Here is a 122,819-nt window from a genome sequence, read left to right as displayed (position 1 = left end):
TTCATCGGGCGACACTAATCATATTTCCACCCAAGAAATTATTGAACTCTTTTCAATATATTCTCCTTTGATTAGCCAGAATGGATTGCCTCAATCTTTTCATAAGATCCTCACTGGGCTTTAAAGGAACAATGTTATTCCATAGTGCCTTCTCTATGGACAGTCTGTCAGCATTTAGTTACATCACGAAACTAATGTCTCTAGGCCTCTAGCCAACGAGACTTTATCTCCGGTTGCATCATGCATCGTGAACCTATGTAATCAGTCTTGACACTCTTATTCTCAATGAACTCCTCAAAAACATATTTACTACTTGCCTTTCGGCAGCGGACCGCATTGCGGCCACCAGCCAGCTCAATACTACGCCCGTATGTCATGAGTCACTCCACGGGAATAACACATGCAACCTCATCAATATCTATTCGCTACCACTCTAATATATCCCAAAAATTGAACGGAAACCCGAAGATTACTTGTCAATGCGGCACCATTTCTCTCACAGCCTCGCGCGCTGAACCCCTCAGCAAATATGCATGCCATTGCACAGAGTGTCAGAAACAATCGGCTTCTGCATTTGGTACCTCTGCTATCTTCCCATCTGAGGGCATGTGGCCATTCCCCAAACACTTACAACAACATATTGGCATGTGGGCCAGGCGAGCAGATTCCGGCAACACAGTAGAGTGCTATTTCTGCAAGGAGTGTGGCGTTCGTATCCTGCATCGGGTAATCTTCAAAGATGGTACACCTAGGCCCTCACTTGCGGTCAAAGGAGGCTGCGTCGAAGGCTTCAATCTAGAGGGCGCCAGACATATTTACACAAGGTCGGCTTTGGTGCCTGTGCCGGAGGGCAGTGAGCCAGGAGCACCACGTGTGAAGCCATGAGCAGCAAAGATGTCCAAAATAAACCCGAGTACGTGTATTCAGAGAATAATGCAATATGTTTCAAGAGTTCATGTGCATCATCTAGACCTTGGGATGATAGCAGCGGATCGCGGCACTAACCAGCAGTGGTGATGCTTTTACTGCATACGGGTTTTAAAACGTAGTTATAATAGCTAGAGTGAATAAAAAAGCTCATCAAAGTTGCGAAAACATAGTTCGGACTGAGCTAGCTTATATGCTTTCTCAAAATTTTGGGGTGAAATGTATAATATAAGGACACGACTCAGCTACAGCCGTAACTGGACTTTGTGCAGTTTGCGGAAACGCTGACGAGGCAGATTCTCTGGGAATAACAACCAGCAGTTTCAGTTAGATGATAGAACAACATGCGGACAACACTAGACCTTACCAGGCCTGCCTTTGCTATTCTGAATCATCCTTGACGTTTATAGAGCATGTATGAGAAGAGCTTGCAACGTTGGTATTAGTCTGCTTTTGCGAATCGGCTACTTGCGGGACAGTATGATCCAGCTCACTTGAAACTGCACGCAGTTCACTGATTTCGCGCCCATATCTGATATCTTTTACGGGTGACAGCGCTCTGCTGTGTTTGGTGTAGCAGCAGTCTTTGCGCCGGCAGGATTTGCATTATCCACAAGGCCAGGCGCCATTGCAACTTTTCTTTGCGCCTTTTGCAGCTATCACACGCCTGTGCCACCCGCTGTCGGTGAAGTGGATCAACTCTTTGACGAGGCATTAGACATCCAGCGTAATTGGACAAATTCGATAGGTAAAGAAGAAGGGCAGAATAGATTCAAGCGCAATTTGACACCGGCCAGAGCCAAGAAGTGATCTTGTGGCGGATATAGCGGATCTCTGGGGGAGTAGTTCAATTCTTGCGGAAGACCGGCGCTAAGACTGCTCTTACGGCGAATACTCAACAGGAGAGTGAGCTACTATAAAGACCTCAGCAATATAAATCTCCTCGGAGTATCACATTCCGGCTCTGTATAGTCGTTATAGTAAGATGTGCTTTTATAACACGTCAATTATCTAACCTATAATTGAAGTCTAAGTATGTAAATTGGTATATTGTATGATAGCCGTTTCGGCTATGGGAGACGTCAGACCATTTGACTCTTGATCAAGCAACTGCAAATCTCCCATTCAGTGCCCATATATCAGCCACTGATATAAATCACGGTAGGGCTTCTGATCAATGAATATGTAATTAGTCCATGAGCTATATCCTACAGCTCTTGTATAATTGAATCGCACGCTATGGTTCGCATATGCCATAAGGGACGATTAATCTACTCAATTGCTGGTTCACTTAATTCCATCTTGAAGAGAGTTTGTCTCTGCTATTCTTGGAGATCATATGCACCTAACGGAAGTCGATATGAAGTATCCCGTCATTAATGAGTAAGCCTTGTTAAATCTAACAATAACAATTCCTATGAAATGACCGGCTTGGATTATACAATAGAAAAAAGGCGCTGGAAAATATCGCAGATCTTATTATGTACCTTGGTACTTTGAAGCAGGCACATGTGACCTTGCAGCCTAATCGATGTCGGCGCTTAATTCTCGCTTCCAACACAATACAAATCCCCAGCTGAAACACAGAGAGATGTGTAACGGAAAAGCAAGCTCTGTCAAGAAACACGAACGGAAATGCGGTTCAAAAGACTAAAGCAGAGGTTGGGCATCAGCACCTCCAAGCAAAATGTCATTCAGCAAAATGTCATTCAGACAGGCGGCACCACTGCCCGACCAGCCCAGACAGGGTGAGACCAATACCCTCATTGGCCGAGAACACCTATCGCGTTGATACAGCTGTTAACATGCAGGAGTAATCAAGCAAAATTGAAGCTAGCTCTACGAGTCGAGTTGCCTTGGTGGATCAGCTGGAACAACCGCCGTCGAGTTTCGACGACAATGATGTGCCGATCCGTGACCTATGGAATCTGGCATATGACAAATTACGCAAAGAAGATGAACAACTCATTAAAAACTATGAGGCTAAGATTCAAAAGAACTTGAGCGCTGTTAATGGCCATGTAATCGACTCAAAGACCAGCATAAGAGATCAGATGGACATTGTTCTCCGCAACAAAATGAACGAGGTCAACCATAACTCATGGGAAATTAGGTTCGGGAGCTCTGAAGTTCAAGTGAAGGACTTGGCGCAGCCATTCTTGGGCGTCATCAACTGGGCCAATGAGTATATCACTGGCGCTCTGACGCTAAATCCGTGCGCCTCAATGGCTTGGGCAGGCATCAGTTTACTTCTACCAGTGAGTGGGCTCGGCGATTTCTCATACGCAAGACGCATGAGGTGCTAATTTTTTGTGAACCATCCAAAGCTCTTCCTGAATCACTCCAAGCAAGCTGCTTCTCTGGCGAAGGGCCTGCAAGATATATCGTCCCTACTCGTCCAGAGCCGTATGCGGGAGGATCTCTACGTGAGGCGGTACGAGGCGAAGGCTCAAACTGGCAAACAAGAACCGTCTGCATTGCCCCACCAAGAATATAAAAACAGCTTGGAGGTGCTATATAGAGAGATTTTGCGATTCCAGGCAATGAGCTACTGCTATTATACCAGTATTGATGCCTTCCGACTGGGGCGAGACGTCGTCAAATGGGATGATTGGGACAAACTGCTAGGCCAGATCCACAACCAGGAGCGCAGATTCGCCGCTATTGAAGCACTCTGGCGGGATTCCAGGTACGACGAGGAGTGCTCAGAAGTTAAGAAACGGCACCAGGAATCTTTGCATAAGTTGGGTGAGATTAGCACGGATCTCTCGAGCATGCGCAATGCTCAAGTTGAGAGAAATCGCCAGGAGCTGCTGGATTGGCTTAGCGATGTTGATCCTTCTGAAATATACAATACTGCTCGCGACAAGCATGGAGCTGGTACAGGCGAGTGGCTGACAATGGAGAGCGAGGAGTTTAAAGCTTGGAAAGAGTCTCCTTCTTCACTTCTATGGCTTCACGGAAAAGGTACGTCTACGAATTGAGAGTACATATGTTGACTCACAATATTCTGAATACCGCTCTACTAACAACCTATAGCCGGCTCTGGAAAGTCAGTTCTGAGCTCAGTCGTCATCAAACACCTACAAGATGCGTACGCGTCCGATTCCTTAACGGCGCTCGCATACTTTTTCTTCAGCTTTAGCGACTCAGAGAAGCAGAACGTAAACCAGATGCTTGCGTCTCTGGTTAAACAGCTCTGCTCGCGACGACCCGACACTCCCCAGCCAATCAAAAGCCTAAGCGAGTACAAGGAGAAGGGCCAACGCCCAGATACGAAGACCCTTGGGGCCATACTGACAACTGTCGCAAGAGGTTTCTCAGCCGTTTACATTACCATTGACGCTCTAGATGAATGCCCACTTCTATATGGAGAACGGAGAATGCTTTTCAGCAGCTTGCGTCAAATCATGGCTGCTGCGCCTGCTAATGTCCATATGTTTTGTACGAGCCGGAGGGAGGCAGACATTGATTCAGCAATGGGAACTCTCCTGCCCTCGCCTTTACAGGTTACTATGATCGATTTGACTATTCGGCGGAATGTTGTCGATCACGACATTGGCTTATTCATCGATTCGACACTGACATCTGACGAATACGGCTCATGGCCAGAGACCATCAGAGCGGAGGCGAGAGAGTCGTTGATTGAGAAGGCAGACGGCATGTAAGTATCTACAAGGCTTCTGGTGCTCATAAAAGCATGCAAATCTCACAATGAGCCCCAGGTTTCAATACATCTTCTTCCAGCTCGAAACTCTTCGGCGACTCTCCTCCGCTCACTTGATCCACGAGGCACTCCAGAACTTACCTCTTGGTCTCGACGCAACGTACGACCGACTGCTTCTGGGCCTGGATGTAGAATTCAGGTCCCATGTCATCAATTGCTTGAAGTGGCTCGCTTTCTCAAATGGAGTCCTTGGGTTGAAGCAACTAGCTGAAATATTCATTCTTCGCCCCAGGCACGCCCTTGCCTTGGATGATTCGGAGCGGCTTTTTAAGCCCAAGGACGTTCTGAAGTACTTATCTGGGCTGGTCGTTGTTTTTCAGGAAGAACGAGGCCGTTATAAGAAGGATACATGCATTCGACTAGCTCACTTCTCAGTCAAGGAGTATTTGATATCCAGTCGCATATGTGAAGGACCCGCCAAGGCCTTTGCGATTAGCGAAGCAGACGCTCATCTGCACATCGCCCACTGCTGCCTGGCTTACCACCTACAACGCAGCGCTATGGCCGAGGACGACTTTGATCTACAGTTGAGTGAATATGCAGCCGTCCAGTGGCCATGGCATCTCGAGATGGTGCCGCGCACATCTTGGCCAGCTGAGGTAACACAGGCCGCAAGACAAGCCCTCGCGATTAGAAGTCCAAGGCTAGACCACCAGCTTAGAGAGAAATGGCCTCCAGGGAGCATGCTGCTCTACCACGACGATAAATCCATGCACCTGCGGCTACGACCGCAGTGCTATACCGCGCGGTTTGGCTTCACGCAGCTTACCGAGATGCTGCTCTCGCGAGAGACTGCAGTAAATAAATATCTAACACAAGGGGATCTCAATGCAGCGCTCCACGATGCGGCATATGGAGGGAGCATTGCAGCGGTCGAATTATGCCTCAGGAAAGGTGCCGACGTCAATTCGAAGAGTGAGGTCTTTGGAGACGCCCTGCAGGCAGCGGCCTTTGGTGGGCATATCGAGATTGTGAAACTCTTACTGGATAGCCGTGCAGACATAAACGCGCAGCGTGGTGGGTGGGGCTCGCCTCTCCAAGCTGCTGCGGAAGCCAGCCAGCTCGATGTCTTAAAGCTTCTTGTTAGCCGTGAGGCCGATATTGACCTTCCATCGAACGAGTCTGGTTGTGTTCTGACATCCACCATCCATAAGTATAATGGTGGTTCGTCTTCGGAATGCTTGTTGTACCTTCTAGAGGCCGGTGCTGATATAAACAGGCGGGGCGGCGGCATCCATGGGACAGCGCTCCACAAGGCGGCGATGAACATGAGAAGGGATGATGCCAAGAAACTTTTTCATCTTCTGCTTGAAAGAGACGCGGACGTGAACTTACCGGGTGGAAAATACGGCTACCCTCTCCAGGCAGCGTGCGCGAGCGGCGGCAGCTGCCTGGAGGAGATCAAGCTCCTGCTGGACAGAGGCGCTGATGTAAACGCGGAAGGAGGTTACTTTGGGACAGCATTGCAAGCCGCTTGCTCGGAGGGAAGATACGAACCCATTGTGCATTTGCTCTTGGATAAGGGCGCTGACGTGAATAGCCGCGGAGGAGAGTATGGCAGCCCCTTGAATGCAGCGTGTCTCTTCATCCGGTGGGAAGTGCCCCTACCATACGATGAGAGGAATACTACCTGGATTGATTGGGAACAACTGCCACTCATAAGACAGCTGTTGGGCAGAGGCGTCGAGTTGAACGAACCATGTGGACGCGGCGGCACGGCGCTGCAAGCAGCTTGTGAAGGCAGCTTCTTCGAAGTGGTTCGCGAGTTGCTTGATCGAGGGGCTGAGGTGAATGTGCAGGGAGGCAAGTACGGAACTGCGCTCCAGGCGGCTTGTGTCGGCAAGTATAAAGATAGAGTTGGTATATTCAGGCTTCTGCTTGAGCATGGCGCTGATGCCCACGCGCAGGGCGGCTTCTTCGGCAGCATCTGGCACGCCGCCGCGGCGCAGCTCAACCGCGATTTCGCCCCAGTGCTGCAGCAGTTGCTGGACCTTGGTGCTGACATAAACGATGCGCGCGGGAAGCAGCATCCCACCGCTCTGCACGCTGCCCTTGGCAGAGTGCTCCAGAAGGAGTCACTGGGGGCGAGATGGGTTGCCCATCCAGAAGTAGAAGAATCGATCGACCGGATCCGCTTCTTGATCGATCACGGCGCCGACGTCAACCTGGTGGCCGGGATATACGGCTCCCCGCTCCAGTTGGCATGCGCGATGGAAGCCGAGGCCAATTGCGATTGGTACAATAGCTTTAATGATGGCTACGAAGACCAAGCTATACATTTCCTCAAGAATAGCCCCAATCTCGACTTCAACATACAAGGCGGAGTATTCGGGTCAGCCTTGCAAGCAGCGACGTGGACGGGCAAATCAGAAGTGGTGAGAATACTGCTTCACAAAGGAGCTGATGTCAATCCTCGCAACGGGAAGTACCGCAGCCCGTTGAATGCGGCCGTCTTTAGGGGTCATTGGGACATTGTCGAAATGCTTCTTGATCATGGGGCTAGTCCGGACTGCTACCATTCTCAGGAGGTCGACAAGGCTTGGCTTCAGCAAGTTGAGAAGGAATGTGGTGAAGAGGCGGTAGAAAGATATCAGCTGTTTTGGGCCGACCAGAAGAGTCAATGTGCCTCCTCTGTCTAGATGGATAAAACGTATCGGCATCATACAAGGCAGGTTTCTGTTGTCAAGTGTAGTGTAAGTCGAACAAGTTTCAGAGTAATTTCCTTATTGTTGACGAGATATAAGTTGGTTGAAGCTATCATCAAGCACATACGACCATAGGTAGTGGAGAATTCGGGGTCCCGTCTGCTCCCCCATAGACAAGCCACTAACCGGCAGATTAGTAGTTGAGTGGGTGACCATCAGCGAACACCGGCTGTTGTATGTTTTTTAATTTTTGTGTCTTAATCTTTTGGCTGTGAGGAGTTGTGGTTGTTTGAGGAGTATAAGCAGATGATTGCCAGATCTTGTGCCGAGCCGCGTTGGAGCTGGTTTCCCCTTTTGGACGGCTTGTCAGATCAGTGGCTGATCGCCCACCCCCTCAACCGCCCACCCAAATTCGGAACATCATTCTTGGCAACTGGAGTAGACAAATGACTGCTACAATGCTGGTGTATTATTTTCCTCTCTTGATTCGATTTTTTCCAGCTTCAGGTTGGTAAAGTTAGTCTGACTTATAGGTTTGTTTCTGACAGTCCTGGCTTTAGGATTTCTTCGCAAAAAGCCTTCTGTCCACCCTCTCCCAAGTGGTGTATTATCACCGCCGGCTCTGACGACTCTCTCTGCGAGTTCCTTGACTTCTTGGTGTGTAGGCGGAAGGCCTAGCGCGTCTTGGATTAAAATCCATTCAACGATATGGTTTTCCTGCTCTTTGGAAAGCCGTTGCCTAGATTCACTTGCTTCATGTATGTTGAGGCCGCCCTTGCAGCGATGACGAAGTGTCGACCTTGGAATTTTCCAGCGTTGTGCGGCTACTCTTTGTGAAATCCCGCTTTCTATATCCTGAATTGCTGCAAGAATGTCCTCTTCAGAATAAGAAGGCTTCTTTTTAGTAAACATTGCAATGCGAGAAATTGCTTTCCGGAAAATCCGCGATTTACATAAATGCGGTCTTGATGCTGGAAGCGAAGGTGCTGATGTTGAAGACACGATGTTGATGGTGCTGAAAGAGAAGCGATTTTTCCTGGCCCTACATGAGCGGTCAAGCAGATATTGGGCGATTATGGGGGGTGGGCGATCAAGTCAGACCACGGGTGGGCGGCCCACCCTCTGCTTTGCCCACGTCGTCCACCTGAATCGGGAAAGTCTTTTGAGGCAGCTGGAATGGATAAAGAGAGAGAAAAAAGCCACCGATCAAAAACACTGCTGTAATAATACTATACCGACATTATATAGCAGCGTCTTTAGGGGAGGGTTGTCTACGTGTACGCTGGCCGCCAAAAAGGATTCCAACTCGGGTGGGCGATGTTTTGGTGAGCTGAGTGAAAGAGGGGTCGGGCCAACTCCCTGTGGTCTGACCCAGGTTGACCAGTGAACCACCCGAGTTGGAATGCTACAACGCGGGCGTATTCTTGCTTCTGATCTTCTTGGTACGAATGTTTCCTAGTGCAGGTAGTCACTACATGTACCTTTTTGGCCCCTTGCACCCGAATTGACCTCCAACGGCTCCAGCAACATGCGTCTGAATGCTGGTAAGAAACTATGAGAGGCGGCTTGGCCACTCTCAGCGGCACAATGGCCTTTTGCCGTCCTCTTCGCGCCTCCAAGGTGAATGGGCAAGAACAGGCTTCGCTCAGCGTCTCAGCAGGCGATGCCTCTGCTGTGCTGAATTAGAAGCCCTCTGTGTTCAGTGCGTAATGCTGCTGGTATGGGGCAGTAGATGGTGACTGTCAGCTCGGCGTTGTCGTGCTCCTTAGCACATTCACAGCATGCCAAGTCTTCAATCAAGCACTCTTCGTCCTCGAAATCTGGACCCATGCTCCAGTCGTCCCCTTCACAGTCATAATGGCCATACTCATATAAAGCGCAATATTTTCAATGCTCCTTGCTGTTCTTTTTTACTGGCTATACGAAAGTTTTCTAACTCTAACTTAATACCTAAAAGCTATTTTATGAACTGCTATACGATTCAAGATAATCCAAATCAATCCAAATTGGCTCCCCTTCCTCTGTCTCTTCCAACTTTAAATAAAATAAGGTACCCACAACAACAGCCAGAAACATAACTGTGAAAGTAAATGGCACAATTTCAACCGAGACCCCAAACATTAGGCCGGCTATAAAGGTACCTATGCTTTGCATTGCGCCAATATTTGCATACAATATGCCAATGTGATGGCCCCCGGACAGAAGGCCAAGGAGGCTATACATAGCTGGGTTATAGCCACATCCAAGAGCATAGACGTAGATGGCTGCGACCACTGTGGTTGACTGGGCTTGTCTTGCAATTGCTATCCCCAAACATCCGGCCACAAGAGCTACAATGCTAGCCCGAGAGATAGACATGTCCTTTCTCACTGGGCTAAAGCGTAGTTTTTCGATCAGGAAGCGGCTGATTAGCGGTAGTATCATGGTCAACAAAACGACTTTCAAACTGCTTGACCAAAAAATCGACAGCAATATCTATGTCGGGTGGTTAGCGATGGAAGATGGTTCATAGACGCCTTTCGCAAAACATGTTGAACTAACTGGTATGTCTGCGGAGTCGGGTCGCTGTGAAGATTGCTGGGTGACAAGGAGTGGTACGTTGCTGCCCGTCGTGGTGAATACACAGAATACTATAAGCATGCCTAGCTTCTTGTTCTCGGTGAAAGCACGACGGGTTAACCTGGCCATTGACGTTAGGAACTTGGTGAGTCGGAAATTGTAAGATGAAGGGATTCGTATCTCAGATGTTATCATTGGGTCATCACTCCTGAGGCCTGGTACGCGAGTTTCTGGCAAGGAGAGCGTGATCGAGAACGACGCAACTAGACAACCAAACCCGGCGTATATGGAAATCCAGCTGCCTGCGTATGTAAGAGCCAGCAATATCGGATAGGAGAGCAGTTCGCTCGATATTGCAGCACCCGTAAGATAAAAGAACGTAGTTGACCAGCCAAGGATGTTAGTAATTCGCGTGAAAGGTAGATGAGGAAAAGTTTGGTCACCTTACCTTTGCGTATCTAGACTGGTGTCACCCGCTATGGTGTATATCATGGCCGAAACAACGGTGCTACCACCCCCAATTAGAGCCCAAAGTCCCTTCAACCTCATCAAGTGGATTGGGAACGTTTCTGGGAATCGACCTGCAGTATAATAAGGTCAGTCAGTTAGTCAGTTTAAACGTATTCGAACATCACGTGGTATAGATCTACGCACATATAACCGCGTCAAAAGCCTGCGCCAAGATGATACCTGCAATGGACAGCTGGAGTATTCGTTTACGTCCATATATATCAGCCGCCATACCATATGGCGCAGTGGTTAAGAAACTCATGATACTTTCCGAAGCCGCGATCCAGCTTCGAAGTAGAGACAATTCGTCGTGGCCCCAAGTGGAGTTGTCTAAAACCTCTGTGTCATTCATGTTGGGTTTGTGACATAGAATGTCTTCTTGTATCTGATTTATTGGTCGTATAATGAGTGTCTTTCCAATCCCCACAAAGATGAGCAACAGAAGACATTTAACAATGATAGCCAGACGCGATGTAGGAGCATTTCCAACCGCAGGTTCTCTGGCATTGCCGCCATGATGAGTTGCTTGTAGAAGGGGGGCTTGCTCCCCATCCTGACTGGAAGCCATGAAAACGAATCGAGGAGCGTGTTCTGTTGAGACCAAGATAATGAGAAGGCAATAACATCTAAAAGTCGGGCCTGGGAGGACTAGAAAACTATAAAGGACAAATTTATGGGAGTCTAAGAGTGGCATGGCAAGATTTTGAGTTCTTCTATTTGCTTCTATTTGCACAGATAAAAAAAATCCTGTTTGCACATATAAGGCCCGTGCCCGCGCTGTTTACGCCACCAACCAGCAGCCTACAAGTAATTACATGTACCTACAGTAGGATCATCCGGCGCATTGCGTAGTTAATTAAAGGCATTGTAAAACACCAAGTTTGAAATCGTAAGGAGGAGGAAGGTATTTACGGTACGGCTTGCCGCGATTGTTGCTGCCGTTGATAAGGCTGAGGACTCTATTAAGGTCATCCAGCTACGCAGTTAGGCAATAACGACATAGTAAGCTAGCCGGCTTACAAGGCTTAATTTTATTAAATTAAAAACATTAGGAATGCGTTTTTAAGGGAACTGGCCTAGATTAATTGTTGATAGTGATATAATGTGTTGTTTTACAAAGAATGGATTTCAGTGTATGGGTGTGGCAATTGCAATTTGAGGGTGAACCTAGCTTGTAATGTAGCCCTTGTCTGTGCAAATAGGAAAACGTCTGTGCAAATATGAAACTCATGATTTTACCCACCTGAAACGCCACAGCTTATAAAGGTTGTCATCGGCTGAGGCCGAGAACAGGTGTCACAGTAAGAGTGCAGGATCAAAGAGACGTGAACAGTGTACTGAGGATTACTAGGCTATTACTAGGCTCCGGCCTGCTGCCTCCAAATAAACAACTACACTAGCTAATCTAGGCGGATAGGCTGCTACAAGAGGAACTCCTTCCAATCTATACTATACAGTAATAATAACCAGATAAAAAGAGGAGGGTTTTGTTTCTTGGGGATTAAGCTATTATTTGGAGGTTTTTACTTCTAGGTTTCTCCCTTTTCTTATAGTACAGAAGGGTTTTCTTAGGTTCTTTTCCCTTTGTTATTTCCTATATTAACCGGCGTGCCCAGAATAGTCCTGTGTTTGTATTATAGGAGGGATAGGACCTACATAGCTAGCTCGGACCGACCTCATTGCCCATAAAGGATTTTGCTGTTTTATCTGCAAAGCTGTTTATAAATAACAAACAAGAAAACAAACAAACAAACAAACGATCGGTTGTCCCGATTGGATTAAGCTGAGGATTGATCCTAATCTGTGAACCAAAGGCTGGGGCATAGCTAGCTGTGATTGCTTTGCTGACCCTTACATCCTGATTGAATATAACCTCTATAAAATGCTCAAGTGACCGGAGAATAAGACAGTCCTTTCAGCAAGCCTGTCTTTTCCCACTGATACTGAACCTCTTGACCCTACGATTCTGTTCCCCCCCCCTCTCTCAAGATTGAAGGAGGGCTATCCTGTGTCCATTCTGTCCTTTAAATCCCGTGCATTGGTATGATGTCCTACAGGTGGCCCGATAATGAAAACAATCAAGCAAAACAGGAAAACTAATATAGGGGATCTTATGATTAGGAAGTAAGATGCGTACATCCTTTGGACTACCTGTTCTGGCCTTATTTGGCACCTGGAGCGGCGCTCACAGTCTTGCTGTGGATGCTGCCACACATGTTAACGCAACCATACCCTCCAAAGCCGCAGCGATATTTGCACCTGTGGTAATGGTCTGTTGCAATGCCAATATTGCAGGTGCGCACTACCTTGGCTGGTATCAAGAGTGTATGGACAAAATGGCCGGCCAATGGGGCTTGAGATCTGCAGCTGAGGTAGGCCATTTCGACGACGGATGGGGTTGCAAGTGTAGATATGCATCGTCTACGCCGGGAGCTTGGAAAATTACCCGACAGCATCTTTGGGACGCTGTTATAAGCAAAGATCCTTCCTGTAGCAATGCTATCTACCTTAACTCGGAGATAGGCCTGGGGGTCACAGAATTGAGGTTCTGGTGTAGATAAACTATGTTATTTCATTTTCCTAACCTCAACTTTGGTTAATTATCCACAGCTTATATACATACAGAATGCTCTGGCTTAGGGGCAGGTGTTACTATTATTTAGGCAGGACTTAGCATATTGGATCACTTTGCCCGTTTATCCTAAATTTATTAAGTCCGTTATAAGAAAACTTTATCACACGGTTGCTTTTAGCAATGTTTCAGCTGTTGCATTGCTAGAGTAGACAGTAAAAAGTTGCCATATAGATGACTGCTATAATGCTGGTGTATTACTTGCCTGTCTTAATTCGATTCTTTCTAGCTTTAGGTTGGTGTAGTTAGGGGGTGGCAGCCCACCCCTAGTCTGACTTAAACGTTTGTTATGCGTCGACATTAATAGAGAGGCTCAGAATGAGTCTAACTATGCAACGAGTATTTCGCAGCTAGATGATGAATAGTCAATAAGCCAGTGGGCATAGAAAACGCTTTTCTTATTAGCAACCTGCTTGAGTAGCTCAGCAGCCATTGCGTGCTGACTTTGTTCTCCAGCCCGCGGATTAATAATTGAACGGTGGCTATCAGTAACATCCGCTGATGCACGATTCTGCCTTTTAGTAGATTCGTGCAACTTGCAGATATAAAGCAATTAACCTCGACATCCAAACACATACGACCATATCCATTGGAAAATACGGGATCCCGTCTGCTCTCCCAGAGTCAAGCCAATGAGAGGCAGATTAGTAGTTGAGTGGGTGACCATCAGCGAACACCGGCTGTTGTATGTTTTTTGCGATGCTTTTCTCTTTCTCTTTTTTTTTTCAATCAAGTGATAATGATGCGTCTTGATTAAAACTCCTCTTGGTGTTGCCACGGCATTGTTGAAGTAGTCCAGCAATCTCACATACACGATAGGAGATATTAGCGGAAACATTACAAGAAAGTATAAGTACACATAGATATACTGAGAAAAAATAAAATAAAATAAAAAATAAAAAAACATAGCATCATTGGCTTTAACTTAATTTCATTGGCTCATTATTGTGATTTACATAACAACTTGAATCTCACGCCTAGAATCTCACGCCTAGAATCTCACGCCTTTTACTCCTTAATCTCATCGACCTCCCACGCGGATGACACCCGCAGCCATCAATTTCTGAATCTTGGACCGCACGCTTGGGTTCTTCATGTGCTCGTTCAGAGCCATTGGGTCAGACTGTGACTGTTGCAAAATCGATTGCATGACTGGATCTTGCATTATACTCATGATCTGGAAAGCAATTGTTAGCGAAAAGTTTCCCGACCAAGTTTTATTCAAAAAAAGAGTAAATCTTACCTCTGGGTCTTGCGACAATCTCTGTCTTGTCTGCTCCTCTGTCTCGTTCTCTCGGGCTGAGTACATGGCGGAGAGAGCCTTTTGCTGCTGCTGCTCAATCTCACGGGCGTTGGCACCCTTGTGGTGCTCGATATCAACCCGCATAGCCTCGTCGCAGGCATCCACGCATTCAGAGTACTTGCGCATGCCAAAGTAGGCCTGAGCCTTTCGGATGTAGGCTCGAATGAATGTTGGATCCTTCTTGATGGCCAGGTTGCAGTCGTCTACTGCGCTGGGGAACTCGAATAGCTTGACAAAGGCAGCAGCACGGTTGCTATAGCCCCTGGGATCTTCTGGTGCTCGCTTCACCATCTCAGAGTAAGCGGCCACGGCTCCAGGGAAATCCATTTCCTTGAACTTCTTGTTGCCCTCTTCCCGGGCCTCTTCGGCCTTGGCCGGGTCAATGTAGGCTTGCTTGGCTGCCTCGGTCTTGGCTCGCTCAGCGGCACGGAGCTTGTTCAAGACATCAGGGGTTCGGTGCTCGGTCAGAGACTTGTTGTAGTTTTCAACAGCGAGGGCAAGATCGCCCTTCTTCTCATAAGCAGAGCCGATACGAGCGTAACTCTTAGCAATAAGCTTAAAGTCAGCGTAGATCATTCGGCCCTCATCAACTGCCTTTTGGCACGACTCAATACACTTGTCATAATCTCCCTTCTCAAAGTAAGCCGCACCGAGGTTGTTGAGGTAGGTGATGTCCTGGTAAATCTCCCACGCCTTCTTGTAGTGCTCGATGGCCTCGTCAAACTTTCGCTTCTTGTAGTTCTCTGTGCCAAGGGCCTTTTCCTTGTCAGCCTCCTCCTTTTTCTTCTTCTTCTCTAGAGCTTCTTCGTCAACTTCGGGTTCGGGTTCTGGCTCAGGAGCCTTCTTTGGCTCAGGAGTCTTCTTTGGTGCATCTGGCATGGGGGTATCTTCAGAGACGTTGTAGGACTGGCTGCCTTCGGGAGGGCTGTCGCGCACTTCCATATCGACACCCATCATGACGCCCAGTACCTGGATCATTCTTGGGTCGCTGAACATGTCCTGAGACATGAGAGGGTTCTGCTGAATCTGCTGCAGTTTCGCCATGAACGAGGGGTCAGCAAGGTAGGCGGCTGTCTTGGGGTTTGCAGCGAGCTTCTGAATCATGTTCGGGTCCTTGAACATGTCACCGAGGCCGCCCATGGGGTTGCCGCCTCCAGCTTCCTGCTGCATGGCCTTCTCAACAGAGGCCAGGCCACTCTTGAGCTGCGCATTGTTCGGGTCATGCTTCAGACCAGCTTCGTAGGCGTCGTTGGCTCCCAGCAAGTCTCCCTTGCCATGAAGAGCAGCACCTTTGCGTCCCCAGCCCTTGGCCCAGTCGGGCTTGATTTCGGTCGTCTTGTCGGCATCCTTTAGTGCATTGTCCCAGTCCTTTTTGGAAGCATAGGCGGCCGATCGGTTGGAGTAGAGGATGTGGTTTTCGGGCTGCAAAGCGATGGCCTGAGTGAACTTGTCACTGCAAAACGTTAGTCTTTATGTTTTACAAGTTCTCTGAATATGGAGATAAAGATGAAGTTTGCAGGCATCTCGGAGGGGTCAAGTGGGGTGATGCAAATGCAACTTACATAGCCTCATCAAAGTTCTTGTCGGCGATGGCCTTGTTGCCCAAAGCTTTGAGCTCGTCTGCGGAAGCCATGGTGAAGACGGATTGTAGGAGAGGTAAATGGAGGCGAGGTTCAATTCGCAGTCGGAAGACACAGAAGAAGAAAGCCTGGAGATGATCAGCTCCAGATGAAAGAAATGAAATCCGATGTGGGGTTTTTAGTTTAAGATGCCCAGCGCCAAGTACCTTCTAGCTGCTTCGATGCTGCGGGATTGTGACCCACTCTGGGATTTTCCATAGGCCGGAGCTGGTGTGGGGCTCTCTGATGCACAAGGCTGAATGACAAACAGAATGCATCGTGAGCCTCGTGAACGCAGATTTCGTTGGTGAGCCGATAAAGACAAATCAAATTAACAATATATTCTACAATGACTTCAAATGGCCTGTGGTGGGGATGTTTCTCAAGATTGAACAGAATACTATGCTACTCGCTGTCTCCGGTAGCATATATCATCAAGCACAATGCAGCCGAGATATGCAAAAATACCACAACGAAATGCCGATTCTAGTATATAGTTGCTCAATAAAAATAAAAATATGAGAGATAAAGACATTGATCATTCATTTAATTAATGTTTGGACTCAAAGGCTTTTGGGCCATTCAAAGGAAAATGAAAACCACCTCATCCACGCTCTTTACGAACACCAAGATACTAGTACTATGCGGTACCGATAGGCAGGTACCCAGCCAATGTCTATTGCTGGCCGCCAACTGGTCAACGCCCAAAGAGTAGATTGAAGCAGCACATGTACGTAAATAAACGATATAGCCAAGGAAACCCAGCAAAGGGGCAGCGAATTCAGTCCCTAAACAGAACTCGGGATATCTAACAGAGACAGCACCAACAAATCTGATGATACGACAAACAACTTGTACCAGCAAAGGAAGAAAAAAAAATAACAAGTATACGAGTGCCTCTCCTACAGCTTTCCGCCATTAATTCTCGTATTTTGTCTCTCTACGGAGTAATCGCGCAATGTCTTTATCTTATACCGCTGTTCATGCGTGCACTTTATTGAGTGCGGATACCACTAGCCGCTAATACTTGCAGCGCCAAGCAGTGCGTATTAGCTGTAGACTATAGCTACCAAATGGTGTCAAATATTCAAGGTCATGATCTCAGGCAATAGTAATGCCGAAGAAAAAGAGGTAATAATAAAGCAGCTATACGATATATATACATTGCACAAATCATTTCGCTGTTGTCGACCAGGCATCGTTTCACTTTGGCATGTTCTGATGATCTACTGCAAGTGCATGCTAGAGCAATACCCCGCCATCGCAAATTAAAGCTTAGGGCGCCAGATCGATCAATATTTCAATCAAATTCACATCCGCATAGCCGTCTCACCCGCTGATTGAAACACCGACATCGCCTGCACTGCGGGTTGTACAGGCACCCAAAATGTCAGATTCACCACCTACAACTGCTGACCTGCCCACTGAAGAGCACGACCTCGTAGTGGTCGGGGCAGGCCTCAGCGGCATCAACACTGCCCACCGGCTGCGAACAGAACTGCCTCACCGGTCCTTCACGATCCTCGAGGCGCGCGACGTTATTGGCGGCACATGGAGCTTCTTCAAGTATCCCGGCATGCGCAGCGACTCGTCTCTCCGATCCTTTGGCATGGACTGGCACCCCTGGAAACTCCCCCACAAGGTTGCCACCGCAGGCGAGATTTGCGACTACTTGGAAGACGCGTCCAGAACGGATGGCACTTTTGAAAAGATCCAGTTCCGGCACAGAGTCCTCAGCAGCGAATGGAGCAGCGACGAGCAGCGATGGTCCCTGGTTGTTGATGCAAATGGCACAAGGAAGCTGTTCAAGGCCAACTTTCTCTTCAGCTGCATGGGCTACTACTCGTATGAACAGGCACTGGAGAGTCCCGTGCCTGGCATCAACGACTTTGTTGGAACCGTGATTCATCCGCAGTGGTGGCCAGAGAACTTCGACTGCAGTAACAAACATGTCGTGATTGTTGGCAGTGGCGCGACCGCCATCACGCTTCTACCCGAGCTGGCGGGCAAGGCCAAGTCCGTGACGATGCTCCAGAGAACACCGTCATACGTTGTGTCCATGAAGAGGAGCTCGGGCTTTGACAAGTTTCTGGCGGCGATACTGCCCTTGTCTTGGGTACATTGGATTACCAGCTGTATTGATGTCTGGTTCGAGGTGTTCATCTCCGAGCTGTGCTTGCGATACCCTCGCCTGGGGCGCTTTTTGATCACAATGGATTTGCCAAAGAGTCTGCCAAAGAAACTTGATGCGGCGGTGCATTTCAATCCCACCTACGGCCCTTTCCAACAGCGACTGTGTCTGACGCCAGATGGCGAGTTCTTCAAAGCTCTGCATCGAGACGACGTGGAGATAATCACGGATTTGATCGATACAGTCTCCAAAGATGGAATACTTCTGAAATCCGGCCGCAAGCTCTCAGCAGACGTGATTGTGACTGCGACTGGGCTGCACATACAGCTACTCGGCGGGATACTCCCCCGAGTCGACGGCAAGGAAATTGATCTCGGCCAGCAGTACGCCTGGAGAGGCTGCATGATCGAAGGCGTGCCCAACGCGGCATCCATTTTCGGCTACGTAACGACAACATGGACTCCTGGGGCAAACTCCACGGCCAGGCTTGCCATCCGAGTAATCAAGCAGATGGAGGCAGACGATGCGTCGAGCGTTGTCCCAGTCATCCAGAGGACAGAGGGCATGCCACGATTGTCGAGTGCGGATGTGAAGAGCCACTACATTACAAAAGCAATAGACCGCATCCCCAAGTCGACGGGGAAAGCTCCATTTTATGGGCGCGTCAGCTATCCTCTTGATCTGTGGGCATTGTGTTTTGGTAGCATCAGGGATGGTCTGGTGTATACGAAGAGAGAGGCCAAGAAGGTTAAATGATTGGTATAGACGGCGCCACGTCTAGAGTGGCAGGATTAGTAGCCGCCTTGAAGACTTGGATAACATTGCTTGATTATCAGCATAGATATAAAGTGAGCGAGATTAGACGCTGCTATTTACGAACAGAAGACCGAGTCTATGGAATAATGTCCACATTATCTTTTAAATACATTAATGTCCAAAACGATCCTCAACGTCTCTACACTAATGATTGAATAATTTGTAGAATAGCACTACCGTTAACGGACTATTATCCTCCTTTGAGATGCCACGTATCTATATTTGAAACCACAAATACTTTTTCCGACACAAATACACATCGCAGAGACCAGGGAACCAGTAAACCGGGTCCTTGGCCTACTGTCGCATGTCTTATGTTAGCGCTGAACACGTAGTCGTGTCTCAGCCCCCAATACTCTCCGATCCTATGGCACCGCTGTCAGTGCAACACGCACGAAGGATTATGGAGCACGACCCGAATTGTCGGGAAGGGAAGAAGCCATCCTTTTCAAATGCCGCGGTCCGAGCAAAGAGTAAATCGTTGTATTTGAAGTCTACTATATAGGCTGTTGGGCTGTGTTTTGTTGCACATCACATATAATCCAAGTATAAACCTTTGCCTGTCTTTTACAAGTCACTTATTTTTCTACAACACCGTGTTATTTCTTTGACTGTATTATATATAGGCATTTATTGCTTGTGGCTGACAGGGCTCAGCTCGTCTACGCGCGTAACTCGGGCCATTTTGATCGCAGCTAGTTGATACTATTGAAGTTGGCCGATAAATTCATTAGTTCCTCGTAGGCTGTCAGGCGCCGTGTTTGGTATGCGCTCATTTCGGCGTTCAGCAGACTTCGGCCGCTGCCATGAGTAGCCCGCTACCAAAGGGTCCGCGAATAACTGCTAGGGTTCTTGCATCGTTGGGCTACTATATTATTGACCGTTGTTGCCTCTTCCTGGTCTCGGCCTCCCTTGACTCCTTACAGCCACTACTACAGGTGAAACTTTCCACAGTGTTTCTTCGTTTTCTAAATTAAATGCACGCTATATCGGCGTCGAGAACAGCTGAGAGTCACATTGACAGCTTCAAGTCTGGAATCACAACACACCAACAAAGCAACAATTCTGCAGTGCTACAGCTACTATTTGCATACAAGTAGGTTACCCATGAACCCGCCCTGCCACCCATTAATTAGCTGCAGCACTAGCCACTGGGCCCGGAAACTCGCTGCTCTGCCCCCGGCGCCGTTCCCTTTTCTTGGCCCGGCCCTCGCCGTCCCGCCACGCGGACCACACACCTGGTACAGCATCTGGAATAGCACATGGCGCGAGCTGCCCCTCCTGGAAAAGCTGGAGCTTTCATTGCCCCCCTTGCTTCTGGAATTGGGGTCTGGGTCCTTGACTCCAATAATTCTTGCTGGAAAAAAAAAAGTAAAAAGAAAAGAAAATTAAGCCGCTGCTGCAGGAAATTTCGGACAGAGCTGCAGAATCGTCGTATTGGAACCATGGGCGCGGTAATGGCACGCATCTCTAGTTCAGATTGTCCCTGAGTAATCTGCGAATCAAATTGAATCCCAGTCCAAATCGTCATCACTTTCAGCCACGACCGTTTACGGTTTATTTCATTTGCTTTTACCTGCCTAGAGCTTCTAGACCTACTCCATATTTGACTTACCGCAAAGCCCGGGGTGGAACTAGATAGAGATTTAGCCCGTGGAGCAGAAAAGGATAATATGTGGACATGGATGCTTCTGTCATCGACACTCTCCACTGGATCTTCTCCCCTTCCACCCTCCTGTCCTCTCATTTTCGACTTCTACAAGTATTTTAGCGATTCAAGTAATTAGTTGTACATATCAATTATCATTCCTTTTCCACGAATTATTCCATGCATTCATAGCGCAACCCACGTACACACACCACACCATCGTGGACCACCAGCGCAATTCTTCCTCGGACGTTTCGCATTGAGTCGCGCGGCCAGGAGACAGAATCCCCGTCGTCAAATTTCAACACAATGCCGCTTATGACAATCTATCTCTACAGCATACTCCTCATAACATTCTTCACATTCACGGCACGCCGAATATACCACTGGCAGCGATTGCGCCACATCCCCGGCCCTGCCAGCGCAGCATGGACAATATGGTGGCAGCTTTCAAACGCCTTGTCAGGACGTTATCATGAGCGGTTGAAACAAGCTGCCGACACTTACGGTATGTAAAGCTTTAAAAACAAATCAAAGTCTTCTTTTACTTTGTGTATATTCTTTCGTATGCTCACTCTAAGCTGTCTCATATACAAAGGCCCTCTTGTGCGCATCGGACCCAATCAGCTCCTCTCCACTGATCCAGAAGTCCTCCGTCGCATGTCGGCAGTTCGCAGCGGCTACACCAAGGGCAAGTTTTACGCAAGCGGCAAGATTGTCCCCGGCGTAGACAATGTCGTCTCGTTGCGAGACCCGGCCAAGCATAAAGAAATGCGCGCCCTGATGGCCCCCGGTGTAAGTCAAGATATATGTATCCAGGTGTAAATGTACCAGTTCGTCGACTGACTCTCCCCAGTTCTCCGGCAAGGCAAACGAAGGTTACAGCTTCGAAGCCGCCATGAATCGCCAACTGCTAAGCTTCATTGATCTCCTTGAGCGCAAATACGTCTCGTCCGGCTCTGACGTGCGTCCCTTTGACATGGCCGAGAAGACACAGTTCTTCGCCCTGGACGCCATAGGCGACATCTCTCTCGGACAACCATTCGGCTATCTCGACAAGGATGAAGATTTGTACCAGTACAACGAAATCAACACAACGTCGCTACCGCTCATGAATGTCGTCTCTGTGATGCCGGCGCTGGCAAACATTGTCCATACATGGCCCTTAAGATTGCTGCTGCCAAAGGAGGGCGACCAGGTCGGCTTCGGTCGTCTGATGCGGTGCGTACCCAGAGTGAATACTCTTATCAAATAACAGCATTGTGCTAATTAAATGAAGCTTTGCGCGAGGTTACGTGGATACGAGACTGGATCCAAAAACCCCCCGAGCCCAAGACATGATGCAAGCCCACATCGACAGCGGCATGTCCAAGAACGACCTCATCCAACAAGTCTTTCTCTCAATGTAATGCATCACCACATCGTCCCTTAGTTTTATCATCTAACATTGTATTTCAAAAACAGCATCGCCGGCTCGAACTCCTCCGCCCACGCCCTCCGCATGACCCTCCTCTCCCTCATCACCTCCCCACCAGCCTACAACGCCCTCATCGACGAAATCCGCCGCGCCTCTCCCACCGTCAGCTCTCCCATCACCTGGGCCCAAGCGCAGACCCTGCCCTACCTCCAAGCAGTCATCCGCGAAGGTCTCCGCATGTGGCCTCCCGTCGGCGGCCTCGGCTTCAAGACGGTGCCCCCGGAAGGCGACCACATCAACGGTCTCTTCGTCCCCGGCGGCACGGAAATCGGCCAGGGCTTCCACGGCGTCGGACGCTCAAAGGCCGTCTGGGGCCCGGACGCCGACGTCTTTCGCCCAGAGAGGTGGCTCAACGCCCCGGAGGATCGACTCAAGGAGATGACGGACGCTGTGGACACGCATTTTGGTTATGGCAAGTATTCTTGTCTCGGGAAGCCGATTGCCATGATGGAGTTACACAAGGCTGTTTTTGAGGTACGTTACACAGTCTAGCAAAGATTGGCAATATGACTAATTCAGTTGTTGTCTGACAGCTCATACGACGCTTTGACTTCTGCGTGGTGAATCCGGAATCACCCATCAAGACTACTGCTTCGATATTCCTTTTTGCGTCAGATTTCTGGGTAACGATGACGAAGCGTCATCTTTAGTCGGAATGCATAAGCTAATCAATAGCAAAACGAATCTTGAGTATATATCACTCACCTTTATTTCCTCCACACCGGTGGACATTTATTCCAACTCTTTGATACCCTGATGGCGGAGCATCCTATCAAAATAGCCACATAAGATACATATACTTGATCAGAATGGAAAAGTCCAAAAGAGGGTATTCGTAAAAAAGCAATTACCGTGAATTTTAGGACCAAACAGTCCGTCATTAATATATCCAGCTGTGCTCAGTATCAACAGCCAGCCAAGTACCTCGCTATAGTGTCTTAGTATACATGATTAAATCGTCATTATTGAAAATGGGAATCCAAGCAGTCGTTATTCGATGTCTTCCATGTCAACTTCCTTCATCGGCGTCGCTCCCAAGCTCTCCAGCCCTCTTTCGCCAGCCAACTCAGCCCCTGGCCCAGCAGCAGCAACTCCATCAGCCGAATCAGGTTTCCGGCCCATGGCCTCTTCGTACTTCTTGCCTGTTTCGTTCAAAAATGCCTGTACTTCAGCTTCTCTTTTAACGATGTCGTCTCTTTCACGAGTAAGCTGCGTAACTGTGGCTGTCTTGATATTGAGATCTCCCTGCATCATTTTCAATGATGCCTGTAGCTGAACCAAGCATTCTGCAAGGCTTGGTAAAGGCGTTATCTTGGGAGGAACCTGTAGCAGCTCTTCGTTGGGATCTTTTCGCGGCTTCTTCAAACCGTCCATGCCGGCGCGCGTCTGCGCTGTTTCATACGCAATCCGCCGCTCGGCATCGCTGTCTTCTGATGATTCCGAAGAATGTCCCTCAGCTGCATTAATGAGCTCAGCCATGGTTTGGCGCTCTTGTTTCCGTCGTTCCTTTTCTGCGCGTTTGCCTAATGACAATCCGCCGTCTTCGACATAGTCATCAAAACCTTCTCCCAAATCCTCATCTTCAGCAACCAATCGGGTGTCATCTTTTTTCTTTCGACCAAATAGCCCATCATCGTCATCTTCCATGGAAATATAGTCCTTCTCCTTCGCTAGCCGTGCTCTTCGCTCTTTCCTTTCGCGAATTTCCGCATCAGTGAGTATCTGAGTAGCCTGAGCCTGACCATTAGAAGATGGTATCGGGGAGTCTACTATCAGAGCACCTTCTAGCTCAGACGGATCCAAATCCATTTCGTCGTCGAGATTCGCCTTTAATGATGAGAGGTCGCTGGGGGTATTTGGTGTTGATGATTGAAGTTCATCGAGATATTCCTTGCTGTATCTTGGCTTGTCGTCATCCTCCTGATATGATCGCACTGGTAACGGTAATCCTCGGGCAGCCATTCCACGCTTTAGAGTGTTGTTTTCAAGTACTTTCTGTCCCATTGCAGCCTTTCTTGACGGGTTAAAATCGCTTGTAGGTTCGTCGTCTTCTTGGCCAGCGTCGCCACCAAACGAGAGCTTCGACTTAGGAATCTTCTTTTTCTGCTTCGATAAACCTGATCGATTGATACTTGGTCGAACCACCACGGGGCCATTGTCGTCGTCGCCATTGCCTCCCGATGTCTCGTCTCTGTCGCCTGGTGTATCTCCATCCTGAGGGTCAAAGGTATTACGCAGCCCTGATTGTCGAAATGGTTTTCGCGCCGTCTTCGAGTTAAACGCCGGCTTCACATTATCTGCCGTTCAGTCAGGTCAGCCTTGACTTCCATCAGCAAAAGCGATCGCCACAAGAGTCATGCGAAACATACCGTCGTTGGGGCCTCCGCCCTCAGCCTTGAGCGGCGCGTCGCCACTGCTTTCGTCGTCATCGTAATCAACTTTGATGACCCGCGCCTTGCGTTTTGAGCCAAACGAGCTCATTTTCTGTAAGAAATATCTGTAAGAAATCACTAGTTTATAAGCTGAAGAGCAAGTTGTTTGAGCGCATCCTCGTCTCATCGCCAATGTCCTGGCCTGGTATCTTATCGGCACGTGACTCGAAATTTAAGGTGGGCAACAAGCTTCAACCTACGTTAGTGCTGGAGCATCGCGTCGCAATTCGAACAGTTACAAAGTCACATTCAATTGATTGCTCAAGATGGCACCGGCCCAACCTGAGCTGAAGAAGGTGTGTTTTCTCCTCGAATCACGATGAAATCCGTAATCCGGAAGCTTCTCCATTTCTTCGCGAACACCCCAACCAGCCAATGACTCGTTATTCAAGTGACGACACCAACCATCTAACACCTGGGCGTAGTATCTCGACAAGCGGCTCTTCGTCCAGCTTAACGGTGGTCGCAAGGTCATCGGAGTGCTCCGTGGATACGATGTAAGACAAATCCGAATACCACGAGCGAAGCTGATGCAAAAGTCTAACTCAATTCACACAGGTCTTCCTAAATGTTGTCCTGGACGAGGCGGTCGAAGAGAAAGACGGTGGAGAGAAGATCAGGCTGGGCATGGTTGTGCGTACTTGTCCAAGATTCCCATGACTTCATCATGCTGGGTCGTAAACTAACTTAAAAATGAAAAGGTCATTCGCGGCAACTCCGTGGTCATGCTGGAAGCTCTGGAGAGAATCGGCGGCGACGATAGGCAGCACCGATAAAGCTGGGACGACAACAAGATGGGTGAATGGATACCTGAAATGTACTTGTTTGGCGTTTATGGAAACGATACGAAGGGGTGATAATGGGACTTGATACGATCATCTATCGCTGCTAGATTTTTGGGTTTTTTTCCGACTTCAAGATATAATAAAAAAAGATGAAATTTACCTGCACGGGACACTCCCCATGTCTACTTGCTTTGTGAACCCCAGGCGCCCGGATCATAATAATCCATCAACTGGCCGTTGTATGTCTTCTGCCATCCCTTGACGCCTCCCCTGAGAATCAAGGCCTTCATCTCAGTCTCGCCAATCGAATCGAGGTACTCCTGGAACCAGCCTGCACATTTCGGCCCTCGAGTGCCACAGCTCCCTGCATGTGGCCAACCTGCTATCAGCTTCCAAAGCGTTACATTCAACGTATTTGCCGGTAGGCACTCACCGCAGTAAAAGATAACCTTCTTAATCCCAGCCTGCTTGCACAGTTGATACACTCCCCCTCGAGTTTGATAAAACGACTGAGCCGGGAAATTCACAGACGTGGCAACCGTGCCACCCTCCCAGTCAGTCCTACGCACATCAACCAGTAAAAAGTCCCTGTGTGCGTGTTGGCCCACCGCTTTGACGCGCTCAATCGACTCGTAAACTTCAGTAGGCTCAATGAGATCGCACGAGACGCCAGACGGCGGGATCTCTTCGAATTTGAGGGGTCCGCCTTCTTGTGTCGAAGATGCCATTGTCGCCAATGTTGGTTTTGAGAAGCCTTATAAAGAAGAGTTGAGTCTAACAAATGAACCAGATGCTGAAATTAGAGCTGTGAGAAAACGATGCTTTCCTGGGGTTTCCCAGACCCCGCATTCCCCAATACTAAATAAGCTATCCTTACCTACTCTAATAAGCAGCAAGACGGTCAATTCGCATTGCAGACTTGATGAAGTAGCTACGCTTGAGAGTGCGTTGTAATGTTCAACAAGTGTTTCAAATTATGCTGCATTTTCATTACGCCTACTAATGTGCGCACAACAGTGCAGAAGTCGGCCATGATATGCCAAATCATATGAGTATCATGATGATCGGAGCTGCCAGCTACTAGAACGACTATTTCAACGACAATGATTCTATTGAGTTGCCCTGATAGAACTTATAGGGGCCAAGCTCCTGTTGGCCACTCGAGGAATAGACACAGCCACCAACCGATAGATGGTATCAAAGCATCTTCACAAACGAGGGTAGCGATGCGGCTAGTTTCTTCTGTTCCGTTTTTTCCAATTCAGGTTTCATTCAAAATCGTCAACCTTTAATCTTATATGGCATTTAATAAACCATGACCAAAAGGCCGCGACTCGAGGGCTTGGCGAGGCATGGGAAACAGCACAGTTCAAGAACAGCTTATCAGTGCAATTCCTGCCAATAGTTCATTTTCTTCCTGCTCTTTTTCATTAGTTTTTTTTTTCCCCCAAAGATTTGTGAACGGACAGTCATTATACTGTGCTGTATTCATTATGGTGTGCGATAGAATATTCGCAAACTATTAGCCTGCTCGTATGGCAGCTGAACTGGCGCGAGCAAGATATCAACTAAATTGACGAGGCCTATCGTGATTTCATAGTGTGCTGTTCACCATGGCTTCTTGGTAATATTACAATATCCTAATGTGTAGTCATAATGTCATTTAACATGTAGACAGTAGATTCGAAAAAAATGCTCCGGGGTATGATATGCAAGGCTCAAGTCAAAGTCGAAAAGAAATACTCCATAAAACAATACAATCGTAGTAAATGGTGACGAATGTATATTCATCTTTCCATTGGAGATGCCACATTCATACCAACCGAACTCCAGTCCAGGTATCCATCAAAGAAGCTACTTGGATCGAAACCAGAAAGTAGATCAGTAGTCCACGGAGTGTTCGGCGAATGCCCCCATGTATTCTCCAGTTGGGGTTGTTGTTGATACTCTGTCGGCACAATGCCCAGGTCTTCAAGGCCCATGCATTCGGTTTGAGGTAAGTGCATCGCCGCTTGCCATTCTGCCATTCTTTGATCTCCGTCTGCTCGATTCTCTTGACCAAGGCGCTCTCCTCCTTCAGCCACTAGTTCTGCCCATTTCTCGAGCTTGGCTCTTGCGATGCGAACTTTCAGAGCAGTCATCATCCAAATATTTTTGTTGATTCTTTCTGTGTCTACCGAGCATAGCTGGAAAGTCGCGTTGGCATGTTCAAAGCGATTACATATCGCTGAAAGGATCTCAGGGATATTGATCATCAGGCCGGGCTGTGTTTGTAGCTGCGTGCGCAACACGGCCACAGCAGCCGCGAGGTCCGAATCTTCTAGATCGGGACGCGCAGGCATATGGTCATGAGGTGCACCGTTCTTGCTTGATGCCATGCCGGATCCGCGTTGCGTATTCGCCATATCAGAGTCATATAAAGCAACATTTGGATTGTTTGCGCTCGGGTCATCTGGCATTGATGTTCTTCCTTCGTACATGGCTCTTGGTGTCGACAATCTTGCCCAGCGAGCTAGCATAACAAGGGCATAAACAAGGTGCGAGCCGACGGCCGTAGTTTGAAAATAATATGTGGAGATGGGGAGGGCAAGCCAGGAATTGAACCATGTTGTAAGAACGGCACTTGATCGGTATATTTTATCGAGTGGCGAATCCATAGCCATCGATACAGAAGAGAGGGACTTGGATAGTGAGCGGATCAGATTCTTGTCGACAACAGGAGGCTCATATAGACGAAGGCTGGCACTATTGAGGAAGAGTTGGAAAGTCTCTAAGGCCAAAGTTAGATCAAAATTTCCCAAAAAAAAATCTAGTAGAAATGCTACTAACTGTCTTCTTGCAGATGCTTAGGCATAGAGTCGCGAATTTGGTTGAGTTCATTTTGGAATGCTAAAATGTATGCCGAGACAGGAGCCGAAGGCACTAAAGAGATTTCCTCAGTAGCCCTGTCTTCAGAATTAAATTCGGCAATGCGTTCTGTCAATCTCTGTATTCTGACGAGGTAGACGAGGGAAATATCGCTTTCGTATTCAGGATGCTCCTGCAGATATCGTATGCAGTCTGAAAGATAGCTGTTGTATCTCATCGGTTCCACTCTTTGAAAATTCATCGAAATTCTGGCAAGTGTAGAAGAAGGGGTAAGCATGTGATGTTCAATATTAATAAACAGATGAGGAACGGGAGGAGAAGACATACACTGATGCCCAGTACCATGCACCTGCGAATGCTCGCCTCTCTTCATTGTTTCGGCCATTCACCTCTGGCAGGCGTACAACCATCAAACGCGTTCGCTCGTTCAACCCTGGAGGCCTATTCAGCCCCATGTCGCTTATCAAGCTACTGGCCAAAGTAATTAGGTTGTTTAGCTGTCCGTGGAGACAACAGTGGTATTGTTGATAACCAAGCATGACTATGATCCCTAATAATAAATCCAAAGACTTTTCCGAGCGGATGAGCATGTAGTCTGCGAGGTGTTTCATGAGATGATACATCTGCGCTCTCATCGATCGTATACTTCGAAACGAGCTAACCATGCGAATAGCTGCCATTAGGAACGGCCTTCTTACCGCCAAGACAGCCGCGGTGATATTGGGCGGGACTATGACGAAAGGATGGACGGGTTGGAGATTCTTCCGGTAGTAATCGAGAAGGATCTCGTCCGGCTCCGGAGGCGGGGGTGCATCCAGAGTGTCTGGGTGACAGATGCATGATTTCGGTGTAAACGAGTTGTATGTCGGGTCGATGATCCAGGTGTTAGCCTGGTTGGTGATGTTGGGAATGGCACTAGACGGGCTTGAGAACGAGGACAGGTCATCAGATGAGCCTTCAGTCCCGCGGTCTTCGTTGTTATCGTCTCGTGAGAGTGGGTCACGCTGAGTTCCGGAAAGCTCTCCGGACGCCTTCAGAAGACTGACAAGGCCGTTGAGCCGCTCTTCGATCTGCGCTGTTCGGCTGCTCAGGATCTGTTAGATCGATTATCCACAGAAAGGAGCCATAAGTGAAGGGCTCGCTGTTTAGTGAAGCTTGGAGGTGACAGAGCTGCTGGCCCCATCGCTGTCGACACTTTTGAAATCTCCGTTCAGACGGACTTTCGGAATCATGAGGCCAGGGTCAAACCAATGGTTCCGGAGAACCGCAAAACCGGAATTCGAGCAGCTAGCATGGCTTTATAAAAGAGACAGAGATTGTCGACTTACGAGGGTTTGGACTGTCTTTTCTTCCGCGGGCGATGGATCTGGTTTGAACATTCCTTCAAGAGTCTCTCGCACCTATGTATTGCGACAACAATTGGTTTTGTCAGCGTTTTCCCGCTAAATTAAATACAGATGGTGCTATGGTGCCATTCATGAAGGTGAAAGCAAAGGGTAAAGTTGATATCTCTGTACACTCTTTCCCACCCTTGTTTAATGACTTTCTGCCTTTGTTTTTCATAATTCCGTGAGGCTTTCGAATCATCCTTCTCCATCTTTTCATTTTCTCAACTCACCTATCACACTTTGCTCCGGGCGTGTCGTTGGATCGAATGCATTTCGCCTTTGCAGTGGCACACGGCGCACAGGCAGCTCCCCATTTGGCCGTGGGCAGCTTGGGCCGCTCTCTAGAGCTGTTAGTGGTTGGCAGCGAGACTTCAGCGCCAGCATCCATCCTTAATCAGTGGTTTTTACCCGCCCTAAGATATGCAAGCAGCCAAAAGAGGGTACATGGTCGTCCAGGACTTTGAGATGAAGCAGAGTGAAGTCCGGCGGGCTTTCGATTTAAAGGTTGCCAACGGCCATCCTTTAGATTGGCCGTCAAAGCCTCGATGGCTCAAACCAAGCGACTTGGGAACGGCGTTTTGCCAAAAGTCCGGTCGGGACATTGCGGGGCGCCGGAGGGTTGCCGGGCGTGTGATTGGCCAAGATAGGCGCGGCCGCGTCGATACCGCAAGCTCTCAGCCCCGGAGAATATCCCAGTCAGATTGGAAGTGCACAAGATTGAGATGCGCCACCCAAAGTAAAGAAAATGCGCCGCCAAAACGCAGATGATGCGACACCAAAGGGGCAGCTGCGCGTCCCTCGCTCTCTCCTGGGCTTAGGCGCGGCTCTCGCTCGTGCCTGCCAATGCTCGCTGCCGATGATGGTCGATGCTACGGGGGTCGCTCTTGTTGTTTGACGCTGCTTGTGCCTGCCGCAACCCGCCTGGCGCATGGACGGCAATAGGAGCTCAGCTGGCAGGAGCTCTCTAGTCCTGAACAGGAATCAAACGGCCTATTCGCGACGCGCTTAGCGTGACAGCCTTATTGCTAGTCCTAAGCGGGCAATACCCTAGAGTGCTTCTCGGCCGATTACGAGGCCATCAGAATCTATCCCCAGTTAACCTTATTATTGGGTCTTTTGAATGCAAGGGTGCTCGTATCTTAAGGTGTACCTTATGCTTATTCCGCTGCAAGTTGTCCAGGCCGCTAGAATGCGGCAAAGTAGAGTGCTAGCTATAACAAAATAAGTAGTTGCGGTACATTGGTTGCATGACGAGAGACTCGTCTTGGGAATGACTCGCATGTAAGGATTGTTGTTATTAGGCTGTGGTAACGTAAGACAATCAACTGCCACTCAAGCTTGGCTCAGCTACGGCTTGGAGATTCTCATCAATCAGCAGATAGGTAGTTGGCCAACTCGCATTCACATGCCAATGCTACCTCTTACCTTGTATTTCTACCAGAGACTACTATCGTCAAGACGGCCATGACGGTCAAGACGCACATGCACGCAGTCCTTGTTTCAGACAGAATCAGATACCCAGCTTAGTCGTTGACTTGCGCGTGTATGAAAGGTCAAGATAGAAGAAGAAAAGAAAATCGCTATTGAATACATCTGTATGATACATAAGGCGTTGGCTCCAATGATTATATGGTATGTAGAACCATCGACAATAGGTAGCAGTTGCTCCCCGACTCAAAGATGCAAGAACTTTGCTGCTCTTTGGCCACTCTCTCGTTGTCCATCACATACCCCACTTCTAGAAGAAATTAACCTATACCCTGACAAAAGTATAGATACCGGAGGTTTTGTTAGCCACTTATTTCGACTTGGAAACTCCAGCTCCAATGACACCTGGCAGCTTCTCGTCGCCCACATTATAAAGCATTGTGACAGAAAGTGACAATATTCCCAGCATAAGCAGAGTGAAGCCTGCAAATAACCAAAACGGAACGCTGATGTCTTTCTTAGCGCATGTAGGTCCTGCCCAATGAGTAAGGGCGCCGTCTTCGCCTGCCCTGGTGCTAAGGCAGTGGCATGAAAAACAAGCCTTGCCACCAGCATCCGCAGATCCATACTTGTTTAGGCATTGTCCCTGGTGCGAGCAATTTCCAGTGCCGGTGACGCAGCTATCAAGAGAATCGAAGCAAGCGGGAACAGCTTTTGAGGGAGCTCTAAGGATATTGTTGGGTGCAGGCGTAGTCGGTTCCGCATGCGCTGCCTTGTGAAATGAATTGAGCACCCGCTCTGCCTGACGGCGACGGAGCTCCGGTTGCTGGCCTGATCCTGGCTTCGAGCCCGATTTTCCACTGACAGCTGGGAGTAGGAGCAAGGTAGTTTGCATCTCGCCAATCTTGGCAAGAGAATCGAGTCGTGAGAAGTTTTGAATCACATCGTCCAAGGTTTGTGGTCGCTGTCAAAAGCAGGAGACTGTGTCAGTTGAATAGTTTCTTTACCCCAAGATTTCAAAGTGAATCCAATTATCCTCCATTTGCAACGCTTACCTTTTGAATATCAAGTTCGGTATACAAAGCCCTTGCAGTCCAGCATCGCTCTTCAAGTGGGTTAATAATTTCGTCAAAAGAGCACTTCTGCCCTTTCGCCGCGCCTTGGTAATCAGCAGGGTCGAAGCCTCCGATCCCATTCAGCGGGTCAATAGAAGAAGCATCCGGGATAGTGAATGCAGGCTGCACGTTCAGCTTCTTTCTTGTATCCCTAATTTGCTCCTCTGTCAATCCCGTTACCGCAATAATCAGCTGGTTGGGCTCATCGGCGTCCTCATCAAACATCGAAGGGATCGGCTTCCCAAATTGATTCAATAACGAGGCGACGTTTTCGACATCGGCGTCTTCCGGAATTTCATTGACGGAAATGTCTCGGCTGGAGGAAAATCGTTGTAATGCAATCAGTCGGGCGACGTTGCTGGAGACAGACGGCGGCGACGTGGATTCGCCGTTCGGCAGAATATAAACATCAGCAGTGGGCTGCGAAGCTGCCACACAGCTCGCAAAAGCTGCGGCAAGCCCCAACGTGAGCTTCATGATGGATATCGTCCTTGTTGAAGCTGCTGGTGATGGTGAAGACGCGCAAAAAGGGCTCGGCGTCACAAGTTGCACCGATAAAGTACGAAGTACGTAGGTGACGCTTCAGGTTGACTCTAGCTCGTTGTGGTTGGGTGCGTCGGAATAGGGGATGTTCCGGCTCGGACCCCTGCGTAGCCACATGCGACAAATGTGTAAGCAGATGTCGCCCATCATAGAACTTCATCTCCATTCTCCCTCGCGATAGCTCGAAACACATCATGCGCCTGCTTTTGTGACATTATACTTCTTTTTCTTCGAAGGCGCACTCTGATTCTTATACTGCTTGGAGATACAGAACATACGCTTAAAAGTCGGGATGCTCCGGCGCGCAGCGGCCCTTCCGCGAATTGGACACGCAGCCCTCTTGACGAATGCGACGCCGCATCTCCCCGCCTATCGCATCCCTTCTATCAGACGGCCGATATCGTTTTTGCCATGGCGGAAAAAATCAACGTCGGAAGGCCTTCCGGTCTATTTTGCGCAACCCAGCAGCCCACCTAAACCGGGTGCCTTCCGACGCCAGTTAGGGTAGGCTTTACTATTCCCACAACGGCTCATTCGGTACGATATCTTATAAACTAATATCAATACACAGCCGCATACTCTTCACAACACTAGCTGCATATGCCTGTTGGCAGATCTTCGCGACCGTTGTTTTTGATCCGCTATTAGACTGGGCAGACCACGAATGGGAGGCTTTGTCGGAGAAGGAAAAGAAAGAGATGGAAGACATGGCGGAGGAAGACGAACCCATTCTCTTCCTTCCGTTCCCATTTACGACAAAAGAGGTCAAACAACCTCCGTATAAGGGCTCGGATCCTGAGTGGGCAACATTCCTCGCTGTTAATAAAGATCGCCAATTGCAAAACGACATCCAGAGTAAGTTCATAGGGACACAGATCGCTGGCACATGATAGCCGCTAACTTGTCTGTTATAGTGGGGCTAGCTGAACTTATACGACGAGGAGTTGAAAGAAACCCTGCCTATGTTCAATTGCTTGGCGGCCGAGATATCAAACTGAAAAAATTCTGGCTGGATATTATTTATCCCCCAGCACCGCCTCCTAAACACTATGTTTCTGGGTAAGTCATGAGATGGCTGACACTCATGAAGGCGAATACTAACATATCTACTCAGCATCATCATCGATGACGACGGCATATTTTGGGGCGATCGACCAATGGATTCGTTAGCCGCAAACCACCTGAACACAGCTATATATCCCAAGGCAGTGGCATTATCAGTGTGGGCATTTATCGATTCGTTGACCAGACAAACAGCACAAGACATTGCCAAAGCTTTGGGTTTCAACACACCACCTCCACCCGAAGCCACATGGCAGGCTGCCATACTAAACCGCATCAAAGAACAAAGCGAGCTCGGAACAGCTGGCAAGCAAACAGTCAGAGTCCCAGGACAGCCAGACAAGGCAAACTTTCCTCTTCACACTGGGATGAGCGAAATACCTGGCACGCCGTTCAGTGGCGTAAGCCAAGTCGATCCGCGGATTCAAGCCGCCCTTCAGGCAGCTACAGTGACGTTTACGAAAAACTGGCAGCCTGCAAGGCAGCCGCCAAGCCGCGGATGTATCAAAGTTGATGGGCTTGTAGAGTTGCAGGGAAAATCTGCGGTCATGGCTGTATACGTCTTGGGGTGGTACGACCCGAAACAACGAAAGTTTATGGGCGTCCAGACTGGACTGAAGCATCTGCTACAGCTGAAGCAGAGACCGGGGGGTGGGAGCTAACTTTTATGGACATTTGGCACGCGATTGACTTTCGTTTCTTTGATATATGTACAAATATTGAGCACATAGTAGCATTACGGCTTGGTTATGGCATGGCATGGATCGGCGCTGGGGTTTTGGGCCTCCTTTTGGGTTTACTTTACGATACCACCCCTAAAACAGATCCTAGAGAGAAAGATTGTACTGGCACGCAAACAGAATACACTGCATGCGGTAACTGCAGAAGGCTTCATAGGCATTATTTATTTCCACTGTGATCCGCAGCACTATCAGTACATAAAGACGGTATGCGAGCACGTCAGTGAAGAGTCGAGAATACCACTTCACATAACCTCACTTACTGTACCTACAACAGAGAATTTGCCAAAGTTGAAGTGAGGTAACGAGGTGTTGGTCATGAATCACCAGTCGGATAATACAAGGGAAGATTTCAAAATAAACTGTCTCATTATCCTAGTCGATATGCACGTCAAATATTTTATCTTTTTTATCTTAATCCGTTTTACTTTGTTTCTTCTAATTCTTTGTATTTCCTCTATTTTCTCGGAGCAGCATGAAATTTCGGTAATTCCGCTCCATGTCGTAATGATGTCTCGAACGTTGGATTCTTCATGGTTCTGTCAGCAGCCTGCAGGGTATGGGATTCCATGTTTTGTCATCTCTGGCGGTTTCGCTGCTTCGTGATGACGCTACTGTACCTAAAACGGAACAAGCGCCGAGTCATGCTTGTAAGTTTAACATCCGATGCATGACCAAGTACGTGTAAGCTGTCAACAGTCCCTTGTCCATGCAACCTCAGTACTGTATTTTGACCTATAACCGTCTATAAGTGTTTGTAAATGAATTACCTAGTTTGCATTGACTACATTTATGACTTGTTATTTCTCAAATTTGACACGAGTCACGACAACAAATGGAATGGATAGGTTCCCAAAGTCGAGACTTTAATAGAAGCCATCAACAATACACGAAGCACAATAGCCGATACAACTATACGGCTACTTCCAAAACTAGCGTCGGTCGATAAATGGCCAAAAAAGATCACCAAATGCAGTATATTCCGGATAAGCTGGGCCGAAATACGAGTCATTCCCCATATAAGTATTAGACGAGCGGGTTTACTAGATACCGGTTATAACGTCTCCATGTTTGGAATCCAAAATAGTCAATGGTTATCAGATCCCCAGCCTGTCACGCTGATACTTTTGCTGTAAGGGATACCGAATTGGCTATACGAAATAGACGCGGCAAATAAGCACGGCAGTTTCAATAAGGAGGGCTATTACGTTGTCGCATAAATTGGAAATCCCGAACTCGGTCTATTTCGACGTAAATTGCCTTCTCGTCGGCAATACCTATTTCGGTCGTGACGGAATTTATGGGTGATAGACGTAAAATAGGTCACTAAGCTGCAGGTAGAAAAAGGGGTTAGAAACTAGAGCTACTTGTTAGCGGTGCTCAATTCTCGTAACGTCCTGGCTCGGTATCCATTTGCCGATTTGATCCAACCGCTACAAAGTATAGTAGCGGGATATCCTAAGGTTTAGGAATCAACCACGCATTCGGGTTCTATCAGTACTATTGATGAGGATTTGTAACAAAAGAGTTCAGAGCCAAGGGCCAGCAACATCACTTGTCTTCAGCCAATTGCCTTGTTATGAACTGAAATAAACATTGCTCCACATTTGCGCTCAGCTCCATGGGAATGGATATACAGGCCTAACGACTCTCAGGAGCCATCAACCTTTTCGCACAATTTCCTCCAAGCTAGACTAGGCAAGCTGACCTTCACAGTGCTTTTGAAGTTGCATAGCTAACTTACTTTTTCCCGACCTCAGTTTATCAGTTTCGCCTCTAAGCGTACCCCAGACTAACTGTGGAGATACAAGACACGGATATATTTCCGAGGTTTGAAGATCTAAAACTGCTAACATATCTTGCTAATGAAGTAAAGACTTCATTTTGGCTGCGTCTAAGCTGTTATCATTGTCCTACAAACTCAGTCCCGAAAGGAGAAACTGCGAAGAAGCTGGTTCCGCTTTGGCTGACGGTGCACATGACCTTACTTCTTACCTTAATTCAGCTGACATTTGACCAAAATCCTTAGTAATATTACTTTATTTATATGTCTTCGCCCCATGTATCTTCACTTTTGTGATCACATATATCCGATGACATATTTGCGCATAGAACGTTTTGAAGACGGGAATACTAGATATGCAGCTATGGAATTATGCAATTCTATATGTCCATCATCAGTTGTAGATTCAAGTCATCATGCTATTTCTTGTCGTCGGCTTAATCACAAACTCAATTAAGACGAGTCTTATCACAAGCACGACATCAGACTCCTATTTCTTTTTAATGAACCACCTCAGAATATGCCCTGTCTATCTTTGTGGATACGTGTAATCTCAATTTCAAGAAATCCACTGCGTGTACGATTTCTTCTCGGAAGTTCCGTCCCACCTTTGACATTACGTCGCAACACTCAAGAAAATCACATATCATAATACAATACTCTCCGAGATTCGTATCGACTTGGAGTTTACTCGTCTTATCGGGCCTGAACCCACAACTCTCAGGTGATGGAAATTAATCATTACGGAAATAACAAAAGGCAGGGTCGCCGAATGCAGCCCTCGTATAGGCTACACCGGCGAGGCCGCGTGTGCTTGAGTTCCATATGTTGACGTACTAGTTTTAGGAACTTTGTATCGGCCATAAGCGTAATCAGCATCACTAAACTAGTAGATACAACCCTATTCGATAAATTGACAACTTGACTAAGATCATGTACCTACAGGGCCTTCAATCGTCATTCATCTGCAAGCTTCTTTCAATGATTCCGCCGATGGCAAACCTCCTCATGTGGTTACGGGCGTTCCATATGACTGTGCCTTGAGAGCATCATCGTACCAATCCTATGACTTCGAAACTCTCTGTGCGGAAGTTCCGAAGTAACAACATTGCCGCATATAGCCAATGAGTTGCACATTCCCCACAACACTACCAATGCCTATAGAATTCGTAGCGCTAAAGGTATTGGATCTTACCGTTACTAGACTCTAACACAATTTAAACTTGTTCTAGTCGTAAGCAATAGCCCCGCAAGCTTCGTGTTACACAGATACTAGTTGAGCCGCTTTGGGTTTGGAGACAAGTCATAGAATACGCATTACTCTTTTGAGGAAAGACTCCGAGTTGAACATGGTCTTTGTGAGGAGCCGTATAGGAAAAAGCCTTTTATATACCACTTTACTCAGAATGCGACACTGCTTAACAATGAGTAGGTCTAGACTGAAGGGTGCTTTGTTTGTAAAAGGATTTTATTGTTTCAACCAACGCCCTGGATTGACACTTGGAGCGGCATACTGGCGGCCAACACGCAACTGCCGTATTTCAACACGGCCGGCATGATAATTACCAAATAAGCCAATCGACTTTTGTAACCAATTGCTCATTCGTTTATTTCTCTCTCTTCATTTCTCATTATTAATTAAGCGAATTGGCGTCACAAGTGAGTGAGCAAGTTACAGTAATGGTATTAGCGAATCATGTATCAAAACATATACCTGTATGTATCTGATTACTCCATTCTCACCCATATGTCACAGAACAAATAAGCGAACAAAGAAAGTAAAAAGACACCAGATTGGCAAACAACCCATGACTCGGTGACAAATATGAAATATGATGCTCTGTAATCTGCAACCACGATCCGTTTCTTAGCTCAGCGGTCTAGGGCTGGCCTAGCGATGAGGCTATATTAATTGGAATACTAATCAGCTTGCTGGGTAAATACGATCTACCAAGTTTAATCGATAAATTGCCCATTAACTTTAAATCATTTATCTATTTATCTATTCTAATTTTCAATCTTAAGCTTTTTCCATTTACGCCGTTGTCTCGGATTTAATAGCACCTGATTCATCTCGCATTCCCGATACTCACATCCATCTACACGGGCAGACATTTTCCTATTCCAGCAGTATTTCACTCAGTGGCCACCCATCAGCAGGGATCATTTAGTCCCACTAATCCTTAGGCTGCCGCATAGTAACCCTGCTGAGTTCAGTTGATTGTGCTGAATCGGGAGTTGCGCCGTACAAGCATGAGCTGAATAGCCAGCGTATCTCTCCCCGTCTATCTTGTTCAGCTCGTCTCCTACCTAGTAGCCATCAAAGATATGCCTGCGATTGGAAAGCATAGCTCTTGGCTAGCCATCTCGGTAGATGTAGAGGGAGATACCAGTGTAGTATAGACAAGGGACAAACTAACAACTTACTAACGATGTGCCTCATGCATGCCGAAATGATACGGAAAACCTGACTCAAACTCAAACACGTAGGGCCCAAAGTATCTGAGTCGCAATTGGCCGAGAATCAAGTCAGCACAAACGTTCTTGATCACTTTCCTAATATGCAAGTATACTAAAGCGTAAAGATCAATAAAAATATTTAGGTCTTTTTTCTGTCCCCCCTTTCACATCTCCTCTATACTAGACTACCTAGTAATTGTCTACCGTCCGCTGCAACATATTCCAGTCAAGACACTTCAAATAATCTCTGTGGCTACTCACCCAGCAATAGTAATGTTGCGCTACCCAAACTGAGATTGACTGCACGGCCACTGGTGATGGTGTACATAAACCTGTTCACGAGGAGGACGCCGATACCTGTACTATCCCACATCCGCATCCGACGGCATTATATAATAAGAGCAGCCGGAAAACAGGGATCAGCCCTGGCCCGCCACCCGTACTCGGCCGAAATCATTAGATAGAAGAACTAAAGAGACAAAAAAAGACACACGCAACCCTGCCAGAGGTTCCACCCAAAGCCCAGAATTTTTGTTTGAGTCGCTCGCTATTACCTGATACCAGTAACTCCAACCATTGAGTTTCCGCAAAAGCAACACGGAAAAGGCGGATTAGCGCGCCCACTCCACCCTCCTAGCATTTTCGATACCGTCGATTCGCATAGCCAAGGGCTGTGCAGAAATGGCCCGAACAGTGCCCCCGTGCAGAGGCTCGGAGTAGATGCGGACAGAGTTGCCCACTCTACTCTGCATCTGGTTCAACGACACCCACTGCCCTTTCAGATGCATCCGACGTCTAGTACGGCCGCGACACGTTAATAAGCACAGTGAAGACTTCTAATTCCGCCTCAGGGCCCCCCGGTTCTCTCTCGTGGCGCGGAATTGCGGCGATGAGATGGGTTTCGATGACGTTAAGCCCAGGATGCAGCATAACGTCAAATGCTCTTTCGTGGTGTGTCTGGTTCGGGATAGGCTGCATCAACTGCTTCCAGGGTTGCTTGTCCACTAGGGTCCACAGGCTATATTGACGATCCTGTAGGAAAGATGGCAGCGTTACGACAATCCAGATGCGAGTCTGAGAATGCGGCAAGTTGACGGTTGCGGATTGCTGCATCTCCTTTGCGTTGGGTAAAACGGTGAGTAGCGTGGGGCGCTCATTCGGGATGCTGGGAAGAGTTTGAATTCGTAGTTTTTCAATCAGTGCACTCTCGATTCCTAAAAATCAAGATTAGTACCTTGTATGAATGGCAGCTTTGACATGAATGAGATGTGCACTATACCTTTGCCAGTAGCGCGAAATCTTCTCTGGTCCGCATAGCCATTCACCAGCGGATTAGTCTGGAATGGCTGAGATGGGATCGCGGGAATAGGAGGTCGCAAGGCCGCTTGTCCTGCCATTCCAGGGGGCACGTTGGCAACGGCTGGAGAGGCCCGCGAACCATCCTCCACCTTTAGCCCTACCTGTGATGAGGGAGTCGGGGAGGGCGCAGATGCTGAGATACTTCGAGGAGCTTCAAGATTGGCTGAAAGCTGGGTAGAGCCACTGGTGTTTGCCGCGCCATTGGCCTCTGGTGCTTGGGTTGCTTGAGGGGCTGGCGAAGCTACAGAGCTGTCACGCCCGCCAACATGAATAGTGATCTTCTTGGACGAGCTGGGTGTCTCAGATCCTCCTTGTCCAACTTTGAGCTTGATCTTCTGTTGAAATGGCTCTGAGACAGCTGCCTGTGCCTTCTTAAGGTGGCTGTAGAACATTTTCTATTTCCGTGGTCAGATTTACGAATCCTTCAGAACGGTCCTCATCTGCATGCTTCTTACCTCAAGCTCCTGTGCCAGCACGTATATATCGCTGCCTTCTTCGTTGTAGAAATAGGCATTGGTCCAGAGGAGTTTTGACTTTTCTTCAAAGGCGCTCCATGTCTTGAAGTCGCTCACGCCAGTTGCATCGTTCCGCCCATGCACGCCCTTGACAATTTTTTGCAGCTTCTTGAGCGATAGGGGATCGGTAATGACTTTGTAGTAGTCCCTCAAGGCTCGAGGAGGGAGGTTAATGAAAGGCTCGAAGTAGGCATCGTCGTAGCTAAAAATGGACCAAGTTAGTCTAGACGAAGAAAAAGGTTGACCATTAAAGGGTTGGATTGAGTCCACATACTCTGGCTCTTGGTGTCGTATCAGTTCTTCCACTATCTTTTCTTGAGCTTGTTGGAAAGTGAGGCCTTTGTACGGCACGTTTTCATACTCGTGATCGGGACGACTTGGTGGTGGTGACCGAGTTCTTGGGTTATCGTTGTTGGAGCCTCTCCGAGTGCGGCTGGATCCTCTCCGCTTGAGGATAATGGCCTTTCGCCTTGATTTTGGCTGCTCGTCTTCTTCAGGCTCGTCCTCGCCGTCTGCGTCTTCGTCCTCACCTTCGGCATCCTCAGCGTCCTCGGCATCCTCGCCATCAGCATCTTCGTCTCCCTCCTCCTCATCCTCTCCCTCTGCATCTTCTTCCTCCTCATCCTCATCATCTGCATTTTCCGGCGGTAATGGAGTAGGAATTGCCTGGTAGGACCGATTGCTGTATGCAGGGTTTGTCTTGGTCATGTAATTGCTCAGCGCTTTGCGAACCCGCTCGGCATCGTCGAAGATTTGTGATCCGCGCGTATAATACTCTTTGGCATTGGCAATCATGCGCTTGAAGTAGCTCTCCAGCTCTGCGAGGCTCTTGAAATAGCCATCGTTGAGCTTTTCTTCAATCGTCTCCAGGGAAATCGGCAGTCGCGTCCTTTTGTAGTAGTCGGGGTTACTTTCGCGAGAGACGAGCTCTTCAAAGGCTGTCGCGACAAGACGGCCACTTTGTAACACGGTCAGTCCAGATTCTTTTGCAACAGCAGCAGTAGCTGCAGCGAGTATACCTTTTATCGGCGGTCCGACGGATCTGGTCGAGAAATACCAGCCCATGCGCAGTGGTCGATTCGCGGGATTCGCCCTTGGAAAGATCGTAATCTTGCTGTAGAGACAGGGCTGTTAGCGCAGAACCGGCATGCGAGATGCAAGCGTGCGACTTCCATCAATGCGCGCGAACCAGGGCTGAAGGATGCAGATGCGGGCAGTGCCATTGGTGATGGAAAGAAAAGGAATAGGATCTCAAGAAAGCAAGAAAGATGCAGGAGGGGAGCGCAGAACACAGCACTGAAGGATAGCTCCTGAAACTGAGCCTCCCCATCCAGACGCGCATTGGAATTGGACCACACTCACAGCTACTCTGCGCCGCTTCGCATTGCGGTCCTCTGCATCGGAGGCTCCATTCGCCTTCCGCTTGGCCTCCATTTTGGTCTGGATCGTCAGCGTTACAGCAGGCGCATTACCGTCGGCGGCGACGAGGGACCTGCGGCGCAGGCGTGAGGACTCAATGGCTTCGAGAGTCCCGTGTCGCAACCCACGGCCCGGCGACAGCGATCGCCAGCGTGGAGAGACGCGTGTTGATGGATGCTTTTTTGTGCCCTTGGTGGCGGGAGGTCGCGCGCGCTACAGGGCTCTGGAGCGGCGATGGCTTTTGGAGTAGCAGCGGTTGAGCAGCGGTTTTTTGCACAGGCGTGGCTGCAGCGGACAACGGCAGTGCTGATCAAACTTATTCCGCTGGTGGACACAAGAACGCTGCGGTGATGGCAGGCCTAGAGGAGCATTGAGTGCTTTAGTGTCGTTGAGTGCTGTTTATTGGAGGGCCGAAGTTTTGGCTTTTTCGCTCCAGGGCGCGGGAACAGGGAGCGAGATTGACGAACAGGTACATTGGACGGGTACCTCGCCAAGGTACAAGTCGCCAGGTACCGCGGCTGGGCCTAGTCCCGATCCGGCCACGAGGCAGAGCTCAGCTGTAGCTCATGAGGATGGCTTGATGGTCGTGGAAGGGAAAAGTAGCACATTTGTAGATAATCATATTGTATCTGTAGATATTCCCCATCATGAAAACAACACAATGGCGATGGAAATGTGACACAATACAATAATAAACCTCAGCAGCCTATGGTGTAACAGATACCTTAACAGATACCTTACCTGCATGTATGTAGGTAGACGCCAATGCTGAGAATTCCACTTTCTTTACAGAAGAGCAAAAAAAGCAGCTGATGGGGGATTATATAGCAACCCCACTCAATGCTTTTAACTCTCATCAGTCCAAACAGCTGCCTAGAGACACGCTGCGTTCGGAAGCTGCCCTTTGTAGCGGTAGAGGTCCTCACTCACACTCAGTCATGCATTCCTTTCTACAGCCTACTGCGCAGTGGGGTCAATTGCAGACACGACCCCACCATCAATGACGACTCGAGCTCCTTAAAACCTATACCGCCTTGCTCCTGTCCCCGAAGCTTTCATCTCGCATTGCCATCTGTTGCTGGAGAATCCCCTCAATCAACAGCTCTCCTCACACATCATGTCGGCCCCGAACGCTCCAGGCGACGCCGGCCCCGATTCTGCCGGCCCAGCCGCCGGGCGTCCTCGAGCCGGATCCATGCGCAGGCCGCTGCAGCCCCTTGATATCCCCATCATCAGGCATCTCAACTCAAAGCGAGTAATTCTGGCATCCGCCTCTCCTCGACGGAAGCAGCTTCTCCAGCAGGTATGACGCTCGTAAACATGAAGACTGACAGCAGTCGCCTTTGTGGCGCTAAAAGTAACATATGCCAATTTAGATCGGATTGACTAATCTGGAGATTACTCCATCAACCAAACCTGAGGATCTGGACAAAAAGGCGTATGGACCTTGGGAATATGTCGCCACTACCGCTCATAACAAGTGTCTGGACGTTTACACCACAAGCATAGAGACCAGCCTAGCATCCATCCCTGATCCCGCGCTGGTCATTGCCGCTGATACCATCATTGTCACTCGTGATGGACGCATTCTGGAGAAGCCTCGGAGTGAGGCAGACCACGTTCGGATGCTCAAGATCCTGCGTGACACGCGCATGCACAGAGTTTTGACTTCAGTTACTGTGCTAGCGCCGCGAGAAGATGCCAGGGCTCCGGGCTACGACATCCAATCCCACACAGAGGAGACCAAGGTTTACTTCTGGGAAGAGGGGAACGGACTGCCAGACGATGTGATTGAGGCCTATGTCAAGACCCGAGAGGGCGTTGACAAGGCTGGTGGATACGGAATCCAAGGCATTGCAGGCATGTTGTTGGTGGAGAAGATTGAGGGAAGCGTTGATAATGTCATTGGACTGCCTGTGAAGCGAACCTTGACGCTGGCGGAAAAGGTCATCTTCCAGCAAGACCGTGACGAGTTTGATGACGATGCAGGATCAGCTTCAGAATGAGAAATAGACGAGTGACTTGAGATGGAGACTGAGGCGGCTCTAGCGTCGTGGTTTCAACGCCCCTCGCGTGGGCGTTATGGGTCAGATTTGCCCTTTATGTGAAGAAGATGATGATGACATGAAGCAAAGCAAAGCTTGTGATGTTCGCAAAATCAAGGGAAACGCCCATTCATCATGAAGCTTCCTGTAGCTCAACCGAGGCGAGTTGCCTCAATTCCAGTGGCTGCTGTCCAAGGAAATAAGATGAACCCCCGTCTACATGGAGCTTTTGGTCGGAGCAGCAAGTATTTTGGCATGTGATTGGCGGCATGGTGCAGACTCGGAAATCTTAGGGAGGCATTATCTGGGCATGCCGCACCGCCCATTACATCAAACTGCGAAAGGCAGAGATGAAAAGCAAGAGGAGAATAAACCAAAAACAGAAGCACTTGCAAAGCACAATGGCTACATATAAAAATTCCAAAAACAGAGGAAGGTACTGCTACCTCACCACACAAATCAATCTCGTTAACGTGGCCCAGCTGCTCTTTTAGGGAGCTAGACGCAGGGACCGGCACTTCGGCCCCGAGAATCTGGGGCAAGATCCTTGTTCCTCCTAGCGCTGTAACAGGCCTGGCGGCCGGTGGCTTTTGGTGTCATCTTAGTGCTGGTTGTTCTCTCTATTTTCGATCAATTCAATTTCTCAATTTTAATTAGCACGGCGCGCGTGCAACGTGCAACGTGCAACGCATGTGATCCCCCCAAAAGTCTGCAGCAATTGATGACATTCAACGCTCTGGTGTCGTACCACGCCAATCAAAAATCGAAGGAATAGCGCTCCTACCTCTCTCTGCTGTTGTCTTATTCCTTGTTCCTTATTCTTTTCAATCCTTTCCTTCTCACTTCGCGTAAATGATTGCCGTCGAATCTATAGATCTTGATATTTGGCTGGCTATGCGCACTGGTGTCCTGATTCGCATGTGCTTATCATATCGCCCATAAGTCCTCCTCCAATCTACCTAGCAGCGCACCTCTCAACGACAAGAACGAGAGAGAGAGAGAAGTATGTCAGCCTCACCAAGCCAAACTTCAGGCTCGTCTGGCGATGCTGCAAACAAAAACGGTTCTGCGGCTGCAGCCAGCGCCGACGACAAGCCACGCCTCACAGAAGAGGAGAAGAAGCAGAACCACATCGCATCAGGTACGCAAACACGCGAGCCCGGACACCAAAACCCATGGCGCTCTCACGCCCACGTTTGAATCTATGGCAGTAAAGCTCATCCTTACTCAAAGCTAACATCGCCTTTAGAACAGAAGCGCCGCCAGGCAATTCGAGAGGGCTTCGATAGGCTCACTGAGCTCGTGCCCGGTCTGCAGGGACAGGGTCGCTCAGAGGGTCTCGTGCTCAAGAGGACGGTGGACTACATGCGCGAGCAGCTCGTGCAGAGGCAGGCCTTGGTTGATCGAGTCGAGCAAGCAGGCGGAGATGTCGACCCCAAGTTCAAAAAGTGAGTTGAATGAGATGCTGCGCGGCGATGGAGGTTAACTTGGGAAAAGGGGCGCCCATCTTTCAAGACAAGGTCCCAGCAGCCGGTGAATATCTTTAATGAGAGGTCAGAGGACCTGCCAAGTCCTTGAAGCGGCAGCGAGGGAGGAGATACAGAGCGTTATGAAGCGAACTTGATTTATCATTTATCCAAAAGCTGGAAAAGGCGCAGCGAGCCTTCTTTCTAAGCGATTCTATTATACCATACTATACTATACACTCGTCGGCTTCAGTGGGGATTGGAGGTCAGTAAAAGGAATACAGGCTACTACTATCGGCGCTTTGGGTAGGAATAGACGGGAGAGTTGTTTATTCGAATGTATCTACCATGTGCAGCATTCTATCGCGCATTTCAACTGGACTCAATCTTTCTTTGCCCAAGCTGACCTGTTTATTCTCAACATCTTGCTCGCCCACCACCAAGACAAGACCGTAACCACTCGCGTGGGCCTCCCGAATCTTGGTCCCGAGTGATCTCGGAGTGATATCCATGTCCACCGCCAGGCCCGTCTGCCCGGAAAGACTCTCGATAGCCGGCAACCCATCTCCCTTCTGCTTCTTGTTGCCGAGGAGGATGTCGCGCACTTCGTCGGCCCACTCTACAACTGGATCGGACGTGTTAACTGTTAAAATGACGGCCTGTTTCGGATTCAGCCAGAACGGCCATTTCCCGTCATAGTTCTCAATCAAGAGCGCCAGCAGCCGCTCTACAGATCCCAGCACCGCACGATGAATCATGACCGGTCGCACGGGGCCGTACTGGGCGAGAAGTTCTGGGTCTTCAGTCGTCTCGCCGCGAGCTTCATACTCTGGGGCAGGTGCTTGGTACTCCAGCTCGAATCGCTTCGGTAGCTGGAAATCGAGCTGAATCGTCGCAGTCTGGTGCTCTTTGCCTTCCGAGTCCTTGAGCACGATGTCAATCTTGGGGCCGTAGAATGCGCCGTCGCCCTCGTTTAGCGTCCATTCCATGCCTGAAGCGTCCAGCGCTCGTTTCAAGCTATCCTCGGCGCGCGCCCATTCTTCTTCCGTGCCAATGTAATGGTCTTTCGGCCGTGTAGACAGTGCCAAGCGGTAGCTGACACCAAGACGCAAAACGCTGTAAACCGTCTTGACAAACTCCAACGTCTTCTTGATCTCGCCCTCCACCTGGCTTGGTCTACAAAAGATATGGCCGTCGTCTTGGTGGAAGCGACGCACCCGAGTCAACCCTGACAAGGCGCCTGATATCTCGTTTCGATGGAGGGGACTGAAGTCAGCGTATCTGACCGGCAAATCTCTGTAGCTATGCAGCTTGGATGCGAAGATCAGGCAGTGCCCAGGGCAATTCATGGGCTTCAACCCATAATCGTCATCTTCCTCCACTGCATCTTGAGCATGATCCGTCCCACAGCACCCTTCCACGTCCGAAGCCCTCTTATTCCCCGTCACAGAGTACATGTCCTCGGCATAATTCTCCAAATGCCCCGACTTTGCCCACAGCGACTTCTTGTATATCGTCGGCGTGATGACTTCCTGAAATCCATATCGCACGTACTGTTTTCGCAAGAAGTCGACGAGTCGGTTGAATATGCGAGCGCCGTTGGGCAAGAATATGGGTGACCCGGGGCTATATATCGACGTCATGAAGAGCTCCTGCTGGTTGCCCAGCTTCCGATGATCGGGAGGTTCACGCTTTTCGGGCTGCTTGGAGTATTGGCGCTTGGACAGGCATGCCGGGCACGTCCATTGCCTCCTCGCGAGGGCAGAGGCTGCGAGCCTGGAGGTGCGTGAGCGGATCATGGCCTGTGGACGTGCCAATGCCAGCGGGCAATGGCTTGCTTGGAGCAGAGGTCTCTACGAAGTTGAAGCTTGAGCTTGCATCTTCTTCGCGGTGGAGCATAGGCCGATACACCGGCGCTAATAAGGCCCAAGGGTCCTCGCTGTAAATGTCTCTTGGACCAGTTAATGACAGGATTTCGGGCTTGGGAAAGATTTCACTACGACTATAGAGAATAAACACAAATACGTATTTCAAAAAGCCTAATTTCTATTTGCCGCTCTACTATCAAGTCACTGCCTGTGTACTGTTCCTTGTAATCTCAGCCTTGTTGGCCTTTCCCGCCTATTTGCCTTCCATTCTATTGCTACCCCTCCATCTTCTTCTCACACCGAACAGCCAAACCAACTCAGCCCCACCATCACCCAAGCGCTGGGCTATTCTATTAGCACCTACAGCTTCTGGGACCTCGACTTTTGCTTTGCTACTTTCATACTAATTCCGCGATTCTGTTTGCTTTACGGGCCTCGCAGCCATCGCACCAGAGCTGAGTAGCCGCCTGAACGGCCTCGGCAGCAGCCATGAGTTTCGCGATCGAAGTGCCAGGCGACGCCGCTCCGCTGTCCCTGGAGGAGCTGTGCCGCACTCTTCACGCGGCTACCACTGCCTCGGATCACGTCCAGCGACAGGCTGCCGGCCAGCAGCTCACGACTTGGGAGTCACAGCCTGGCTACTATTCTTCGCTGCAAGTATGTCTCTGTTACCACTCCATCGTTGTAATATATCGGCCTCGCAGCAGCTAACTTTTGTCTGCTTCCTCTCATAAAAGTCGGTGTTTCTCGACAAGTCCCTGCCTCTCGAAATTCGATTTCTGGCGATCATACAAATCAAAAACGGCATAGACAAGTGCTGGAGACTGCATGCGCACTTGAAGAACGGAATACCTGCCGAGGAGAAGAGCTTGATTCGATCACGGTTGTTCCAGGGATCGGTCGAGGAGGAGGCGAAGCATCTTGCTCTACACAATGCCTTGGTCATTGCTAAAATAGTCCGGATCGACTATCCAGACGACTGGCCCGATGCGTTGCCCAGCATCATCGATCTTCTGCGATCCACGAGGAACGCCAACCAGTATCATCTGTACGGCACACTGCTGATCCTGCTACGAGTCATAAAGGAGATGGGAAGCGCACGGCTTAGAAAGTCGCAAACAGCGCTGCAGTCAGTTACGCCCGAGATTGTATACGTTTTGTCCGAGATATACTCAGAGAAGTCGTCTATATGGATCAACTTTTTGAGCACCGGACAGGGAAACAGCGACGAAGCCAACTTGGCCATGATTAACAGCCTCTCAGCCTTAAAGACCCTCCGTCGTCTCATCAGTGTGGGCTACGCGCGACCTCACACCGATAACTCAGTAAGCCAGTTCTGGACACTGTCGCAAAACCAGTTTGGTCAGTTTCTGGGCTTCATCGACTCTGGAGTACCAGAACCATACCAAGACTTGGTGGGAAAGCATCTCCTCCAGTTCTCCAAGTTCCACATCGACCAAGCCGAGCATTTTGCTGCCAGCTTTGCTTTTCTGCCCAATTCACTGTCCCTCGTCAATGCGTACTGGGACCTCATTTCGAAATTTGCTGAAGTTTTTGCTTCGTCTGGGGGTATTCGCCAGGGCTCTGGCGATGCGGGAGCCAAGAGCAAGACGGAAGGTCCTCTCATGGAAAAGCTTGCCTTGAAGGGGTTGCTTCTTCTGCGTGCTTGTGTTAGAATCGCGTTTTCGCCAATACAAACTTTCAAGTACCGAACACAGGAGACAAAAGTCGAACAAGAAGAAGCAAAGAGCATAGTAAGGACGGAGCTTTTCAAGGATGACTTAGTAATACAAATGGTCAATACCATCATCACCCACCTATTTGTCTTCCGCAGGTCGGATCTTGAGGCTTGGGAAGAAGATCCCGAAGATTGGGAACAACAGGAGCAGCATGAGGGTAGTGCATATGAATGGGAAGTTCGGCCATGCGCTGAGAAGCTGTTCTTGGACCTGCTTACCAATTTCAAGGATCTTCTAGTGCCACCGCTGCTATCATATTTCCATAATGTACAGTCTCCCCAGACGGATATTGCTACAAAGGAGGCCGTTTATACGGCCATGGGTCTTTCAGCAGCGCACGTGGTTCACCAGCTTGACTTTGACGCAGTGCTGGCATCGGCCATTGTGAATGATGCCCAGCAACAAGGCGGTCTGTACAAGGTCCTGCGGCGACGTATTGCCATCTTGATCAGTCTATGGGCCCCAGTCAAACTAGGGGACACCAGCCGGCCGATTGTGTATCAGATTTTCCAGCATTTTCTATCTCCAGCCGACGAGACGAATGACATTGTGGTGAGGATCACAGCAGCAAGGCAGCTCAGGTGGGTGGCCGACGAGATTGACTTCAACGTCGAGGCATTTCTGCCCTACACTGCAGATGTTCTCAACAACCTCATAGACCTCGTACGGAACGTGGACAGCGACGAAACAAAGCTAGCCATACTCGAGTCCATCCGAATCCTGGTGACGCGGATGGAAGAGCAAGTCAGCCAGTTTGGAGACCAGCTCATGGCTGCGCTGCCGTCTGTGTGGCAAAGTACAGGGGCAGAAGAGTACATGGTGAAGCAAGCGGTGATTGCCATTTTCTCTGCCTTGGTTATGAGCATGGGCCCCGAATTCCAGCGCTATCAGAATTACATGCTTCCCTTACTCGCTGAAGCTGCAAGGCAAGGCTCAGACTTGCATTATAACCTCATTGACGAGTCGTTGGAGCTCTTGAACTCGATTCTCATGCAATGCAAACCTCCGCTTTCGCAAGAGATTATCAATCTTGCCGAGATGCTGCTCCCTCTTCTGGAGTATCAGTCAGAAACAGTGTCACAAGCGTTATCGGCTATTGAATCCTACGTCATCATCGCACCCTCGGCGATGCTGGAGGACACCCTGCGACGACCGATGCTGACTGCGCTTAGCGGCACGCTGGATTCCAAGAGCCGAGAGCATGTCCGCATAGGCACAACTTGCATTGAATATCTGATTCGGTCGGCGGCGGAACTCGGAGGCGCGCAGGGAATATCGGTCCTTGTTGGAGACATGCTAGAAATAGGCTTCATGAACAAGATTCTGGCAAACCTCCATGACGCGTGGGAGGCCCGTCAAACTACGGGACCTAACAGAAAACAAAGCAAGCTAAACACGATCACGCAAGGCGACTACTTTGCGATTCTGGCCCGGATTATACTTGCGGAGCCGAATCTGTTTGTGCAAATGCTGAGCACGTTTGGAAACATTGGAGACGTGTGGAGCTGGCTATCCGTGGAATGGTTTGGCTACCAATCGAGGATGGACAATATTGACCGCCAGAAACTCTATCTCCTCGCTCTGACCCGTCTGCTCGAACTGGATTCTCCAATGCAGGAACTGGTGTTGAGTAAGCTACAAGACTTTATGGACATGTGGATCAACGTCATCATTGATCTGCAAGACGGCGTAGCTGACGGCACGGATTGCCTGATTTGGGAAGCGGAAGTTGAGGAGTTTGAGTATGATGCTCCTAGATTGCTCGTAGAGCGCGAGAGTCAGCATAAAGATCCGATACATTGCGTGAACGCACTGCAGTTTGTAAAGGCTAGACTACAGGACTTAATTGCGCGCATCGGAGGCCAGGAGGTTTTGCATGCGAACTGGGCGGTGAACGTCGATAAGGAAGTCATGGATGCTTTCCAAAGGCTCATGGATGGCACATTCACATCTCAGTGAAGGTGGGATATTCGGGAGCATGGATGAATGTGAGAGTCTTGGTGGTGGTAATGAGCTTACGACTTGGATGACGAGCTTACACGTTATAACGTGGACGAAAGGAAAGAGATATTTTTGAGTTGATAGATGCTATACAAAAGACATGAGCCAGGATGTTGGTTATGTTTTGTTTTGTTTCGTGTTATTGGTAGTAAATAGCGATGCTTCGACTCGTGTCTATCTTGATTTAAACGTTTACAGCCGGCTATTGCCCTCCTGAGGAACCTTGATAATGACCTTTCCCCAAGTCCCTCTCCCTCCCAGCGCCACCAGCGCATCCTTGACCCTGTCCAGCCCAACAAACTCCTCATCCGTATACTCCGTGCCCTTGATCTTGCCCTCCTTCACCAACCGCATAATCCCCTCCCATACCTTGGGGATCATCTCCCGCTCATGAATCGCATACGCGCCCCAGTGAATGCCCACGAGCGAGATATTCTTCAGCAGCACCTTGTTCATGGCCACCTTTTCAATGGCGCCCGCGGCGAAGCCCACAATCAGGATGCGGCCGTTCCAGGCGGTGCATTTGGTGGACTTGTCGACGAGGCCGACGGGGTCATAGACGATGTCGACGCCGCGGGACTTGGGCGTGAGAGCTTTGACCTTGTTGGGCCAGTCGGGGTCCGTGTAGGAGACGACGTGGTCGGCGCCGAAGGATTTTGCGATTTCGAGTTTGCGGGGGGTGGATGCTGTGGCGATGACGGTGGCGCCGAAGGCTTTGGCGACTGTGGTATGTGTCAGTTGATAATGATATGAGTGAGTGAGAGTCGCTCTCATCTGTCACTCACTCACTCACATCATATCACCCTTTCTCATTCACAAATAAAACAATAAAGGAACTCACCCTGAACAGCCGCCAGCCCAACTCCTCCCGCCGCCGCATGCACCAGCACCACATCCCCAGCCTTGACTCCCGCCCTCACCACCAGCGCGCCGTAGCTCGTCGGCGCTGTCACATACAAGCCCGCGGCATCCCGGAACGACCAGCCCTCCGGCACCGGCAGCAGCGCATCTTCCTTCACGCACAGCTTCGTCGCGAAGGCGCCCTGCCCGGCGCCGAAGACGCGTGTGCCGACGGGGAAGCGCGGCGTGCTGCTTTTGCGAGGCGTGGAGATGACGATGCCGGCGAATTCAGCGCCGGCGATCCATGGGAAGGCTAGAGATGAAAATTAGTGTTGTTGGTTTTTTTTTAAAAGACAGATGACGATGATGAGAGAGAAGAAAGCTCACGTGGCTGGTTCTGGTATTTTCCCTGAACCTGCAGGATATCGAAAAAGTTGGCTGCCGCGGCGTGCACCTCGATGAGATACTCGGTGTCTTTGGGCACGGGATCGGCCAGATCGGTTACTATGAGCTCTGAAGGGCTCTGTTTTCATTTACGAATTGCGGTTCTTCAGTTAGCTAGATACTTCAGTCTATCACTGTAACAAGTAGACAGATGAGTGTTACCTTGACATATTTCTGGATCTCAATGCCGCGCATCTTGACAACTGATGAAAAGCCAACTTGTAAATAAGGCAACAATTGACTCAAAAAAAGAAGAAAGATAAACAAACACGAAACTATATTGTCAGCCTTTTATGAAAGTGAAAAGAGAGAGAGAGAAAGTTTAAGCCTCTCAGCAAATGAAAAGCCGCCCCAATTCAAGGTCCCCCCGTAAGACTAAATCCGGGGTACAGCTAAAATAGGAGGAGGTGCCGAGGCATCTCCAAAAAAGCTCGGCGCGGACGGGCGGCGCTGTTTGCCGAAACGGCTTGCCCCACGCTCCGGATTTTGTTGAAGATTCGCCGGAGAATTGTAAGCCGTGTGTTTATTCATCAACGATATTGTCTCAGTTCTCATTCATCAACTTCCTCTCTGTATGCCGTGGCTGTACACGCAAATATCTATATACAGGTAATTACTATTATCTCAATGATCTGGCATGAAAGCGATAGGTTTGAGCCACCATTCATGAACTCCACGATGCCAGCACCATTCAAAGCATGTACAGTCCAAATCGCTGTCACTACCGTATCAATTCCCTATGTGCGAATACTTTGTATTACCGTCACTGAAAATAAAAAATTACACTGTTTGAATCGCGCCCGATTGCCATGCTCGCAAGCTCTTGAAATCCGGCTCCTGAGGGGGGAGGAAACAAAAGAAAAAGAAGCTTGTGTCGTCCATATATCTCCTCGCTCAAAGGCGCCACAAGCTTGCGCTGTCATCGTGTGTGTAGTCAACCATAATTCAATATGTTGACACGTCCATTATTCACGCTTTTGTCCTGATTCCAGGAAATTCGATTCGCTGCCGACCATAACTCTCTTAGTTGCCACCGCCAAGCAGATGCTCAACAGCTCCTTGCACGCTTCCACCACTACGTCTCAGCGCTGCAACATTTCGATCAAAATCGTAGAACCCCATATCGTTGAGCTGTCTGAGCTGCTCTGCGTATCGCTCTTCCGGCGGCCGGTTGTCTGCGGGCGAAGGAGCCGCTTGCGGGGCAAACACCTGCATCATCTGCTGAAACTGTTCCGGGGACAGAGCAAAGGGATTTGCTCCTCCGGCGGCCGATGGTGGGAACAAAGCCGCAAAGGGGTTCGCCGCCGCCGCACCGCCCTGGGGTTGTCCTGCACCTGCACCTGCGTCGCCTCCTGGACCTCGGCTCTCCGCCGCGGGCTGCTGGCCCGTCGTTCCCGTCGCCGCGCCACTTGGCGGAGGCGAGAATGCACCACCTCCCGCCATGGCATTCAGATTTTGAAGCATCTGCTGCATCTGTGGAAAATTGGGCATCCCAGGAGCCCCCCCAGCACCGCCAGCACCGCCAGCGCCACCCATAAGCCCTGGCATCATGAAAGGGTTCGCAAAAGGGTTCTGCTGCTGGTTGTTTCCCTGGCCAGCTGTACCATCGGCCGCAGGCGCATCGGCAGGGGTCGTATCCGTTGCTCCAGGAGCAGGGAATGCGGATTCAGATCGACCCATATTCCGCTGCATCCGCAGAGCCTGCGACATCATCGACGGGTTGCTCATCATCTGTCGCATAAACGGAGAGCTAATGAGCTCTCGAGCGTTGGGCATGTTCCGAAGCATGGGGTTTGAATCAATCAGCATATTAATGAAATCCGGGTTGTTCAGAGCTTCGTTCATGGACTGCAGCACGTTGGGGTCGGACATCATGCGCTGCAGTCGCTCTTCGTCCATGGGAGGTCCCATCTGTTTTCCAAGCCCCAAATGTTAGCGACAAGACCGCTCTACGGCTGTATAGCAAGCATGCATAGGTTTACTTACACCACCGTCTGGGCCAAACATGTCCATTCCAGGAAGGTTAATCTGGTGGCCAGCGTATCTGGCTCCAGTCAGGCCCGCAAGAGGGTTGTTGGCGGTGCCAGAGGCCATGTTGGTCGGCACAGCCGCTGGCGGCGGGGTGGACGATGAAGCTGCCTGGCTGGGGTTGCTGGCGGCGCTCTTGACCATGTGGATGGTGTTGTTGGGCTTGATCTTGTACGTGGCCAGCGCATCGTCGTTCTTCATGACGCGGCCCGAGTAGATGAGGCGCTGGCGGTCGACGGGGATGTTCTCGAACTCGGCCGTGGACAGCTTCGTCTTGAGGTCGAGGACGGTGGCCGACTCGGCCATGGTGATGGTGTGGGTGCCATCCTGCGACGTCTTGACCCTGAAGGTGATCTGGGCATCGCTGCCCGCCTCTGCGTTATCAGCCATTCAGCGAGCTGTGCGGGGAGAGAATGATGATGGCCCGAGGCGTGGAGTCGTGAGAGATTATCCAGAGAGCCGCCGCTCAGCCGAAACAGGATAAAAGCGTGTTTGTAAAAGATTCTGCGCCGTAGCAGGAAATGGCCAGAGAATACGGCAGGCCGATGATCAGGCTATCGAATGAGTAGGTGGGAGTGAATGAGCCTGTGGCGAGATTTGCGATTGCTAATAATGGAGTGAGGCTTGTTGCCTGTGGTGGGGCAGGTGCCGTACGACGTCGCTACTATGGGGCACTATTAGCGCAGCAGCGTCTCGAGATAGGCGCCCAGCAGCAGGCGCGTTTGGGGATCGCTTTAGTGCTTGTGATAGGCCTGGAGGATGCTGCACTATTGCTGCAGCTGCGCGAAGAGTTGGCCGCAACAGCCTATCACAGAAAGGAGGACAAGCTTCGAAGCGTGGGATTATATGCACTTGAGGTGACAGTGAAATGACCAAAAAGAGAGAGAGGAAAAATATCAAGGAAGCCGAAGGGTGAGGCTCGGAGCTTCAACAGGCCATAGCTTACATGTACAGTACAGGCCCGGTTAATGTTCCATCGCAGTCTGTAGGCTTCTGTGGCCACGCTTCGATCCCTACTGCCCTCTAACAACGAATACGCGTAAAGGCTGGTCGGACATTGAACAGTGGCTGTCAACTTGTGGCGCTAGTTACTACTAGTACATGTAACTCCGCGGCGCTTTGTCTACAGCGCTTTACATGGATCAGCGCAAATCGTTCGCGGAGGCAAGGGCCATCATCGCGGAAGGTACAGCCAGAGGTAGAACAGGGCAGCCGCGGTTAAGATCCCGATCTCAACTGTGCTCTATTTATCTTGTATATATTATGTAATATATTAAGTAAGAAAATAACGAGGAAGAGAAATGGCATTTACAATACACACAGCGCAGTTGAAGATTGAAGCGCCTTTGCGCCGCATCTTCCTTTAGCGGCTCATTAGCGGGGACTGCTCAGCTCTGTAGCAGCCTCACTTCATAACCTCACCGCGATAAACCAGCCACTAACAGACGACACACCGAAAAGCTTATTCAAACTTCAAGCTCCCCTCCCTTCTCACTCTTCGTCTTGAACTCACATCACCTCGCAATTTAACAGACTATTCCCACATTCACGTAAATACAACCGTGTAAAATCAAATCACCACTTCAGCTCAAGCATCAGCATCAGCCCGATATGTTATAACGGCTCCAAAGAGCCTCAGTCTTTCATCTCACACTCATGCCTTGAACGCGCAAACGCCGCCATGATCCAAGGCATCTTCTACGCTCGCTTCTTCCCCCAAGAAGGTAATTCTCCATCGCTTCTCCCCAACAACTCATCACCACTAAAACAGCCCTTTAGGCCCCAAAATCGTCGCCCAGGCTCCTCCCGGCTGCATCACCTCCTCCGACGGCCAGCGGCCTCCTCTCGTCGACTTCGACGTCCTGCAGGAGTACATCATCCCCCGCCAGGCCTTTTGCAACCGCTATGTCACCATCAACTCACCCGACGGCAAATACACCATCCTGGGGTACCCCGTCGTCATTCGGAATCCAAAGTACATGCGCAATGAGTTCATCTTCAACTTTGGCCTGCTGGTCGAGGCCGAGTGCGACCAGACCCCGTATGAGCGCGTCGTGAGGTGTCTGGCTGAAACATTCGCCGAGATGGAGAAGCAGAATGAGTACCTGAGCCTTAGTGAGGCAAAGGGCCCGGATGGCGACGGCTCGAGGAGGCCGATTGTGAGTTTGCTTGAGATTGTCAAGGAGGACTTGAATAACTATGGAGAGTGTATGATTCCAGTTGGTAAGTATCGTCACTTTCATTTCGCAGGCGAATTTCACTAACATCTCCGCAGATGAAGCAAGCACCATCAACATGAAGCTTTTCCCCCACCACACAAACCCCCCCGCCGTCCAGGGCTGGCACGTACCCGTCGCAAAGACAAAATTCAACGACATCATCGATCCAACGTGGGATATCACTCTCCAAAAAGTCGTCGCCAAAATCGACGGCGTCTCCGACGTCCGCCGCATCGCCCACGAAGCCTCCGTCTCGCTCGACCTCGCCAAGATCGCCATCCGCCACCTGCTCTACTACGACACCATCCTCCTCCTCGACATCTTCTTCTTCGGCTCGTGCTACGCGCCCCGCCCGGGCATCCACGACTTCATCCGTAACGTAGACGGCATCGTCGACGAATGCGCCAGCTACGTGTCTCACGGCAGGGCGCGGGTCAGCAATTACCTCCTCATCCGGTTTATGGCGGCTTTTGCACCCGGAAAGAGCGTCAAGGAGTGGATCTATATTCATAGAGAAATGGGATTTGAACTCATGTCCTACATCGACATTAGGCGTTTTGTGCAATTTGGCGTCATCAAGGGCTGTCTCTACCGCGTGCACAAATATGTTGTTTCAAAGCAATATTTGGCCTCGCTGGCATCGGGGCAGAGCAAGCCGCTAGCTGGGGGGGATCCGTTACAGAAATACACAGATGGATGCCACAACATGGATCAAATTATGACGGAACAGAACTTGACCAATGATCAGGTTATGGAAAGGCTAAAGACATTGCCCGTTCCCAGAGGTGACATCTCAGTGTTTTACAAATAATTAGTTTCAAGGGGAGTTACGGAGTAATTGAATAGTAGCATCGTTTTATATACACTTTCTAGGTTTATTGTGCGTGAGATCTATAAACTGCATTACATCATATCATACATGCTTTTTCCTCACCTTCCTTCCATCCCCCAAAAATAGTATACAAGGTGGTAAGTCGTCAAAAATGGTAGCTTTTAAAAAATACTGACTTATCGCTTCGACGAGTCGTTCTTCTTCACTTTCCCCCGCTTAAGCCATGTTGGCACCGGCCTTGGTAGCTCGATATCAGGGTTGTTTGCCACCTTTACCGTTTCTTCTCTCTTCCTCCTGTTGAGCTCCGTGACGATTTTTCTAGGTGTCAAATCCTCGCCTTGTTCTTCCGCCTCGGCTCTCAACTGCTCCTTGACCTGCCTGATAACACCGGTAAAAGGCTGGCCGGGGTATATTCTCTTGCTCTTTGCCCACTCCTCGTCGCTGACGATCTCAACAATTCGAATATTATGCTTGCCCTTGCGCAGGATCAAGAGGCGATCGTCAATGACAAACTTGGCCGTCTCTTCGGGGAACCACATTTTCATGGGTGTCCAGTCCAGGTTGCCCGGGACGAGACCTCGCTGCTGACCGGGTCGAGCAGCCACGTAGGCGCCCTGCTGCACGACAAGACGCTGACCTTCACTGGCACTGCTAGCAAGGCCGGCTGCGTATAGAATCTTTGCTGGAGAGAGCTTCAGAACAGCTTGGGGAAGTTCAATGTCCTTCCTTGGCGCGGTGTTTGGCGTCAGAATGCCCGTCTCTGGCTTGGGCTCTTTGACAAAATAAGGGAGCTGGCCGCCGAAGCGAAACTGGTGCTGTTGGGCCTCCTCCACGGCCTTTTGTGAGCCGTGTACAAGGGATAGGACCTCGAATGCCAGGGTATGTTGGGCAATGCGCTTAGATGGGTCAGCCTGGTGCTCAGCCATGACTTGCTGAATCTTGCTCATGGGCATGAATGTAAAGAGTTTGAGAAGCTTCTCAACCTCCTCGTCAGGCCGGCGCATAAAGTATCCGTAGAGCTCAAAAGGCGTCGTCTTGAACTCATCCAACCAGATCGCATTACCCGTACTCTTGCCAAACTTGACGCCAGCAGAATCCGTCAGTAGCGGCACGGTGAAGCCAACGGCTTCGTTCGTCCAGGTTGGGGGAATCCTCATCTCGGGCATTTCCTCGGATTCTCGGATAACCTTCAAAGCGTCGATACCGGCGACAATGTTTCCGTACTGGTCGGAGCCACCGATTTGCATCTGAACGCCAATCTTCTGGTACATGTGCCAGAAATCCCAGCCCTGGAACAGGGGATACATGAATTCGCCCAGGGACATGCCGTCTCCCTCTGTCATTTTTCGCTTCACACTAATTGCAGGTTGATTAGCTTTTGAGACATAGCTTCAATAGAAGCATCATCACTTACGTATCGCGCGTCAGCATGGGCCCAATTCGGGTATGTCGCGCCAGCCTCTTGGTAAAATCGTACATGGTCAAGCCTTGCAGCCACATGCCATTGTTGAGCAGGCTCTGCTTCGCCGCCCAGTCCTTTTCGAAGCCGTACTTGTCCCTCAGCGCCGCCACATTATGCCATAATCTCGACAGCTGGTAGTGTATCTTTGTGACGTTTTTCGAAATATCCGAGTTCGACATAATCTCTCGGGATTGCAAGCGGCCGGTAGGATCGCCAATTCGAGCAGTCGCACCGCCAAGAAGGGTCACGGCCGGGTGGCCGTGGAACCACAACCAGAAGAGGGGCATCATGGGAAGCAAGTGTCCGACATGCATAGAGTCGGCGGTAGGGTCAACACCGACGTAGGCGCCTATTCTCTTGATTCGCATGAGCTCTTTGATCTTCTCGGGTGTCCTATAGACCGTATTAGATATTGAATTGACCCTCCAACATCAAGCAACGTTGAGTCTGAGTCCAATGCATACCCCGCGACATCTTTAATGTAGCCTCTCTCGTCGAGGACATCCCACACATGCGGCAGCTCGCCGTTCTGGATTTTCACTGCCCTCTCCTCCCAGCGCTTGTTGCCCTCAGCCACCTTTTCCAGGTACGAAGTAGCAATGCCGCGCGCATTCTGAATTCGGCCCAAAGCCCAGGCGGATTTTCGAACTTGTCGTGAGCCGGCGCATCGCATGGCGAGCAGGGTCTTCGATATCGCTGTTTGAGGCGCCATTGCCGACGGTATTGGCTCAACCGAAGCCAATCAAAGCCAGAAACAAAAATAAAATAAAATATCCCCCAAATGTTACGCCCACATTCTCGAGCCTTGATGACGATCACACAGGCTGAAGAGTACCGGACCCTCCAAAAAGTTCATCCCACCTTGATGACTTTCAATATGGAGCACAAAAATTCACATGCAATCTCTAAAAGCCGGCCAATCAGAAGCGCCCTGGTGCTCTCGCACGGCGCCATATTGTTGCGCTCCGGCTCGCGGGCTTCGGAACCGGCGCAGCCAATCATGGAGCTCCCAATTCAAGATCCTCGGCAATACCTCTCCCGTCCGGTTTGCGTAGCAGAGAAATCAACGTCTTTGCTGCCCGTCATCCCGACTCGAATCGCCCTGTAGCTTGCGCGAAGCGTCTGCCGACTCTAGATCTTGGCGCCAACTGCTATTCCAATCGCAATCGGGACCTTTTATTGCATCAAAATGGCATCCATAATGCGATCTTCTGTGCTGCGGCAGACGGCGCTGGTGGCGAAGCCTGCGTTCCGAAACAATGCCGTCAAGGCTGCGGCTTTCCACACTTCTACCCAGCGCTCGGCGATTCTGCCTCCAGGACCTCGTAAGAATCCCCGGTATTGCTACATTGTATCTGACCTATACTAAAATGCCGTTTTCACAGAGCGAATTGAGGGAACAGGTATACGACCGATGGCACCGTGACTCTCACATGTCGAAGAACCACGATATTAACCACAACCACAGTCAACGATCCCGCTCCCATCCCCAAACCCAGCGCCGTCGACGGCTCATACCACTGGACCTTTGAGCGCCTCCTCGCCGCCGGCCTCGTGCCTCTCTCCATTGCGCCCTTTGCCGCCGGCTCTCTCAACCCCACTACCGACGCCATCCTGTGCTCCGCCGTCCTCCTGCACTCCCACATCGGCTTCCAGTCCGTCCTCATCGACTACATTCCCAACCGAACCTACCCCGGCCTGCGAAAGTTCTTCTGGTGGGGCCTGAACCTGGCGACTGTCACTGTTGGCGTTGGCTTGTACGAGTTTGAGACCAATGACGTTGGCGTCACTGAGGCTATCAAGAGAATCTGGAAGGCATAAGGAGGGACATTGAAGAGGGGCAAAAAGGGATGGAAAATGGAAGAAACTTTCATGTGTCTTATAGTTGGTTTCAGGAGTGAATCATTGGGTTTGAAGGCTGGTACTTTGTAACTGATATTATGCGCTATTTCGCCGAAGAAGGCTGCGAGCGCTTGTATAGAAGTACTATGAAAAAAGAAGCAAACGTACAACACTATGGATTCGAACTTCATTTCTCGTCAATTTTCCTTATATTATATTCTCTTGTTCTTAATTTGTTCCACAGACTAGCAATAGCTCTTGGAACTCTATCCTACAGTCTTATAGTCGGCTAGGACGCTATCTAGTTTCTTCCTGGTCTATTCGTTCTATACTGTACTATTCTGCCACTAACAACAACCAACCGCCAAACCTAATTCCAAATCTCCACACAACCGCGCTTGAGTCCTCCAAAACTCCCAAAAAGACCAGCACCGTTATACAATTATTACGACATTATCCCGCCCCACGAAGAATACCACAAACCCAAGCACACAAACCCACCAGCAACTCCTTCCAACCCCACATAGGTAAGCCGCCGTCCCGCCCTTCCAAATCCTTACGCCGTCGTAAGCTTATAAACTAAATACCCAAGACTGCCTAATAACTCTTCTACCTCTGGGTGGTCTAGTTGGTTCATGGCGTCTGACTGTAATGGATAACATCTCATCAGAATGTCGGCGGTTCGACTCCGTCCCCGGAGAGATATCTCTACGGAGAAGAGTTACATTTTTTTTGTGACTTTTTGCTTACTGAGCGCATGGTTAATTTATTCTTTATTTTATTTTTTGTGGCCTTTTGGGTTTCATCTACTTGCATTATATTCTTGTTCTTTCATCCATTTCCCTTTTTTCTTTCCTTCCTTATACGCAACTGTTGGATGCAGTAGTATCCCGTGTTGAATGTCAGCGTGGGACTACTACCTTGCTGCATGTAAGATGTTGCAGCGGAAGAATGCGACAAGGGTAGTCGATACAATAGCACTGTTTTAATCCTACTACTGCATTACAAACACAATATTCAGTTTATCAGTCAAATTGTTCGGATCAGGATTCGTAATTTCATTTAGTTATTTATTGACTTTCATTCTTGTACTATGAGATGTAACACTCCTATTTTTGTCCCTATTCATATAAGAATTGCGCATCATTCTCAGATTCCTTGGGTACAGTGTTGGACGATACCCCTAACTCAGGTTTTTTTACCACCTATCAATCCAATCTTATGCATTCATTTTTAAATGGTCAAGCTTGTAATATCGCCTCCTCCAATTCGATCAAACTCAGGAGTAGGCGGGGGCAGGTTCTCAGTCTTGGTGCAGATCCAGCAGCTGGCATACATGTTTACGCGATCAATGCATGCGCCATCCACTCTGGATCCGTGGCACTGGGCAGTGAATCCATGGGCTTCAAAGACCTTGATGTACCATGGGCTCAAAGCAGATGTACGAAGGAGAACACGGCCGCCCATCTTGAGCGCTCTGTTGAGCTTGCTAATCTGAGCAGCCGCCGCTTGAGAGCCGGTATCAAACCAGTCCATGCTGTCCATGATGACGGCGACAGTGAGAGTCCCAGGGGTAATGCGAGCAATGACCTCTTCGAGCTCATCAGTGTGAATACGGAGACCGTCCAAAGCACCGGGGCGCGACAGCTTGGCATGGACCTCAGGGCGGAGATACTCGGGATGGCACTTGCGCGAAAACTTGCCGTCCATGCAGACATAGTAGTAGGGGTTGTCAGTGCCAATGTGAGTTTCTTCGGCAACGGGATCCAGTGTGTTGACCATGTAGTGCCAGATAGCGTGGGAGCGAGTATTCTTTGCCTTGCCCTGCTTCACAATATCAGACTCGGCATGATCCTTCTCAATCATCGCGAGCTGGTTCTTGGGAACACCGAGAGCGGCCCAAAGGAAACTTTCTTGCGAAACGACCAAGTTGCAGATGAGCTTAGAGAGCAGAGCGGGTCGGATCTTGTTGCGCCACATTTCTCGTTGCTCGTTCAAGGTGCGAGACTCAAGCAGCTTCTTGACAGCAGTTTTCAATCCAAAGACACGGGAGATCCAGCGGAAAGCACGAATGGCGTGACGAGAGCCACCAGTGTCGTAGAGACCATATCCCTTGTTGTTCTGGAAGACATGGACGTTCTTGAGCCAGTATTGAAATGCGCGGCCGGAGAGATGAGGAGACAATTTGGAAATGAGCAGTTCACGGAATTCAGAATGCTTTCCTTCACCAAAGATCTTCCAGAAATCCTCATATGGCAGAGCCGTGTAAGCAGCAGCCTTGAGCTCCAAAAGGTGATTTTGAGTAGGGTTGAGGTCAACAGCGTGGACACGAGCAGGGCTCTGGGCAAGATAGGAAATGATGTTGTCTCCAGCGGAAGTGATAGCAAGAACCTTGTCATCAGGGCCAAGCTTCAGCAGGCGCTCGTCAACACGGGCATCCTCCCAGGTAAACGCATAGATGTACTCGTCATTGAACTGGGTGTGCTTCTGCAGCCTGTCATCATAGTAGATGCGCCAGTGGTGGCTTTGATAAAAAAACGAGGGAAGAGGCAAGTTGGCAGACAGATTCTCGACCGCAGTGATGAAAGCCTTGGAACGAATTTCTGGTGCAGATCTCTCAATCGCACGGGTCAGAGCATCTCCCTGGTTGGCCGGGTACAGGTAGGGCGATTCCGTGGCCAACGCATCAATGCGCTCAATAATTTCATGAGGCAGGCTTGATGCCGAAAACGGCTTCTTTTGGCATCCAACCCAGACATAGTATGGAATGTAGCCGAGAGTGCGGTTTCTGAAGTTGAAGTTGAGGACGGTACCAAATTTGTATTCGAGGTAATCACGGCGGCCAGGCTCAAGACCAACGCGGTCAATGTCGAACCAGGCGCGCCAGAAGTTTCGAGATAGCATATTAACATGACGATCCACAAGGCCACCAGTGTAGTTGCGGAAAGAGTAGTCGATCTGGTTTTGGACGTAGAAGTCAACCACTCCAAGGATGCCATGAGGAGCCAATAGCGAGTTTACAGAGTCGACCACAGAATAGTAATCCGGCTAATTGAGAGTTAGTGGCCATTCGATGAAATAAAACTTTTCCAGGCTTACAATCATGGACAAGCTGTATGAGAAAGTGACCAAATCAGCGCCACCATTGTCCTGGCGTTGCTGGGTGAGGTAGCTGAGCGCAGGGGATCTTGGGGCGATTTGGCGCTCAGGCAAGTCAGTCTCGTAATCTTCTAGGCGGAACTTGCGAGCGTCTTGGCAGACAACTCGAACATTCTTCCAACCAAGTCTCTCAAAACGCTTCGTTGCTACTTCACAGAGAGAGGGAGAGAAATCAACGAGGTAGACGCTGGAGAAGAAGTTGGGGACATCGACAAACTGCGACATGGCTTCAATATTCCAGCCAGTGCCGCCTCCGACCTATGTCTGGTGTCAGTTGGATTGTCTCTTTATCCCTCGGGAGTATTTTGCTGTCGAGATAAGATTTAGCAATGGAGTCTCTTACATCAACCCAAATACGCTTGGTCTTGTTGCCGCCAGCAGCTGTCTCGGCTTTCGCCTCAAGCTGGGCAGCAACAAGGGCCAGCATGTCTTCACGACCGCGAAGAAGGACCTTGCGTGTGGCATCATAGACCCCGGCTTGCTTCTTGTAGAAGCTCTCTAGAGCGTCCTGCTGGGAAGCCTTGGAATCGCCCTGGTGGGGTTTGATGAAGCAAGAGTAGAAAAAGAGGAAAAACGAGGTGATAACGCTAGGGGAATCATTGTTTTGCCCGGTGCCTCGAGAGGCAACCAAGCCGGAGATGCAAAGGCCACCTAAGACAGAGGCTGCTATTCCAGCATATAGAGGATTAATCTCGTTGCCAAAAGGCAAAATGTTTATGTTACCACCCTAGGAAGAGAAGTCATTTAGCTAAGGAGTTCATAAATTGATGTGAATCGGTGAGAGGTACAGGAAAAGCCATGATATTCTCTCATTTTACTTTTTGAGAGAATAAAGTAGAAATGTTGATCACGGGCTAAGGATTGGTGTTGAATCCAGCAATAGAAAAAGGTTGAAAATGACGAGAAGATGAAAATGAAAGAGAGGAAAGGAGCAGGAAAGGACAGGATAAATACACGGGGGATCTGGCGTTGCCCATGTAAACAATGATGAGCACCTGGCAGCTCAGCTACAACTACATCCACTGCCATGTTGACCGGAAGCGAGCTCCCTGGGGTCACACCAGACGTACCAACCCACCTTGGAGTGCGGGCAGCATTATCTTTGGATATCCTTGGGCGACATTGGGGACGAGAGGCACATATCCCCGGCCGTGCTGGATTTCAATTGGTAAAAACCAGCTAGTCGACATAGGAGCGAACACAGTACTCCGTAGAGCACACTCCGTACAACGACTTCGTAGTAATCATGCGCATATCACATGTCAAAAGCTTCCTGTCAACGAGAATAGAGCGCAGGGACCTCCACTCAGGTGTCAGGGATCATCGTCTTGTACAATGGCTTGTAGCTGTGTCAAGCCATGGGTAGCGCGCGAACGCAAGGTGGAAATCGCGGTTCGAGCACGACGGTATTGGCCAATGACTGAACCACATGCTTGGACAGTGAGCTGCGCCAGGGTAGCGTATTGTTGGGCATACACGTGCAAATTGTTGAGGTGAGCAAAGAAGCTGCTCCATAGTCTATCCCGTAGTAACGCCATCGGTAGTAGCTCCGTGCGGTACATCAATCAAGGATCCGGACGAGTCAATGATGGCAGCTTGTTTGACCCTGGGGCCACCTCGCATACTCAAGCGAGCACTTTCCCCTCGATAACTCTGTGGGTAGCATTTGCAAGGCCGTATTTTGCCTACGGGTTCATCGCGAATAGCTCTAGCTACCTCCATGTTAGCGGGGGCGCCAGAAGAGTGGGGGATAGTGTATGGATTCCAGATGCCATTGGGATTCCGGCGTGGGGAATCACGACAGGTCCTGCTGATGTCATGGCTTTTTCTTGCTCGCACAGCACGTCTGCATTGGCAGCAGCAGTAGTTGCCATTGCATTGCTTCATGGCAAGTAGTTTGGCAGGTAACATCAGCTGAGTTATAGAAACCTCCAAGATTCAGTGATAGCCCCTGGCTCCATCCAGCCACAGTTACGACATGAGCGACAAAAGATGGCGCCGGCAGAATGCGCCTCAGGGTCCTCAACGGCCCCCGTGCCCCCAATTCTAGGCTAGGATTGACAGTCCCTGGATTCTGGCCCAAGCAGCAAGTCAGATCCATCCACACACTCAGGCTATTTGCGTAGTGTCAAGCGAGTGGAGTTAGTTCCTGGCTGGGGAACCGCCAATCAAGCAGAGCACCCACAGCACATGTAATGGAGAGCTTGGCCCGTAGGAACATTTCACCTTACAGAACGGTAGTATTATGGATATATAAATGATCGCCATGATATATTTGCCACTGGGCGCCAGCTATCGGCAGCGGCTGACAGAGGCTGCCTGTTATCTGCCTGTATCTGAGTTGTCATATCGCAGCATTGAAGAGTACGAAAAGAGATTCCTTAACTGTTCACTTTCAACTGGTCAGCTCACATCAAACAGCGCAGCAAATGCGGAATGTAATAGGGTAGGTTGACGGACCTCAGTTGTTGATGCTGTCTCCAGATAGTGGGGTAGTTTCACCGGCCAGCGTCCCTAAGCTGAGCTGAGCTTGAGGTGAACGTTTGGCTGTGCTTCAGAATGAGCATCAAAGGCTATTGTTGTTGCAGGCTGGTATATAAACAAAGCTATTGTATCGACAAGAATTACAGGCTATTCATGTTGAATCATTATTGAATGCGCATCATACCATCATTTGCTACTCTTCTGTCACTTTGGAAATGAAGATTACATAATCACGCACTCGGAAAAACTCGGCTTCCGAGCGCATCTATCTTGATCACGACACCCCCCATTCATGACGCTACTTTACGCACTTACATGATCCTCAGACGCGCCAACATGGGCTTTTGTTCCATCACAAGCAAACACAGCGCAGAGCTTCACACGTGAGATCCAACTCCGACATTTACCACACCTTGCAGCGCCATCTATGAATTCATAGCACTTGCACGCTGACGTCGCCATCATGCCTCCCGGATCTGGGCAGAAGGGCACCGGCAAGAAGAACTCGGCCGCTATGCAGAAACAGAGCCGAAACTCGACGCCGGTCCCGGCCCCAGCTTCGGCCCTTCCGCCACAAGAGTTTTACGACCCAGATTACCTCGATATGAGAGTCATCTTGTTTTCGAATCTTACGTTTGACAATTTGGTGGACCAAAGCGCCTCCAGCGCTCCAGTTCCTGAGTCGCGGAGCGTTGATGCCATGCTCGAAAAGCTCAAGACGCTGGTCAACATTATGGAAAAACGCTCCACTTTCTATGACCGAGGAATGAGATATCTCGCCGACGAAAGGAAAAAGCGCCCCGAGGATATGCGTATCGACGTGAGGGATCAAGACTCGAAGAGGCCCAAGCATAAGAGAAAGAAGGGCACCGATGCAGCCGGCGAGGGTATGTCTCTGACCCAATACAGCGAGCGCATGAGGAGTCGCATCTCAAGTTACACGATACTGACTGCATAAACAGATCAATCATCTCCGCTAAGGGATCCAAAGCGAAAGCACGCGCGCGACAACGACGACGCTAGCTCCTCGCTCTCCCCCATAGCAGGAGGAGCATCTCCCAACGCCATGGAAACCGACGAGAAGCCCAAGAAAGAGGAAGAAGAGGAGGAAGAGAGCTCAGAAGATGAAGGAGCACCTCCAAGGCGTGAACTCCCTCAAGCGCAAACCTTTGGCGATGATCCATCGACGTTTCCAGACCCCACGGTTTACGAAATTCTACCTACATATGATGGAATGCCCGATGAGGAAAGAAAGAAGATTTACTCTGTCGCCGTATACCCCAAGAGCGACCTTGCCGACTTGATTGCCGGCGACCCCCCGGACAAGGATTTCAGTAATACGAAACCAAGCAGTCAAATCAACTTTTCAACGTTTTCGACATATATTGATCCATATTTCCGCCCATTCTCCGAAGAAGACTTGGCATTTCTGCGAGAGCGTAGTGATCGCGTATCGCCGTTTGTCATGCCAAAGCGCGGCAAAAGACACTACACTGAAATCTGGGCTGAAGAGGACGGCGCCATGTCCATCGACACACCTCAGCAGAATCGTGACAAGCTGCCTCCAAACCAGCCTCGTGGTACCATTGACAATATGAATGATAGTGTAGCTGAGACGGATGCACTGTCCATCGGCCCCCTTGCGACACGATTGTTGCAGGCACTGCGCCCTGAGTCGCGAATACCTTCGTCTGACGATAAGCCTACCACTAACGGTATCACAAATGGCGACGTCAGCATGAATGGGGATATTAATGGAGACGAACCGAATGGAGTTGCGGAGGACAAATCAAGCCCGGTACCCCCGGCTACGTTTATGACCGAGTCATCCTCCGAAGCATGGAAAAAAGCTACACATCCAAAGCTTGAATATGCCCAGGTTGAGGAGCGACTCAAGCAGGAGCTTCGTCATATTGGCTTTCTCCCTCAAGAAGGCATTGAAACCGAATATGATGGCCACTTTGATGACGAGGTCGCGGGTAGACTGCGCTTACTGCAGGCCAGGCTGAAAGACCAGATGCTCGTCAATGGTGCGCGCAAAGCACGACTGATGGATGTGATCAGGGAGCGGATGGCTCATCAGGAGTATCAAACCATTCTTGAGGATCTGGATTCGCAAGTCAACGCTGCATACCTGAAGCGCACGCGAACAATGGGCAAGAGCAAAAAGTCCAAGCGCCCTGGAGGCGCAGGCGGAGGCAGCCATTTTGTTGGTGGAGCAGCTGGCATGGCGCGGCCAGGAATAGGAGACCTGACAAAGACGCTGATGGAGCGGCGGAGGCGATGGATCGATACGATTGGATCTGTTTTTGATGGAGAGAATTTGAACAAGGTTCCACGAGACGAAGACCCTGACAGCTCTATCTTTAAGCCTGAACAGATGGCCGAGCTAATCAAGAAGGAGAAGGATCAATGGGACGACGAGATTGAGGAGGAGTAAATCAAGATGATTCGGAATGGCTTTTCTTTTCTTTTCTCTTTCTTTCTTTCTATCTTTTTGGGTGTTTGACAGGCTGGCCTCGTTTTTGTTATTTTTGGGCGGCCCTGGGTAATATGGGAGACATGGTTTATTGAAGTATTATTGATTGTACTGGCGTTGGGGAGGGGATTGGATTGATTTGCGCAAGACGCTTAAAGATAAGATATCATTAGTTTGTACATATTAAGCTGTTGAAAATGCCTAGGTACGCGGAGTGTTTGACATTCTTTTTTATGTCGGTATCTTCATATGTCAAGTGGCGACAACGCCTGTTAATGGACCTCATGACTAATTAAATATCGATAGATACAGAGGTGATATTAATGGCTAATTCGGGTCTTTTCTAAGTCCTCTGTGAGAAATATGGAAGCGATTCACACAATTAGACTATGGTGTTCACAGTCCAGCTTTCCAATCGCTTGTAGTAAGAATAGCGCTGGGCCTCAATTGATACAGTCGCTCCTTGGTGCAAAGATAAAGGCGAATAGACGGGTACGTAACAGCTACCGCCCGTATCAGCCGTCCTTATCTATACATGTACCTAGACAGTGAAGGTTCAGCGTCAAGAATCGCTCTGCGGGGAAACGCTGCATGACAGCTCAAGCTTTGACTTACAACCCCAGATGCCAGGTTTTGTCTTTCCTACAGCTCAATAAACTGCTCTCAGAATTCATCATCTGTCTCGTCTGAAGCTGTGTGACGCGATACAATGCGGCTGGTACCGAAAGAGGTGCGCCGGACACTGTCCTGTCCCCAGAGCTATAGTGGATCTCGCGCCTAACCATCAACATATAGCTCGACAAGCTCGTCATCTCGCAGGTGGGCTTTCTGGCGCAGAAGCGGCTTGCCAGAGGCGTCAAGCTGAACTACAGCGAAGCAACGGTACGGAACTGGAATTCTGACTCGCTATATGCTGTTAATATATAGCTCCTACTACTTTCAATCTGTGCAGCATAAAGCTACATATATGCTAACTCAGCTTGCTGCTCACAGGCGCTCATCGCAAACAACCTGCATGAACTCATCCGCGATGGCAACCACAGCGTCGCAGATCTCATGGACATCGGGTCTACCATGCTGGGCCGTCGCCATGTCCAGCCTTCCGTCTGTGCTACTCTAACAGAGATTCAGGTTGAAGGCACGTTCCCCACAGGGACTTATCTGGTGACTGTCCACAACCCAGTCCGCACAGACGACGGTGATCTTGCTCGGGCTCTTTACGGAAGCTTTCTGCCTATCCCAGACGTCAGCTTGTTTCCTCTTGCGGCTCCAGAGGAGTATGAGCCTACTTCGAGGCCTGGCGTGGTTGTGGCCGTCAAGGGCAAGATAGCGCTGAACCCGAATCGCAAGAGGGTCAAGCTCAGAGTGACAAGCAAGGGTGATCGGCCTATTCAAGTGGGCTCGCATTATCATTTCATTGAGACGAACCCGCAACTTGACTTTGATCGTGAAAAGGCGTATGGGCATCGCCTTGATATTCCTGCGGGGACTTCAGTCCGCTTCGAGCCCGGAGACACCAAAACAGTGACGCTTGTGGAAATTGGAGGCAACAAAGTCATTCGTGGAGGGAACAACCTCGCCACTGGAGGTCTGGAGCTATGGAGAGTCAATGATATTGTTCAAAGTCTTCAGAAAGCTGGCTTCGCGCACACGCCGGAGCCTTCTGCTGATTCTGCTCACATCGACGGCTTCCAGATAGATCGTGCCGCATATGCAACCATGTTTGGCCCCACGACCGGCGATGTAGTTCGTCTAGGAAACACCAGCCTTTGGATCAAGGTCGAGAAAGATTACACTGTATATGGAGATGAGTGTAAGTTTGGTGGTGGTAAGACGCTGCGAGAGGGTATGGGGCAAGCATCTGGACGACTAGATGCAGATTCCTTGGACTTGGTGGTGACCAACGCGCTTGTGGTTGACTGGACGGGTATCTACAAAGCCGACATTGGAGTTAAGAATGGCCACATTGTAGGAATCGGCAAAGCAGGCAATCCTGATGTCATGGATGGCGTCACGCCTGGAATGGTCGTTGGTAGCTGCACTGATGTTGTTGCTGGTGAAGGGAAGATTATCACGGCCGGTGGCATCGATACCCATGTTCATTTCATTTGCCCACAGCAAGCGGATGAGTCTCTGGCTTCAGGCATCACCACGATGCTGGGAGGTGGTGTGGGACCTAGGTAAGTCGCATATGCTCCTTTTCACTTACACACCCGATGCATCTACAACTGTTAGATATTGAGGCTTTGGCTAATATAATCACAAAGTGCTGGCACCAATGCAACTACTTGTACTCCGGGCAAAAACTATATGCGTCAGATGCTCCAGGCCTGTGATGAGCTCCCTTTGAATATTGGAATTACCGGCAAGGGTAACGACAGCTCTCCTATCGCCCTGCGTGAGCAGATTGCTGCCGGAGCTTGTGGCCTCAAACTGCACGAGGATTGGGGCAGTACGCCAGCAGCAATTGATGCGTGCCTCACGGTTTGCGACGAGCTCGATGTCCAGTGTCTCATCCACACTGATACGCTAAACGAATCTGGCTTTGTCGAATCTACCATCGAAAGCTTCAAGGGTCGCACCATCCACACGTATCATACTGAAGGCGCAGGTGGTGGCCACGCTCCAGACATCATCTCGGTGGTTGAGCACCCATATGTGCTTCCTTCTTCGACTAATCCTACCAGACCTTATACTTCCAACACCCTTGACGAGCATCTGGACATGCTCATGGTGTGCCACCATCTATCCAAGGATATCCCTGAGGATGTTGCGTTCGCTGAAAGTCGAATCCGCGACAAGACCATCGCCGCAGAGGATGTGCTCCACGACCTTGGCGCTATTAGCATGATGAGCTCAGATTCACAAGCCATGGGAAGATGCGGCGAAGTCATCCTCAGGACATGGAATACAGCCGACAAGAATAAGTCGCAGAGGGGCAGTCTGGAAGAAGATGCTGGAACGGGTGCCGACAACTTTAGGGTGAAGCGCTATGTGAGCAAGTATACCATCAATCCAGCCCTAGCACAGGGATTCGGCCATATCATTGGTAGTATCGAAGTGGGCAAGCTGGCAGACTTGGTGGTCTGGGATCCAGCCTGGTTTGGCACGAAGCCGTCGCTTGTGATTAAGAGCGGACTCATTGCCTTGGCTCAGATGGTCAGTTTCTGGATAACCCCAACTCCCGTGGCATGATGCTATTAATTCCCGTCCAGCTAACATTTCGTTTTTTAGGGTGACCCCAACGCCTCCATCCCAACCGTCCAACCCATCATCGCCCGCCCCATGTTCGCACCCCTCGTGCCGCAAACCAGCATCCTCTTTGTCTCAAACGAATCCATCACCACTGGCGCCATCGAATCATATGGCTTACGCAAGCGCGTAGAGGCCGTCAAGGGATGTCGTAGCGTATCGAAGCGGGACATGCGCTTCAACGATACCATGCCCAAGATGAGGGTCGATCCAGAAAGCTATGTTGTCGAAGCAGACGGGCAGGTTTGTAGTGCCGAGCCAGCGACTACGCTGCCTTTGACACAGGCTTGGTATGTGTATTGATTTAGTATTATGATAGCAATGCTATTGATTATTACTTGCCCAGTTCATCTGTATGTATCTGAGAGAAGATTACTTGAACTTGCTCGCCTCACCTCATTCAGCTAGCACAAATATATGTACCTTACTGCTTAACGTAGGCTTATTGACATGCATGCATTATTCTCCTTACATGATATATATTAAACTCATGTAAACAGCCTACATAATCAGCGCAAACAAAATGACATTACACGCCCACTATTAATATAAAAAAGGGTTATCCAGCACCCCGGTTGTGTTAATCAGCACTCTACCTATACCGTGGGCTACTGCTACTTCTGCTACCTTTGCGTGTATATGAACCCTGCAATTAAACATGCTTTTTAATATGTAGACTGACTGCTTTATTCAGCTCCAGGTAGAATGCTGGGTAATAGGACTGGGGTGCTGGATAGCCTTTCCCATTGTGAAAGAAGGGTTGGGCTGGTAGCAGGCTGAGAGCAAGCATATTAAAACTTGGATGCCTAAAGAGGTCAACAAAAGCAGCGGCGAATGAGGAAATCTCCGGTAAATGCAGCATTAGGTAAGATTCAGCTTGAGCCAGTTTTCGTGAGCTGGTAATCTCGCATACACTGATCCGCTATGGTTGCCGCAATTGGCTGCATGCATATGTGGTTTCCGTCCAATGGTTGCTGCAGCTATCCTTATTACGTGTACCCAGTCAAGGCGTGCGAAGAAAAGAGGGAATGCATAAATAGTCAGCACATAATGCTCAACTTTAGATTTATCTAGCACTTGCTACTGCTGTTATTACTGTTACTACTGCCACTACTACTACTTCTTCTATTACTGCTACTGCTGCTACTGCTACTACTGCCTCGATGATAGAACTCCAAAAATGGGTTTCAGGGACCGATTTAAGAGGATTACCAAAACAAAGACCTCGCGAAAAGGGTCTAGCACTCAGAACGGCGCCCAGCAGAGCCAAGCAAATAAACCGGCTCAAAAGCCCAAAGAAATAGAAGATACTCCAATCCGCGAGCTTTGGAACGTGGCGTACGAGAGACTGCGGGAGGAAGACGGCGCTCTTATCGCTGAATATGAAAAGAACCTCCAGTGTAGCCCTGCTGCCGGATCGAATACATGTATGAAAGACCAGCTGCGAACCATGCTGGAGAAGAAGATGAATGAAGTCAACGCAAGAGCAAAGCTTGGCAAAACTGAGGCACCAGCGACTGTTTCAAAGATTATGGGCTTGGCCAACGACTACGTGAATGCTGCCGCGCGAGCCAACTCTTACACTTCGATAGCATGGGCTGGTGTAAGTTACATTCTGCCAGTAAGTCATACAATTCCTTACTTGTACGAACTCTAGGCAAGGCAACTATCACGAATCTTATGAATCGCATGATATCTGATTTTCCCGTTTATACTCATTTATATGATAGCTTTTGATCAATCCCTCTCAACAAAGGGCTTCTTTGGCGAAAGCAATAGATGATATAGCATCTCTGATTACACAAAGTGTAATGCGAGAAGACATTTACGAGGAGTTCTACAAATCAGGCGCGAGCAGTAACGAAAGTTTCCGACGGTCACACGGTCAATATAAGATCGCTTTAGAGGGCCTCTATAGGCAAATCTTAAAATTCGAGGCCGTATGTTGTTGCCACTATTCGAAAAACGCAGCCTTCCGCCTCGGTCTCGATGCCGTTCAATGGAACGATTGGAGCCAACTAGTAGCTGAGGTCCGTGATAAGAATAACAATTTAATCGCTGTTGAAAATATCTTGCGGGATATACGACTCCACGAAGAGCGCAAGGCTGCTGAAGATCGGCAACTAGCAGAATTAGCAAAGGCAAACGCAAGGAAGGAAGCCGAAGAACACGCTCAACTACTACGCTGGCTTTGCGATATCGACCCGTCTTCGATGTATAATGCTGCGCTTGCCAGACATACACCTGGTACTTGTGAGTGGTTAATACAGGACAGTGACGTATTCAAGGCATGGGAAGAAGGCAAGAGCTCGTTATTGTGGCTTCATGGTAAAGGTATGTTCAGTGTTTTGTTTGGGAGAGGTTATCCAGCACCCCAATTCTGTTATCCAGCCCTCCAGCTTAAGCGTGGGCTGCTGCTACTACTGCCTGCGTGTATTACTACCGCTACTGCTACTACTGCTGCTACTGCTGCTACTGCCGCTAAACCTGAAATGTACGGTGTTTGGCCGTTATGTACATGTAGTTTGACATGTGGAATGGCCGCCTTGTTGCGCTATAGCTGGGGTGTTGGATAATGAGATTGGGGCGCTGAATAACGTCTCCCTTTTGTTTAAATGGAGTACAAACGCTATTTCTCCCGAGGAGTATAACTAACTATCTACAGCCGGTTCGGGAAAATCGATCTTGAGTTCTTCCGTCATCAAACACTTGCAAGACCATCATGCTTCAACGCCTTCAACCGCATTGGCTTACTACTATTTCAGCTTTAGTGATATTAGAAAGCAAAACATTGATGGCATGCTGGCATCTCTGATCAAGCAAATCTGCTCTCGCCGGCCCAATAAACAACTACTTGACCGTCTTGGCGAGTACATGGTCAAAGAGCAGCGCCCAGATACTAAAACGTTGGCAGAGGTTTTCATCTCGTCCTTGTCTGGACTTTCAAACGTATACGTTGTCATTGATGGTCTAGATGAGTGCCCGGTGCTTAACGAGCGCCGTGAAAGGCTGCTTGAGAGTTTGGATTATATCCTAACCAAAGCGCCTGACGGCCTTCACGTCTTTCTAACAAGCCGCAGGGAGCAAGATATTAATACTCACATACGTCCTCATTTGACAGCGCCCTGCAAGATGGAAATTGATCTGTTAGCCCATCGGGATATTCTCAACCGTGATATATGTCATTACATTGATTCAAGGTTGGCAACGAAGAAATTTAAATTCTGGCCGGAGAATATCAAAATGGAAGCGAGAGAGGCTCTCTTTGCTAAAGCAGACTGCATGTGAGTACTAAGTAAACGCTTTCGTATAACATGAATGCGATTGTATCATTACTGACAGAGGTACTCAGGTTCCAGTATGTCCAGTGCCAGTTTGAAATACTCCAAAAGTTATCATCTGAGAACGAGATCCACAACGCCCTCCAAAAGCTTCCTAAAGGACTGGATGCGACGTATGATAGAATTTTTGAGAGCATTGATCCGGACTTTAAAGAACGAGTTGTACATTCGCTACAATGGCTGGCGTTCTCAATGAGAACGTTAACTCTCGCAGACCTCTGTGAGATATTTATTATCCGGCCGATCGGAGACATTGCTATCAACGAGAATGACCGTCTATTTTCTTCAGAATATATCTTGGAATATCTCTCTAGCTTAATCGTCACCCACGGGAGAGGGGGAAGCGACATTAGATACACTGAAGTCCATTTAGTCCACTTCTCTTTGAAGGAGTATTTCATTTCTACTCGGATTGTGGAAAGCTTCCCAACCTTTGCATTTACTGAGGTCGATGCACATATATCTATTGGGCATTCTTGTCTCGCCTATCTTGCACAGTTCAGCCCTGAGATGGCGAAATGCCTTCCGGCTGAGCTTTCACGCTTGGCAAGATACGTACTGAAATATTGGATGAACCATCTCGAAGAGGTTCCGCGGGAAAGGTGGCCGAATAAGTGGGCACAAGAAGTTGCTCTCGTGCTTCGTTTTCGCAGCCAGTCTTTCCTCAATCAACTTAGAATACCGGGTGGGTTAACTAACATGGCGATTCATGAACATATACGACGGCAGTCATATTGTTATACTGCCCGGCTCGGGCACTACCAGTTGACTCAGGTTCTGACTTGCCAGGAGCCAAATGCATACACGACTCAAGAAGATTTGGAAGTGGCACTCCAGTACGCGGTCTATGGGGAGAACATTGAAGTAATGAAGCTCTTTCTTGAGTTTGGCGCTGATGTCAATGCAGAATGCGGCGGATGGGGCTCGGCCCTGCTCGCAGCAGCAGGAAAAGGCAACCTGGGCGCCCTAGAGCTTCTTGTAAAATCCGGGGTAAATGTGAACAGCCAATCGGAAAGAGGGAGACATCTTCTTCTCAGAAGCTTAAATGAAAAGACTACTCAATCCCTAAATTTTCTTCTTCATAACGGCGCTGATATAGATATGCAAAGTGGCAATGATGGGACAGCACTTAGCGATACATTGAAAGGGGGTCACGTCGATATGGACCTTTTTAAGCTGCTGTTGGAAAGAAATGCTAATGTAAACGCTCTCGGTGGAAGGTTTTACACGCCCCTTCAGACAGCTTGTGCAGGGGTTTATTTGGACGAACTTCAATTTCACGCGAAGACTTTGTTGGAGAGAGGCGCAGACCCCAATATCCGGGGAGGAGAGTATGGCACAGCCCTACAAGCTGTATGCTGCCGCGACGAGCTGAAAGGAAAGCGGAAAGAAAATGTTCAGAGAGCAGTTTCAGTGATACAGCTTCTCATTGACTACGGCGCTGATGTGAATATTCATGGAGGAAAATACGGATCAGCTTTCAATGCAGCAGCGTGTTGTGACTCATCTGCGGCAATCCAGATTATGAAGCTGCTCCTTGATAATGGCGCCGAGATCGACCAACAAGGAGATACGGACTGGGGAACGGCGCTACATGTCGCCTGCAACAAAGGAACAGCAGAGACTGTGCGCTGGCTGCTTGATAAGGGTGTCGATGTGAATGCGGAATGTGGTCGATTCGCTACGCCGCTTCAGGCCGCCGTGGTTGAGGCAGCTGGGGCAGTTTGGTTATATGGAGACAGAAAGCTGGAAGGACCGGAGATTGTAAAGCTGCTGATAAACAGGGGCGCCCAAGTCAATCAACAAGGCGGAGAGTATGGAACTGCGCTCCAAGCCGCCTACGCGAACTGGAGGCGTGGTAATGAAGAACTACATCGACTGCTCCTCGAACACGGCGCTGATGCCAGCATAACAGGCGGGAAATACGGAAGCGTGCTTGCTGCTGCCTGCGGAAATAAAGACATACACCTTGAAGACGTGCGTCTGCTGCTGGACTGTGGCGCCGATGTCAATGCAGATGGTGGCGAATATGGAACTGCACTTATAGCTGCCTGCACACGATGGTGGGTAGGAGATGCTGCCGCGGGGGTGCAATTGCTGCTCGACCATGGTGCAGATATAAATGCAGAAGGCGGGAAATATGGAACAGCACTTGCAGCTGCCTGCAAAGCTGATAGGTCTGATTCGGTCTCATTGCTGCTTGAGCGCGGTGCTGATCCGCGTCGTCAAAACTGCCTTGCTTGGCATACGGCTGTTCGGTCAACGGGGACTAGGGCTGCTCTTATTCTCAAGCTTTTACTTGATCACATCAATATCAATCACGTGCATCAAGAATATGGGACTGCTCTACACGCCGTCATAGAGCTCTGGGATCTAGGAGCGGAGCGTTCCTGCAACGAGTGGCGTCAAAAAGCCTGCTTTCTACTGGAGAGCGGCGCCGATGCTGATATTATGGCTGGGAAGTTTGGCTTCGCGCTCCAGGCAGCATGTGCCGCAAAATATGAGCCCGACCCCCGGCATTATACTGACAATTATAATTATGACATCGATCATGTAAGTGTCAAGACAAAATTACTGCTCGAGCTACTCCCTGATATCAACGTCAACGCCCAAGGAGGGATATTCAACACAGCGCTTCAAGCAGCCGCATACTCAGGCCAGACTGCTTCCATAAGGCTTCTACTAGACAAACAAGCCGACTGCAATATACGCGGAGGGAAATATGGCAGCGCTTTAAACGCGGCCATCATCAGCGGGTGGTGGGACATTGTCGAGATTCTGCTCAAAGCGGGTGCTACGCCTGATTGTCAATTGCAAGAAACGCCGGATGAGGAGTGGCTGCGGCGTATTCGAGAAGAAGATGGCCGAGGGGCTTATGAGAGGTATATGAAGTTTTGGGAAGTTCAGAGCGCCTCTGCTAGCACTTCGAAGAGACCATAGTAACAAACTTCTATTACTGTTACTACTACTAGGTACTACTACTACTAAGGTACCACTACTACTACTGATTATTTCTAAGTGTATTTAATGTTATATATTATATCATAATTTATATTATAATATACTATAGCTATAGTATTAGATGATAAATCTAAGGTACTAAATAACTTCTCCCTTTCGTAACTAGTATATATAGGTAGCTCCTTACTCTCTATTTAATTAGGAAAAAGTTATCCAGCAACGGGGTGCTGGATAACTTTCTCCTTTATATATCCATATTAATGCTTTATATCTCTATATCACGACTAGAGAGCAGCTGCGCATGGGGTAAAGGTGGGCAGCTACTCTCTCCTTAAATAAGTAGAGATAAAAAGCCCTTATTCACCAACTATGTCACAAAAGATGGAAAAGAGACAGTCATTTGCTTAATCATTGCTTTCATTATCGCATACAAAGTTCGGCCGTTCAACACGAGCTTGGAGACTTAAATACACAACGTAAAGCCGCCCTTCCGCCCTTTGTCCCAGAGTACTACCCAGCCAAAAAAACAGAGAAATAGAAAGAATAACTATACGCCCTTATAACCATTTTTATACTGACCGCCAGACTGCAGCAAAAAGAGCTGTCAAAAGAAAGCGAGATACAATAGAAGGAGGTGAAAAGAAACCGATTCCTTCATCATATCAGAGCGCACACACGTGTAGGACAAGCCATCTAGGCAAGCCCAGCAGATGGGAAGAGGACGAAAGCCAAAGACTAGAGAGCCTGCGGCATTCTCATGCAAGGTATCATGGTTCGAGCAAGAACCAAAAAAGGAAAACCGAGAGTCAACTTGCTAAAACAGAGGCGACAATCTTCTCCGCAATTCTGTAGTTGCGGTTTGTAGTTTGTAGGTAACACAAGATGATGTAGAATAAGATGAACGCGAATAAAGGGATTGCTCTTCCCTACGTCCCTTCTCTCGTCGCTCGCGTCAAGACAGCTGGAGAAGCAGTGGACGACAGGAAGAGCAGCAGCTTTGGCCACTAAAGCCGAAGATTGTTGGTTACTCAAGTGCTCTTAGTCTTCTTGCGTCCCGACTTCTTGGGCTCCTCCTTCTCGGGCTCGGCGGCCTTGGTCGATGTCCTCCTCCGCTTCTTATCCGGGCTGGCAGGCGCGGCGACCTTGGGCGTCTCTACCTCAGCAGCAGGAGTGGCAGTCTTGCGCTTGCGGGTGGAAGCGGGCTTCTTGGGGGTCTTGGCTGGGGCCTCCTCCTCGTTCTCAGAGGGGGCGGCGGCGACCTGCTGCAGCTGCTCGGCAATGGCATCCTGGTCATTGACGGGGGCATCAGACTGAGCAGCGGCCTCCTTGAGCTCTGGCATGGGGATGTGGAAGTCCTCGGCGTACTTAAGCGCCTCCTCATCGCTCATGTTCTTGGCCAGGGGGTTGCCGTTCTTGTAGGAGTGAACACGGGCATTGTAGAGACGCAGGTTGTACTGGTAGGCGTTATTCCAGCCCTGCTTCTCCTGAGGAGTCATGTGAGCCCATCGTCGCTGGCCCTCTTCTTGGACAGCGCCCTTGGGAGCATCGGCGCCAAGGTCGTTGGCAATGATGGAGCGGGCGTGTTGCATGTAGAGGAAGTAGGGAGTCAGGGGGCGCTTGGGGGCGTTGGGGTCGTGAGTGCGCTTCTTGCGCTCCTTCTTCTCCTCAACGAGGGGGGTCATGTCTGGGATGCCGGGGATCATGAGCTGGGCGGCGGCATTCTCAAAGGTGTTGAGGAGGTCGCCCTGAGGGCCCTCAGCAGTGCCCTCGCCGAGCAGGAGGTTTGTCTGGCGAATGTAGTCATTGGTGAAGGACCTCAGCAGCTCCAGAATGGTGGTAAGTCTCCCGACAGCCTGATTGACTTGTTAGTGAAGAGCTTCAAATAGGCTTTGCTTTTAAGAATACGACGGCAGCGGTCGGGATGAGCCAAGGCTGGAGCTAAAGCAAAGCTGCAGAGCTCTCTGGAGTGGAGAGCTATAGCTTGCAAGTTCCCACTAAGGAAAAAGCTCCAGGCGGCACGACTCGGCGAGACGCGGGGCTAGGCCAGCATCGAAATGTAAACAATCTGAGGGGCTGGCAGCGCAGGTCGCGCGCGTTCGGTGAGGCGCAAAGAAAAAAGGACTTGGGCAAATGGAATTGAATCTGTGCCTTTTCACTTCTCGGCTTTGGCGAGAAACAAGGGCTTTTGTCTCGTCTCAGCGTGCCACAGACGGCAGAAGCGAGGCACATCGCCACACATTTTTTAGCCAAGAGACAAATCCCGGCTCGCTCGACGTCACTCGAGCTTGCCACTCGGCAGGAGCTCCCAAGAAAGAAATGGCAAGAGCGCACATGCAGTCCCTGGCGCTAGTGCGCGCGTTCTGTCTCTGTGTCTCTCTTGTCCATCTTTTCATCTCTCTTTGAAGTTGAAGATGCAGTGGTGGGTGGAATTGAATCATCAGATCAGTTCGAGTAAAAATCACAAACTCACCGAATCGCGCACGCGGAGGAAGCTGTCGTTGTCGACTACGCGCTGGGGCACGCCGGACACAACAGGCGCGGGAACTACTGCTGGGTGCAGGCCGCCGACGACGGGCGCGGGAACCATGGTGGGAGGAGGCACAACGGCAACGGGGAGGGCCTTGGCCTTTTCCTCGGCAGACTTCTTGGGCGGGCGAGGCATGGTGGATGATGACGAGTTTGGTGGTTGCTAGTGGGCGCGGTGCTGCTGGAATTTTGGGCGCGTTGCGGTGCGGTGCGGTGCGCCTCTTGTAGCTTCTCGCTTTGCTGCTTTGTAGGGCTCAAAAAGGCAGATGCGCTGTTGCGATGTTCTGCAAGAAAAAGGCCGCTGGAAGCGATCTAAATGATAGCGGGATGAGGGTGAAAAGTGGTGCGGCTCGGGGGGATTGATGGGAGGGGAAGAGTGCTGAAGAACGGGGGAAAATAGAATTTCGGGGGTTGGGGCTGGGTGGTGGGCGGTGCGCCCAATAAGTACCTGAGCCGGCAATCTTGGGTGCGTGCGCAATCAGCAAGTGGCAGCCGCAGCGGTCGATTTTTTCTCTGGGTGCTCTTTTTTTTTTTTGGGCTGGCGCCCCTCCCAGCCCCCTCCCACACCCTCCAAGGCCAGGTAGTACTCCGCTATTTTTGCGGTGATTGATCGTGCTAACAGCACCCGCTGCATTTTCTGGCGCGTACGCACACAGTCGACTGGCTGCTTCGACTGGAAACCGAAATCTCTGCACAGCCGCGGGCTCCAGCCCAACCAGAGACCCATCCCGCTCGCGCGCTGATTTTACTTGAAGCAGCGGCTGCTTGCGCTGTTATCAATGGCCCTCTGTGCGAAAGACGGCCTTGCTATGCCCTGCCCTGCTCTGATAGCGAGACCCCGCACTGCGCCCGTGGCCTGTTCCTCAGCACAGCAGCGAGGCCGCTGGACGCGCTGGGCTCTGGCCACTGGAACCTGTAGCCGGCCGCGGATATCCGCACGATAAACCGACCGGGCGCCCTGCTGTAGTGCTTCAGCAGAGGCAGCGCCCCTCAGCCGTTGCGTTGCTCATGGCACGCTCAGCTTACCGCTGGCAGGATGGAAGTTGGCCTGAAAGCCAGCTTGCTAGGTTGAGGCCATTGTCTGCCCACAGAACACCTAGAACCTCCTGTGAATTTCCCTCGCAGCGCAGAGCTCATCTCCATCCACGCCAAAGCTCTCGACAGCAGCAGCCTACATCACGACAGCACCATGCAGCCTAGCAGTTATCAACAGACCTGGCAGATCCAGCATAGCCCAGCCGCTATGCATCTCAGTGGGCGGTCAAGTCGCCCGCTCCACCTGCACGTTCTTTCCTCTTCGCTGGACTTTTTCTCTCGTCTAGACACATCATATTTTATACCAAGCACTTCGTACTTTGTGCGTACTCTCCTATTATTTCTGATGCAAGGTCATTTCGTATTGTGATCGTGTCACATGATGTTGCCGTCGTCGTTGGTTTTGAATGCGCCATGCTGTCCAGATGAGCTTGCTGCGCGCCTTGTGTTGGTTTTCGGCTGCCGGCGTGTCCATTACTGACCCTCTGGAGCCGCCTGTTCTCGAGCTTGGTGGTCCAGCAATACCTGCCGGCTACCTTCTGAAATGCCCCCGGAGATGGCGTTCGCTCTCTGGAGATTGGATCTCAGCCAGTGCTGGGGGCAATCCCGTTGATCGAGTCTCTGCACGGTTACACTGGGACGGACAGCACCCGACAGGCCAATTGAAGCCCAAGAATGCTAGCGGTCGTCGGGGGTCTCTGGCGCCGCGGCGTACGTGGCGTACATCTCAGCACGATGATGAATGCCCCTCATCACTGGAGTTTCAGCGCCTAAAAGCGGCAAGTCGTTGCAACTGAGCAGACCGCTGTCTGGCGTTTACCGCTGGCTCGGCTCGCTGATCTAAAAATGTCAGCGGGCAATTGAAGCTGGCTGGAATCAAATCGCCAGCGGGCGAGCCCTTGGAAGTGCCTTGGGCACTCGCTCCTGCCTTGCGCCCTGCACAGGCTTACCCCGCCTCTGGGCGCACCTGATCGTCCGACACACTCGTTCCTTCCTTCCCTATGGTCCAAGTCAATGATGTCTCGACTGGCTGAGATGGTACTATTTTTGCGCTGTGAAATGCGAGAGAGCACCTAACCAATGTAGAGCTGTTCTCTCATAGGCACACGTACCTAGCTCACAAACCCGCCACGCAGTAGAGTAGATTGCACATTGGGGTGAAAACGCGCCTGTAGATGGACTTGACCAATACCATCACTGCCACCCAGCCTGAGCAGCTTGGGAGCTTCTATGACGACGCTACTAGAAAGCCCGTAGCACACCTGCCTCGACCATGTAAGCACCAGATTGGCAGCGCAGGCTTTGAGACAGTAGCATCCTCGCTCGATCAGCGCGTGCATTAAATCGAGATCTGAGCAGCGGGTGACAGAGCTAGAAAAGTCTCCCATCTGTTAGTTCCTATTATATTCACCTACGTTGATATTATATCTACATTGTTAGCTTCCAAGTTCTTGAGTGATTGCTTCAATACCTGATATGTACTCGATGCGTCGCTGTTTATCAGGCTCTTGTCGGGCAGTAACTGGCGGGCTATTTGCCACCTGCCAGTGCTTCTTTGCTCCCCATATAGGCATTTAACTACAGGCATGTGGCAATTCTCAGCAGCTTCAGCACTACTCCATCTAGAATTAGAGCATTAGTGCTCGTATTGATCGCCTTAGCTGTCATCAAGCCTCCATAGAGCGCGTTGAGCTGGATGTATTAGCCAGCACGGTCCTTTAGCGGCAGCCTCAGCTATTCGCAGCCCTTGCGTTTACAAATCTGCCACACTGAAGCACTTCTCCTAAGCGATCTCGCCATCACTCGCCATCATGGTTCCTATTTTATTCTTTTACAGATGTTTGAGAGACTGTCTTCTTGATATGTACTCATAACAGACGATTACAGACGATTACAGACGATTACAGACGAAATATTAGTTATTAGCATCGCAGATCTAATCTTACTAGAGAAAGCAAGAGTATCGAGCTTTGCATCATGCTCAAGCATTCACCGATACCAACTTCTTTCATCCGAAGGATGCGAATATCCAGATGGAAACAAACACAGTGATACAGCAGTCATTGCGGCGCCAAAAGACCAGAGGCGGTCTTGACAGACAAGGCTGTGGCTACGTCAATAAAAATTGTGCCTCATCATTACACGTATAGCATCTGTAGCTGCTCAAGCAGATGGTTCCTTTCTCTTTATGTCCTTACGATCTTGATTGCGGCTCTTGAAGTCTTTTCAGCGGACCGCGTATCAATGTATCACACGTACTCGCCCTACTTACTTTGCTTGTAAGCTGCCGGACAGCTCTTCAATTTACAGGTTTTAGTATCGTAGTGGGCACGCGATGCGGCGCCACAAACCAGCCTGAGAAAAGTCGAACTTTATAGCGGGGTTTATGAAACGGCAGCGACATGCAGCCAGCCAGAGCCTGTGTGAGGCGAGAGACTGTGGGAGGATGAATCATCAGGTTCAGCCCTACAGTACACGGGCCACGAGGCAATATCGTTCTCAGCTCAGTTCAGCCTTGTCATCTCAACCTCCATCCGCGCATACCTCGCTATCAAAGGGAAAGCTCTCCATATTGGACGGCATCTGCAACGCGTCCAAGCGTTCAATGTTGTCGGTTTAAAAACAAAGTATCAAGTAACCTTACCGCCGTCCCACCGCCGCCGCCACTCAAACTGCGCTTCCATCATGCGTCAAAAGCAGGACCCCTGGCCGGAACAGATAGCGTCTGCCACAAGCGCGGCCAGGTACTTGCGGTTTGTATGCCGATTCCTCCAGGCGCACAGATATCTTCATCCCCCACCCGCGCACAGATATCTTCAATCCCCACCAGCGCACAAGCCCGTCTCAAGTCCGCCGGCACTGTTTCTTAGGCCCCTTGCAACATGATTTCATATGTCCATGACTGGCCATTCATGTCCCACGATGCTCGCCAAGTCTCCAGCGGTTTCCGGGGCCTGGCGCTCCTGGTTGGGCCCTGGAGCATATGCCAAGACTTTCTCTAACGGCTGATCCAGCTGCCGATTGGGCGAGCTTCGTGGTCCGGTGCTACCAGACGAAATGCCCCTCCATAACGCCCCTCCTTCGTCCTTTTTTCGTCTCATCCGCCTGGGGATCTGGTCTTTTTAGAAGTCTGATTATTCCCTCTTATTTGTCTTCTTCTCTTTCTCTTCTTCTTCTCCCCTACTTTTCCTGCTGAAGCTTGTACCAAACCAGCTTGCGTCCTATAACCTACATATCGGGTATTCTATATCGATCTTACTTTAACAGCGACAAGCTGGGTACCACATTCCACCGACATCGAATAGTCAGGCCATAACTTCAAGGAGTGACACGATGATCGACTTTAGAGCGCCTGGCTTCCTCTTGGGGCTGGTCCTCCTTGTTTGCTTGGTTCAGCCGGCAGCAGCTTTCGGCGCCGGTAACATTGCATCCATCTCCAAGGTCGAGGGCCAGAACTGTACGTCACCCCCCTTAGTGCTTCTAGCCTTTCGTATAGCTAATTGCAACATCTTTCTACAGGGCGACACGGTGACATCGAAGATGCGCTGCTCACCCTGGCCATGGCTCATGCCATCAAGGGCGGCCAGAAATTCAACAAGCGAACCGTCTCCCGAGTTTACTTTGGCAACTGGCTGCGTGACTACTCCCAGGCCATCGATGTTGGCACCGTCAAGATGGTGTCTGCTGAGGCTATCCGACTGCTGCTTTGCGTTCTTGGCTTCATGTCCTTTGGCTACGGCTCTGGAGAGTTCGAGGTCACGGCCGAACGTCTCGGGTGCTACCGTCCCGAAGACCACATCGACAACCCCAAGGGCTACGCAGAGGGTGAAGATGCTCGCGACTATGATCCTCGCCTGAGAGGTCCCATTGAATCAGTCGAGCTTGAAATTGACGAGGAAACCGGCATGAAAAACTATATTGCCAACGAGGAAGTCGGCATCATGACTTCTGCCAGGCATGTGCGCCTTCTATTCGGTCGCTGTATTGAGCTGGCTCGCGAATACAAGCACTCGGGAAGCAAGCCAGAGCTCTATGAAGCGCTTCGATTGATGGGAACCGGTCTTCATTGTCTAGAAGGTGAGCACAAGCCATAATCAAGAAAACAGCCTCATTTGTTTGGCATAATAATGCATGGCTGAATACATAGCCTGCGGGCTGACTGCCAACTTACCCCTTTTCCATCCGAGAAGAAAATCAATAGCTAATATTCTTATAAATAAATAGATTTCTTCGCTCATAGCAACTACATTGAGCTTGCGCTTATTGAAATGGGCGAGCGCGAAGTCTTTCCCCATGTTGGCAGCAACACTCGGATTCAACTGGAGGGTGCTCGCGATTTGGTCTATCCTATCGTAACTGGTACCTTCGGAGGCGTGGATTTCCTCCACTCTGTCACTGGAGAAGGTAGGCACGGATTCCAATTCTCACCATAATCTGATGTCATCATAATTAATGCTTTCCAGTATCCGATAAGTTGACTCAAAACGAGATCGACGAGCTTGAGGGAGCACTTAACGAAGGCAAGAACGGAGATACGAGCCTTCTTCAAACTCTCCTCAGCAAACTCCCCCCCGGTATCCTTCCTGGAAGCAACCAGGGAGACAAGCTCGACGAGATCCAGTCGAATGCGGCTGCCGCCCAAGAAGAACACCAGCCAGTCTCTCCAAAGGATACCGAAGAATTCACCATGTACATCCAAAATATTTACAGGGCGATCATGCCAGCCATCGAATTCCACGATAGCATCATGAAGAGCATTAGCTCCGCGGTTGAAAGAATCCCTATCCTCCCCAAGATTATCGAACAATTGGAGGAGCAGCTGTCTGTTTTCGTTTTCTCCATCATCGCGCCCTTTATTGTGCCCCTGATTCATCAGATCAAGACCGAACTGCAGACGGGATCCAACGAAATCATCGAGAGCAGTCAGAAAGAGCAGCATGTCGTTTTCAACGATGACTACTCTTCTAACCCTACCCATTCAATGCTCTCCAAGGATCATTTCTCCAACGTAAGTTTTATCCGAGTATCTATCGAGAAATCACTCATCGGTTGCTGATCCTTATGCAGATTCTCAACGAGATTGCTGGCCGAAGTGCCGCCAGAATGCTCCACTGGGTTGTGCCACAGCTTATGGAGGCCATTGATAGCGAGTCTGTCGATGTCAACCGCATGTTGAATCGCATTGTCAAAGGCGTCATGCACCACCCTGCTCAGCGTGAAATGGGTGAAGATGGTGTCCCCGAGGCGCGACAGCTTATCTTTGCGACCGTAGAAGAGTGGTGGCGCGACTTGCGCGAGGAACAGGAAGACTACCGCCGCAAGCTCTCCCCCCAAGGTGTCTTTAATGGCGAGAACCACAAGGAGGGCGTCAACGATACTGGTCACGGTTGTGGTAAATTGAAGATGCGCAAGGAATTCCAGCCCCAGGGTGGCATTGAGGATGAGATTGCCGGCGCTGCTGCAACAGCCATCTTCTCAGGCGCTACTGGCGCCCTGTCCGGCTTTGTATCTGAGAACACCGGTGTCGACTTTGGTTCCTCCCAGCATCAAGGATCGGGCGGAGACGATGGTATCGGTGGTCTCATCAGCGGCTTGGCTGGTAATCTCCTAGGTGGTGCCTTTGAACAGGGGTCGACCAACAGAGAAACCAGTCGTGAATACGGAGAGGACGGCTCCTACACGCAGCGTCAGACGGAGTATGGCCAGCAGGGAGATCGATACGGCCAGGCCCAGTACACTCAGACCTATCGCCCCGACGGTGGACGCGAAACTGAGTACCAACGCTACGAGCAGCAGGATTCTTCTTACGGAAACCGAGGCTACGGAAACTCTGGCTATGAGGAGAGGAGAGAGACTCATGAGAGCTCTTATGAGACTCATGAACGCCGCACCGAACGCTACGAATACACTCAGTCTACAGAGGAAAGCTACGGCTATAGTGAGCGTAGAAGCGAGAGCAGGGGTTCTAACAGATCTCGCGATCGCCACCACCATAGCCATCACAGGAGCCGCGATGAATCCGATTCCTACGAGAGGCGTGAGGATAATTATGAATCCGGTTATGGTCGCCAGCAAGATAACTACGAGCGTCAGGAAGAGCGCTATGGTGACGACTACCGCGAGAGCAGACATCATCGCCGCAACGATGACGATGAAGAGAATGATGATGAGTTCAAAGCCCGCGATCACGGCGGCAGCAGCGGCGGCTACAGATTCTAGATGGCATTAGTTTTCGCTCCTCTGTGTCAGACAGTGTGGAGAAGAAAGAGGTAACTTGTAGTGTATTAGAAGATGAAAAGCAGAATATGCTAGCAGACGGCATAGATAGAAAAATATACCCATTTTGAGAGAAACAATAATGCAATTCGATGAAGACGTGAGCTTGTTTTGAATACGACCACTAGTAGTATAGACTCTGGCCGTTACCCTGGACAGAAGCTGGTCTGGGCTAGAGTAAAGGGCGTCTATACGAGATGCTAGCGACGATCAAGCCCGGTTCTATAAATAAAATGCAGCTTGCTTCCAACTCAATCCTCTCTGAAAGGATTCACACCAAAGACAGCGAGAATTGAGTTGGTAATTAACATTACACAGCAGCAGTGGAGCAAGACATATCGTTAGATCTGCAGAAAGTGGACTGATTATGACCGTGGGATTATGGGTCTCTCTTGACAAGCAGCCCCCTTGAAAAAAATAAAAACCCTTTACGCAGCGGCTATCTTCTGTAGATAAGGCCAGCCATGGCAATCCAAGTGAAGATCATGGAGAGCTTTGTAGCGAATAACACGAAAGATTGGCCTTGTGTGCCAGGGGTGGCCTGCTCCACATGTGCTCTTTGGCAGGGCGATACGTCAATTTGCAAGAATCCCGGTGGCTTGCATTAGAGTGTAGAGGAAGAGGATGGCTTGAGACAGAAGCTGGATGGGAAAAATCAGCCTAGATGAAAATAGATATTCTAGCAAAGCTCAGCTGTTTTTGTATGACTTAATTTTCTCTCCTTGCATGCATGTACTGTGCATGCAGGATCTCCCAAAAGTACCGGTACTACTGTAAATCTCCCTTTCCTTTAGTGCCGTCGGAAGAATCCACCGCCGATTTCGAAGCCCGCGCCTCTTGGATTAGTTCTCCCGCTCATGGAAGAATCTCATTGGAGGCCAGCTATAGACAGTCTCTGTTTCGAGGACACCCTCAGCGGGCACGTTACGGTTTTTTGTGGTACTTTTTGGTGCGAGAGTCGTTTCTACCTCTCACTCTGTGGCGGATGAAGCTGAGGACTTTGGTGAAATGCGGGGAATGTGTTTTAGTTGTCAGGTGGCAGCCCAGTGTAGAAGCATGCGAGGACGACGTGCTGAGGATACAGCAAGAGTGACGACATTATCAAAGCACTTGGTACTTTTACGAGTTGACTACCAGCCTTTTCTATGTGTCCTGCAGGTGTGATATAGTCTCCCATTTGCCCTCGTCTTTTCCTCCCCTGCTTCTGCTCTTAGAGAGGTTACCACGGACTTGGTTGTGAGGGCATTTGAGTTGAAGCCACACCCACGGCTGGCTGAGCACATCCCTGCCAATGGGCGACAGCTCGTGCTACACAAAATAGTGGTCGGGAAGGAAAGACAAGCTTTTCTGTCGCCATCCGATTCGCCGATGTCTGACACGTCGGGACCGAGAGCGAGTCGCGGCACTTCTCTGGTTATGCAGGGCGGCAGAGATGGATGCGAGCTGTTGATGCTAGCAAATGATACCCAGGTAGGTGAGTATCACTAGTGCAGTTTGAATGTAGGACGGCGTAGTATCAATAGGTGTAGGTAGCTGAATAGAGGGACCGAAGAAGCCGGGGGAGATAAGATGGAGCTGGGCGCCCTCGAGAGAAACACGCCTGGACTATGAGACCGACAATTTGGACTGATTGATGGATTTGGTTTTAGCATAGCAAATATAAGGACAGTAAAGTAAAACCCGCCTGTCGGATGATACCCGCATCATTTCCTTGTGGTCTGGGTTTTGAAACAACCAGACGAGATATTTCCGTGGACAAAGGGCCTTCAAGATGCGTGCAACAAGCAGGCTCTGCTGCCTGGCTGCCCCTCCCTCCTGTTTCCCCGGGCCATCGTCCACCGCAGCCTCGATCGTTCCAGAGGGCCGACAGAAGACAAGGATGCGCCATCCCAGGATTAGCGCCAGGGCCCAAATGGCAGAAAAGCTGCCCAGGTGCTCTGGGGCTACTAGTAATTCCAAGATACTACTGCTACTGTAGAGGCTAACTAACCCCATCTCACGGACCCATTGGGCGCGAGTGTTTCGAGTTAGCTCTTTGGGCTCTTTTAGCAGCTGTTTCTTGTTTTTCCTCTTTTCGGGGGCCGTCGCTCTGCTAAAGCTTGATGGGCGAGGTGAGAGCGGATACTGCTGCTTGCTTGTACCACACATCGGGATTCGGGAAAGCCGACCGAGCCGCGAGGGCTTGCCTTGATACTGTGCACGTCTAGTGCTGGCAGCAGGTAGGAGTGTCGCAGCATGCATGTGAGAGATGGCATGATGTTTACATGTGCGTGATGGTGATCAGACGGAAAGGGTCTGTGTTTGGTGTAACCACGGCTTGATGTAAGTGATGCGATGTTGTCGATGGCTGATGGAGTTGAGTGTTGCCAAGCTTTATGCACGCGGCAGATTAAACTAGCAGTGCCGTTGACCTCTTAATAAGCCAGATGTTGAGATACTACAGGCTGTGAAGGCGGCTGCCAAGATGGACGTTCCTCTGCAACCTCTGATCGACCACTTGTGCATGCAGGCGCGATGCTCTTGATGCTTGGCACAGAGTCTCATTGCCAATACTGATGCAGTACTTGTAAGGCTTGTGATGAGCAATTTAATGGCGGTAACACGAAAAGTTATTCCACTTAGCTTCTCTCATCTCGAGGTGCATGAAATACAAATACCTGAGTATGAGATACCTACATGTACCTAGGTATGTATCTACTTACCCACCAAGCACGCATGGCGTTTCCCGTCCATGCTTTGTGCTCGCACATGGCTCTGTTTGTATCCCATTTTCTCGCCATTTGGTGCTTTTCATGCTGTCAAACCAGACAATATTGGTGACCCAAGTTTGGCTCCTGGTTAACCTTTAGTATGAGATTCGACAATGGCTCCAGATAACCTTGACTTTGTGAAAACGCATACCTACATCTCGTCACATCATGGCTGATGGCCATACCCAAGGCAATACCATAGGCACGTTACCATATCCAGCCGCTGACTCTTCCACGTCTACCTGCATTGGACCCTTTTGTAATACTTGGAGTATGCATTCTCTACCTGCATGCTAACGTATATTGATGTCTCAGATACATATGCCATAGCACAAGCTCAGCCTTGTTCAGGCGGCACAAGACGGTCTTATCATGGCTTCCGACTCGCTCACTCTCCCTGTCTCTCGGACGCGGCAGACGGGAACAATTTCCTGTTGATGCCCGTTCCCGCTTGCCCTCTTGTAGATACGCTCTGTCAAGGGTAGCCGTGGCCTCGCCTAACTGGTTTCTCTCCTGGGGCACGCGAGCCCAGAGCCACACATAGAGAAGAGATGGAGGAGGTTGACAGGAAGCATGTGTCAGAGAGTTGATTTCCAAACAATTCGCCTAGGATCTTGTCCATGGATTGCGAGACTACCTACATGTACCAGCTCAAGCACTCCATATTACCGTCTGTCTTATTGGTTGTACCTGTACGACGCCGGGCCATCTCTCGTGTGCAAACATGCACCAGTTGGCATTAATAAGAGACCAGACGTGCCGCTGCCGCTGCTCCACGCCTCTCGCTGGCTTCCGGTTTACCGTCCAGCCGCCCCGCCTTGGCCTCCACCAGACCAGCGCTTGTGTATCTCGTCTCAATCCCTCAGAGCCCGTGCTCGTCCTTTGCTTGCCATCATCGGAGCGGTACAAACAAGCTTCAACTTGATATCTTTAATCTGCGCTGCTGCTGCGACATACGAACGACGGTACGTGTATCCAGTGGCTGGCGGTGGCTTGTCGCTGCTCATCAAACGCCAATCTCGGGCTACGGAGTTCATCTTGCTGGCGCCCATCGTACTCCGGCCGGCAGCACTACATGCACTAACAAGCCGCCTGCAGCGCGCTGTAAGGGCGTCCACCGGGCCTAGCCCGCTGCCACCACCACGTACAGGTACCGCTACCTGCGCCGCTTATCCCTGGCCTACTTTTTAGCACCGGACTGCTGTGCCGTACTTCCAGCACCTCTTTTTTTTCTCTCTTGTCCCCCTACGCCGTCTCGTTTTATGGTGCTCGCCTCCCGCCTCTCTTCCGCTGGACCAGACCAAACCATCAACCTCCAACTTCGGTCCCGTCCCAGCGTTTCCACGTCGCCTCGCCTCGCCTCGCCCGCGCTCGCCGTCGCACCGCCGGGTTCCTTCTATATCATGACCTCAGCGATGTCTATGTGTTAGAAGAATGTGTGAGTCTCTGCTCGCCTCCCGTCCCGAGCCGCTGCTGAACCCCGTCCTGCAGCGGCCAAGCCTGCCCCTACGTGACCCCAGTCTTGGCGGCCGGCAACTGACGTCTCACAGCGCTCTCCGAGATTCGAAATGTCGTGTATGTTGCTCCAGGAAGACGATGCTCGCCTTTTGTTTGTTCCCGCCGCTGCCGTTGCCCTCTGCGAGTCTGCGTCAATGTCGCTGCTTGCTTGCCGTTGTCGCCATGCCATTGGCGCCTCATCGCCGCCGAGGGTTCCCTCCACCGGTGACCACGGAGCGCTGCTTCGACGCTGCTTCGACGCTGCTCCGACGCCGCTCGCATGATCACGATTGCCCTCTCCCTCTGCGATCGCTAGCACTTTTACCTCTATTTCTGCTGTCGCATTTGCGTCTGTGTCTGCGGCAAAGTACTGACGGCTTGACAGGCTTCTCTTCAGTAACCCGGTCTGGGGTGGTGCTACCACCGTGCCCACCACCATTATCAGAAACATCACAGCGCTCTCCGTGCGTCCATCTACCTTTCGTTTGTCTTCATAACCGCCCCTACGAAGTGCCGCTGACATTGCCCATCTCAACAGAGTCAGATAGCATACGAGGAGCGCATCGATAGCAACATCACCACGTTAACGACGACCAACGCCGACACCCTCAATGGGGTCATACAAGGCCTATTATACGTTCCCGAAATAACCCGCATGCCATCCTGCGACGCCCAGCAGTACGACTTTATCCCAAGAAATGTTACTCGCCGCTCCAACCTCCCTCCCACAAACTACAATCTCATTGCTCTTGCTCCCTGGTTCAGTATAGACTGCACTGTAGCCTACCTCGCATCCGCCCGCTCCGATCCCATCCGTGCCTTTATTTTTTACAAGCCAAACAATTCGTCAAACAAACCCCAGGACGTCGACTCCCCCGTCTGGAACCTCGACGACGATGGCGCGTGGAGGAAGCAAAACCAGTATCCCGTCTTTGCCGTCTCGGGTCTCGAGGGTCAGAAAATGATGACTCAACTCAGCTACTACTCGGGGACTGTTGACCAGATACCCCATGGCCAGGAGATTGCGCAACTCTACGGACCTAATCCGAAAGACTATGTTCGAATATGGACCGAGCTAACCATGAAGAATCCCGCCAATATTCCCGCTTTGTGGATATTTTTCCTCATAGTCATCAGTGCTTTGCTGGCCATCATCGGTGGAATTTCGCTCACTATGCATCTGATACAGAGGCGACGCCGCCACTCGCTGAGACGTCGCGTAGAATCTGGCGAGGTTGATCTGGAAGCCATGGGTATAAAGCGGTTGACCGTACCGTACACACACGTCAAGTCGTTCCCTCTATTCACCTACAACCAAGACCCGGATTCGCTCAACAGCCCGCCAACTCCCTCGTCTCCCGGCCCGCGTGGGAAAACGAGGAGAAGTCGCAGACATGACCGAGTCGCCCCCAGTGATATTATATCTCCCAGTGAGCAGAGCGTTCGCAGCACACGGAGCGTGCGAAGCAAGAGGTCGAGTATAACAGGGTCCGATACTACTGCCACCAACTTCCAGCCTAACTGTCATATATGTCTTGATCGGTTTGAACATCGTGTTACTATCATCAAAGAACTCCCTTGCGGCCACATATTTCATCCCGACTGCATAGAAGAATATCTTCTCGAAAACAGCTCATTATGCCCGATGTGCAAATACTGCCTGCTTCCTCGCGGATACTGCCCTCCCATTACCAACGGAATGGTCCGCCGCGAACGTGCACTGCGGAAACTGCGAGGGAGAGTTGATTTGGACGACTCCTCTCTGGAATCTGGCGAGAACAAAATCAAGGGCTGGACAAGGAAAATACTCCACTTACAGCACCATGCAGCTCCGCCCGATGTTCCTCTGACGCCAATCAAAGGCAATAAGCCAGATAAAGATCCTTCTGGGAAGAAAACATCCACGTCTACAGAGCAGCCTGTTGCGGAAACTGAAGCTGCTAGAGAAATACCATTGACGCCGTCTGGAACGACAATTATGGAAATCTCCGAATCTGAAGAGGATGCAGTCGGAGAGACAACAGCCACTGTAACGCAGAATCCGGCGGCGGCAACTCGGACAAAGACCCGCAAGCCTCAGCCTCGCGCTTTGAGATTATTACCCACGGCTCCAGAGGGTGTTGAGCTGGTAGTGACACAGCGTGCCGGAGGACATAGCCCTTCGTCGTTTGCACGAGAGCGTATGCGGGAGATTGCAAGCCAGAATGCGCCATTTGAGGACCCGGACTTGAGGCGCCCTAAATGTGAGTGATACGCTTTGCCCTACCTCATCTTTCGCAGATTTACTAACAATGATACTCAAGGGCGGCGCGTCATCTCGAGTGTCTTTCCTGGATTCACATAAGCGTGCACCTTCATCTATCTCTAACTTTATGAGCTATGTTCTCACCGCTTCCTCAAGCAATAGCATGGCGTCGGCGTTTTATTCCCTACAGGATTCTCTTCTTTTCTTTACATTTTCTTTGGCATCACCGTGAGGAGACTTTTATTTGAAATTAGCGGAGTCAAGGCAGGTGGAGTTAAAATACTGGAAACGGTCACGTCGTTTTATCCCTCTTACATTTGACATAAGACCACCACTTCTCCCAACGTCTCTCGCCGCCATCGAGCGGCAATACAGGGGGACCGTTTACAACAACGCTACGGCGAAGCTTATACCAAATTACGATGCAATGCACACCCTTCATCTAGATTCTTCGGTATGAAGAAATACCACGATATAGAGGCTCAAATTACTTCTGGTACATTATAATACTGGGGGGCTTAAGGGAGGGACAACTAGGCGTTTGGAGAGGGCGTTTTTTCTCAAAGGATTCGGCTGGCTCATTCGATGTGTGGTCCGATGTCGACTACTGGGATCTGGGAAAAAGTGATTTTTTTTTATTAGGACGGGATCTCAAAGGGCTATATGGGATATATGCATCCATAGGAGGCTGAGGCGGCGGCTGTCTTTTTTTTTTTAACATGCACTTTTTGCATATTGCTTGATTGTCTTCTTGTCTACTTGTCTACTTGTAATAGAGTGAAAAGTGACGTTTACTTAAGTACTGAATGGCTGCATGCTGTCAAACCGCAATGTGTTGCTTTTATATCTGGTTTAGCTGGCTTATTTGAGGGTAAAGCAGGCACTAGTTGAGTCTGCAACTTGAGTTTAAGAGATGTTAGATCAGAAAGGTATAATAAATATCCCATAATAGTCAATTCCCGCGTCCGTAGTCCTAAATAAATATGATTCTAATTATACATGAGTTTCAGATTTGCTGCCGTAAGGACGCCTCTCCTGTGTCTGTCACGAACCACATGAAGTATTAATTTTTTTTTTTTTTGGGTATATATGTTTTCCGCATCGCGTGATGACATCCAGATACGTTGTGCATTCGTATACTCCGCTTCCTGGTATGAAAGAAATGGATATCATAATTGTAAATACCTTTCTCTAAAAAGATACAGAGAGATGAAGAGGGGAGCAGACAAAAGTGTGCGAACAACAGTCTTAGTTTTTGACGCTCAACAATTGCGTAGCGAGATAGAGGGGGAAACGGAATACGCCATCTCCTCTTATTCCCCTTCAGTCCGTAGACTCATCCTTGGTTTCATCCTCTTTGCTTTCGCCCTCATCTTTCTGTTCTGCAGAGTCTGGCTCCTTCTCAGATGACTTTGTCATCTGTGTATCCCCGTCGCCGCTCGGGTCCTCCTTAACCTTCTTCGCCACAACATCGTCCTCCAAATCATCTTCCGCCTCGCGCTTGGAGCTTACGCTCTCGGCGCTGGGGCTCTTTGCCCGCTCGGAAGAAGCAGCAGGCTCATCCGTTGTGCCTTTCTCTTCCCCTGTCGCAGAGGATTCACTTTTGTCATCCGCATGTTTGCGGCCCACCGCAGCCTCGAGATCGATGCCCTCCATCTCGACACCGTCCTCTCCCATGAGACTAGTAGTCTCAGACTGAAGGCCAGTGTCGCCAACTCCTATTTCATCCGGGCCTCTCGCGTGGGGTGCCTCTTCGTCATCGTCGCCCATGGGTTGGTCTTCTGAAGCTTCGGATTGCTCACCCTCACCCATCATGTCAGTGGATTTGGTGAGCTGAGTGACGGGAACGATACCGGCTCTCTGCTCCTGCCTAAGCAGCTCGCCCTGTGTGACGCCCCTGGTAGCCCCCATGGATGGCACGCCGTTGATGCTCACAGAAACAGTCTCGATGCTGCCCACCCCATTAGGGCCTTCAATAGTCTCGGTGCTTTCGCTGTGAATCTGCGCACTAACCGGCGCCTCGACTACGGTCTCCGGAGGCGGCGTGCCCCTCGTCAGCCACGGAATCGGAGTCAGCAGTGCTCCTCCTAGCGCTTCATCAGATCCAACCGCCACGGACGTAGGGTTGCTCCAAGAGACGGCCATGGCCGGGTCGTTGGGCTCATCGCCGTTGAGCTGGATCGCCGACATGTCGGGAATCGGCGGCGGCAGCGGATAGGTATTCGTGCCCGACGTCACGGCCGACACTCTGTCCAGGGCATGCAGATACGACGCCAAGGCCTTGTAGTGCGCGCGCGGATACAGAATCAGCTCTGCGATTCTCTGGATTGTGTGCGGCGGATATGACTTGAAGCTCCCGATGTGGCTCTTGATCTCGCCGACCATGTCTGCCAGCTGCTTCGGCAGGACGTCATCGGACTGCTCCTGGCTTCGCGACGGGGATTGTGGTGAGGACGGTGCTGGTGCTGGCGGTGGTGGCGGCGGCTGAGACGCAGCGACGGGTTCTGTTTCGTCCGTGGACGGCGGTTGCTCGCCTGCAGGCGCACTCTCATTCTCCTTGTTGGCATCTTCAAAGGACCGCTCAGCAGGCGATGACGATAGCGGGGAGAGGACTCTTGTGTCTAGGAGCCGGGGGTGCGGCAGAGGAGGAGGAAGCTTGGGTATGGGAAACTCGTCGCGTGCGATCTGATGGATTTCATGATTGTCGAGTTAGTGATTTCTGCTTCAATCGAACAATGTCGCACGATCCCGCAGGCCACTGATTGGGAAACGCACTTTATCTAACCGTGAGAGGATCTCGTCGCGCAAGGCCGGCCACGCTTCTCTGCAATAAGCCAAAAGGCACGGTTAGCAAAATGGCACGATCAGAGCTGCTGCCACTCAGGCCGCTATTCTGCTGGATGGGATAAGGACGATGCGCCACGTACGACTCGACGAGCTCTCCGGCAGCAGTCTTGCTGAGCAAGTCATTCTCGCTGTCCACCTCCATGGGCAAAAAAAAAAAAAAAAAGAGATTTGCGGGTGGGCACGCGACGCCTTTTTTTGTGCCTTGGGCGTGTGTTTTTTCCTTGGTTGGTGATGATGCTTTTCGAAGACGGCGCGGCTGCTACACTGGATACAGGCAGTTTCTAGGCCCTAGAGGAGGTACCTACCGTCTGGAGCCTTTTGTAAGGTACCGAGCCAGGATTTAGTGCTGGTGGGGTAGCAGAGCAGATGCATGATCCTTGCTAGCCTGTGACTTCATCGCGGTATGATGGTCGTCCACATGTAAATTGGGCGAAAAGGGCCACATGTGAAGACTTACATGCCTTGATTCTACAACGATGAGGTAATATAGAAAACCTTTTTTTTTGTCGATCCTTACTGTCCATCGAACCTATGGTAATTACAACGGGATGGCATGTTGGTACTAAAGTAGATGCACAACTATGGCTATATGATCCAGTGAGAATTGTGCTATATCGAAACGATGCGCTCTTGCGTCCATATAGTTAGTACTAGGTAGTCCGTCATGATAAATCGATATCATGGCTACGAATATTGTTCATGATCTCCAAGATGCATCACCCCTTAGTTACAGACTCAGATAGATCAAGTAGTTTTCTTTTGGAATACGTCTCAGACATCAGTGTTATTCATCACTAGTCTCTTCCTCAGAGCCAACATCACTAACAACAGCCTCATCTTGCGCCGTCACATCTTCAAAAACAACCACTTCTTCTTCCTCTTGTAGCGTCTCTTCTCCATCTTGAAACGCCAACTCTTCATCCCATATCACCAACTCCTCCTCTCCTTTGGCACCATCGAAAGACAAGTGAATAGCCTCCACATTCGACTCTGTGCTCTCCTCTGGTTCATCACCAGGCTGCGGCGCAAGATCCAGCTCGCTCGCTCCATCTTCTGACTTTTCCGGATCACGGTATTTCTCAATAAGCGCATTCGTCCTGTGCCCCAGAACCTCAATCTTCTTCAAATTCCTCTCCACCACTTCTTTTCTCGACTGCGCATCCTCCCAGATGAGAATTGGACCTCTGGTAACATCCATGAAACCGTCGGACAAGACTCCCAGTTGTTTGATATTCGCCAGCGCCTTGTTGAAAACCTCCACCGTGTCCGCCATAATCGTACGCGCCTCGTCGACGTCCTCTCTGGTATCATCAATAACGAGATTGTTATCCTTAATCAGCGATTCCACCAAATCCTTCTCCCTGTCCACAGCGGCAATCAAGTCGATAGCTTCCCCTTGATAAGTCCATATCTCAAGAAGCGCAAACACGCGATGAATATGCTCCCACACGTACTTCCTATATTCACTCCAATCGGGCTCCGTCGTCACATCAATAAGATCAGAAGAATCCTCCACCGCTCCGAGGAACATCAAATGCCGCGTAGACTCCCTTCGAACCGACTGGTATATGAATATATTCCCGGGATAGACGTTGCACCTCACGCCGTGTTGGTACATCAACTTGACGAACCCATAAAGCTGATGCTTAAACCCCAATATCTTCTTATACGAGAACCGCGACCGACGAGCCTCACACTCAAAGCTCACCAATTCGCAGCGAGTATATCGAATCGTGTAAGATCGCAACTTGGAATTCGACGACACAATCTGCGATACGTGGTCCCTCAGCTCAGGGATGCGATCGAGGATCCTGAGGATCTTGACGCGAGCGCTAAAGGACTGGCCGCTTTCTAGAGCAGAGATGACCTCTAGACGCCAGCGGGGAGGAGAAGGAGAGCGATGCAGTTCCTTGGCGAGTCTTTCTCTGGCGCGGGATTTGATGCTTTTGCGAGGCCTGCTCTTTGGGTTCCGTAGCTCTTGTACGCGACGCGGCACGGGGGGTTGAAGGTGGGAAATATCATCGGGTTCGAGTAACTTGGCTTCTTGGCGGCCTGTCTCACAGGTTTCTGTCGCTTCTCCCTCCATGGCTGAACTGGGAATTGGGAAATGGATATCCTCAAGATCGATTCTGGAAATATCATGTGCTGTGTTGGACTTTGGCGGCCGAGATCGTATGCGCGTATTGCGGTTTTGTGCTTCAATCTGTTTGTCAGTTGGAGATCAGAAGGCAGCACGTAAACCGGACGAATAACTGCGTGGAACACGTATCAACAATAAGGCGGGGTGCTGAAACATTGTTGAATGCTAAGGTACAATACTAGACATTAAACAAGGGGTAATTGGTATGGTTAGCATTCTGAGGAGAGTCAGTCACCATGCTGCTCACTATCCTTTCATCCCTCGAAGTAAATGTGATTCATCAGGGCAAATCAGGCGCTGACCATCATTGTTAATCTAACCATCTACTCGTTCCAGCACTCGCATTGTCACTCTAGACTCATTAAAAGGCAGTCGCCTAGCACAAAGCAATTGACCGCTGTTCTCCATTGGAAAAAACCATCCCATCTCAGGCGCAGTCACACCCATCTCACTCTCATCTCACCATTCCACAATTTCACAATTCCACAATTCTTTTGTCAGAGATCAAACCTCGCCTCCCGGTACAGCCACTTTGACGGATCAAACACAACCTCAAAGTTGGTCGCATCAAACGCTCCAATCGCACAGCTCAAGTCGTGGAAGCCCTCTAGCCCCGTAACCGGCAAATCCTGCTGGGCGTCCGTCTCCTCGTGCAGATCCCATCCACCAGTCCGCTCGCCGTTCTTTGTGAAGAAGATGTCGACACGAGGCCTGTGAGAGCCCGTCGGCGTAAATGTCATGCCAATGCCGTACGTATCGCCCGCACGGTACTCTGATGTGAAGTCCTTGCCGCCCCAGCGGTCGTTGATGTACTTGTGGCCATCGTCTCCGTGAACAGCCAGACTGCCGCGGTGCCATCCGGGAAGACGGAAGGATGGATAGGGGAGCGCAGTGAAGCCCAGGGCCAGGTTGATGGTGGGGCTGTTGCGGCGAATAGTCACCTCGTAGTAGATGGTCTTTGGCTGTTTGGTGACCGTAGGGTCGTGCTCGTTGACCACGTAGAGGGGAGGGTAGCCGATGATGCAGCGGTCGGGGCTGTTCTTGTTGGTGTGACCCTCCCAGTGGCCTGGCGCCAGGAACTTCAAGGAGCCGTTGAAGCCTGCCGGTTCCAGGAGCCGGAAGTTGTTGGACTGCAGCGCATTCTTGCCCGGCTGGTCGAGCACAATCGGCTCGACTACGGGATAGTCTTGGCACCACTTCTCGCCAGCCTCTGCCTCCTCCTCAGTCGCATTGTTGGCGGGCGACGCATCGTAGCCACTGAATATCATGGGAGGCGGGGGGAAGAGCGAAGTGTCTGGCACAGCGGCCTGCCAGTCGTGGCCCTGGAAAGACTGAGAGCCATAGGGGTCCGATGGAGGAGCAATCCAATCGTCCTTTTTAGATGGCGGCGGTCCTGGCGGCGGCGCAAAGTCGCCCTGCTGATGAGAAGGAGGCGGCCCTGGAGGAGGAGCAAAATCATCCTGCTGCTGCCGTCCTGGAGGTGGCCCTGGAGGAGGAGCGAAGTCGTCCTGCTGCTGTCGTCCTGGAGGTGGCCCCGGGGGAGGTGCAAAGTCGTCTTCTTGCCGCCTGCCAGGAGGCGGTCCAGGAGGCGGCGCAAAGTCCTCGTGCGGCCTATTCTGCTGGGGATGCTGCTGGCTGTGATATCCCGGCGGCGGTGAAGAGTACTGGTTTGTCGTCACACTTGTTCTCCCGCCGTCATAGTTCTGCGCTGGCCTCGCAGGAGGGTCGTCGTCTCTCTCATTCTGACTGCCAAAGCACATGTTGGCGGTCTGTGCGTATATCTGCTGCAGTCGTCTCGGAAATTATATCAGACGGATAGATGAATTGGTACTGCGAGGATTCTGACTCGGCCAATTAATAATTCAATGAATAGAATTGATGTGAAATAACAAAGAAAGCAGAACGAGAAGAGCGTGAAATAAGGTAGAAGAGGACAGAGGGCTAAAGAAGCACCAGACGGCTAAAAGCGAGGGCAAGCTACATGTACTAGGGAGGAAGTACCTGGGCCCAATCCATGTAGGCGGCCGTCTGATGTCTCTTCCATGTGGCTGTGCTGCGTTGGAATTATCGCTACTACACTTTACCCAGACGGTCTTTTTTACTGGAGCAACTCCGGGGAGCTCTAACCTTATTTCAATGTTGGTTGGCCATTAGTTTTGGAATCTTTTCTGCTGGACGTCTTGCACAGCACAGCCTTGCTGCCAAAGGTCATCATTTTGCTGCGTATTACGTTGCGTAAGATACGCATATTAATATATCACTCAATGAAATCCCACGTCTAATCATGTGAAGCAATTCATATTCCAAATGTTTCAGCGTGTACAGTAGACAGCTGCATTAAACTAATACTAGTCGATATGCTTGTTTACCAAGCTCACATTATTCATTCCCTAGGCCACTCTCGCAACCATCTCACCAATGGTTTTCCGTTCATTATACGTTTCAACATAAAAGCACCCAGTACTTGTTCAGAGAGAGCCTCCTGGGCATGTAACAGGACTGACTAGCCGGCGTTTATAGTCGACTTAGTTACCCCACGCGCTGGCGTCTGCGCCAGACGGGTAAAAGTAGGCCACAACAGCAATGATGCAGTAGACTGCACACAGCAGAGCGCCTTCAAGGTAGTTACTACGGCCATCCAAAACAAGAAAGTTGACCATAAACGTTGACACAAAGAGACAAACCGTCTCAAACAGGGTGAAGTACAACGTCATCGGCTTGTCCATAATCCAGCCGAGGATAACAACCAGGGGAGTGACAAAAATAGCAATCTGGATGGAGCTGCCAATAGCAACACCGATAGCTAGATCCATCTTGTTCTTCATTGCGACGGTGACGGATGTGACGTGCTCAGCTGCGTTACCGACAATGGGTAGGACAATAAGACCGATAAAGACTTCGCCGACACTTGATGTAGCAACGACGTCTTCGATAGAACCAATGAGAAACTCAGCACACGCCGCGACAAGGCCAGTGGTGACAAGCAAAAGGATAATTGCAGCCGCTTGGGTAAGGTGCTCCTCCTCCTCATCCTCCTCTTTGAATCCGCTCAGTGAGCGACTCACAGCGGTCAATGGCACCTGAGCCGGCAGCATAGCACCAGGAGGTCGAAGCTGGTGGTTCAACCTGTCGGGAAGAGAATTTGTTCGTCGAACGCCGTAGCGAACACGAGGCACCGGACCAGCGGGAACAGCAGAGATAGGATCCAACCCGGGCTTCTGTACGAAGACGGTGGGCGCCAGATTCTTCACAGACACAGAGCGCAGAGCAGGGAACGCCGGTCGCTTGGATCCAGTGCCAGCTTCGTTGCCACTATTCGTGGCTTCCGCATCGTTGGGAATTGCAAAGTCGACACGGCGAGGTTCTCCATTTCCATGTGAGTTCTGGTCAGGTTGTTCGGTAATCGTCTGTTGGGCATCTCCCTCTGCGTCACGCTGATGGTGACGACGCTGCTTCTTGCTCTTTTTGCGCAGGTGTCGAAGGCTGGGTCTTCTATGCTTGCGATGAGATCTCTCGTCATCTTCGATAGCTTCCTCATTGGTCTCAGTTGAAGAGAGCCTAGGGAACTGAGGGCGCGAAGAGGTTTCCGAAGACTCTTCCTGCGGGCTGGTGGCATTGGTTCCAAAAGACGAAGTCCTGGTGGGAAGCTCGCTAGTCTCCACGGAGGCAACAGACGACTTTCTTCTGCGTCCATGGCGGAGAACCTTTCTCATCGCACGGCGAACAGTGTCCCGGGAGTGGCTGGAGTCATCGGAATCAGAGGAGGAATCAGAGCTAGACTCCGAGCTTGAAGCGTCCAGCCATGCAGCGGCAGGACCTGGAACTGACTCGGCATCGACAATGTTCTGAGGAGTCGATTCGTAGAGATATGCGTGGGATTTAAGCTGGAAAAGAAGATAAATGCCATAGACCAGCAAAAGAATCTGCCATATTTGGTTAGAAGTCGGTTAATGCATTGGATAATGGGCATATCAACTTACAACACTGGTACCGCGGCTGATCTTGAGTGACTGACGGTCAGCTAGGTCTGCATCGTTGAATGATGCGTGGAAAGCCGTCTAAAAAAATGTTAGCAACTGGTTTGAAAAAGGTGCATAGTTAGTGATATGGAACATACAGGCAAGACCAGACTGATGACACTCAAACTGAGAAGACAAGCACTCATCTGAGTAACGGTGCTGTTGTAGACTTGCTCTCGGAAGCGCAAACCACCGAGGAAAAAGCCCATTCCCAGAATGAGGAGCAGATTGGCAAGAATGGAGCCCAGCAGAGATGCTTGGACGATACGTATCTCATTCTTGACCAAGGCAATGATGAAGATGATCAGTTCCACGGCATTGCCAAACGTCACGTTGAGCAGGGCGCCAAGCGCGTCGCCCATTTTAATGGCCACCGACTCGGTCGCGAAAGCGAGCAGGCCAGCGAGGGGAACCACGGCAATACAGTTCATGGCGAAGACGATGCCGCTATTAATGCCGGGGATGTTGGCGAGAATGATGCCCAGGGGCACGAACACGAGCAGGACATTGAACCAGCTGTGGGTCAGGACGAGCCAGAAGGATCTACGAAACTCTTGGACAAAGGTGCGCTTCTTCTGATTCTGGCCGACTTGTTCATTCTCAATTCCGTCGTCGGAATTGGTGGTGGTTTCGGGGGCGAGGGTACTTTCGTGGGCCTCCTTAGTTCCTAAGAAAGACCCCTCATCCTGCGAGGCTGGCGCTGTCGAGCGCTTCTTTGGCTTGAGCGACGACTTTTGGAAGTCCTTTTCGGGGATCTTGTTGACGATGAAGGGAGCATTGTTGCTGAGGGGAGACACGGCGCCGGCATTGCGGTTCTCAGGCGTCTGGAGGGTGTTTGGGGATTTTTCGGCAGAGGTAGCTGCTGGAGCGTGCTCGTTCAAGGCAGACAAGTCACGGAGCTCGGTATCCAGCTGGTGGGAGAGTCCATTCGCTACGGGCTGAGCATCAGAGCGTTTGGAAGCTATATCGGGGTCGGATGAGGCCTCCTTCATCGAACAGGTGTTGGAGAGCGGCGAGCACGAGGGTGGCAAAAGGTGTAAGGAAAGAGGCGATGCGCAATCCAAGCAAGGGATTGTGTATATGCCAAGAATAGGCTGCGAAGAAGTTCAAAGACCCTTGGTAAAAGAGGGAAGAGAGAGGAAGAGAGCGAGAAAGTAGGGAATCGAAGCCAACAGCACAATGAGAGGCGGGAATCGGAATCCCTTTTAAGTCGTCGAGAAGCGGCTGTGACTGTGGCCGGTAGCGTGAGACGAGACAAACGGGGAATGTGGATGACGCTGGCGACCACACGCAGCAGGGGTGGGGACGGCGCCACGATAGATGGCCCTCCGTAGCCTGGCACCTTATCTGCGTTCAGTGCTTGTGCCTGGCCTGGCCACGCCCGCTGGGAGTCCAGTGCACTGACGCCACAATGCCGCTATCGAATCTGGTACGCTTGATATCAGCACCGGAATACCCAACAACAGCAGCCACAATTACATGCACGTCGATAACTTCCAATTGCTACTGATAGTACCAGTGAACAGCCAAAGGGAGTTAATAGAGCATCTACTACTAGCTCCCAGCATCTCGTAGCCCCAACTCCTATTGATTCCAGGGTTCACGTTCACTAGACTCCGTAACCTTCAAGCTTAGTGGAGAGGACGCAACCAAGGTCGGACTTGGAACAGCGCCCAATCACCAGCCTTCATTCTCCCCTAGGGCTACATCATCGCAGCGTAGCCAAGGTCCGCTGTTTATGCGCTAGCGACCAGCACCAGCAGGCATTCGCAGTGGGCGCAACAGCACATGGCGTCTTGGCGCTGTAATCACCGTGCAAGAACTGCGCCGTGGCCAACGCAGCGGCCAATATGGACGAAACAGCCGGCTTTGTCCACCGCCATTCTATTCGTTCGTTGGCACAATGTACTTCCAAGTTCTAATGCTGGTCTTCTAGCATCATCATCATTTGGTCTCTTGTGTTACGGCTTCAGAGCACAGTTACACATTGAACGCAGATATGAGAAGATTTCATATCAAACTCCAAAGATTAAATCGTCCCCCTTGAACAGCAGCCGATTCCCGAGACACATCGGCCGGGATGAGACAAACAAGGCCTGCAAACCACGCCGGATCATCTCCGTCTCTCACCCACAATCACACTCACACTCAAATGCAACTCCCGAAAGCGATAAGAACCTTCCAACGACACTTGCATTCCACAAATCAGCATACACAAGTTATCTGCCGTCCATGTCGCGTGCGCAGTTTGTCAATGCAGCTTCAGCCCAAGTCAGCGCCATCCCCACAACTGAAAGGCAACGGAACGGTCCAAGCTCATCAAGAAAACAGGAACCCCACGCCGCGTCTCCAAGGGTCGTCTCCCGCTTCCCCCTTCTTGTTCTTGACACTCCGCGTATATTATACGTGTACGAATGCACACAGTAAATTACCTAGTATACTTCAATTAACAAAGCATGCCTTTCATCCATTCATCAATTGCCAAATGCCGAATTTGAAATAAACCGTAGTCCGACGGCAAACATGCTTCTCAACGCGCAAATTGCCCATCTAAAACAAAGAAAGACAGACACTAGAATCAGTCCCGTCCCAAAGCAGGAAATCCCATGCGAGCCTCGTTCCCAAAACGAGAAAGCTTCGATTTGAGCTAAGCCTCCTCCGCCCCACCGTAGCTTCGCCACAATACACGCCATAGAAAACAAGGAGCATCAGCCACACTCGCCAACACTATGACGTTTTAGTGAGTGTCATTCGTGTCAAAACGCTGCCCGGACTTTTTCTCTTCGTACTTCGGATGTAGCCATGATTTTTGTAGTCTGTGCCAAATGTCCGTAGAATCGTGTGTTCCCAGAGTTTGTTTTTTCCCCGAGTGCAAGGCAACGTCAAGTGACGCAGTCTGTCCTCAAGCACCCGTCAGACAAAAACCTCCGTGAAACGAAGCCCAAAGCCAAGGAAGGAATGCGGCTCTCTCGCCGTCCATTCTTGGTACACAGACGCGGTGAAACAGAGACTCGGCATCAATTATCCGTCAAATGCAATTGCTACCTTTTCCATATAGGGAACCAGAAGAAAGCTGTCTGTAGATGATACTAGACATGCATTAGGTGGGGCACAGTTTCACCGGAGAATGAGCTCACGGTATCTCTACCCGGCACAATATCTCAGCCGTGAAAACTAATTAGAGAATAGAGTCATATCTAAAGGCCTGCTGATATCAAGCCATCACGATCATATTACAAGTAACTATCACTCAATACCGATCTCGAAGAGTTCATCTCGCGCGCAAAAATACTCCTCATTTATATTCTTCTTCCTCCCCTTTCAAACGATGAAAAAAAAGTAAAAACAAATCACACAAAGCTCTCTCTTTCTTCACCTCCACCTCCATTCCTTATATGCGCATCTTTGTCACCTCATAGACTCCGCTCAATTTGCCCTGCCAAAATGCTGCCCAGCACAAGAAAAACAAACAAGGAAAGACTAAACAAATACAAGTACACACCAATTCGGGTATACCGAACAATAATCCCAACATACTGTGTCAAACTTTCTACTAAGCTTGAAAAAAAAAAAATACAAAACAATAAATAAGCAAGTAAATAGTACCTCGGGCGTTCTGATATACCACATCACGAATATCCCACAACCAGATCTAGGTAGTCGAGGTCTTTTTGTTTGTGTGTAATTTTGTTCATAACAGCCTCCACACGAGCGCAATATACGATTTGCAAGATCATGCTAAACGAGAATACAGTACAAAAGAAAGGCGAGAAAATGAAAAAAGTAAGTAAAAAGAAATTTGCCAAACAAGGCATGCCAACTTCCCCAGCAGCAGGCCCCTGTAAAGATGGAGAGCTGCTATGTTGGCTGGCTTTCGTCAACGGTGAGGATTAAATAGGCCGAATGATATCTGCTTTGCGCGCTTTGATGATTACAACTTGATGTTGACAAAAATTTGGCGATGCCCTCCTGCTCAGAAAAGAAATATATAAGACAATAACAAAGCCACGAAACGCATCCAGTCGATCCAAGAAGCCGAGGCCCTCAGAACAGACGTAGCAGTAGAATTCTTCGATTTCCGATCTGAGTCGATGCTTAATCGTGATGAAACATCTGCTTCACGCCCGTCTCAAGCAAACCGTTATCGGTCATCTCCTCCTCTGGCCTTGCCTCGTCTCCGAAAAAAGTCCATGACACGCTTAGCAGCTCCACTGCTTCCCTCATGGCCTCGGTAATCTCCCTGGTCGTAGGCATCCACAAAGCGTTTGTGAGGTTTCTGTAACACTCCTCTGCTAGAATTGATTCCGCGTCCATCAAAGCCTTCAGACTGAGTGTATCCGTATTGATACGGGCCCTGCCTAGCTCCAGGAGGCGGACGCAGCTCTACTGAGGTGTCAGATGAGCTGTTGAGATGGGTACCTTGTTGCAAGTACGGAGGGATGGCATTGGGTCGCCTGGCAGCATCCGCCGGGGCCAGGTTGTTGTTTTGGTTCGGGTGAGAAACGGCCGTATCTAATGGCTGGCCGTCGTATGCATTGTCAAAGAAAGGCGTGCTGCCTCCGTGGGATGTGACGCTCCGTCCTGCAAGGTCAGCAGTGCGAGGGTTCTGGATAGGCAGGTCTTGCTGAGATTGATACTCAGAAGGAGGGCCGCTTCCATAGTCCTTGGGAGGGTTGAATGACTTGAGGGAGAAGGATGCGGGGAGAAGCGAAAATCGTCGGCGCTCTTTTTTGTCGACAATCGAGTCTTGAGAACCGTTGATACTGCCGCTCCTCTTCTTTCCAAGCCCAAGGGTAAAGGATCGGCGCGACGCTTTTGAGTCTATCGACCGCCGTGACTGGGGCTCCTCCGGTCCCGTTGCTGCCACCATTCCAGAATTGGCCATGCTGATAGGAGGGTACTTTTTGGAGGATTTTTCGGTTGCTTGTTCGGCCTTCTTCCCCTTGCGTCCAAACATGGACCCGCTACGGCCCAAGAGCTTCGAGCCAATGTCTCCTATCGTATTGGACCTCTTGTGTCCCTTTCCATCACTGCTCTTAGGCTCTTGAAAGCCTGACATCCTCGCAAATTTGGGGGGCACGTTGTTGGTAGTGGTCCTTTCCATGGCATCCTCCTCAGCGTTGGTAGGCTGTTGAATGCGGCCTTGTACATTGGTGTCGGCGATGGCAGGGGGGGCGGGCTGGCCATAATTGCCTCCAGACTGTAAGCCAAGAGAAGTAGCAGACTCCCGAGAATTGCCAGTGCGGGGCCGGCTGGTATTCGCCACAGGGACGCTGATGGAAAATGTGTTGTCCGAGGCCGCACGTACATCTCTTATCGGCCGTGTCGGTTGAAGCAATCCCGTCGTTTGCGCCGCTGTAGTCGGTCCTCTCTTTGACTGCGGCCGTGAGTGTGAGACATGCCTATCGTCCACGGACAAATCTTCTGACTCTTGATGATGTCGAGATGTTGGCCGAGACTGGTGGCCGGCAACCTCCGGCTCGAGCCCGCCACGCTGTGTCCGAGTGACGGGTGCGACGTACTCGACCTGGACGGTGCGGCGTTTGGCGTCTTTGGGAGTGCGCTGGGTACTTTCGGGAGGAGAATCGATCTTGCCGTGCGCCTTGACCAGGCCACCAACAGCAGTCGGCTGGGGAGTCTTTTGCTTCGGTGCTTCGCGGACAGAAGCGCTTCTCGTGACCATGGGAGCCTCAGCATAGTCAGAGCCTGTGGCGCTGACGCTCTGGACCTCAGATGGAGAAGTGGTTGAGCTGGTGATGAACTCGACAACGTGAGCGTACTCGCTCAGCCAACTATGGCGCGCCACCTCAAACAAATCGGCTCGCTTTCTCGGGTTGGGCACCAGAATTCGCCGTAATAGATCTCGTGCATGTGGTGTCACGTATTCGGGGAACGTCAGTGGTGTCGTAACGATGTACTTGTAGAGAAGGTTGATGTTATCGCCTTCGGGGTTGGCAGGGTCGTCGTCGAAAGGGAGATAGCCAGCAAGCATGGCATACTATTTGTCATTGTCCAGCGTCGTTAGCTATTTGTTTGAAGAAAAAAGAAGAAGAAAGCTAGTCTGTACTCACCAAGATGACACCACAGCTCCACACATCGACTTTCCTTCCGGTATACAGCGAATCGCTCACGACAAGCTCTGGTGCAGCATAGCAGGGGCTTCCACAGCTGGTCTGCATCAAATCACCCTTGCGCATGCCATTAGACTTGATCTTGTCAAGACCCAGCCGCTTGACAAATTCGCGATCCGATAGATTCAGCTCTTCCTCCTCGGTCAGCTCATCGTGAGAGTCAAACGTGTTGGCAAAGCCAAAGTCTGTGATGATGATGTTTCGATTGCGATCCAAGAGCAAGTTTTCCAGCTTGAGGTCACGGTGCACGATGCCCTTCTTGTGGAGGTAGCCCACTCCAGAGACCAGCTGAGAAAAGAGTCGGCGTGCTGAGTTGTCTTTTAGATAACGGTGGTTCAAAATGTAGTCAAAAAGCTCGCCTCCAGATGCGTATTCGAGAATAATGCCAATGTATCTATCGGTTTCAACCATGTCTATCAATCGCACAATATTTGGGTGGTGAATGCCGCGGAGAATAGTGACTTCGCGCTTAATCTTGGCCAACCGAGTTGGGTTGTGGCCTACGGTATCTCTTTTGATGAGTTTAATGGCAACCTGTAGAAAGTTTATGTTAGCATTGCCAGGTTCCTAGTAATAGCTTTGTTCACCAACTTCTCCTCTTCCTCAGCTGAATCTCACTCTTCACTCTCATTCTCACAATTTGGGTATGGGGATCAAAGAGAGAGAGAATCAACACTCACTTGCACGCTGCTATCCTGCTTCCAGCCAAGCTTCACCTTTCCAAACTCTCCTTCACCAATCGTGTTTCCCAGGATGAAGTCGCCAAACTTGGTAGTCGCCTTGTTGTTGCGACTGTGGTCATGGCGGCTTCGAGCGCCGCGTCGCTCCTCGGAGCCTGCGTTCATGGATACGACAGGAGGAGGCGCGGCGGGATCGACGTCGTGGGGTGCGTTCTGGTAGGCTCCTCGGCCGGTCGCTTCTTCGCCGTTGGAAATGACCCGGTACAGGTTTTCGCTGGCCTCGCGGGACGGCTTGGAGTTTGTTGCTGTCTGATGAGTACGGACGGGGATGGGGATGGAGGAAGGAGTATCGGCGGCATGGCCACTTCGAACGCTGGGCACCGCCTGGGCCGCGGCCGAATCCTGCGGCGTGTGGTAGCCCTGAGCCCTCTTGCTCCGGGCATGGTCGGCGGTGCCATTTGTGTCACCGCGAGGGGCGATCCGCGAGCCGTCGGTCTGCACGCGGCGCGGTGAATTGTTCATCTTGTCGCTGCGTCCCTGGCTGGCGTCGGGATTGTTGGAGGAGGTTCGTGGAGGGGCGGTAGGCGCGGACGACAAGCGGTCAGTCCTGGACTGTTGGTCGGCCGCACGAGTCGCGCTGGTGGGAATGCGAGAGCTCACAGGAGCGCTGGCGTCGGACGGGACAGAGGCGCCGGGGCCGCTGGACTTGCGAGAGGAAGGGCGCCTTGACGATGGTGGTGTTGAGGCGCTCTGCTGGGCATTGTGGATTTCCCGATTGGGGGAAGACTGCGGCTGCGAGAACTGGCGGTTGGAGGGCGAAGGCAACGCGGTTGGCTGGTGAGGAGGGGCCGTCTGGAGAGCAGCCGACGACATGCTTCCGCGTTGCTACGGGATGATTGCCGGCCCACTAAGGCCAATCGACGGACTTGCGCGGACTCGGCGAGCGCAGCTCTAGAAGAAAATAGTGCTTCGAGGATCCCCAGGTGCCTTGTGCGAGAGGACCAGCCGCTGTGATGGCTGCGCGGCGCTGATATCAAGCTCGACGGTATGTTGTAGCGACTCGGCAGTCGAATGCAGGAGCGCGCCGCGGATGGGAAAGGCTCCGAAGCAGCAAAGCACGAGTAGCGTGTCGTGGTGGTGTATATTAGAGAAGAGGATGGATGAGAGAGAGAAATGGGTCACAACAGTCAGACGGGCTGCTAATCAAATCAAACAAGGAGTGGTGTGTGAGCCGTGCTGGCGAGGCCAAGGGCGACCAAAGACAAGATTCAGGTCCTTCTCTGAACAGCGCCAACAAGCCAATTCAGCACAGCACTAGTATTTCATGGTCGACCACAGTGAACACGGGCTTTGTTTTCTTTTTTTCCCTCTCTGGCCTTGGATGTTTCACAGACGAAGCGTCGCCGGCCAGCAGATGGCAGAAAACTGCGTCCCCTGAGTGGACAGGCCGGGTGGACGCGCGCAGGCCCCAGGGGGTTGCCAGAGAGAGACCGGCCGCTGGGAGGAGCTGACAGGGTTGTGCAGAGTAGCGGCAGCAGTAGGGCGGGATGCGCTCGGATTGGGTGCCTCTTTCGTCCTCCAATATGCCAGCCGAGTGCTGGTTCGTCTCAGCGCGACCCGGCAGGCCGACGAGTTGAGGTTATCGAGAGTTGCAGACGGCAAGACGAGAGGCGCTGCAGGCAGAGGTTTGGCTCGTTAGTGGAAAGCCTCAGCAGTTGCTTTTCTTAGCTGAGCTGAGCTGAGCACTTGACGCCTTTGCCACAGTTGCGGCGCGAGGTACAGATTGCTAGGCGCAAGGGCGAGGCAGGTACACGGCGAGCGTCTGAGCTACCAGAATCTAAAAAAAGCCCAAAGTTACATACAGGTCCTGAGGTAATCAATTGTGCCACAGGTAAGATCACCAGCGTCAAGGAAAATCTATTTACGATCCAGTTGGTAATACACATCATTGCACATGATACGCTGCGGTTGAGGCAGAAACGAGGGCGAGTAAAGGCCAAGGGCTCAAGGGCCAGCTTTTGCGAAATTGAAATTGACGGCTGCATCAATGAGATGAGCAGCACAGCGCGGCAGCCTCAGTGGAGCCCTTCTAGCGGAGCTTCCAGCGCTACGCCGCCTGTAGTGGCTCCAGGTGGCCCTGGACCTGGACCCGAGCCCGGGCCTGGTACCTGAGCACATGCACGGGGCATGCATGCGTGCGCTGTACTGCTGCAAATGCTACCATCACCAGCCGACCTCGTTCGCTGCGAGTACCTGCTGCCGCGCGCGCCTGTCCGCGACGCTCGAGGTATCTGCCGCCGCGCAGTTGTCGCAGCCGAAACGCGCTAGATCCAGGGGTCCCCGTCGTTCCTGCATGCGAGCCGCAGCGCCTGTACGAGCCGGATATTTATTTATATTGCAAGCAGCAGCGCAGCATGCATGACTGACGGGCGGCGTGGGAGCGTCACGGCGCAGGAAAAAAACCCCTCCAAATTAGCTCAATCTCACCCGAGCAACGGCAGCCCTGGAGCTGCAAACACTGAAATGAACCCGGGCCTGTGAGTCCATCCATGTCAATGATGGTCATTGTTGATGCCTGTGCTTGGCAGGTGAGAGCCACCAATACGGTGAATGAATGGATGAATGGACACCGAGGTAAAGAAGATTTACAAGCAGAATCGTTCAGAGCTGATATCAAGACGATGGCTAAGCTCATTCTCATGATCCATACGAGCACTCAGCATACTTGTACGCAACCTGGGTTTATTACCGCTCCCTCCCCTCCAGATGCTCCATATACAGTAGGTACACCTCCCATAAACCAAGCTGGACGGTAGCTACATGTATGCTTCGGTGACGCCGCAAACAAGCCCGCTTGGACTTGGCCTAGGCGCAAGGGAGAGGCCCGTAGCGCAGCCGTGAGGATCCATACAAACTTCGAGTTGTTTTGCGCTTCTATTATAATTAGACATAAACAAAAAAAAAAAAAAAAAAAGGGAACTTGTTCGCTTGGGCAGATTTGCAATTCAATGGTAAAGTCGAGGGAGAGAAATAATGCAATTGCAATAGAAGCGGCGAAATAACATCAAGTGCCACCGTCTTTAATATTGATCAATTCAGAACTATACGACACTAATAAGGAGCATGAAATCTTAGCTGCTGGAGCTCTCCAAATTTCAAATTTCGATCGCGCATCCGCCGTCGTGCGGGCTTCCCTTCGCCGCTACCCCAGCACGAAATAGAGAGGAACATGTGCAGGAAATGCGGGCGGCTAGGCCAGAGCACTATATGCACATGTACTAAAATAATCTCGATCCCGGCTGTGAGATTGCGATGCTGCGCGCTTTTTGGGCCATACAGCGCAGGCAGGCCTGCTGAAATCAGTAATGCGCCCTGGTAGCAATATTACTACTAGTACTTTGTACATATTGAAGCCCCGGGCTTGAAATCATATGATGATGCTTCCACCAAAAGTGACCTCATCAATGCTAGCATCCAAGCAGTATTTTAACCCGAATCCTCACTTAGCAGATTGCCCTATGGGTAGCTCTTCTTCATGCTCCATCGACTAACTGACTAGATAATTGTGCGAGTAACTCAACTACTGCTAGTAAACCCACGTGTATCCAGCTCCTATTGCTGCTCCTATCGCTGCTCCAAGTTGCTGATGCCACAAACCAAAATCAGAAGAAGCTACCAATGCTACAGGAAATCCCAACATGCTCGTATGGCTTGCACATCACCGCATGACATCCAATTAGGCATGTCGCCATTGTTTACGTATAACTCTCTAATACCGCTGCTAGTAAATATGATCTATGCCTGGATGTAAGACAAAAAAAGGTTATTTTGCACCCTTTTTCTTTTGTTTATCAAACCTGCCCAAGCATTGAAACACTCCTTTTCATCATCCGTCCAATCCCTTTCTCAGCGCAACACACCCACCTCACAAAGAGCACCTACTCAATGTGTTTTAGTTGTAACTCTTTTTTGGTTTGCAACACAGGACCAGCTTATTCCAACTTTCAATTTTTCTTGTTTTCTTTTCGTCTTCTCCCGGGTTGGGTCACAACATACGAGATAATGCCCCCGCTTTCCAGGCCCTTTTGTGAACGAACCCGAGACAAGGCTCGCTCAAAGGTGAAACCCGTGTGGCACATCCCCAATTTCCCCCAATCTGCATATCGTAAACATTGTTTCGATCCCATTAATGTCGATGAAACAAATTCTCCGTGCGCTCTTTTGTCCTTGCATTTTGTATGTCGTAGTACTAGTATATATGCTTTCACTGGGCACAAAGAAAAAAACACACATCGCGTTTGCTAGGTATGGAGTATCTCGTTTGAAGGCCCCGTCCTGGCATCATTTCGCAGATCCACCGCATTGTTCGTGGCCCAAGAGAAGCGCTTGCTGATCGCATTGATGCCGGAAATGAGCGACTTGGCTTGGACGCGTTAAAATAGCTTCATATTAGCTCTCGATTCGTCAAGTCACCCGCAACTCATCCTGCAGGAAGGATCAAGGGGTAATCAATCGCTATGCATTTATACTTTCTACTACGTAGTGCTAGTCATTCTGCAGCCAGGATAACGGCCGGCCCATGCTATTAAATCGTCGATTAGCATCTGTGCACACGAATAAGATCGCCTGATGAGATGCTAGATAGCCGTCCAACTCTGCTTAGCGCGCCAAGTCTACAAACTCAACATCCGAAGTGGTGTCTTGCATGAAAAGCTTCGGCTTCCTTCAAGCACTCTCATCCAATCGGAGCATCGACATGATGTTAGTCAATTGCCCAATGTAGACGAGAAGCCTCTCTTGTTGTGTCTCAGATTCCTGTTCTGGTGCTGTATGCACCTAGGGTAGACACTACGTATTAGAGTTGAAAAGTCAAAGTGATGCTGTCGACCGTTTGGATGAAGTCGGCTGATAGCGGACACTGACATGTGGATCGTATGACCATTACAGTCATTACAGTCTTTTCTTGGTATATGCTATTTTCCAACACGTCTTACAGTTTGATGGATATATCGTAGATATCAAGCAGTACCGCAACACCCGTAACAGTCGCCGTGTAGGCTATGAGAATCCCCATAGCCTGAACCGGAGTGGCATCCAGTGTTGGAACAGTCATATTAACAAGACCAGTCAGCAGATTAGCAATGAGAAACACTGCCAGGCCATTGCGGTTGTACGCTTTCAAAACATAGCTCGTGGCCACTTCGTAGGCTTCTTTCTCGGATCGGGCATCCGCTGCGTTGTAAAAGGCAGGGAAGAAAATAGTATCGATGACGCAGAAAGCTAGAATCTGCCACGAGTTGAAAGCCGCCACCCAGAGGACATAAGGTAGGTTGGCCAACCGGCGCGAGACTGTCAAGCCAAACCCAAAGTTGTAATTGGTGGTAACGGTGTACAACACGGTCCAGATTCCGGCCCAAACAGCAATCGTCATGAGCAGAGTATTTCTTTGCATGCCCGCTGGCGAATTGCTGCTTGATGTGATATTCCGAGGAATAACGAACTTGCCGAGGTCCTGTCCAGCAAGGAAGATGGAGAGATAGCCTATGAAGCTAAAGACACCCTCTCTGTTCATGGAGAGCAGATCTACCCTAGGGGCGGTGAGAACAAATGCTTTGAGATCCGTGCTTTCAAGGACGACCTGGTATGTGCCCACGAGGAGCAGAGCCAGTGCTGCATGCGACGGAATGACATCGAAGATGGTCTGGAAGATTGCCACAAAGGGAGGAAGGAGGCCCAGTGTGAAGAAAAAATTCCAATGAACTCCGTACTCTGACACGTGTTCGGCATATTCGAGTCCTTTGACACTCAAAAGGCGAATGAAACCCAGCACCAGCAGCGGGATGGAATGGCGGAACGATTGCAGTAAACGGACAGCCAGTGAAGTGTGACGGCCCGTGGCTCTTTCTTTGAGGACAGGACGAGCTGCCACAATGCCGGCGGAGAAGACAAAAGAGCCAACGCCCATGTCCATCAGGGACGTGCCCCAGGTCTCGACCTTGGCGAATCGCCGCGGAAAGAGGCGGAAATCCACCGCCAGGATGGCAACGCAAGTGGTGATCATCATGTATCCACGATACGTCGTAAGAAAAGGTTTGATGCTCAGAACGGGACGGGGCTCTGAGGTGGCTTTAGACTGGGCATTTGGAGGAAGCTTGGGCTTTCTCTTTGCCCCTCCGGTGGTAGAGGGCAGGAACCATATCAAAAGAGCCGGCGCGAGCAGAAGCAGGTTCAGCAACGCGGGTGAATCTGCGTAGAGAGTGATACCCAACAGAAAAGTGCCTACAGTGAGTGAGAAGTCGACGACAAAGCCGAGGGCAGAGTAGGGCCTGAAGAAGGACTGCCGCGTCTGAAGAACAGACCACAGCAGCATGGCCGCCTAATGCTCGCAGGTTAGCACTTGGCCTGAGAAACAATCGCCACTAGACAAAAGACAAACTCACGGGCGCTACGGCTGTGACGAAGCTGATTTCAGAGACGGAGCCGCCCGTCAAATTGGACACGAAGTCCTCTTTGCGCTGCTTGTAGCTCGCCATGTTGAGACTCAGCGATATTACGAGTTAGTTGTTCAGGGGGTGGAATCCAATAGCCTATCGCATGATAGCTAAATGACAATAAAGCTTGTAGACAAGGAAACAAGAAAAAATAGTACGCTGAGCGTGTTTTTCCAACGACGTCCAAGCGTTGACGCTCTTCCTTTGATGCTTTTTGCTGTGTTGTCAATCCAATGTTGAAAGGCCGCGGTCATGTAAGCCAATCATTTTGCGCTTCGTGGACAATTCTCGCTCAGTATGGGCCATCACGTGCGCGGGACCAGGATTAAGCATATGAGCGCATTTGCCGTTCAGGCAGTGAGTGGCCTAAACGTCTTGCTTCAACTTTAAGAAAAAGGAAAAGCCAAAAAAAAAAAAAAAAAAAAAAAGGAGAGGTCGGTTCTTGAAAGCACTTTCATGTTGCGCAATCAAGTTGGCACCTGTCTCCCGCGGAAAATCCTTTTCTTTGTTGCAGGGAGCAAACTCAGACCACTGACAATGCGCAGGCCTTTGTCGCCAGTGACCGCATCGCCGTCACCAACCACCGGTTGGCCTTTGTGTGATACACGCCCCCTAAAAAAAAAGAAAAGAAAAATCCTGAACAGATGGGAGAATAGGGAAAATGAAGCGGGCAATGGTGAAGGAGTGGACGCAGCGCAATTAAACCACGCCGTTGTTGCAGCATCAAAGAGCTGTGATATGGCAACAAACGTTGAACATGCTTGCTTTAGAACTTCGATATATCAACCTTGATACTTCATCAAGATTTACGATATAACTCTAGAAGTCTTCCTATCTTTTAATCCCTAGAAGAAAAACCCCCTCGCAGCTGTATCTGATAGCGATACTTCTTTCATTTACATGCGATTCAACGCACAGATAGCCATTCCGTACTCTCGCCATGTCGTCCATACATGCTCGGAGCCGCCGAGCCCATCTCGCTCCTATCAAGACCGACACTTCAAGCCTCCCGGACATCTCCCGCAGATACTCAAGTCGGCCATCTTATTCTTATGGTGGGATAACTCACTCAAGACTCAACTCAATCGGCTACGCACAAGATGTGATGCACTCTGGTCCCAGCCCCATGAGACGCAATCCCAGCGACGCTTCCGAAATGGGGGCTCCCTATGTTTGGGTTTCGAAGCAGCTCTGCCCAACTCCCGTGTCTGAGATCTCGCCGCACACAAAGGTCTGGCCTACTGTGCTCGAGGCGCATGCTCGAAGACCCCGGCAAATGTCTCTGGGGCATGGCGATGTGTTTCGACAGAATACATCTGGGCCACTTCGAGTGTCGTATACTCGAGCGGCGAGTCGCAGACAGTCTATGTATACCTATAGAGCCCGCAATCGATCTACAGATATGGAACTTCAGCGGAATCAACAACTTCGTCTCTCGCTGTGGGAAAGAGGTCATAGGATATTTGGCCTCCCAGGAGAAGCCGATGTTTTTGTCAAGCCACTGCATCTCAGCCGGCCACTTAAAGAAATCAGATCGTGGACAGAAGAGCCGTCTTCCGCGTCACCGTTGTCTCAGCGCGTCTTTGTTCGTGCCGTTATTCGCTCAAAATCTCACGGCCGCATAAAGCGCATTGGCCTGAAGCGCGAATTCAAGCTGGACGAGTTGAGAGCCACAGCACTAGATCCTCTACCTGGTCCTCAGTCGAAAAACTTCAATCGTCAGGTACTACTATCCAGACTACAGCTATCTGACGAAGATCTAGAAGCCCAATCTCCGGTAGATTTAGACATGGCCGATGATGGTGATGACGATGTCGTTGTGAAGAAAGAGAAGACGGAACTGCCTCCGATGCTCGAGCATCCGCAACCCGTGCCCAAGGCAACTACTGTACCTATGAGTAAGTGACCTCCTCTTAGTAGCAGCTTTATGCACATCATCAAAACTAACACACAAAATCTAGGTCTCCCATATGCGCGATCACAGTTACCAGCATTAGCTGCCGTTATGATGTCGGGCGAAGTTAGGCGAGGAGATACGATACAACTTGCAATGCCTCATCCGAGCGAGTGGCCCTCGACAATAGCCTACGTCTATACTGGGGAGAGAGAGCTCCTTACAGAGGAGGTTAGGGATAATATTCTGTATCTTGGAGGCAAAGTTTAAGGGATGATGATGATGAACGACATGATATGACGCGAGGAGTTTGGATGAATTTTAAATGACTTTGATGAATTTTCATGATTTATACTGAAAAGCTATTTAGTTTAGAGATGCCGTAATGCCTAGCGAAACAATCACGTATTCTTGTTTTTATTGTATGCTAAATGAAAGAGCTGGTCTATACTTCTTGTTTTGACAAAGAATAGCGTTATACCCTAATATAATTCCACTTCTCTCTCATATCCTTACTAGAGCGCAGAGAATGGCTAGCGATATGTCTTTCGCTTTCCATCGGAGCAGTGTTCAAATACTCAATTTGTTCAAAGGGTGTGTACAAAATACTTGATCATCTCATTTGTATACCCCTCGTAGTATTATCCGCCTTTATTTCCGCGTTCTCCATCCTCCATCCTCCATTCGGTGTTGGTATTTATGATAGTCGATTACATGTACACGTGCTCCGAAGATTTAGCAGGTCACAAGCACACATAAAAAAGTATAAATTTTCTTTATAATCACGAGTATCTTTATTAATGCTATGATTCATAATATTGCTAGATAAGAATTGTAATGGCCGCATCAATCCGCTTACAATCATATATTGCTCTGCATTCTACCCAACCTGCGCCCCGAGTGTCTCATCAATACGAGGCCGTGAGATGACAGACTGAACCGGTTGAGAACGAAACGATGTAACGTGTTGCTTTTAAAAAACTTGAACTGAAGACAGTAATGTAATGGATGCTCTACGCCTTCATAATATGGCTGTGTGGTGAAGACGGCCGCTAGGTGGGATGCGAAAACTGCCGGCGTCAGAGGAGAGACACTGATAGAGAATTGCAGCTACACAGCGATTTAGCTAAAGCGATGAACGGTAAATCGGAGATGATGAATTGTTTCAGCAAATAACAAAATATCCTCAATTCTCACTGAAAGACACAATCGCCATTGCTCCAAAAGAGTATTATCAATCGTCTTTGCAGCATCGAGCTTCATAGAGCGTCTCGTTGTGTCATAGACATGCTAGAATCTCTATCAGTTGAGTTTAGTGCAGCGTTAACTGAAGTGTTGAAGAATATTACAAGTACTATGCGATCAATTGATGATGAAATTCATTTCTGTAGGCGCCTTTGTTCAAGTTAGGGCCGCCACCCTCTGTCCTATCGACAGTTGGGAGTACCTCTTGTGTACGCTATGAGCTCCTTCTCGAAAAGCATCTTATGGTGAACTAAAGACACGACACTTCGAGTAATTGCTAGAATCACAGGAGATAAAGCTTGAAGATACGCAGCAGCTATAAGATTGGCTCTGACGTGTTCGCTCTTCAAGCGGGCTGAGACGGACTCAGCGATGCGATTGTGCTGCGTTAGAGTTGGTTCTATACGCCAGACAGAGTAGAATAAACATTAATTAAGAAAAATATATATCACCAGTGTCAAGCCAAGAGAGATACATTCTTCATTGTCATCATTTAACTCCAGGCATAGAGTGCATTACGGAATAATACCTCTCAGTTTTCTTTGCTTCATCTTCATTCTGGTGGATGAAAAGATCAGCAACAGCAAGTAGCGGCGTATAAGCGCTCTCATTTACCCATATACAAAAAGCCGATTACAACCTAAATGGCACAATACACAGTTCAATCCAGGCTGAAATAAGTTGTCATTTGTAAAGCTCAAACGCTATTCTCCCAGATCCAAGTTCCTCTCGCCCCCTATCCATGGCCGTTGGTTTCATTCCAAGTCTTCCAGTCAACACAAATTTTATGGATTTCTCTTGCAAAAGTATATCAAAAGTAACAACTAAGTGCATGTATGAACTACTCATGCTTGTCAACTACACTATAGGCAGTAAAAGATGCGTTCAAAGATTAATACACGTTGTAACACTAGCCGCAACGCATCACAAAACATCATAGACAAATCATTCCATCCCACCAAATAAGTCCATATTAATATGGCCGCGTAATCGCTCAAAAAGCACATAGCGTATCCATATGAATACTCTTAATGTTATAAATCAAGCGCGAGTTGGTGACTCATTCCTCCGTTCCTTTACCACACTCTCACCTCCATCTCCATCTCACCACACGATCCTTTGTCTAGGACTTCGTAAGATGTAACTACTTACGTCCTCTCTCACCTTGACATATCAACTTCATGACTAAAGAGGCGAGACAAACAAGAAAAGAAAAACATCATCATCACCACCCACCACAAAAAATTCTAGCGCTCCAATCCCACATTCACGCCCTACCCTCTTCTTCACCTTCAGCTCAACTAACCAGCATCCCCTACCGTAGATATCCCAACTAAAAAAGCCCGTAGGGCTGGACTAAGCCGGGCATCCTCACTCAGCCCGCCATAACTAATCGATACGAGACCACCCATCATTCCATTCCATTATTCTCAGCTGAACGCCGCCGCGCCAGTAAAAGAACAGTGGCAAAAATGACGATTTGCTCCTTAGCTCTTACAAAAATCTTCACCGGACTGGGGCTAAATCGTGCGGCCGTCGAATCGTATAGCGTGCCCCCTCCCACCCATACTGTAACGAACTTCCATCCTCTCCGGAGCACGGAATGTGGGAGGATTAGTGGTGCGAGTTCGCATGCGTATACAAATATACAAATGATAATTAGTAAGTTAGCCTGTTGGTTCTCTCTCAAAATTGACAGATCGCACCCATCGATAGCCGAATCTCCCGTCATCATATTCACAATACGGAAACATCAATTTTTACCAATTTCATATTTTATACTAATACCCTTGGGTGAGCGACGCAAATTCGGAGGTGTCCTTCAGCGGGCGTTGTAGCTTCGGTAAGGGACGATATGGGATAGCAGAACAGTACTAAAAACTACCAAAAAATACCTACAAAGAGGCACCGACGAGAGCCGGGCTCTTTGCAAATTAGTCATTTATACATTAGAGGGCCGTTTGTTGTTGTTGTTGTTGTTGGTCATCTGCTGTCGATACCACGTTTTGCCTAGGTACCTCGCTCAATTCAAGCGGAAGAAACGCCGCCATCGACTGATCCGAGAGGAACTTTTTTTCTCTCTTTCTGGACCAAGCTTTCTTTGCCTCGGTATGTCCAACACAATCTAGAACCATTTAGCCAAGAGAAAACAAACCAGGGTAAAACTAAAACCGGTTGACATGTGGTGTTCTGTTGGCTCGCGTACGTAGGCAGAGCGGCATAGAAGCAACCCCCAACGGTTCGCGAACATCATACAAAGTACAAAGTATCCAGCTCATCAAAATCACAAGGGGAGGGGAAACAAGATAGCAGAAACCAACATCGTACCATAATAATTAGCATTGCAACCGTCTAATTTCGCAAAAGAACCCTCCAAGTGATGAAAAGAAACGATGACACGTACGCTTTTTTTCTTCTTGTTTGCAATCCAAAGACTGGCAAATTGCAACGGCGCACGTCTAAACGTTGGTCTCCATACTTGCGTACATGATGCACGCTTGATGCCGAATTCCAACATTTCGGCATCACGACTCGCAAGGTTTTGTTTTCCGTCTTTGCTCTGCCGTTTCGTTTCGTGCTTCACGCCCCCTCCATCTCCATCTCGTTCCATCTGCTACCATCTTCAAGGTCCCCCTCCAACTCCCTCATCTTGGTAGCATGGCCCCCACAGCTAGAGGTTAGCTCGGCCG

The 122,819-nt window shown here is 50.1% G+C and overlaps 32 protein-coding genes across 32 annotated transcripts; 15 read left to right on the top strand and 17 right to left on the bottom strand.

Moving 5' to 3' along the window:
- Positions 1 to 2,562: 2,562 nt before the first annotated feature.
- On the top strand, positions 2,563 to 7,293 carry TGAM01_v200189 (hypothetical protein; the record flags this gene model as incomplete). The annotated part of the gene is made up of 5 exons (XM_024548504.1): positions 2,563 to 2,675; positions 2,750 to 3,185; positions 3,255 to 3,894; positions 3,967 to 4,591; positions 4,653 to 7,293. 5 exons carry the CDS (start codon positions 2,563 to 2,565, stop codon positions 7,291 to 7,293), a joined length of 4,455 nt encoding a protein of 1,484 aa, XP_024406719.1.
- A 6,728-nt stretch (positions 7,294 to 14,021) lies between these two features.
- TGAM01_v200188 (stress-induced-phosphoprotein 1) lies at positions 14,022 to 15,936 on the bottom strand (the record flags this gene model as incomplete). The annotated part of the gene is made up of 3 exons (XM_018809141.1): positions 14,022 to 14,177; positions 14,244 to 15,756; positions 15,866 to 15,936. 3 exons carry the CDS (start codon positions 15,934 to 15,936, stop codon positions 14,022 to 14,024), a joined length of 1,740 nt encoding a protein of 579 aa, XP_018657618.1.
- A 1,373-nt stretch (positions 15,937 to 17,309) lies between these two features.
- On the top strand, positions 17,310 to 18,809 carry TGAM01_v200187 (hypothetical protein; the record flags this gene model as incomplete). The annotated part of the gene is made up of 1 exon (XM_018809140.1): positions 17,310 to 18,809. The coding sequence occupies one exon, from the start codon at positions 17,310 to 17,312 to the stop codon at positions 18,807 to 18,809; it is 1,500 nt and encodes a 499-aa protein (XP_018657617.1).
- Positions 18,810 to 20,826: 2,017 nt separating this feature from the next.
- Positions 20,827 to 22,486, top strand: TGAM01_v200186 (hypothetical protein; the record flags this gene model as incomplete). The annotated part of the gene is made up of 5 exons (XM_018809139.2): positions 20,827 to 21,025; positions 21,116 to 21,312; positions 21,374 to 21,738; positions 21,797 to 21,922; positions 21,982 to 22,486. The coding sequence occupies 5 exons, from the start codon at positions 20,827 to 20,829 to the stop codon at positions 22,484 to 22,486; spliced, it is 1,392 nt and encodes a 463-aa protein (XP_018657616.2).
- A 498-nt stretch (positions 22,487 to 22,984) lies between these two features.
- TGAM01_v200185 (hypothetical protein) lies at positions 22,985 to 24,475 on the bottom strand (the record flags this gene model as incomplete). Its single annotated transcript, XM_018809138.1, has 2 exons — positions 22,985 to 24,291; positions 24,364 to 24,475. 2 exons carry the CDS (start codon positions 24,473 to 24,475, stop codon positions 22,985 to 22,987), a joined length of 1,419 nt encoding a protein of 472 aa, XP_018657615.1.
- Positions 24,476 to 24,692: 217 nt separating this feature from the next.
- TGAM01_v200183 (LSM domain-containing protein) lies at positions 24,693 to 25,202 on the top strand (the record flags this gene model as incomplete). Its single annotated transcript, XM_018809137.1, has 4 exons — positions 24,693 to 24,722; positions 24,852 to 24,923; positions 24,985 to 25,059; positions 25,128 to 25,202. 4 exons carry the CDS (start codon positions 24,693 to 24,695, stop codon positions 25,200 to 25,202), a joined length of 252 nt encoding a protein of 83 aa, XP_018657614.1.
- A 191-nt stretch (positions 25,203 to 25,393) lies between these two features.
- Positions 25,394 to 25,939, bottom strand: TGAM01_v200184 (hypothetical protein; the record flags this gene model as incomplete). The annotated part of the gene is made up of 1 exon (XM_024548503.1): positions 25,394 to 25,939. The coding sequence occupies one exon, from the start codon at positions 25,937 to 25,939 to the stop codon at positions 25,394 to 25,396; it is 546 nt and encodes a 181-aa protein (XP_024406718.1).
- Positions 25,940 to 26,998: 1,059 nt separating this feature from the next.
- TGAM01_v200182 (hypothetical protein) lies at positions 26,999 to 30,069 on the bottom strand (the record flags this gene model as incomplete). The annotated part of the gene is made up of 5 exons (XM_024548502.1): positions 26,999 to 27,981; positions 28,041 to 28,251; positions 28,778 to 29,162; positions 29,698 to 29,808; positions 29,912 to 30,069. 5 exons carry the CDS (start codon positions 30,067 to 30,069, stop codon positions 26,999 to 27,001), a joined length of 1,848 nt encoding a protein of 615 aa, XP_024406717.1.
- Positions 30,070 to 31,265: 1,196 nt separating this feature from the next.
- TGAM01_v200181 (hypothetical protein) lies at positions 31,266 to 32,487 on the bottom strand (the record flags this gene model as incomplete). The annotated part of the gene is made up of 2 exons (XM_018809134.1): positions 31,266 to 31,859; positions 31,951 to 32,487. The coding sequence occupies 2 exons, from the start codon at positions 32,485 to 32,487 to the stop codon at positions 31,266 to 31,268; spliced, it is 1,131 nt and encodes a 376-aa protein (XP_018657611.1).
- Positions 32,488 to 32,845: 358 nt separating this feature from the next.
- Positions 32,846 to 34,277, top strand: TGAM01_v200180 (hypothetical protein; the record flags this gene model as incomplete). The annotated part of the gene is made up of 4 exons (XM_018809133.1): positions 32,846 to 33,057; positions 33,125 to 33,408; positions 33,468 to 33,612; positions 33,668 to 34,277. The coding sequence occupies 4 exons, from the start codon at positions 32,846 to 32,848 to the stop codon at positions 34,275 to 34,277; spliced, it is 1,251 nt and encodes a 416-aa protein (XP_018657610.1).
- Positions 34,278 to 39,393: 5,116 nt separating this feature from the next.
- Positions 39,394 to 41,906, bottom strand: TGAM01_v200179 (hypothetical protein; the record flags this gene model as incomplete). Its single annotated transcript, XM_024548501.1, has 6 exons — positions 39,394 to 39,812; positions 39,878 to 40,352; positions 40,413 to 40,674; positions 40,747 to 41,430; positions 41,492 to 41,586; positions 41,835 to 41,906. 6 exons carry the CDS (start codon positions 41,904 to 41,906, stop codon positions 39,394 to 39,396), a joined length of 2,007 nt encoding a protein of 668 aa, XP_024406716.1.
- Positions 41,907 to 44,941: 3,035 nt separating this feature from the next.
- Positions 44,942 to 45,388, top strand: TGAM01_v200177 (hypothetical protein; the record flags this gene model as incomplete). The annotated part of the gene is made up of 2 exons (XM_018804561.1): positions 44,942 to 45,077; positions 45,186 to 45,388. 2 exons carry the CDS (start codon positions 44,942 to 44,944, stop codon positions 45,386 to 45,388), a joined length of 339 nt encoding a protein of 112 aa, XP_018662101.1.
- A 343-nt stretch (positions 45,389 to 45,731) lies between these two features.
- On the bottom strand, positions 45,732 to 47,201 carry TGAM01_v200178 (threonyl-tRNA synthetase; the record flags this gene model as incomplete). Its single annotated transcript, XM_018804562.2, has 1 exon — positions 45,732 to 47,201. One exon carries the CDS (start codon positions 47,199 to 47,201, stop codon positions 45,732 to 45,734), a length of 1,470 nt encoding a protein of 489 aa, XP_018662102.2.
- Positions 47,202 to 47,759: 558 nt separating this feature from the next.
- TGAM01_v200176 (hypothetical protein) lies at positions 47,760 to 50,968 on the top strand (the record flags this gene model as incomplete). Its single annotated transcript, XM_018804563.1, has 2 exons — positions 47,760 to 47,927; positions 48,008 to 50,968. 2 exons carry the CDS (start codon positions 47,760 to 47,762, stop codon positions 50,966 to 50,968), a joined length of 3,129 nt encoding a protein of 1,042 aa, XP_018662103.1.
- A 234-nt stretch (positions 50,969 to 51,202) lies between these two features.
- On the bottom strand, positions 51,203 to 52,489 carry TGAM01_v200175 (NADPH2:quinone reductase; the record flags this gene model as incomplete). The annotated part of the gene is made up of 4 exons (XM_018804564.1): positions 51,203 to 51,732; positions 51,852 to 52,163; positions 52,238 to 52,373; positions 52,457 to 52,489. The coding sequence occupies 4 exons, from the start codon at positions 52,487 to 52,489 to the stop codon at positions 51,203 to 51,205; spliced, it is 1,011 nt and encodes a 336-aa protein (XP_018662104.1).
- A 3,514-nt stretch (positions 52,490 to 56,003) lies between these two features.
- TGAM01_v200174 (hypothetical protein) lies at positions 56,004 to 57,352 on the top strand (the record flags this gene model as incomplete). The annotated part of the gene is made up of 3 exons (XM_018804566.1): positions 56,004 to 56,046; positions 56,102 to 56,545; positions 56,598 to 57,352. The coding sequence occupies 3 exons, from the start codon at positions 56,004 to 56,006 to the stop codon at positions 57,350 to 57,352; spliced, it is 1,242 nt and encodes a 413-aa protein (XP_018662106.1).
- A 197-nt stretch (positions 57,353 to 57,549) lies between these two features.
- On the bottom strand, positions 57,550 to 59,508 carry TGAM01_v200173 (tyrosyl-tRNA synthetase; the record flags this gene model as incomplete). The annotated part of the gene is made up of 3 exons (XM_018804567.1): positions 57,550 to 58,729; positions 58,788 to 59,228; positions 59,300 to 59,508. The coding sequence occupies 3 exons, from the start codon at positions 59,506 to 59,508 to the stop codon at positions 57,550 to 57,552; spliced, it is 1,830 nt and encodes a 609-aa protein (XP_018662107.1).
- Positions 59,509 to 60,024: 516 nt separating this feature from the next.
- Positions 60,025 to 60,656, top strand: TGAM01_v200172 (succinate dehydrogenase (ubiquinone) membrane anchor subunit; the record flags this gene model as incomplete). Its single annotated transcript, XM_018804568.2, has 3 exons — positions 60,025 to 60,160; positions 60,221 to 60,238; positions 60,304 to 60,656. The coding sequence occupies 3 exons, from the start codon at positions 60,025 to 60,027 to the stop codon at positions 60,654 to 60,656; spliced, it is 507 nt and encodes a 168-aa protein (XP_018662108.1).
- Positions 60,657 to 61,910: 1,254 nt separating this feature from the next.
- On the bottom strand, positions 61,911 to 64,636 carry TGAM01_v200171 (hypothetical protein; the record flags this gene model as incomplete). Its single annotated transcript, XM_018804569.2, has 4 exons — positions 61,911 to 63,725; positions 63,777 to 64,094; positions 64,180 to 64,563; positions 64,625 to 64,636. 4 exons carry the CDS (start codon positions 64,634 to 64,636, stop codon positions 61,911 to 61,913), a joined length of 2,529 nt encoding a protein of 842 aa, XP_018662109.2.
- Positions 64,637 to 66,783: 2,147 nt separating this feature from the next.
- TGAM01_v200170 (hypothetical protein) lies at positions 66,784 to 68,760 on the top strand (the record flags this gene model as incomplete). Its single annotated transcript, XM_018804570.1, has 2 exons — positions 66,784 to 67,207; positions 67,283 to 68,760. 2 exons carry the CDS (start codon positions 66,784 to 66,786, stop codon positions 68,758 to 68,760), a joined length of 1,902 nt encoding a protein of 633 aa, XP_018662110.1.
- Positions 68,761 to 69,508: 748 nt separating this feature from the next.
- Positions 69,509 to 72,354, top strand: TGAM01_v200169 (urease; the record flags this gene model as incomplete). The annotated part of the gene is made up of 5 exons (XM_018804571.1): positions 69,509 to 69,529; positions 69,595 to 69,681; positions 69,793 to 70,979; positions 71,067 to 71,958; positions 72,034 to 72,354. The coding sequence occupies 5 exons, from the start codon at positions 69,509 to 69,511 to the stop codon at positions 72,352 to 72,354; spliced, it is 2,508 nt and encodes an 835-aa protein (XP_018662111.1).
- Positions 72,355 to 79,381: 7,027 nt separating this feature from the next.
- On the bottom strand, positions 79,382 to 81,015 carry TGAM01_v200168 (hypothetical protein; the record flags this gene model as incomplete). The annotated part of the gene is made up of 2 exons (XM_018804572.1): positions 79,382 to 80,206; positions 80,824 to 81,015. 2 exons carry the CDS (start codon positions 81,013 to 81,015, stop codon positions 79,382 to 79,384), a joined length of 1,017 nt encoding a protein of 338 aa, XP_018662112.1.
- Positions 81,016 to 85,247: 4,232 nt separating this feature from the next.
- TGAM01_v200167 (hypothetical protein) lies at positions 85,248 to 88,133 on the top strand (the record flags this gene model as incomplete). The annotated part of the gene is made up of 5 exons (XM_018804573.1): positions 85,248 to 85,371; positions 85,434 to 85,991; positions 86,139 to 86,318; positions 86,378 to 86,922; positions 86,982 to 88,133. The coding sequence occupies 5 exons, from the start codon at positions 85,248 to 85,250 to the stop codon at positions 88,131 to 88,133; spliced, it is 2,559 nt and encodes an 852-aa protein (XP_018662113.1).
- A 4,487-nt stretch (positions 88,134 to 92,620) lies between these two features.
- On the top strand, positions 92,621 to 94,781 carry TGAM01_v200166 (hypothetical protein; the record flags this gene model as incomplete). Its single annotated transcript, XM_018804574.1, has 4 exons — positions 92,621 to 92,775; positions 92,823 to 92,901; positions 92,976 to 94,680; positions 94,741 to 94,781. 4 exons carry the CDS (start codon positions 92,621 to 92,623, stop codon positions 94,779 to 94,781), a joined length of 1,980 nt encoding a protein of 659 aa, XP_018662114.1.
- A 1,224-nt stretch (positions 94,782 to 96,005) lies between these two features.
- TGAM01_v200165 (hypothetical protein) lies at positions 96,006 to 97,671 on the bottom strand (the record flags this gene model as incomplete). The annotated part of the gene is made up of 2 exons (XM_018804575.1): positions 96,006 to 97,367; positions 97,468 to 97,671. The coding sequence occupies 2 exons, from the start codon at positions 97,669 to 97,671 to the stop codon at positions 96,006 to 96,008; spliced, it is 1,566 nt and encodes a 521-aa protein (XP_018662115.1).
- A 642-nt stretch (positions 97,672 to 98,313) lies between these two features.
- On the bottom strand, positions 98,314 to 99,615 carry TGAM01_v200164 (hypothetical protein; the record flags this gene model as incomplete). Its single annotated transcript, XM_018804576.1, has 1 exon — positions 98,314 to 99,615. One exon carries the CDS (start codon positions 99,613 to 99,615, stop codon positions 98,314 to 98,316), a length of 1,302 nt encoding a protein of 433 aa, XP_018662116.1.
- Positions 99,616 to 100,166: 551 nt separating this feature from the next.
- Positions 100,167 to 101,429, bottom strand: TGAM01_v200163 (hypothetical protein; the record flags this gene model as incomplete). Its single annotated transcript, XM_018804577.2, has 1 exon — positions 100,167 to 101,429. The coding sequence occupies one exon, from the start codon at positions 101,427 to 101,429 to the stop codon at positions 100,167 to 100,169; it is 1,263 nt and encodes a 420-aa protein (XP_018662117.1).
- A 765-nt stretch (positions 101,430 to 102,194) lies between these two features.
- On the bottom strand, positions 102,195 to 104,680 carry TGAM01_v200162 (hypothetical protein; the record flags this gene model as incomplete). The annotated part of the gene is made up of 3 exons (XM_018804578.1): positions 102,195 to 103,592; positions 103,650 to 103,727; positions 103,787 to 104,680. 3 exons carry the CDS (start codon positions 104,678 to 104,680, stop codon positions 102,195 to 102,197), a joined length of 2,370 nt encoding a protein of 789 aa, XP_018662118.1.
- Positions 104,681 to 105,476: 796 nt separating this feature from the next.
- Positions 105,477 to 106,115, top strand: TGAM01_v200161 (hypothetical protein; the record flags this gene model as incomplete). Its single annotated transcript, XM_024548500.1, has 2 exons — positions 105,477 to 105,959; positions 106,020 to 106,115. The coding sequence occupies 2 exons, from the start codon at positions 105,477 to 105,479 to the stop codon at positions 106,113 to 106,115; spliced, it is 579 nt and encodes a 192-aa protein (XP_024406715.1).
- Positions 106,116 to 107,829: 1,714 nt separating this feature from the next.
- Positions 107,830 to 111,372, bottom strand: TGAM01_v200160 (CAMK/CAMKL/KIN4 protein kinase; the record flags this gene model as incomplete). Its single annotated transcript, XM_024548499.1, has 2 exons — positions 107,830 to 109,686; positions 110,500 to 111,372. The coding sequence occupies 2 exons, from the start codon at positions 111,370 to 111,372 to the stop codon at positions 107,830 to 107,832; spliced, it is 2,730 nt and encodes a 909-aa protein (XP_024406714.1).
- A 4,117-nt stretch (positions 111,373 to 115,489) lies between these two features.
- TGAM01_v200159 (GPI-anchored wall transfer protein 1) lies at positions 115,490 to 117,032 on the bottom strand (the record flags this gene model as incomplete). The annotated part of the gene is made up of 2 exons (XM_018804580.1): positions 115,490 to 116,875; positions 116,940 to 117,032. The coding sequence occupies 2 exons, from the start codon at positions 117,030 to 117,032 to the stop codon at positions 115,490 to 115,492; spliced, it is 1,479 nt and encodes a 492-aa protein (XP_018662120.1).
- An 898-nt stretch (positions 117,033 to 117,930) lies between these two features.
- TGAM01_v200158 (hypothetical protein) lies at positions 117,931 to 119,154 on the top strand (the record flags this gene model as incomplete). The annotated part of the gene is made up of 2 exons (XM_018804581.1): positions 117,931 to 118,888; positions 118,952 to 119,154. The coding sequence occupies 2 exons, from the start codon at positions 117,931 to 117,933 to the stop codon at positions 119,152 to 119,154; spliced, it is 1,161 nt and encodes a 386-aa protein (XP_018662121.1).
- Positions 119,155 to 122,819: the final 3,665 nt, after the last annotated feature.

This window comes from Trichoderma gamsii, assembly GCF_001481775.2.
Source record: "Trichoderma gamsii strain T6085 chromosome Unknown Scaffold_1.2, whole genome shotgun sequence".
In the NCBI taxonomy this organism is placed as follows: domain Eukaryota; kingdom Fungi; phylum Ascomycota; class Sordariomycetes; order Hypocreales; family Hypocreaceae; genus Trichoderma; species Trichoderma gamsii.
The sequence above is the reverse complement of the archived record's forward strand: the minus strand, read 5'-3'. Positions and strand labels throughout refer to the sequence as shown.